Source organism: Copadichromis virginalis, linkage group LG4 (genome assembly GCF_057382275.1).
Source record: "Copadichromis virginalis isolate Kocher_CV1m ecotype Utaka linkage group LG4, C_Virginalis_male_GT1.1, whole genome shotgun sequence".
Lineage (NCBI taxonomy): Eukaryota > Metazoa > Chordata > Actinopteri > Cichliformes > Cichlidae > Copadichromis > Copadichromis virginalis.
Genome location: NC_140621.1, coordinates 12,601,687 through 12,744,263, shown reverse-complemented (window position 1 = coordinate 12,744,263; position 142,577 = coordinate 12,601,687). Strand labels below are relative to the sequence as shown.

The window sequence follows — 142,577 nt, the reverse complement described above, 5'->3', positions numbered from 1 at the left end:
AAAACAATAAAGAAAATAGAAAAATAGTAAGGAGCAAAATATTAGAGAGACATGGTAAAAGAGAAAAGATGACTGAATATATATGTATCTATAAATATAAATATATGTACATTAGTGATTAAATAAGAAAATCTTGAAAAGAAATATGACGGGAGGGCAGATGGGATATTGCACAGGAATGAGCAGCAGAAAATTAAAGTATTGCACTTGTGACAAAGCTTGTGATCTTTCCTTCCTTCCATCCTTCTTTCCTTTGTGACAAAGCTTGTGATCCTTCCTTCCATCCTTCTTTCCTTTGTGACAATGCTTGTGATCCTTCCTTCCATCCTTCTTTCCTTTGTGACAATGCTTGTGATCCTTCCTTCCATCCTTCTTTCCTTTGTGACAATGCATGTGATCCTTCCTTCCATCCTTCTTTCCTTTGTGACAATGCATGTGATCCTTCCTTCCATCCTTCTTTCCTTTGTGACAATGCATGTGATCCTTCCTTCCATCCTTCTTTCCTTTGTGACAATGCATGTGATCCTTCCTTCCATCCTTCTTTCCTTTGTGACAAAGCTTGTGATCCTTCCTTCCATCCTTCTTTCCTTTGTGACAAAGCTTGTGATCCATCCTTCCATCCTTCTTTCCTTTGTGACAATGCATGTGATCCTTCCTTCCATCCTTCTTTCCTTTGTGACAATGCATGTGATTCTTCCTTCCATCCTTCTTTCCTTTGTGACATTGCATGTCATCCTGCCTTCCATCGTTCTTTCCTTTGTGACAATGCATGTGATCCTTCCTTCCATCCTTCTTTCCTTTGTGACAATGCTTGTGATCCTTCCTTCCATCCTTCTTTCCTTTGTGACAATGCATGTGATCCTTCCTTCCATCCTTCTTTCCTTTGTGACTGTAACGGAGCGGAAAGGCTGATTTTATTCCCACAGTGTCGTTTTTTTAATGGAAGGAAACCTTCCTCCAAACGGACAGAGCAGTGGAGCCGCCAAGGGAAAGCACACGATTAAAAACTGTATTATAATTAAAACATAATTTATTATATTTAAATAGTTAAAAATGCAAAATGAATTAAAACAACCTTGGCCAAGGGGTAACACAATAAAAATCAATAAAACACAACATTAAAAGTCCAGTGGCATCCGCCACGATATAAAAGTCCAAACAGTGCAGAAACCAACAGGATTGTCGCCGTCCTGTCGGCCTCTTCATTCTGATGCCAACTAGAAAAAGGAGAGGGGGCCAGCGGCAGTCACCATTCTTAAATTCCACTGGAGGTTCGTCTTAGACGGGATGAATCGGGACCTACCCCAGATGGGCAGAGCTCCTAACTCCGCCCACCACTGTGTTGTGCTTCACACGCGTAGCCATAGACTCGCCGTCCCGGGGACATAAGGCGCCATCCCGCTGCCTCTCTATCCCCTGCCGTGGGCCTCTCTCGGCGAGGAGCTACCTCCCGTCAACACCAGCACAGACCTCTCCGCTCAGCTCCGATCACTCCCTCCAGTGCGCGGTCGTCCGCGATCTCTGGTCTCGTTCTCCTTTGCCGCACGCCTTGGCCAGCTGCCTATAGCCGGGCCTCTGTGCCGCTCTGCGCGGCCGTCGCCCACACCGGTTACCATGCCATGTCTCTCCTCCTCTCAAGCCTTCACTCAAGCTTTTTCTCCCCCCCTGCTCTATGGTCTGCCAGGCCCTCTTATTGGCCTCTCTGGGATCTCTCGCAGGTGTGATCAGTTTACTATCAGGTAGGGGCGGAGTCTTTCCAGGACAATTTGACAGTATAACGAAAACATGCAACAACATAACCACTGCACAAAACATGACCAATACATGCAATATAAAAACTAAGTAAATACACTTCATATTAAAATATTAAAAAGGTAAAACAACAAAACATGCAAAACTTAAATAACTTGTCCCTTTCCACCCCGTGACATGACAATGCATGTGATCCTTCCTTCCATCCTTCTTTCCTTTGTGACAATGCTTGTGATCCTTCCTTCCATCCTTCTTTCCTTTGTGACAATGCATGTGATCCTTCCTTCCATCCTTCTTTCCTTTGTGACAATGCATGTGATCCTTCCTTCCATCCTTCTTTCCTTTGTGACAATGCATGTGATCCTTCCTTCCATCCTTCTTTCCTTTGTGACAAAGCTTGTGATCCTTCCTTCCATCCTTCTTTCCTTTGTGACAAAGCTTGTGATCCATCCTTCCATCCTTCTTTCCTTTGTGACAATGCATTTGATCCTTCCTTCCATCCTTCTTTCCTTTGTGACAATGCATGTGATTCTTCCTTCCATCCTTCTTTCCTTTGTGACATTGCATGTCATCCTGCCTTCCATCGTTCTTTCCTTTGTGACAATGCATGTGATCCTTCCTTCCATCCTTCTTTCCTTTGTGACAATGCATGTGATCCTTCCTTCCATCCTTCTTTCCTTTGTGACAATGCATGTGATCCTTCCTTCCATCCTTCTTTCCTTTGTGACAATGCTTGTGATTCTTCCTTCCATCCTTCTTTCCTTTGTGACAATGCATGTGATCCTTCCTTCCATCCTTCTTTCCTTTGTGACAATGCATGTGATTCTTCCTTCCATCCTTCTTTCCTTTGTGACATTGCATGTCATCCTGCCTTCCATCGTTCTTTCCTTTGTGACAATGCATGTGATCCTTCCTTCCATCCTTCTTTCCTTTGTGACAATGCTTGTGATCCTTCCTTCCATCCTTCTTTCCTTTGTGACAATGCATGTGATCCTTCCTTCCATCCTTCTTTCCTTTGTGACAATGCATGTCATCCTTCCTTCCATCCTTCTTTCCTTTGTGACAATGCATGTCATCCTTCCTTCCATCCTTCTTTCCTTTGTGACAATGCATGTGATCCTTCCTTCCATCCTTCTTTCCTTTGTGACAAAGCTTGTGATCCTTCCTTCCATCCTTCTTTCCTTTGTGACAAAGCTTGTGATCCATCCTTCCATCCTTCTTTCCTTTGTGACAATGCATGTGATTCTTCCTTCCATCCTTCTTTCCTTTGTGACATTGCATGTCATCCTGCCTTCCATCGTTCTTTCCTTTGTGACAATGCATGTGATCCTTCCTTCCATCCTTCTTTCCTTTGTGACAATGCATGTGATTCTTCCTTCCATCCTTCTTTCCTTTGTGACAATGCTTGTGATCCTTCCTTCCTTCCATCCTTCTTTCCTTTGTGACAATGCATGTGATCCTTCCATCCATCCTTCTTTCCTTTGTGACAAAGCTTGTGATCTTTCCTCCCATCCTTCTTTCCTTTGTGACAAAGCTTGTGATCCTTCCTTCCATCCTTCTTTCCTTTGTCACAAAGCTTGTGATCTTTCCTTCTATCCTTCTTTCCTTAGTTTAGTTTCAGTTTTCAGATTTATTTGTCATATGCAAGTTAGCACAGGGTCAACATTGCAATTAAATGTGTTTGACGAGCAGCAGTCACTCAGCAGCATGCACAGTAGGAGAAAATATATTAAAATAAAATAAAACAATAAAGAAAATAGAAAAATAGTAAGGAGCAAAATATTAGAGAGACATGGTAAAAGAGAAAAGATGACTGAATATATATGTATCTATAAATATAAATATATGTACATTAGTGATTAAATAAGAAAATCTTGAAAAGAAATATGACGGGAGGGCAGATGGGATATTGCACAGGAATGAGCAGCAGAAAATTAAAGTATTGCACTTGTGACAAAGCTTGTGATCTTTCCTTCCTTCCATCCTTCTTTCCTTGGTGACAAAGCTTGTGATCCTTCCTTCCATCCTTCTTTCCTTTGTGACAATGCATGTCATCCTTCCTTCCATCCTTCTTTCCTTTGTGACAATGCATGTGATTCTTCCTTCCATCCTTCTTTCCTTTGGGACAATGCATGTGATCCCTCCTTCCATCGTTCTTTCCTTTGTGACAATGCATGTGATCCTTCCTTCCATTCTTCTTTCCTTTGTGACATTGCATGTCATCCTTCCTTCCATCCTTCTTTCCTTTGTGACAATGCATGTGATCCTTCCTTCCATCCTTCTTTCCTTTGTGACAATGCTTGTGATCCTTCCTTCCATCCTTCTTTCCTTTGTGACAATGCATGTGATCCTTCCTTCCATCCTTCTTTCCTTTGTGACAATGCATGTGATTCTTCCTTCCATCCTTCTTTCCTTTGTGACAATGCTAGTGATCCTTCCTTCCATCCTTCTTTCCTTTGTGACAATGCTTGTGATCCTTCCTTCAATCCTTCTTTCCTTTATGACAATGCATGTGATCCTTCCTTCCATCCTTCTTTCCTTTGTGACAATGCATGTGATCCTTCCTTCCATCCTTCTTTCCTTTGTGACAATGCTTGTGATCCTTCCTTCCATCCTTCTTTCCTTTGTGACAATGCATGTGATCCTTCCTTCCATCCTTCTTTCCTTTGTGACAAAGATTGTGGTCTTTCCTTCCTTCCATCCTTCTTTCCTTTGTGACAAAGCTTGTGATCTTTCCTTCCATCCTTCTTTCCTTTGTGACAATGCATGTGATCCTTCCTTCCATCCTTCTTTCCTTTGTGACAAAGTTTGTGATCCTTCCTTCCATCCTTCTTTCCTTTGTGACAAAGTTTTTTATCCTTCCTTCCATCCTTCTTTCCTTTGTGACAATGCATGTGATCCTTCCTTCCATCCTTCTTTCCTTTGTGACAATGCATGTGATCCTTCCTTCCATCCTTCTTTCCTTTGTGACAAAGCTTGTGATCCTTCCTTTCATCCTTCTTTCCTTTGTGACAATGCTTGCGATCCTTCCTTCCATCCTTCTTTCCTTTGTGACAATGCATGTGATCCTTCCTTCCATCCTTCTTTCCTTTGTGACAATGCATGTGATCCTTCCTTCCATCCTTCTTTCCTTTGTGACATTGCATGTGATCCTTCCTTCCATCCTTCTTTCCTTTCTGACAATGCATTCTGACAATGCTTGTGATCCTTCCTTCCATCCTTCTTTCCTTTGTGACAATGCTTGTGATCCTTCCTTCCATCCTTCTTTCCTTTGTGACAATGCATGTGATCCTTCCTTCCATCCTTCTTTCCTTTGTTTAGTTTTAGTTTTCAGATTTATTTGTCATATGCAATTTAGCACAGGGTCAACATTGCAATTAAATGTGTTTGACGAGCAGCAGTCACTCAGCAGCATGCACAGTAGGAGAAAATATATTATAATATATAAGGTCAAAAGCTTCAATAAATGATCATCGATGCAATGCTTGTTGCATGATTCTCATACACTAATAATGCTGATATTAAAATAACAGTAAAACAACCCCTTTTATCCCGTTTCACTTGACCCATAAACGTTTATAGATGCCTCTTTTAAATTTTATTTCCCCCTGGTTTCTCCCCTTACTGACCACAGCAGGGGGATCTTAGTTTTGAATCAGCCATGAATCCAGCTCACCTGATTCATCAGTGAGCTCCACCATCACCTGTGTCTGACAGGGTGGCGCTGCATACTCTTTCTTTAATGTCACTATTTTCAACCTGTTAATTAAAGTGCTTAAACCCGAAGTCGACTACGTCCACAACAAGTCAATACAGCTGTAAATGTGGCCAATTATCAATGTATTACCGATCAGTAACAACAGATAACTTCTATTTTATGCATGCTTTTAATCAACCACTCACCCAGAGGATCTCCAATCCCAGGAAATTCCTTCTCCTCATTTAATGAGTCTGTCCTCCTTCCATGCCCTGGTAACTGGTCCATCCAGAGCCACATGATCTCAAAATATACATACAACAAGCCAAACCACACCTTGGTCACACCAACCCTCCTCGGCCCCGAAGATGTCCAATGCCATCCTAGTATGGACTGAAAGTGGCTTTAACGCTGACTGTCCTGACAATCCATTTTATAACATTCCCTGGTCAGATCTGCCAATCTCCGCCCCAGGGTTTTAACCATTTTGCAATTTTCATTAGTTTCTGTGTTTTTTCTAGTCTTGCCTCCAGATTTTCAATTCTATGGCAGTTGTAATCAGTTTTTACCAATCATTTGCTAGTTTAGTCTAGTTTTTATTTTCTGAAAATCCTTAATTTTAGCTTAGTTTTGATTAGTTTCAGTTATAGTTTTAGTTGTGTTTTGCAAAACTTAAGTGTAACCAAATCCCAGTTCCATCATATCAGTCATGCTCTTCTGGTTATCCTTGGGTGTTGAGACTAATAACTATTAACTCTTGCCGCACCGAGTGTTCCTAATTTTGGTTGAAGTGAATTGATAACCTTTTTGAAGGCGATTGTTTCACACATTTATTTAGATGTCCCAGTCCTGTTATCTCGGGATACATCACGCTGCCTTATCTGGGGTTAGCTGTTTTCTGGGGATGCGGATTGAGTGGGGGAGCTCCTCAAGGAGGGGGAGTGTGCTCCCCCTGATGAGCTCTTCAAGGTAAGCTAGGTTAACCTTCTTGTGTGAGCTTTTCAAGTGCACTTCGAGGTTTGTGGGATTGTTAGTTTTATAGATGTCCCTCATAACCCCCTGATGGCCCAGTAATTCATTTTTGCGCACTGTAGTACACATTTAGTTTTTGCTTGTAGCTCTCATACTCTACTTGCCACTCCTCTAAGTCCTGATGTTTCTTAGAGAGGACAACAGTACCTTTAAAATTATATCACATGTGTGGGGGTGTGGCCTTGCCAATTGTTTTTCTTTTTCTTTTTTTTTAAACTCAGGTTTTGATTAATTTTCAAAAATAAACATCTAGTAAATAATTCGAGGGGTCTTTAAGGATTAAGCTTATTTCGTTTCACGGAGAACATGACTAATTTATTAATGTGTGCTCTACACATTGGGACTTTGTACTTATATTTATTTCACTTTTTCCTAATAGACAACTCTTTGACAAAGGCAGAGAGAATTCATAATTCAGGGGGAATTCATAGCAGAATAATTGAGCGAGATTCAAGCATAGATTCTTCTGAGGATGCGAGTCATGTGAGCCAGACACGAGAGGGTCACAACCCAATAAGAACCACACAAAGATTATCAAGATGCAGTGGCAGATGTAATAGAGAAAGACACAGGGCCACCTGAAAACTGTCGTCCTATCTGGTCCAAAACCAACATGTAGGAGAATCTGGAATTTTGATTTTGAGTTAAAAATAAAATATGGGTAAAATGCAGAAATGTTTTCCAGTAAAGTAAAAAATAAGAGTCGCAATTATAGCTGAATCCATGACATCTAATTGTTTCTACAAGATCACGTCGTTGCTAAAAGTTACCAGTGATCTCAATGTGCAAACAGAACTCCCAGTATCTGGAGTTCAAGCTCCTCTTGGCTGAGAAACCAGGGACAAACATGTGAACAAGACCTGAATAATACCAATAATGAAAAGTTCTCTCCGGAAATCAAGAAAAGGAAGCCCCAATCAGATAAGAGTGTAGCAAAATATGGTTCACTCCACTTGCCTGAAATGGTTAACAGTCCAAGGCATTTCAGTTGTAGAATGGTTGGGTGCAACAGTAAAACATATGTGAGATGTGGGAAGTGCCAAATGTTCCTTTGTGTCTCCAAATAAAAACAATCACAGTACTTCCTCAGATATCATAAACGAATTAACTTTTGTGAAATAGAAAGCCCAGTGCAATCACTTGTTCCTGAACCAATGGCTTACAGCTAGTGAAGTGTCAGTGACTTCTAAGTTGATCCCTAATCTACATTTTTATGATATTGTTATATAAATAAGTTTTAATATCCTGCTTACAAAAATTTCAGAGGAACATGTAATCTTCTTAAATAGCTCTTGAATGTTGTTAGTTTCACATTCGTGATCAATGAACTCCCCTTGTGCACTGTAGTGCACATGTTGTAAAATTTAAATAAAATTAGTTAAAAACAATTTTGTTTTTGTAATGTGTTTATTTTACCGTCCCAACACTCTTGATTTATCTTAAAAAGAAAAAAGAAAAAGAAAAAGAAAAAATGAAAATACTTATCAATGCAACTAAACACATTTTGCTATAAATCTAGTTAATTTTAGTTAGTTTTGTGAACATTCATTACAGTTTTGGTTAGTTTTCCTTTTTGTTTTGATTTTATTTCCATTAACGCAAATTTTTCCACTTCTAGTTTTCGTTATTTCATTTGTTGTCTTTCATAATAATAATTTTGCTCTGCACACTGGAATAAACATAATCAACATGATCAACATTTTGCTTATCAATTCACCATCTTATCGATTCAAATGCTCCCGCCTTATGTGGTTTGTGACATTATGTTTATCTAAATCTCCACTCTGTCTCTAAATGTTTGAAGAATTTTTCAAGTTCGGGGTCAAATTTTGAGAATTTGACCATAAGTGAAAGTTATGGCGTTATCACCCCCTTTCGGGATTACCTTTTTCCAGTTTTGATGATATTCCTCCCCATTCTCTATTTTTTGCAAGTACCCCTCTTCGGTGGCGAGAAACTGTTGGTGTGATCAAGCAGGTGCTGTAAAAACAAAAGCTCAGGACAGAACAGTCACCAATCATGTACTTCATTCAAAATTAACATATATCGAACTTCATATTGATCCTCTGAGTGTAATGGTACATTTTAATTTGCACTTCTCAAAACTAAAAACAATATTTTCTTTATTTTACTCTTGTTCTTGTGCAGCACCACCCCTCAGCACATGCCCCTGTTATTCTATCTTACTTTTAAATTGTTGACTACTTCTTTTTTTGGAAGTCAATTGTTGACTACTTCAAGAAAGCTGTCACGGAGGAGCAGGGAGGACTCGGCGCAGACTGAAATCTCAGAAAAACAGGTTTATTTACACACTCCAGGTGCACTATATACAGGTGAAGGAGAAGGGGGCCAGGGTTCCCAGGGGTGCAGAGCGGGGTCGGGAAAAGCGTCCAGAGTCTCCAAACCAAACACGAGAAATCTGCATACAGAGAACAAGGGTTAGCACGGAACTTTCACGGACAGAGCTCAAAACTGGCTGAGGCTAAAGTAGCACTGACGAGCGTTATTCAATAGTCCAGCGGCGAGGTGCTCTCAGTCACTGCCTTAAGTAGCGGGAGCAAACAAGGTGAGGAGCCACAGGTGATTGCCTACAGGTGGTGGAGGCCGGGAGCTCACAATGAGCTCCGCCCAGGCAGCGAGCAGAGAGAGAGGAGAGAGAGAAAAGACAAAACATAACATGTAGCCACACAGGGCCAGCCGAGCAGGCACGGGGACCATGACAGAAGCGCCCAAAAGGCGGGGACCAGTGTTTATCATTACATATCTCCATTTTGAGTGTGGCTGTCTATCATTCCCCTGTTATTCTTAGACCTCGGTGGAGGTTTTTTTTGTTTTTGTTTTTTTTTACCTCTATAAAAGTTAATTGACTCTTTACAGTGACCCACTATGGTTAATAATAACATGTTCAGTCATGAATGGAATCAAACCTTTTCTTCACTTTAGCATTTAACATTCCCAACCATATAATATGATACATTAATCGAAACACAGCTATTAAAACACAATTTTCTTAATGCAAACATCAGTAACTCAAAATTAGCAACCAAAGGGTTCAGTCTGCAGCTCACACTCCTGTGAAGCTACAGCCTCCCCCTTTAGTCTCTGTCATTCTTCTGTTATTACAAAAACAAAACAAAGCAAGACAAAACATCCACCCTTCTTTTACAGACTGGGTGAATTGTTTGTGAACATCCACTAATCCTAAAGTCGGCACCGTGTTTGTCTCAGTACCAAGTCAGTTAAAACTTTTAGTCGTCAGTCCGTGACAGTCCAGTCACATGCATACATCCACACACATTCATACCAGAAGTTGCTGATAATGGTGTCTCACGCGCAACCTATTTGAGCCTCCCTCACCAGCAAGATGACGTCATCATTTTAAAGGAAACAGTTCCTTGTTTTAGGACTGGATTGACTCGCTGCAATCCTTTTAGGCTCAGGACTTCTCATTCGATCAGTGTCCCATATAAGTGAATTTCTCCCAAGCCCATTATAATCATGGAGAAAAAATACTTTGCAACTGTTTTCAATAAGAATATTTTATAGCGCTTTAAAGTTCAATCTCTCAGGCCTGGATTAAAGAGCTGATTTGTTAAATCAGGAACTCACAAAATACCAAAATATAACCACCGGTGGATCCTACCTCTCAGATGTTTTTATCTCAGTGCACTGTAACAAAAGCAAGAACAAACGTAAACAATAAAACACTCATATAATAACAGATACTGGGGCCCATTGTGAACATGTCCAAAGATCAAACCATCTTTCTCTCTCTTAGGGAAAGAGAACAATCCAAACCTCACTGATAGAATCAACCTAGTGTCAAACAAAACCCAAAAGTCAACCAAAACTTCACACACTATATTGTGTAGGCATACAGGCACCGTAACTCCTTTTTGCACTGACAAAAACATGTTGGATTAGCTTAATTCAATAGTGGACACTGGTTGCACACAAATGTTTTGCTTTGGCAGAAACTTAAACAACTGAGTCAAATCAACACAACCTTTTCATATTCTCTCCGAAATAAAACTCACATCATTCACTCATCATTTTCACTCTGTACCACTGCTCCTTATCAGGCTGTGTGAAGCACAGTAAACAATTCAGTGGAGGCTTTGAGCCATACACAGACATCACGCACAGACATTGTTTTCACAACCAAACTACTTTAGACCTTGTCCCCTAAATCTACACAGATCCCCTCTGTGTGGCATGAAATGCATTTAACCAATATACAATCAATGAGTTCTTATTGTTGTAACCGACTCCATATTTGGATGTTTGTGTGCAGCATTTGTTAGTAAAGCATTTTTCATTGCATCAGCGTGTGTGTGTGTGTGTGTGGATCACTTCTCAGTGAATTGAATTAGCATTTCGATTTTTTGCACGTGTGTGTGTCATTTCTCACTCAATCAACGAGTGCATATGTTCATATGTGTGTTTCTCTTCATTCTGAGTCAATGCATGTAGATGTGTGTGTTTGTGTGGGTGTTTGTGTTCATCACTTTCCTGTTCTGGTGTTCTGAGTAAACCGCGGCCTGAAGCGTGCCCTGGGGTCCTGCCCTCCTCCTTTTCAGTCCGTTTGCATCCGTTGGTGCTGCTGCTCAAAGTTCTGTCCATACTGGTTCTGGCCCCAATTGAGGCAGTGCTTTTCTCCAGTGTCCTGCATCTTCTCCTTGTTCTGCTCCTCCTTAACTTGACCCTTTTGTTTCTGTAGCTCCTTCAGGGCTTGCTCCTGCTGTTGGAGCTTTTTCGTCAGGTTTGGCGACCTCCTGCTCCAGCAAGCTCCAGCCTGATTTCAAGTCCTGTGTCTGGGACTCCAGGCCTGATGGGTTCGATTATCAACCAGCTCCTCTTGAGCCATGGTCAGTTTCTGCTCTGATGCCTTGAGCTCTTACTGAGGACAGAAACCTCAGAGTCTTGACGTATAAGTCAGATTGAATTCCACTGATGTTTTCCTTGCTTTGCTCCACGGCCTTTTGCGGTTCTGCTGTTCGGCTCTTCTCAGAGGTCAGCTCCTGGCCGAGCCCCGACACCTGTGCCTTCAGCTTATTTTCTCCTGGTGCTTTTGTTCATTTCGAGGTGCCTCCTTTTGTCTCTGGCACACACTTTTTGCTGCCCGATCATCCGTGTTGGTCCGTCACTGTCCTGCACAGTTTTAATGCAGAGTTGTTAAGGTCAGCATTGTCTTGCTCGGCCTCACTTTTCCTCCGGGCTTAATGGGCGTCTCGTCACAGCTCTGTCAGCTGAAGCTGTCTTTTTCCATATGGCAAGAATGTGAAGAGTGTGTGAGAGGGGTGTGTCCGATCAGGCACAATGCTGGTGGCTTTGCGAATGCCTCGTTTTCCAAATTCAGATTTTTATTTGTCACGTACACAGCAACAGAGAGAACAGTCTGTTGTTGGGATGGCTCAGGTCCTTCACGATCTTCCTGGCCTTGGTCCAGCACCGCCTGCTGTAGATTGAGTGCAGGTCAAGGTGCTCGGAGCGGATGGTGCGCTCAGCTGATCGCACAACCCTCTGTAGAGCTCGTCTGTCCGGCATGGTGCTGTTCCCGAACCAGACAGTGATACAGCTGCTCAGTATGCTCTCGATAGTTCCTCTATAGAAGGTGGTCAAAGTCATTGGTGGGAGCCAGGCCTTTCTCAGTCTTCTCAGAAAGAAGAGACGCTGACGGAAATCTCCCCGTGTAGTGAAACGGGCCTTGTATTTAACTCTCTCCGTCTCTGCTGCATGAGATCATTTTCCTGCAGCACTGTTGACATTTTCCAGTTGTTGTTGTGGGTCCAGCTGCTTTAGCATTTGGTCAGGGTCACATCAAAGATGGTAGACGAGTGAGCAACGATGGTGGAGGGGAGAGCAAGAGTCCAGGGTCAGCCTCGGCTTTCCGGCAAAGCAGCCTGTAATCAAGTATAAAGAGAAAAAACAAAACAAACACAAAACAAAAACAAACGAACAGGAAAATGATGTTATTTTGGCTGCGTTATTCAGAGAGGGGAGAAACAACGGGACCAGGCCCTGTGTCAGCCTTCTCTCCCCCTTTTTTTGTTTTTTCTCACCATATAATCAACTCGTGACCCACTAAGCTGACAGGACAACACAGGTACATGTTAAAATTCTTAAGATCGTGTTTAAAAGCACAAAAATTGGAATTTTCTTTCATCTAGTAATCACTTGTATTAATCAATCAGCAGAAAATATGTCACAATTTGACTTTTCTAACCACTGAATTTGTTGTGTTATCACTGGTTGGTCAGACCAGTGCCTTTTTTGAAGTTAAGTTGTTGTCCTGCAACCCAGAGAGTTTATTTGTTAGTAGTGGATAAACTTTATTATTTAACAACACGTGTATGTTAAGTTTCACTGCTTTAAACTTGCTGGAAAATCTTCACGTGTTCATGGGTGTAAGCTGTTTCTTCATTGCATGTATCTGCGTTTGTAGGTGGGCTAATTTAACTTTTTTTTTTTTCTCAAACAAGGCATTTCTCTAACATGTGCCTCTCTCTCACATTTTGTGTGTTTTGTTTCACCTTTTTGTTGTGATGCTCCGGACGCCTTCCCAACCTCCACAAGTCTGTTGGCCCCAATTTTATGTGTTAAAACTTCTCTTAATTTCTCCTCTAATTCTTTGCTAGCTGCTGTCTTTTCCACAGCTGCTGGTTCTTGTTGAGTGTGGTTTCCATTACTATAATTTGCTTCGGCCGCTGTGCTTGTGGGGGCAGTTGGTCCAGGCCCTCTCCATCGTTCTGCTCCTCTGAGGGGGTTGGGGTGGATGAAGTGTTGGAATTTGGAGTCCCAGGTCGGCTGTTTGGCCTGCTGCTGGTTTTGCGGTCCAATAGTCGTACCTGGGCCACTCGTAGACCAGGGCCTGTAGTTCCAGTCCCCGGAGGAAGACCGTCAAGCTGCAGCCGGCCAGCGTTCAGCTGCAGCTCCACGGATGGAGAGGCAGAGCGCTTGGAGGAGGATTTCTCTGGCAGGTCGTTGGTCTGTTCAGACTTCTGTTCTGTACATAGACACACAAAAAAAACCCAAACACTGATTTAAAAAGCCATCTCTTGACCCTGCTGTCCTACCTAGTTAGAGGCGAATCGCCAACCTTCCTTTTATCTCAAAAATTCTTGAAAAAATAATTTTTAAAAAGCTAACAGATAATTTTCAGAGGAATGGCTTATTTGAACAGTTTCAGTCAGATTTCAGAGCTCAGCACAGAAACAGCTTTAGTGAAGGTTACACATCATCTTCTCATGGCCTCAGTGCAACGTTCAATGCTTCTGACCGTAATATTTTATTAAAGCAATTAGAGCATCCTGTAGGTATTGATTTCTGCAGTGGTTTGTATCATATTTATCTAAGGTTAACTATGGATGTGCTAGGACCAATTCTGTTTACAATTTAAATGCAGTATCATCAGAAGGCATAGTATACATTTTCACTGCTATGCAGAGGACACCCAGCTCTATCTGTCCATGAAGCCAGATAACACACACCAATTAGTTAAACTGCAGGAATGTCTTAAAGACATAAAGACCTGGATGGCCTCTAATTTTCTGCTTCTAAATTCAGATCAAACTGAGGTTATTGTACTCGGCCCTGAAAATCTTAGAAATATGGTATCTAACCAGATTCTTACTCTGGATGGCATTACCTTGGCCTTCAGTAACACTGTGAGGAACCCTGGAGTCATTATTGACCAGAACATGTCCTTCAATGCACATATTAAACAAATATCTAGAACTGATTTCTTCCAATTCTAATCTTTGTGTAATATCTCTGAAATAAGAAAAATCCTGTCTCAGAGTGACGCTGAAAAACTACTTCATGCATTTATTACTTCTAGGCTGGACTAGATGTGTCATGGTCCTGGGTCGGTGACCCAGCGCTTTTAGTTTGTTATCATTTTCTAGATGATGATGATTGTTTAAGTTCTGTGTGTTATATTCGGTCTGCCTCTGAGTCTGCGTCTGTATTTGTCTGTCTATGGTGTCACCCCATCTGTTTGTGAATCTGTCTGTTTAGTTCAATGTCTTGTCTGGTTCCATGTGTCTGAGTTTCCTGTTTTATTGTGAAGGTCTGTGTCATATGTGAGTGTGCTCAGTTTACGTTTCCCCTGTCCCGTCAGCTCAGATTCCTCCCAGCTGTGTTGCCCTCCTGTCTCTCATCCCCTGATTACTGGTGCGTGTGTGTATTTAAGCCCTGTGTGTTCTCCTGCCTGTTGCTGGTTCGTCTGTATCACTCAGTGTCAGTCTGTGTTACCCTGTGTTACCCTGTGTTCCACGGTGTCCTACGGTGTCCTACGGTGTCCTACGGTGTCCTGTTCCTCGTCTGCGTCTCTCTGCTTCTCATCCCGTTGTCGTATGCTCCCAGGTCAGTTATGTTTTAGTTCTCCCAGTTTAGGTGTCTTCAGTTATTTGTTATGCCCCACTGTTTGTTTGCCACTACACCTCTGTAAATAAAACTCACCGGCATCTCATCCACTGCCTGCATCTTGGGTCCTTCTTCTAACTCCACACGGCTTGCCTCGGCAGCCGTGACAGTACGAACCGGCCACAATGGACCCAGCAGCATCCAACCCGCCCGAGGAGCTCCGGGAGGATATTATTTATTCTGTGGACCGTTTAATTAATTTATGGCTGGGGCATGAGGAGAAGGGATTCCGCCAAGCCCTAGCTAATCGATTGGAGCGACTGGTTTCCGGTCTCCCCTGGCTGTTCAGCTCACTTCACCCACTTGTTCAGAATTTCTTTCTGAACAAGCTGCACCCTCACCCCCTACCGCTCATCTGCTCAGCCCACCGGAGGATATGCAGTCCGAACTGCCGGATGTGGAGTTACCCGGCCTGTCGGAGCGTTCTCCGAGGAGGAAGCAACGTTCGCGTCATAGGCGCCTCACCCCACAGCCGGGTGGTGGGACTTCAGAACCACCGGCTGTGGTGAGTGAAAAAGACAGTCTTTCTGTTTCACCAGACTTTGGGACTGTTAATTCCGGGGCTGTGTTTATTCAGTTAGCCGCCCGGCCTCCAGCTCCGTTAGCCGCCCGGCCTCCAGCTCCGTTAGCCGCCCGGCCTCCAGCTCCGTTAGCCGCCCGGCCTCCAGCTCAGTTGCCACCTCCAACACATTTAGCCTCACAGTCCATAGCTCAATTACAATCACAGCCAGACTTATTACAAACCATGTTACAATCCATAGCCCAGTCTGTAGCTCAGTTGGCAGAGGAATCATTAGCCCTATCATCAGTTCAGCCTCCTGTTCAGCAGCCACTAGCCCTGCGTCCTGTGTCACCAGCTCCTCCAGTACAACAAGCTGAATCTATGCTATCCGAAGGGAATTGTTTTTCATCCGTCCATTGTAAGCAGAGAGACAAACCAGTTAATAATGTAGTCGTCCCTCAACAGCTGACCAGTTCTGAGACTGTGATGCACTCCGGGGCCTCCCCAGAGGCTGGGTTTCAGCCCCCAGCAGACTCTGGACCCCTGGAGGTTGGGAAGCCAGCTGAGGGCCACACCCGGCTGTCGCTGCCCGAGCAGAGTCGATGCTCTGTGCAGCTGCAGCCTGCTATGTGTTTGCCAGAGGACACCGTGCCTGCTGGTTCTGTTCTGTCCCTGCCAGAGGCCCGTGTGCCTGCTGGTTCTGATCTGTCCCTGCCAGAGGCCCGTGTGCCTGCTGGTTCTGATCTGTGCCTGCCAGAGGTCCCCGTGCCTACTGGTTTAGTCCTGTGTGTTCCAGGGGCCCCTGTGCCCACTGGTCCTGAGACTGTTTCCGCTGGAGGGCCCGAGGAGCCCGTCCAGCCTCCTGCCTCGTCAGCTGGGGGGCCCAAGGAGCCCGTCCAGTGACCTTCCTCGTCAGCTGGGGGGCCCGAGGAGCCCGTCCAGCAACCTTCCTCGTCAGCTGGGGGGCCCGAGGAGCCCGTCCAGCCACCAGCTACTCCACCAGCAGCCTCATCCACACCTGCAGCAGCAGCTGCATCCACAGTTTCGTCCACACCGCCGCCTCCTGCAGCGCCTCCGTCTCCGGCTTCCACGCCGCCGCCAGCTGCAGCCTCTGTGTCTTCATCCTCGCCAGCTGCAGCCTCCGCATCATCAGCCTCGCCTGGTCCAGCCTCCGCGTCATCAGCCTCGCCTGGTCCAGCCTCCGCGTCATCAGCCTCGCCTGGTGCTGCAGGGGCCTTCCAGACTTCCGTTGCCGCCGCTGCCTTCCGCGTGGCCGGCGTCCGGAACTGAACTGTTTTGGCCTCCTGTGCTGTCAGCCTCCAGGTCGGCGTCCGGAACTTGACTGTCTGGGCCTTTTTTGACGCTGTCCCTCCGTCCTGGGCCCCCTCCGCCCGCCCTGGTCGGGTTGTCTTCTGTTTTGTTTTGGTCAGTTTTTTGTGTTTCTGCTGGGCTGTCTGGAGCCAGCCCTTAAGGGGGGGGGGGTACTGTCCTGGTCCTGGGTCGGTGACCCAGCGCTTTTAGTTTGTTATCATTTTCTAGATGATGATGATTGTTTAAGTTCTGTGTGTTATATTCGGTCTGCCTCTGAGTCTGCGTCTGTATCTATCTGTCTATGGTGTCACCCCATCTGTTTGTGAATCTGTCTGTTTAGTTCAATGTCTTGTCTGGTTCCATGTGTCTGAGTTTCCTGTTTTATTGTGAAGGTCTGTGTCATATGTGAGTGTGCTCAGTTTACGTTTCCCCTGTCCCATCAGCTCAGATTCCTCCCAGCTGTGTTGCCCTTCTGTCTCTCATCCCCTGATTACTTGTGTGTGTGTGTGTGTGTGTGTGTATTTAAGCCCTGTGTGTTCTCCTGCCTGTTGCTGGTTCGTCTGTATCACTCAGTGTCAGTCTGTGTTACCCTGTGTTCCACGGTGTCCTGTTCCTCGTCTGCGTCTCTCTGCTTCTCATCCCATTGTCGTATGCTCCCAGGTCAGTTTTTTTTTTTTTTAGTTCTCCCAGTTTAGGTGTCTTCAGTTATTTGTTATGCCCCACTGTTTGTTTGCCACTACACCTCTGTAAATAAAACTCACCGGCATCTCATCCACTGCCTGCATCTTGGGTCCTTCTTCTAACTCCACACAGCTTGCCTCGGCAGCCGTGACAAGATGTTTTCTAATATTTTGGGATATCATTTCAGAGACAGAACATTACTTTTTACTTACCACATTGTTCATTCTCGCCAATGTCTGAGATGCAGCAGACGATAATTTACACTTTGCACTGTCTTCGTGGATTATTGGTTCATTTTACACAGATTATATAATAAAGTCAGTCTTGTATTCCTTGCAGTCATATCAAACACACAGGCCAGCACCAAGAAAAAAAGAAAAGTGCAAGACGCACTGAAAACGCTGACCTGTGTATCTCAATAATAAAAAAAAAAAACTATATACATATGTACAGAAATAACTCCTCAGACTAGCCGCATCATGATGGTCTCTGTGTAAGATGGAGAGGTGTTTCCAGCCTTTCCAGATACAGCGCAGACATGAGGAGTTTGCTCCAAAGCACGAGGAAACATCCATATGCCATATGTCCAGGAAAGGCTTCATTACTGATCACAGCCGGAGACGTTTCCTTGGTGGAGTGGGGCTCCTGCTGCTGCTCTCCTCCTCTGCAGGCTTCCTCTTTGCACCCTGTGTAAACCTCTTCAGAAACTGGCAGAGCACAGACATGATTACTCTGCCGTCAGAGGTGTAGTCCGTAACTCTCCATCGATTTGTCATTTCCCTTTCCTCTGTGGAATACACAGTGGAAATGACTCTGGTGATGGTGTCGCCGTCGACATCCAGGGTGCAGACGCAGTTCCTCTGATCTGCCTTGAGGACAGAAAGATCTGCCTTCTCTGGAAGCAGAGGTGTGAGGAACCGTGAATGGATGTGGGACCCTGCAGGCGGCACCATTAAACCAGCTGGTGAGTTGGTAGGAGGAGATGGAGTGGTGTTCTCCAACTGACTCTCTGGCACATGGGTGAAAGGTGTTGTCAGCAGCAGTTTGTTAAAGAATCCCCTGAAGGCAATATAAGGAAACGCCTTCGTCCCCGTAACCAGGTTATGGTTTAAGGAGAGGACCAGATTTTTCATAGAGTCCACATGGCTGAGGCTCAAAGGACGGTTCCTCAGGTTGGAGATGAACATCTGGCGTACGCTGACAGGACTCACCAGCTCAGCTACAAGAAAACAAAAAGATCATCTGTGTTAATCGTGACATAATCAGACAAATTACGGATTTAAATGTCAAAACATGGCTTTATATCATCATATGCTATTTCTACACACAGGCAATGAGAGGCCCGCAGCAGAACTCACTCTTTATGAAAGCCTTAAGATTGGTAGAAGGTGAGAAAAATGGTTTTGCACTGTAAATGACTAAATTTCATGTTTTAAACCAAAGATCACAGCACCAAACTCTGCTTGTTAGCATGTTTAAACAGTAAAAATGTCCTGCTGATAGAATTCATTTGCAAATTCACATTTTATCTGCATGTAAATTAAAAATGTACAGCTCATAGTAAAGAATAACTTTGTGTGTTCTTGGTGACTGTGAACAACATTTCATGATAAATGAATGTCATCCGTAATATTTGTGAATTATGGACACATTGTCAGTAAGGCTGCATAGAGTTTCAGTGATGTTTAATAATGAATTCATGTTCAGCGGATACAAGCGGCGGAAATGAGCTTCCTCCGAAGGGTGGCTGGCCTCTCCCTTAGAGATAGGGTGAGAAGTTCGGCCATCCGGGAGGGGCTTAGAGTAGAGCAGCTGCTGCTCCACATCGAAAGGAGCCAGCTGAGGTGGTTCGGGCATCTGGCAAGGATGCCCCCTGGGCGCCTCCTGGGCGAGGTGTTCCAGGCATGTCCCACCGGGAGGAGGCCCCGGGGCAGACCCAGGACACGCTGGAGAGATTATATCTCTCGGCTGGCCTGGGAACGCCTTGGTATTCCCCCGGACAAGCTGGAGGAGGTGGCTGGGGAGAGGGAGGTCTGGACCTCTTTGCTTAGGCTGCTACCCCCGCGACCCGACCTCGGATAAGCGGATGAAGATGGATGGATGGATGGATGGATGGATGTTCAGCACTTATTCTTATTTTATTTAAGCATCAGTCTGTTGGAAATAAAACAGCTAAAGTCAGGTGAGAAACCTCCAGCCTGCTTATTGCATGCACACAGTTTCAATTTCTCACCGAGCACATAACATACATCTGGACACCTGTACAGACACGGCAATACTCAATGCACTCACATAAATATGATATACTTGATTCAGCATCAGTAGCTATAACTGATTTTGCACATAATGCGTGCAAGATCAAATTTTGGCCACATCTCCGAGGACTCCCTAACCTCCCTCAAAATTTCCCAGCTTTATAAACGCAACGACTGCCTCTGTGAACTCTCACAGCTCCATCATGCTTCTATACAGATTCGTAATTTATTAACTTTATCGTCTAATTCAGGGCCAGTTGCTAAAACATGTAAACTCAAACCCTCCACATACAAAAACAGGACTCCAGGATGACCGCACTGACGTCAGCCGTCAGCCTCCCGCAGGTTCTAATGACTGACGTCGTTTCCATGGCGCATACATTAAATTGAGTGTGTGTTTGTTTTTTAGCATTTTTCAAACCAAAACTGATGTTTCTAAAGTTTGACATATTTCACCTGAAATGTTCACACTCAGAATCAGAATCAGAATCAGAAAGGGGTTTATTGCCAAATGTTGAGCAGGTTTACAACATTAGGAAATTGCTGCGGTGCTTCAGTGCAAACATACTGTCATAAATAGCACTTAAATAGACATGAAAAAATAAAAGTAGGAATAAGAATTAAAAGTGCTACGTAGAAAGATATGTGCATGAGATATATACATGAGAATAAGAATTAAGAGTGCTACGTAGATAGATATATACATGAGTGCAGGTGGTGATCAGTGCCAAACATGGAATGATGCAGTGAACACAGCGTAGGGTCATGTGTTAGTGGTGGGAACAGTCATATGGTTATTGTTCATGTGTCCAACAGCAGAGGGGAAGAAACTGTTCTTATGGCGAGAGGTTCTGGTGCGAATGGACCGGAGCCTCCTGCCTGAGGGTAGCAGGTCAAACAGACTGTGTCCAGGGTGAGAAGGGTCAGCTGAGATCCGAGCTGCACGCCGCAATGTCCTGGAGGTGTATAGGTCCTGCAGAGATGGGAGTCTGCAGCCAATCACCTTCTCAGCAGAGCGCACAACACGCTGCAGTGTCTGTTTGTCTCTGATAGTGGCTCCAGCGTACCACACGGTGATGGAGGAGGTGAGGATGGACTCGATGATTGCAGTGTAGAACTGCATCATCGTCCGTGTTGGCAGGTTGAATTTCTTCAGCTGCCTCAGGAAGTACATCCTCTGCTGGGCTTTCTTGATGACGGAGGTGATGGTGGGCTCCCACTTCAGGTCCTGAGTGATGGTGGTACCCAGGAAGCGGAATGAGTCCACAGAGGTGATGGGGGTGTCAGTCAGGATGATGGGGGGGAGTGGGGCTGTGTGCTTCCTGAAGTCCACAATAATCTCCACTGTCTTCTGGGCATTCAGCACCAGGTTGTTGTGGCTGCACCAGGACACCAGACGTTCAACCTCCCTCCTGTCAGACTCATCCCCGTCCGAGATGAGCCCAATAACGGTGGTGTCATCTGCAAACTTGATTAGCTTGACAGACTGGTGGGTGGAGGTGCAGCAGTTGGTGTACATGGAGAAGAGCAGAGGAGAAAGAACACAGCCCTGAGGGGAGCCGGTGCTGATGGTCCGGGAGTCCGAGACATTCTTTCCCAGCCTCACATGCTGCTTCCTGTCCGTCAGGAAGTCAGTGATCCACCGGCAGATGGGATCAGGCACATTCATCTGGGAAAGCTTGCCTCGGAGATGGTCTGGAAGGATGGTGTTGAAGGCAGAGCTGAAGTCCACAAACAGGATCCTGGCGTAGGTTCCTGGGGCGTCCAGATGCTGCAGGATGAAGTGTAGGGCCATGTTGATGGCGTCGTCTACAGACCTGTTGGCTCTATATGCAAACTGCAGGGGGTCCAGGAGGGGGGCCGTGAGGGTCTTGAGATGGGAGAGAACTAGGCGCTCAAATGACTTCATGACCACAGATGTCAGAGCCACGGGTCTGTAGTCATTTAGTCCAGTGATCCTAGGTTTCTTGGGGACAGGGATTATGGTAGAGGACTTGAAGCAGGCAGGCACATGACATGCCTGCAGTGAGGAGTTGAAAATGCCAGAAAACACTGGGGCCAGCTCGTTTGTACAGTGTCTGAGGGTGGCAGGAGACACACCGTCTGGGCCGGGAGCTTTTCGAGCATTCAGACTCTTAAACTGCTTCCTCACATCTGCTTCATGAATATGAAGAGTTGTGGTGGGAGGAGGTGGTGTGAAATCCTCTTTTGTGTGGGGTGAGGAGGGGGGTGTTGTAGGTGAACAGTTTGAAGGTGGTGATGGCTCTATGGAGGGGGGAGAGGTGGGGGAATTAGTGTCCAAAGTGCCTCTATTGTTGGGGCCGTTGGAGGTGTGAAGGCTGCCTGATGGCTCGTCAAAACGGCAGTAAAAGTCGTTAAGGGTGTTGGCTAAGAGCAAGTCATCAGTGGAGTGGGGGGTTTTAGGCTTGTAGTTTGTGATATTCCTAAAACCTTTCCACACAGAGGCCGAGTCATTCTCTGAGATCTGCTGCTGCATCTTCTCAGAGTGCTGATGTTTAGCAATGTCCACTTCTTTAGTGAACCTGTACTTGGCCTCTCTGTAGCAGTCCCTGTCTCCGCTTCTGAACGCCTTTCTCTTTTCCAGCCACAGCTTTTTGAGTTTAGGAATAAACCAGGGTTTGTCATTGTTATAACTCACCCTGGTGCGTGATGGCACAATGCTGTCCTCACAGAAGTGGATATAGGAGGTGACAGTGTCCGTAAACTCGTCCAAGCTGTTAGAAGCAGCCTTCAATGTGTCCCAGTCTGTAGACTCCAAACACGTGCGAAGCTCCTCCACAGCCTCGTTGCTCCACAGTTTTTTAGTCCTCACGACAGGTTTGGAGAGCTTCAGCCTCTGTCTGTACGCGGGGATTAGGTGGATCATGGCGTGGTCAGAAAGTCCGAGTGAAGCGCGGGGCACCGCGCGATAGGCCCCGCTGATCGTGCTGTAACAGTGGTCTAATGTCCTCTCCTCTCTGGTCGGGCATTTAATATACTGCTTGTATTTGGGAAGCTCATGGCTCAGATTGGCTTTGTTAAAGTCCCCAAGAGCAATGATGAGAGAGTCCGGGAATGTCCGCTCCATGTGGAGAATCTGCTCCGCGAGTGCGCTCTGAGCTGCCTGCGCATCTGCGTCTGGCGGGATGTAAACAGCGGCCAGGATGAATGAAGCAAACTCCCGCGGAGAATAAAACGGTTTGCAGTGGATAAAAAGATATTCCAGAGAGGAAGAGCAGTGCTGAGCAATCACTGTCACATCTGTGCACCAGCCACTATTGATGAAATCAATAGAGGCTGGTGCCACTATTCATGAAATCTTCCTCACTTTAAAGTAATAAAAGGCCAGTCTAAGGTGTATTTGTTTGCCTAAATACTCTATTATACTTATTAGGTTACTAAGCTTTACCATAGCGCTCATCCAGAATACGGGTGACACCAAGGGAGAGCAGGTACCGCTCGTGCCGTACTCCACTCCAGCTCATTTTTGGGGCGTTTGAATCCTCGTTTCAAGCACTAGTTTTAAAACTTTGGAAACAAACAGGTTTTCACAGCGCTATTAAACAGACCTCCTGCTCGCACTCTCATGTGAAAACCAACTTCGAACGTTGGTTTCTGCTTTTATACCTGCCGCGCTACACGTCATCCTCGTCACCTTGACTCCCAGGGTCACGCAGGCGACGCGGAGTGATTCAGAATAAGTTTCCTATAATTATCAGATTTTTTAAAATAATAATTCTCATTTAGTTTCGCAGTTTCTAATCATAAGTATTTTAATTATTGAATTATTGTAATATGTAATGTTTTTTTGATCATGAATTCGCCTCCTTATAAACAACAAGTAACTGAAAGCCATAAAGAAAATTCATCACGTTAATTAAGTCTGCTTATTTCCTTTGTTAAAATGAAGTGAGTTAGTCCCTCCGTTTAAAAAAAATATTTAAAGAAAAGAAATCACATTTATTCAGGAAAAATAAATAAAAATATTCAAATGAATGAATAAAAAATGAATATAATAAACAAACGAAACGTGTATAATAAAGTCGTTGTACTGAGAAATATGTCACTTTATTTAACTGTGCCTTTGATAAAAAGGTTTCCCCTTTTCCCCGTTGTAGTTGTACAGAGTGAAATTCACCTGAAATTTGTTACAAACTCTTCAGTACAGTGATTTATGTGCAATTTTTGAGGACTCTGACTTTAAACTATTTTACAAACGTGAATTTGAAACTTGAATAAATAGCGATCCCTTGAGCTTTTACAATAGCCTATGAAGGTTAGTATTTAAGCTCAATAAGCTGCTGCATTTATAACATTTTTATTAGAAATTTATCTCCGTAAGCACAAAAATAAATCCATAATAAAAGAAATTTTACCGTTGAAGGAACTTCAGTGTTGATCGTAGGTCCACATGGTAATGCATGTAAAAGTAGTAGTAACTGTTGTGTGCCCACCTTATTACTGAATTAGGCAGAGCACGCTGAATTAAATCAGGACATAAAGCACGGTCTTTCTCTTGCTTTATTGAATGCTGTCGATCTGACAACTAGCCATGTAACGGGGCCTCCTTCGGACCAGCACATCCAGTTTAAAAGTCATCACATTAAGACAGCCATGTGTCAGTACATGACATCCCCCTTTTCCTTAGATTAAAATTTTTAAGACTAAAGTTTGAATGTCATTTTTTTTCTTTAACATTGAACATTCTTTCTTGTCTTACTTTCGAACAATTATATTATCTAACTGCCTCACCACACAAACTGTAAAAGAAAATTCAGTAAAAATACAGTACAATCTACTGTATAAACGTGAAGGAATTTTCCATATTAGTCAATTACAGGTATTTTTCTGTATTTCTCAACTACTGCAATGCATTGTGGGGAAAAGAACCTGAAAAGGAGGGAAAAGTAAGCGCAAGAGCAGCCATTAGGCTTCTTTCAGGCTTCATCTGGATTTTGGACTCTGAAGTTGGAGAAACTGCCTTCACATTTCTGTGGTAAGTATTAAAACTCATGTTTCCTTTTATTAAAATGTTTTTCAAAAGACTCCGCGTTTTTATTTAGAAAGAATCGTTAATTCTTTCTAAATTGTTAATTAATGCCACTATCGCAAAAGAATTGCAATCGTGGCTCAAGAGTTGGGTGTTCCTCTTGTAATCGGAAGGTTGCCTGTTCGATGTGAGTGAAGTTGGCCCCCCCACCTTCTTCAAATCAAACAAAATTGATATCAAACGTTTGTGCTACGTTTGTGCTGGTTTGTGCTGCAAAAATTTTCGTTTGTGCTACTATCATTTTAAAGATATTAATAGAAATTTCTAGAGGTCATCAAAGGTCAACCAGCCCCCCCATATTAATGGAATCAAACAAAATTGATGTCAAACGTTTGTGCTGGTTTGTGCTGCAAAAATTTTTGTTTGTGCTGCTAACATTTTAAAATTTTTAGGCAAGGCAAGGCAAATTTATTTGTATAGCAAAATTCAACATTTACAGAGACATTAGAAACAAAAACAAATAAAAAGCATGATTTAAAATTGATTAAAACAAGCAAACAAACAAACTAACTAAACACACACATTCACATTCACACCTGTTCGCGCGATCTGAACCCTTATCGTAAGGGGAGCTACCAGTCCTTCTGTGGACGAGCTATTTTAATAAAATAACGTCTTGATGCGTGCTTAATCATCCAGGTAAGTAAATCCCAAAAGGTTGATTCTGTTCATCTGGACATTTTCAGTTGGAGAAACGTTTCGTCACTCATCCAAGTGACTTCTTCAGTCTCAGCTGACTGCAGGTTTCCCCAACCTTACAAACACACGTGAGTGAAGTTGCCCCCCCTACCTTCTTCAAGTCGAACAAAATTGATGTCAAACATTTGTCCAGCAAATTATTTTGTTTGTGCAGGTTATGTTTCCCTAATTTTATAAACAGTACATGTACAGTGAGAGAGAGATGTTACATCTGTCTTCACTTGCATCCCAGTCATAGAAGCGTCGGAGGTCGTTCATAAGAGATTACAGGATCATCCCAAGCTCAGCAACAGGACCACTCTCAGCACTGATCAGTTGTGTTTGCTTTTGGAACTGTGTCTTAATTCCACCTATTTTGCATAAGGGTCAGTACAGGCAGAAATCTAGGTGTGCCATGGGTTCCCACAGGCCCCTGCTCAAAGTCACCAAACCAGTTCGTAAGCAGGTACAGGTGTGGCCAGAAGGGTCCTCAGAGGCACTGCTTTTCCACCACAGGCCGCCACACACGACAACACCACAGACTTTCAGGGATATACAGAAACATTGATGATGTCACAGAGACCAGGACTATCACTGTCCGGGCCAATCAGAAACCATGGCTCACAGGTCAGGTTTAAATGCTCCTAAGGTTGAAAAATGCAGCCTTCGGAGCCGGGAATTAGGTGAGTCTAAGAACAGCAAGGGCAAACCTGTCACGTGGCATCAGCTACAGCAAAGCTTCAGCGACAGCAGAAATACTTGGAGGCAGTGGCAAGGAATACAAACCATCACAGACTAAAAGCCCACTCTACAGACCGTGGTGACACAATCCCCAGACAGTGTGTGGAGATCCCTTGCCAAAATCAGTACACGCAAAGCTCCAGGTCCTGATAACATCCTTGAACAAGCACTGACGGACTATGCTGTGGAACTCACAAATGTCTTCACAGACATCTTTAACACGTCACTAGGGTCAGGCCGTCGTTCCCACATGCCTCAAAGCCTCCACCATCATTACTGTACCCAAGAAGTCATCTATCTCCTGCTTTAAGGACTACCGTCCTGTCAAACTCACCTCCATCATTATTAAGTTAAGTGCTTTGAACGGTTAGTCATGCATCAAATCAAATTATCGCTTTCCCCCAACCTGGATCCATTTCAGTTCGCATACCGGTCGGTCAAAACGCTCAACCGATGATGGAATTTCAACTGCCCCTCACTCAGCCCTCACACATCTGAACACGAGAGACTCATATGTCAGAGTGCTGTTCATAGACTTCAGTTCAGCATTCAACACTGTCGTGGTTTTCGGTAGGGAAAGAGACGACACCTTGTAGAGCAAACAACTTCGACCTTTATTTGTCACTTCCGGTACCCAACACCTTTTCACCATAAAACCGGATATACTTAAACAGATAACACCACATCCTCCTTTCTCAGAAAACAACAACTTATTGAAACATTTACTGCGTAAGGGAAACTGTACTTTCGTTACTTCTTAGAACCTATTGCAGAAACATACAGTTGTGGTCAAAAGTTTACATACACTTGTAAAGAATATAATATAATGTCTCTACCGAGTGTCCCGTTATTTCTAAAACTCTGATTTTTCTCTGATAGAGTGATTGGAACAGGTACTTCTTTGTCACAAAAAACATTCATGAAGTTTGGTTCTTTAATGACTTTATTATGGGTTAACAGAAAAAAGTGATCACATCTGCTGGGTCAGAAATATACATACAGCAGTGCTAATATTTGGTTACATGTCCCTTAGCCATTTTCACTTCAATTAGGTGCTTTTGGTAGCCATCCACAAGCTTCTGGTTGAATCTTTGACCACTCCTCTTGACAGAATTGGTGCAGTTCAGTTAAATTTGATGGCTTTCTGACATGGACTTGTTTCTTCAGCATTGTCCACGTTTTCAATGGGGTTTAAGTCAGGACTTTGAGAAGGCCATTCTAAAACCCTTATTCTAGCCTGATTTAGCAATTCCTTTACCACTTTTGATGTGTGTTTGGGGTCATTGTCCTGTTGGAACACCCAACTGCGCCCAAGACCCAACCTTCATGCTGATGATTTTAGGTTATGTTGAAGAATGTGAAGGTAATCCTCCTTCTTCATTGTCCCATTTACTCTCTGTAAATCACCAGTTCCATTGGCAGCAAAACAGCCCCACAGCATAATACTCCCACCACCATGCTTGATTGTAGGCATGGTGTTCTTGGGGTCAAAGGCCTCACCTTTTCTCCTCCAAACATATCGCTGGGCATTATGGCCAAAAAGCTCGATTTTTGTTTAGTCTGACCACAGAACTTTCCTCCAGAAGGTCTTATCTTTGTCCACATGATCAGCAGCAAACTTCAGTCGAGCCTTAAGGTGCCGCTTTTGGAGCAAGGGCTTCCTTCTTGCACGGCAGCCTCTCAGTCCATGGAGATGCAAAACACGTTTAACTGTGGACAATGACACCTGTGTTCCAGCAGCTTCTAATTCTTGGCAGATCTGCCTTTTGGTGATTCTTGGTTGACTCTTCATCCTCCTGACCAATTTTCTCTCAGCAGCAGGTGATAGCTTGCATTCTCTTCCTGATCTTGGCAGTGATGAAACAGTGCCATGCACTTTATACTTACAAACAATTGTTTGCACTGTTGCTCTTGGGACATGCAGCTGCTTTGAAATGGCCCCAAGTGACTTTCCTGACTTGTTCAAGTCAATAATTCGCTTTTTCAGATCCATGCTGAGCTCCTTTGACTTTCCCATTGTAGCATTTGTGGGCGTTTGTATCCAATGAGCCCTATTTAACCTGTCTAAGAGAAGTCACCAGCTGTAGTCACTCATAATCACTCACAAGAAGTTAAGAGGCCATGCTATGAAGCTCAGTTCACTGACAACTTTCTAAGTCACCAAAATTGCTAATTCATGTTGCTGTATGTATAATTTTGACCCAGCAGATGTGATCACTTTTTTCTGTTAACCCATAATAAAGTCATTGAAGAACCAAACTTCATGAATGTTTTTTGTGACAAAGAAGTATCTGTTCCAATCACTCTATCAGAGAAAAATCAGAGTTTTAGAAATAACGGGACACTCAGTAGATCCATTATGTTATATTCTTTACAAGTGTATGTAAACTTTTGACCACAACTGTAGCTACTCTATTTTTAACTCGAGAAGCTTTGCTTTATTTAATCTCACAAGTTCAATCTTTGTGGTTTTACGACAACTCTGCCAGCTCTAGTTCTGACAAGACCTGGGACTTCTGTCTTGGGAGTCAGAGTTGTAGACGTCGATAGGTTGGGAGCTGGCAGGGTATTTTCTCTGGGACTGACGGGGGTAGATGGGGTCTGTAACTTTGGTGTGGACTCTGGCAATGGCTGGAGGTGACGTCTATTTCTCCTGATGGCTCCTGAAGGAGTCTCAACCATATAAGAGCGGGGTGTGGAGTGAGAGGAGATGACAGTCCCTTCACGCCTAGTGTCTGTAATCCACACTGGTTGCCCCGGTGCGAGTGGAGGAAGTTCAGTCGCCCGATGTCTCCTGTTGTACGCATCACTGTCCCTCGCCCTTCTCTCTCTCGCTTTTGCCAACACTGTATTCTTATTGGGCAGGCTGGGATTGAGTAGGGAAGGAAGCTGGGGAACTGGCGTGCGCAGTCTCCGTCCCATCAGTAGTTGCGCCGGGCTATATCCGTTAGCCAATGGTGTTGCTCTGTAAGCTAGAAGTGCAAGATATGGGTCTTTTGCCTTCTTTAGCAGGTTTTTCATAGTTTGGACATGACGCTCAGCCTCGCCATTGCTCTGTGCAAATCTAGGACTGCTTGTTACATGTCTGAACCCATAGGTTGCTGCAAAGTCTTTGAACTGTTGTCCTGAAAACTGAGGTCCGTTGTCAGTGTAGAAAAGCTCTGGAATTCCATGTCTGGAAAAGACAGATTTTAGGTGTACTATAACATCTTCCGATCTGGTGGGGGTAAGTTTGGCTATTTCCACGAATTTCGAGTAGTAGTCCACCAAAAGCACATAGTTGCTGTCATTGAGTGTAAAAAGGTCTGCACCAACTTTTTGCCATGGCCTCTCCGGGAGTTGGCTTGGCATTAAAGGTTGTACTGGGTTAGTACGCTCTTTGATGCAAATGGTGCAGTTTTTCACAAGTTCATTTATTTGCCCACTCAGACCAGGCCACCACACTGCCTCTCTGGCTCTCTCTCTGCATCTAGACATTCCCTGGTGCCCCTCATGTAGGGCACTTAGGACAGAGTGGCGCATAGCAGTGGGGATTACTAGTCTGGTGCCTTTCAGTAGCAGATTGTCATGTACAGTTAAGGTCTCTCTGTGTGGCCAATATGCTTTAATTGGGCCTATGAGATGGCTATATTCTGGCCAGCAGCTCTGACAAAAAGTCATGACCTCTGAACATATGCTGTCGGTTTTTAACTGTTCTTTTACCTGTGTGATGTATGTCGAGGTAGCAGGCATGCATTTGACAATTTCATCCACATAAATATTTGTGTCTTCCAGAAATTCGGCTGTAGCTTTTGAATCAGGGTCTTGGTTAATGGGTGCACGTGACAGTGCATCTGCTGTGAGGAGTGCTTTACCAGGAGTGTGTGAGATGGTGTAGCTGTACCTCATAAGCCTTAGGCGGAATCGTTGGATCCTGGGTGGAAGCTCGGTTAGGGCTTGCTGGCCTAACAGGCTGATGAGTGGCTTGTGGTCAGTCTCTAAGGAGAAGTGTCTCCCGATGAGGAAATCTTTGAATCTTTCACACCCCCATGTTAATCCAAGCGCCTCCTTCTCCACCTGTGCATACCTCTGTTCTGTTTCCGTTAAAGAACGAGACGCATATGCAACAGGTCTCCATTGCTCTCCCTCTTTTTGAAATAGGACTGCTCCCAGTCCATAGGAGGAAGCATCTGCAGACAGTTTTAACTCTTTGTTTGGGTCATAGAGTGCAAGAATGGGAGTTGACGTCAGATCGCCTTTCAGCTGCTTAAATGCTTTTTGCTGTGCGCAGCTCCAAACCCACTGATTTGGTTTACCTAATTGGTTTACCATCCCAAGAAAGCTGCGCATTTCACTGACGTTTGATGGCTCTTTCATTTCTGAGATTGCTCTAATTTTGTCTGGGTCAGGCTGCACTCCTTCCGCAGACAAGATGTGTCCAAGAAACTTCACTTCCTGTTTGCTCAGCTCACATTTCTGCATGTTTAGTGTGACGCCGGCCTCTTGAAGTTTACTGAGCACTGTGTGCAGTCTGGCATTGTGCTCCTGCTGATCCTGTCCCCAAATGAGAATATCATCCATGTGACAGACCACGCCTGGCAGCCCATTAAGGATTACTGACATTCTACGCTGAAAATGTTCTGGGGCAGACGCTATTCCAAAAGGAAGTCTGTTGAAGTAGAAGCGCCCAAAGGGTGTAATGAATGTCGTGTAGTGTGCTGACTCTGGTGACAATGGAACCTGCCAGAAGCCTCTGTTTGCGTCCAACTTGCTGAAGACTTTAGCTCCCGCCAGAGAACCTAGAGTCTGTTCAACCGAAGGCAGGATGTACTTTTCTCTGCACACTGCTTCGTTGAGGTGGGTGAGGTCAACACAAATACGTACTGAGTCGTTTTTTGCTGGCACCGGGACCATTCCTGCGCACCACTCCGTTGGTTCTTCTACTCTGCTGATTACTCCCATGGACTCCATTCTTTCCAGTTCCTGTTTCACTTTTCCTAACAGTGGAATGGGGACCCGTCTCGGTGTGGCCAGGGAAAAAGGCACAGCCTCAGGCTTCAACTTAATTGAATAAGGTTGTTGCATTAAGCCTAAACCCTGACACAGTTTCGGGTATTTTTCGTGCAGCACATTCATGTCAATACTGTCGGCTCTACACACTAGGTTCAGCTTGACACTCGCCGGCCTGCTTAACAGTGCTACGTGCAAATCTTTGATAATGTACACATTTTCCTGTATTCCCTGTTCACCTTTGCAAAGTGTTTCTCTGCTCATACCCAACACGTCAAGTGGGGAACCACTCGGACCAAACAACGGTCTATCTGGTTTGCATAACCCTGTCTCGTTCTGGTTTATGCTGTAAAACGTCTGGGCAGGGATAACAGATACGTCAGCTCCTGTGTCTATCTTAAATCTGACCTTGTGGTTTCTGATAGTGAGATCTGCATACCAAGGATCTGAGCCTACGTCTACAGAACCAAGAAACACGGGTGTAACATCGCTTTCTTCGGCTTCTATCACATGCACAGATTTAACAGATTTACACACTTTACTGAAATGACCTCTTTTACCACATGAGTGACAAAATACATCTTTCGCTCGGCATTGATCTTTACCATGTGCAGGGGTTTTCCCACACCTGTAGCATGATCTCCCATTAGATGTTTTGTCCTTTGATGTGTATTTGCGATCTCCACGGGGTTTGAACGTTGAATGCCTTTGTTCCTTGTGCTTAGCTGACACAGCGTCTATTTCCATTTTATTTTCCCCTCTGATGTCCGACTGCTGCTTCTTGATGGCTTCCGACTGCCTGGCTTGGTTAACCGCTTTCTCTAACGTCAAATCTTTGTCCATTTGAAGTCTCTCCGCTAGGCTGATGTCCTTCAGACCCACGACGAGGCGATCTCTTATTAACTCATCGTGCAGCGCACCATAACTGCAGTTTTCCGCTAAAGCGTAAAGTGCAGTGACAAACGAGTCTACAGTTTCATTAGCTTGCTGTGTTCTCTGATTAAAGCGGGCTCTCTCGTAGATAATGTTTTTTCTGGGAACAAAGTACATCTCCAAAGTGTCTCTTACTGCTTGATACTGCTGTCTCTGTATGTCAGATAACGCTTGTCCTCGGAGGATATCATCTGCTTCATCCCCCATGCAGTAGATGAGAGTGTTCACCTGGTTAGCCTCGGAGCTAAGGTGTAGGTTGCTTGCGAGTCGAAATCTTTCAAACCTCCTTATCCATTTTTCCCAATGCTGTGGCTTCGAGAAATCGAACAGCTCGGGGGGCTGGATGGTGAAAGTGGCATTCGGGGGTAGGTTGGCGTTAGCATTGTAGCCGCCGTTAGCTCGCTGGTGGGGCGGTGGCGTGCGAGGCCGCGTAACTGTTGCGCTAGCTCCCGCTTCTTCGTCCGACATCTTTCGTCTCGAGAAAACTCTTTATCACTCCCAAAGTCGCTTGCTGTCACTCCCCGATGATAAGGCACTTACATCCATCCCACTTCTGACACCATGTCGTGGTTTTCGGTAGGGAAAGAGTCGACACCTTGTAGAGCAAACAACTTCGACCTTTATTTGTCACTTCCGGTACCCAACACCTTTTCACCATAAAACCGGATATACTTAAACAGATAACACCACAAACACCATCATTCCCCAGCAACTCATTCACAAACTGGATCTGCTGGGGATCAGCACCTTGCTGTATAACGGGCTGCTAGATTTCTTGACAGGAAGACAGCAGACAGTACGGGTCGACAGCAACACCTCCAGCCCAAGAACACGGAATACGGGGGCTCCCCAAGGATGTGTGTTGAGCTCTGCTGACCCACGACGAGATCTACTACAGGGGTGAAGTTAACCATCTGGCAGAGTGGTACAGCAACAGCAACCTGTCCCTGAATGTGGAGAAGACCAACAGCGACTCTACGTCCTCTGCAAACTGAGAAGCACAAGAGATTCAACCCCCATTATGAGCACCTTTTACAGAGGCACAGTTGAGAGTATCCTCACCAGCTGCATCACTGTGTGGTATGACTCCTGCATTGGGTTCTGCAGGAAAAAATGACGACGGCTAGTGAGAACAGCCGAGAGCATTGTGGGGACCTCTCTTGCCTCCCTACCCAGGAGATCTACTGCACCTGCCTCATCTGGAAGGTCCTCTCCATTACAGGTGACTCCACTGGGGCTGGTTGACCTCTAGAAATTTTTATTAATATCTTTAAAATGATAGCAGCACAAATGAAAATTTTTGCAGCACAAACCAGCACAAACGTAGCACAAACGTTTGATACCACTTTTGTTTGATTTGGGTAATGTGGGGGGGCTGGTTGACCGCTGATGACCTCTAGAAATTTTTATTAATATCTTTAAAATGATAGCAGCACAAACGAAAATTTTTGCAGCACAAACCAGCACAAACGTAGCACAAACGTTTGGCATCAATTTTGTTTAATTTGGGTAATGTGGGGGGGTGGTTGACCTTTTGACCTTTACATTTTCATTAATATCTTTAAAATGATAGTAGCACAAACGAAAATTTTTGCAGCACAAACCAGCACAAACGTAGCATAAACGTTTGATACCACTTTTGTTGGATTTGAAGAAGGTGGGGGGGCCAACTTCACTCACATGCCGGTTCGAGTTCTGGCTCGGACAGTCTCGGTCGTTGTGTCCTTGGGCAAGACACTCCGCCTACTGGTGATGGCCAGAGGGGCCGATGGCGCAATATGGCTGCCTCGCTTCTGTCAGTCTGCCCCAGGGTAGCTGTGGCTACAACTGTAGCTTGCCTTCAGTGTATGAATGTGAGAGTGAATGAATAGTGGCTTTGTAAAGTGCTTTGAGGGGTCCCGAAAAGCGCTATATAAATGCAATCCATTATTATTATTAATTTATTTGTTAACTGGTTTTGGCTGTCTCCAGACAAGTCAGGAATATTTTGCTGACTCATTTTTTAAAATAATTGTTATTTAGGTTTAACATGACTTAAGCTTTCCATTTTAGTTAATGTTAAAATAATCTTTACTGTGATACCACCAGTTTTGCCCTTCAGTGGCTGAACCAGTTTTCATAAATATTATAGTTAGCTGTCTGAGTCTCTCTGGGTATCCGGTTGTTCAGTGATGACGCGACGAATCCTACTTCTAAAGTAGTCTGCGTTTAATATGGCTTTTGTGTTGTTAACATGTTTAATATACTGCAACAACATGGGAATAGAGCAGCTGCCAGAGAATTCAACATTAATGAATCAATGGTACAGAAGTGGAGGAAGCAAGAAGAATGAGTTTAATAAAGTTTGATTTATCTGACTGCTTTGTTTCGCTTAATGTGCCTTATAATCCCGTGCACCTTATGGTCCGAAAAATACGTACTGCACACTGTAGCTTAATGTTGCAAAGCACCTCTTTTTAACTTCAGTGGATATTATACATGGTTATGCTCAGGATATGTCAGCCCATTTCTACTGGAAATGCCTTTTGGTTAAACTTTCAGCAAGGAATTTGCATTTGCACTGTTAAATTTTTATATAGCTTTAATGTACATAAAAACCAGCTTCTTGTTTAAGTGAAAATAAATGCAAGGTTGTCTTTTTGTGCTAGTAATGTTGTGGAGTTGTATTTTGTCTCGCATCAATTATATCGTCAGTTATATCGTTATCGCAAATTTTCAAATATATATCGTGATAAATATTTTTGGCCATATCGCCCTGCTCTACTAGTAACTACACTCAGGTAGTAAACGGTTGTTTTTAAACTATGCTCAGTTGGTGGAAAGCGTGCCAAGAAAATATTCCCTACACCAGACCTTCCCAAAGTGTGGGGCCCGCCCCCTACGGGGGGCACAGAGCCATTGCAGTGTTCAATCAGAACACAGTACTGGTGCAAATGCCAAACACACTGAACCCGGTCAGTGTGCCTGTGTGAAAATTTATTAGTCCCTCCTGTAATAAAGTGAATTATTGTTTGCAAGATGATTTGTTCCACAATGGATTGTGTTGCTGCACGGACGTTTTAGAGTGGAACACAAGTAAGTCGGGGTTGGGCCAGATTGTTAGGCTGTATGTTATTGTTGTACATGGCAGAGGGTCAATCTGAGTGGCATGACTTCTTAATAAACCTTACTACCCCGTTGGGTAGGAAATAGATATTCTGGAGTCAGTCGTGAATGAGACCAGAATATAACACCTCCTGCCTCTCACCCGGAGTCCCCTCCATTCACACCACTGATCTCCTCTACCGCACCAAGTTCCTCAAACAGAATCACCCTGAGCCCGTCTCCTTCCCCACACAGTCTCAGCATCACTCCTCTAAGTGGGAAATTCCCTAGACTGGTCCTCAAGAAAATCAAACCAACCCTCATGGATTCATTTCCATCATAGGCCTCCTCTGCTCCAATCATTCCACTCCAGACCGAGGCCTCCTCATTTTGTTAATGCAACACACGTGCATTAACAAAATAAAGGCACCGGGGCAGAGATGAAAGTCACTACTGAGCCTTTTAGGCGTCCTTCTGTTTTTATGTTTCTGTTTTTATGTGTCTTTATTATTTACATGTGTTTTTGCTGCTTTGACATATTAAAATGTAATCTGTAAAACTGTCCACTGAAATGTTACCTTAATGTCATTAAAGATTCTCTGTATTTAACATTAAAAAGTATGTTAGATTATGTACTGATAGAAATTCACAGTCTCCAGATTTGTCCAGAGTGCAGCAGACTGATCTACTCATTACGTTGAAAGCATACCTCTGATTGATCTCCCATTATGAGACTCTACTGTTTGCTGGCTGTTCCTGTAGTAAGGATATAAACTATAAACACAACTTTTAATGGTAGAGCCTCTTATATACAACTACTTCAGCCGTTACAAAAATTGTTGTTAGGAAGACACTGATTTAACTTCACAGTAATTGGAAAGGCTTAAGTTTGCAGTGCTGTTGAACTGCTGAAGTAAGATATTTTCCTCAAGGCACTTACACCAGTCACCCATTAACAATGAAACTATGGATGGGTGACATTTCTAAAATTGATAAACTTGTTCAAATACAATGTTAAAATGCTGGAACATAACAAACGAGCTCATAGCATTGAGACAGGGTCCAAACATTAAAGTTATAAACTGATCCCCATGTCACTGAGTGAAATAAGGATTTGATCCCCTACAACCCAACAAGAATTCTGGCTGCCACAGATGTGTTTTGTGCCTGTGGTTTTATTTATATATAAATATATACGGTGGCCCCTAGAGACAAAGCACGTACAAACTCCAAAGCACATACAAACTGTATCCCAATTGGGTCTGCATGTCACGGACCCGGCTCTGGGGACTCGGGGTCCGTGGGCAGTGGGGACTGTGACTATTATTGTTGTTGTTGTTGTTATTATTATTATTATTATTTGGTGTGTTGTCTGCACTGCCCCTATGCACATCTGTATGTAGGCAGGTATGTGTGTGTGTGTGTTTTGCCTTTCTGCTGTGGCCAAATTACAGGCACCTTCAGCCCTGGGGGCATGGTCTAACTTGAGGGCTGGCCACACCCGAAGTCCTGGCCGCACACCTGCTCCTCATCTGGGCTCGTCGGGGGAGCTATTTAGATGAGCGATGGAGCTTCCACCGACGCTGGATTATTGCGTTTGACTACACGTCAGTCTTCAAACAAGTCAAGTGTGAGTGTATGCCTGCTGGGATAAGTGTTAACGGCTGCCTCTATTGTTTTCCCCTCAGGAGGAGTGTGGGACGAGAAGGAGCAGTGAGCACGGGGAGTGCAGGGACACTGGGGCAGAGAGCACTACACGGGGACTTTTGGGAAGAAGACACTACACGGGAGTCTGGGAAACTGGGGATTTATTGTTGTTTACTTCACCACCTTGTAAATAAACACTGTTGCACTGAAGAGTCCGGCGTTTGGGTCCTATTTCCCCATCTCCCCACGGTCTGCCAGCCAGACCGTGACACTGCAGCCTTAAAAGCTGCATTTTAAGGCCGATTACGATTATTACGTAATCGTTACGATTATTTATTTCGGTGTTCTTTTTTCCCCTGAGATGTCATACACTTTGGATTCTAGCCAATCATTTTACCTTTGCAAGCGTAGTAGGCGGGCCCAGGTACGTACTTTCTTTTAGAGCAGAGCTACACACAGCAAATTCAAAAGTGTTAAATTTTTTGGTGTTAATAGTCTCCTTGCAAAAGTAGAGTTAATTTTACTCTAAGCAGAGTCACATTTTTTTAATGTAACTCTGAGGTGTAAAATGATAGTAGTTAAAATCGAGTGTTAAAAATGAGTGTTTCTATGTCAAATCTGGAGGTGTTACAATGGAAACATTAACTCTTGACCTCTTAACTCTGAACTCCTACAGGGGCTATGACACCAACAGAGTAAATTCACAGACTCCGCCCCCAGCACGGCTCCAATCGAAGCTGAAGTGAAGCCGTTTCAGAACATTTTGCTCTACATATTTGAGTTGTTTGCCATGCTTGGTAAGTCATTTTTTCAAAGATTGTTTCAATTATTATTATGAGCTTTTACTTCTGTGGCTCTTTGGAGTTGAGACAAAGCTGTGTGAAAGGCATTAGCCATGTTGCTCGGTGATAGCATAATATTCTGTTTTAGCTAGCTGAAAGGTATTGTTTGCGGGCAAATACCACAGCCTTGAAAAAAGCTTGCATGTCAATTTTCAGTCAAACTTTTGGTCAAATACACCTAAAACAATGTCTAGAATGTGAAATGTTGGTATAATGGTGCTACTTGAAGCCTGAAAACGATCGCCCATAAAAAATAAAAAATAAACGAGCAAACAGCAGTAGCTGACATCCTGACTGGATTCTACGTTAGCATAGATCCCTCCAGAGTTTTGTGCACACGGTTTAGGTAAAAATGAAAAAGGTTGAGGTTTTACATTTAGTTCAGTATTACCTGTTGCCTGTGTCCTTGTCTTTTGGGAAAATACTTTACACAAGTAATGGCTCAAAGAGGATTCCTTTTTCTTTTTTTTACTGTGCTGCAATTGTTTACTGGATTATTTGTGCCATTAATTAGTGTCAACTAATTTTTATTCAATCTCTGCACAGGATATGCTTGTGAAGATGGAATATGGGGGAGAGCAGAAGTGCGTTGAAGTTCCACAAAGGGATGAATGAAGGACATGCATATTGTATTGAAGAAATAAGTGATGAGAACGCTGTTATTTGCATTTACCATGTCAGACCTTTTGATAAACAAAATTCTAATGAAAGTGAGAACATGTATACTGTTACATCTTTCAGAAAATGTTTTGAAATTGTGGTGCACAGTTCAGAATAAATGTTTTTCAAAAACCATTGCATCTTTTTAGCAAATGTTTATTTCCAAAAGAAATTTCTAGAAGTTCAGAACAGTAAAATTCCCACTTTTTAGAATGAATTAGAAGATAACTCTTACGTAGTTAAACTAAAATACTCTTTGAGAGTTAATATATAAACTCTTAACACCAAGTGTTAAATTATCAACTCCAGACAGATTTGGTGTTTAACACTAAATCAGAGTTAACGTACCAACTCTCCAAAAAGAGTTAAATTAACACTCTCTGGTGTGGACCCATATAGACACTTTAATAGTGTTGAAATCAAATCTGACAGTGTTAATTTGGACATGCTGGATTTGCTGTGCAGATTAAAAATGCCCAAGGCGAAGCGGTCAAAAGTCTGGCTGTACTTCACAGCAAAAGATGCAAACTCTGCAACAAGTTCTTTAAGGTGATACTGTGCAAATGAGGTAACACCTCGAATCTGATAAAATGCCTGGCGACACATAGCGGGGGTTTTTTAAGCCGAGAAATGCACCGTATTTGATAGCTTGCTGCAAGACCGAGCACATCTTCTGCGGGTGTGGTGCCTGTTATCGGAACCGGAGTTAGCAACATCCCCCAAGAACCCGAAGAGGAGAGTCAGTGTGGCAGAAATGATGACGGATGATGATGGCAGCAGCAGCCGTTCTTCTCTGGGTGAGTCGCTTAATGTTGTTCGTGTGTAATTTACGTTGAGTAGGCTAACCACGTGATTAAATTAATGCATGTAAGGTGAACTAGCAAACACCATCATAAGCACCGGTTCAAGCACCGGCACCGTTTCGAAAGTACCGGTTTGGTACTGTGGGATTATAATATTATTTTATGCCATGTTAGACCCCTAATTAAAGATTGTGAATTATTATGTAGTTTTAGTTTGCATTATTCTCCTGAATTAGAAGAAGGTGATAACTATTGCATTTGTTAAACTGATTTGCATTACATTAGACTGCTGATTTATTGTGGATGAATGATATTGTTTTATGATGCATTATACTGCTGAGTTATAAGAAATACTGTTCGCAGAAAGTCATCGCCTTATTTGTCTGATTAGAAGAGAACAGAACATACTGGAGTTTTCTGCCCCATCTCAGCAGGAGCAGATAAACAGGGAGCCAAGGTCGTAGCTTAGGCGCCGTGTGAGAGAAAGAATGTGAATGTTTAGGCTTTTATGATTAGGTGGGGGCCACTAAAGGCTATAAGAGTTTGATCAATGCTCCACCATTTTGAGATCTGATGCTGTCTGCGTATGGTGTCCATCTCCCACACGTGTGATCATTAAAATCATTGTTTGACTCAACCCGGCCGGACCAGTGTTGTTATTGTGGTTTTTCCTCTTGTATCCATCTCCAATATTTGAATCCGTAACAGTACTGGTATCGGATAAAACTTAAACGATACCCATCCCAAGTCATGAGTGATATCAAGTCATTTTTGAAACAGAAAGAAGATTCCTGTTACAAGGTTGAAGCTGCAATCCGTTTTTCTGACTTTATACATTGTTTATTGATTCAGGTAAAGCGTGTCCTTTTTTAGAGAGATCTGACCAAGAGAGCAGGAGACATGGTAGAAAATAAATCATAATAGAATTTTTTAAAAGGATTGACTATAATGTAGAACACAAGAGTAGGTAAAATCACGCAGTTATAAGTTGCAAAACAGTTAATTTCTTTATGTTATCTGTACTTACTTATTGGTAACTACAGTTCTGCTCCACCCCAGCAACCACATCCTAGTTTTAACAGGTAACAAAGCCGTTTCTACTGCGTTTATACAGTAGAATGACTGTGTCGATTGCTTTGAAGTGTCTTTGGTCTGGTTTTCAGCTGCTCTGTGTCAACACTAAAAAGAAAAGATTGTATGTCTGTCCTAAACAGGAAAGGGATTCATGTAAGTGTGTGGGACTAATGTTTTCATTGTTAACTGTTAACTGCGTGACAGTGCATTTCAGGGCATGTTACGAAGTAATGCAAAAGTAATAAAACAAGCACAGTAACAAATGACTTTCTCTGGCAGTATCATACTGCATTATGTTCAAGATGGGCAATGAGTAAATGCATTACTTTTTTTGAGTACTCCATCAATGTAGATGTGACATTTCTAGAGAGAAGAAGAACCAACACAAACACAGCAGAGTTCTGTAATATCTGTTTTTATTAGAGAAATAATGTTATCATAGAGCTAATAGTAGTAAATAATAGAGCAATAGAGCATGCTCATCCTCCAGGGGTGGGGGGGTTTACTTTTGCATTGTAATTTGCAATATAATGAATGAATACATTCAAATAGTCTGAACAAAAGGCTTAACTATATTTACAGCACTCCAATATAACAAACTGTAAGCTTGTTTTTGCCTTGCCTGAGTGACACATATGCAAATATGACATTAACCCAGTATGCTTTGTGTATCAGTTTACTGAGCAATGACTCATGAAACTGGAGATGAGCAAATATATTTATTTCTGCACCCTTTTATCGTTCAATGTGTAATTTACTGCCGCTGTGATTTATTCAGAAATTGTGCAATCCCGTTATGCATAAAACATGCAATATATTCTATGTACAAACCTTCATTTTAACATTACGCATCCAAAATTTTCTGAGTATAATGATAACAGTTTCAAAGTGCATGGGGTGTTCTGTAACTTGCCAGAGCAAAAAAAACAAACAAACAAAAGCTCGGACAACACAATCACTCCCAGTCTGTTTCCTAATAATCTGATAGAAGTCATTCATGTTTGGCTTTGTCATCCATAGAAACAAGCTGCATTTACCCCTGTCACCTTTCTCTGCCAGTTTGAGAAAATGCCATTTTTTTTACCGGTTGACCATAAGACTTTATTATTTCTACGGGGCCATATCAGCCCTGGTGCTCATCATTTACAGCATTTCCTCTTCTCAACGTGCAGCACTCTGTTGCAGCGTGGGCAGGTGTGGTAAGCATCCTTGAATCTCTTCATGAAGAACGGAATCAGGCAGCAGCAAAGGACTAACCTGCAACACACACACACAGAAGGTTAGAGTCGTGCTATCATACAGCAGATGAGATCATTCTTTATTACATTTTTACATGCATATACAGACATGAAAAGAAAGAACGTTTCCACTTCATCCTTTGAAGTGTGCTGTATGCAGTGTATTTACAAGAGATAAAATTGATAAAAATCAAGTAACAGAGTTGAACAAAGAAGATCTGTGTTCAAAAGCCTTGGGGCGCTAAAAAGAAGCTAACTGATTAAAACCACTCACCCACAGCAAATGAAGAGTAAACACATGAGCCAGGCGTACGTTCCTGCCTTGTAGGTGACATTGGTCATAACCTGTTGCTGGCAGGAAGCGCAGGTCGTCATGCCGGACTCAGTCCCCAGTCCCATGTCGTAGCTTACAAACTTTTTTTTGCCTTCTCCAGAGTCCAAACCTTGACCTGCGCCTCCCCCTCCGCCGGTGTACACTGAGAGAAGACAGGAAACACGCAAAACAATGAACAACAGTATGTTTACCTTAACTCTTCTAAAAAGTGTGAGACTCAGGTGTGAGAAGAATACCTGGCGTGACAGATTGCTGTGTCTGCGTGGAGGGTGGGGTGAAAGGAGTGTGGGGGTGGTAAACTCTCACGCCATCACCTTGACTTTCTACTGGACCATATGAAGAGGAAAAGGGAAAGAATCAAGCTGGTGAGGAGATGACGATAATGATCATGAATATTGACTGAGCATGTGTGAGCTGTGGGCTTACCCGGTATGATGTAGGGAGGGGGTTCCTTTTTTCCGTCTGCACTCATTTTGCTGCAAAGAAACAAAAAGGACTGTAATGAAGGGTGCGGTCAGGGCCAAATACCTGAGATCTCTCCTGTGATTTCCCTTTTTCTTTCCAATGCTCAAGACAAATGCAATGCTGCTTTGTGCCACCAGAGGGAACCAAAGCCTTGGCGATTGAACTGAAACATTGCCGGTTCGGTCACCATGAAAATGTCTCTCATTCCTGTCTGACACATATCTAGCCCTTCATTGTAGGGACCTTTCATGTGAGCAGCTTTTGGGAAACGCCTAGGAGCGTCTGAGTGCCAGTTGGACTGTTTCAGGTGTGGCTGCTCACAGAAACTTCTTTCTGACCTCCTTCTAAAAGAAAATCCTTGGAATTGCATTAGTGCTTTGTTTTCCCATTTCATGTATAATATCAGGCTACCAGAGAAATTACATTACTGACTTAAATGCAACATAAACCCAAAGATATTTGTTGAATTAATTAATGTTTCATTCGTTTGTACGGCTGAAATGTTACTCGTAAGGCATTTCGTGTGCACAGCTTTCTATATGTACTTGATAAAAGTATATGTATCATATGTGACAATCTTATATATGTAGTAGCAGTAGGAAATAAATAACAGTGGAATCTACTGCTTGGATAATTTGATTGTATACTCTGAGATGATACTGAAATTCAGACTTTAATACTTTAAAAACAGATGTTGAGACTAACAAACTTTGAGTGAAGTCTTTCTAATTATATTATAACAAAACGCTTCCACGTGTGAAGCAGGTGCCATCCCCCAAGGTACATGCCAAAAGGTAAAGAAATCCAACGCTGGCTCTGATATTTAAAGTATTAGATTGTATGAGTTACATGGATGCTGTGTGCCAGGTGTAACACAACCTTATTGTGATTATTTATATATTTCATGAGCGTGTAGAGCACGTGCGACATAATCATCTCCGATACACACTGCTGGTATCCAAAAAGTGCTCCTGGTGTCTCCGACCAGTGACCAGTGTCGGCTGCGATGATAAGACGAGCCAGAGGAAGTGGAGATAAATGATAAGATAAGCTAAGAGAATGTGAACATAGATTGAGTAAAAGTCAAAATCAGAGCTGAAATATCTGCCAAAAAGCATCACTGTCCAATCAGTCGTTATATCAATATCAATCTAAAGCTCAGAGATAGGATGTGAAAAATCATTTGATGTTACATCATTTAAACATAATCTGTATTCTTATGATAGAAGGCACAAATGTGATGCCGCATGGCTCACAGTATAAAAAATGTCTGTTTGTTTCCGGTGTTATCTGGACACCTCTCCCTCTGGAAGAGCATGCTGTAATTTAAATGTGTCCATATACAGCTGCCAGACGTATTTTATAGATTTGGATGTTTGCCTGTAAAATTTAATCCACTCTACAGAGTCATTCCCAAACTGAACACATTCATTTATTCACTCTATTACATCCTCACTGTGCTTCTGAAGCTCCAGCAGTGTGAGAAAGGCCCTTTGACAGTCAGAAGTCATGTGACTGGTTTGATGGAGGATCACAGAGCTTAAAGTATACTCGCGCGTTCCTCTCTGCGTTCAGCTTGTTTCCTTTTGTCTCACTTTTCTCGTTTCTCTCTTTCCACACAGACATGCACAATAACTGGGCGCTACCTTGATCAACCATTCATTCTCTGAATGGTTTTCTGTTTCTCTTACACAAACAGCCTTGTTTCCCTCACTACATTTGCAGCACACTAGCCTAACCTTAACCAAGATACGTCACCCTAAAATGTATTATTTACATTATTGGGTCTTGCTTAATGTCTCCACCTGCTACACCAGCCTAGGTAAGTCCGATTCAGAACAGAAGCTGATCGACCGCTTTATCGTTGTGTCACACATAGACATTGAGAACTTGTATACACCCATATGATGGCGCAGGAATGCGACTGAGCTGCATGCTTCCCTCTGGGTGTGCCAGCCAAAACTGTTACAACACCCTCTGAATTTGGTCGTGAGAGAGCAGGATTTTTATTGTGGGTTTTTTTTTTGCAGAAATACAATATGTTTGATGACTGTTAACAAGGAGCAGTAACGTTATCTAATGTGCTGCTTTTTCTCTTGCTGGATCTCTGTGCTCGGAATAGCCGGTGGCACATTAATTGGATAAAGTTCTTCCCAGAAGCTTCCCAGAGTTCTTTCCCTTCACATAAGGACCATTTAGCATGGGATGTACGTATGCTTTTGGGGGGGAAAGGAAATTCATGGAAATTAAGCAGGTAGGTTTTAGGTAAATATGCAGTGCAGTCTTGGGCTTATGATGAGTTCAGTGAAACTGAATGAGATGCAGAGTAGAACTTTTTGTTACATATGAGTTAACACCCTGCTGTAGGCGTGGCTTCACCGAGACTCTGGTGCTGGTCAAACCTGTGTCTCCATGTGAGAGAGGGAGGGAACTTTGTTTTTCATTTTTTTCCATGATGCATTTCAGTATTCAGCTGATGAATCAGTGGGCAGTTTAAATCTGGAAATTCCCTGATTAAACAATCATCACATTATCTGACCTTGATTTTCAGTTCACCTTTGATAATCAGCCAAAACAATCACAGAAATCCCCTAAAAGCAATTTGAAAATGAAATACTTGGATACAGAACAAATGTATATATTTATTTACAACAACATGAAGGAACTTTTTCACTATGTGCACATGCATGTCCTTTCACTGCATTCAAAATGCAATCTTTTACATTGTTTACATGTCAGCCATAGCAACTGCTGCAAAGACCGTCCTCACTCTCACTCTGGATCAGTTACTTATGATGGTTTTTCAAGACCCAGCTGAAGTACGTCAAGAAATCTAAAACGTAACACCTGAAATTTTACCCATGAAGATGATTTGAATCCTACACCAGGCCCCGTCTCTGTCAAATGCGCTAAGTTATAGTCTAATTCAATGTCCCTGCAGGTCCAGAATGTAAGTCAGTCAGACAGTAATGTTCATGGTAAATCCTGAATTAAAGCGTTTAGAGTGAACCCTTTTTTTGTAAAGGTGCAGTGTAACACACCTTTATAGCTGCATTATGCTGCACAACCTCAGTCTTTGAAGTAACAACATAAAAGTCAAGAAAACGTTGGCAGATTAGCAGAAACATGCGCATAAATAAAAATCAATATTGGCTCCTGTGTATTTCTGTTCCCTTGTGTGATTTATGCAATGTTTGAATTTTAATCATGTGATATTTGATTTCCAATTGGTCTCTTTTGTGCGATATAACTCACTTTAAATTCACTTGTCAGAAAATCCCAAACCTGGCTTTCTTATTCTTGTCGTGTCTTCAGTTTTCAATTCTTTGAATCCTTCCCATTAAAATAACCAAACCCGATTCTCCACTCCGTCAGCCTGAACACAGTTCGTTGTTCTCTTCCTATAACACACAAACGTCTGGCAGACTTACCTTGGCTGGGTTGTTGTCAAAATGCAGAGATGAGCTTGTTGCTGATGCAGAGTCCAGACAGATTCTGGTTAAGATCTCCACCTGTCCCTCTACCTGTAGGTGAACCTCTCCCAACACACCCAAAGCTCCACCTCCACCATTTTAACCACGAACATGCTGTGGTGATGAGTCACTCCATGGTTTTGATTGTAGCTTTCAAAGGCTGAACCGGTCGTCATCTTTGAAATGTTCTTTGTTTCTGTGAGATTATTGAGGGTGTGTGTGTGTTACTTTAGTCAGAATAACCTGTTTCCCTGTAAGGCAGACTGAGCTGTAGAATTGTTTTTGTCCTGGAATTTGATCTGTTGGCCATCAACAAACTCTAAGTGACACATATTACAAGAATTTAGAGAATGCTAAAAAACACAGAAAAGTTGAAGATGAGGATCAAAAGAAACCTTAAGAGGTTTAACAGACTTTATTTCATCAATCAATAACACTGAATCGGTTATTATCTGACAGCCAAAAAGACTCATAGGGTTGGCTGGAGCCCCTTCGCTCTCATGGAGCAAGAGGCAGGGTTCTTATGCTGGACTAACGTTTTAATTCAGCTTTTTATCTCATGTGCCTTTTATCATTCATTCACACTGATGGGTGTATAGAAGGCAATTCCAGGCTCTTGTCCAAGGATATTTTAACATACAGACTCAAACAGTCTTACACCAGTGACCTCCCCTTGGTACTCACTCTGCATCCAGGAGGATTGTGACCATAAAGAAATCTAACCAGGCCTGAGGCTGTAGTAAGGAGCATTTCTAGGAGTCTTTTGAAAGGACCAGTCAGTAGGCCTAACAGGAAATAAAAAAAATAAAATGCCTGTAAAAGCAGAAGATTTGGTTGATTTGGTTGGTTGAGCCGCGCATGACCGGCCGCGTCCTCAAGTCATGCGCGGCTCAGCTGGCTGGAGTGTTCACACACATCTTCAACCTTTCCCTCTCTCTGTCTGTAGTCCCAGCCTGCTTCAAAATGGCCACCGTCGTCCCTGTACCCAAATCCTCCACCATCTCCTCATTGAACGACTGGCGACCTGTAGCCCTGACCCCCATCGTAAGCAAATGCTTCGAGAAGCTGGTCAGGGACTTCATCTGCTCTGCACTACCCGACTCACTGGACCCTCTACAGTTCGCATACCGCCACAACAGGTCCACTGATGATGCCATAGCCCTGACACTACATACTGCCCTGTCACACCTGGAGAAGAGAGACACGTATGTGAGAATGCTGTTTGTAGATTACAGCTCAGCATTCAATACCATCGTTCCCTCGAAGCTGGACAGGAAACTGCAGGATCTAGGACTGAGCAGCTCCCTCTGCAGCTGGATCCTTAGCTTCCTGTCTGACAGACGCCAAGTGGTCAGACTGGGCAGCATCACCTCATCCCCCATCACACTGAACACTGGTGCTCCACAGGGGTGTGTACTGAGCCCTCTCCTGTACTCACTCTACACCTACGACTGCACGGCCACTAACAACTCCAACATCATTGTGAAGTTTGCGGACGACACTACAGTGGTGGGTCTTATCACCAACAGTGATGAGACAGCTTACAGGGAGGAGGTCAGCGCCCTGACCCACTGGTGTCAAGACAACCATCTCACCCTCAACGTCGCAAAGACAAAGGAGTTGATAGTGGACTTCCGGAGGTGCAGAGAAGTACACACCCCCATCACCATCAACGGCGCTGCTGTGGAGAGAGTGAGCAGCTTCCGGTTCCTTGGTGTACACCTGGCTGAGGATCTTACGTGGTCAGTACACACAAACAAAACAGTGAAGAAGGCGCAGCAGCGCCTCTTCTTTCTCAGGAGACTGAAAAGATTCGGCATGAGCCCCCGCATCCTCAGGACCTTCTATCACTGTGCCATTGAGAGCATCCTCACTGGATGCATCACCACCTGGTATGGCAACAGCACCGCCTACAACTGCAAAGCTCTCCAGCGAGTAGTGCGGTGCTCTGAACGGATAATTGGAGGTGAGCTTCCCTCCCTCCAAGACATCTACAGGGAGCGGTGCCTGAGGAAAGCAGGGAGGATCATCAAGGACTCCAGTCACCCCAGCCATAAACTGTTCAGACTACTTCCATCAGGAAGGAGGTTCCGCAGCATCCGGTCCCGTACCAGCAGACTGAGAGACAGCTTTTTCCATCAGGCCATCAGACTGCTGAACACGTCATAGACACCTCAGCTTCACTACTGGAACTTTAACATTATGCACTCCATACTGTACAGTAATGCCACTGTTTTGCACATGTCTCACTCTGTATATTTTATTTTATTTTATTTTATATATTCTATTCATTGTTTACTCTATTTAATTTGTAAAATATGTGTACACACACACACACACACACACGTAGAAAAATATTTAGTATACACATCCAGAAATGCATATACTATTATATATTGTACATATATTTATTAGTTTCAGATGTAGCCATTCTTGTATTTTGCTTGTTTACATTATTGTATTTTGCACAACTCTGTTGCTTGTGAAGCTCGCACACAAGAATTTCACTCACATGTGCTGTACCAATGTACCTGCACATGTGATGTGACAATAAAAGTGATTTGATTTGATTTGATTTGAAGGATTCAGGTGTATGGGAACATGATATCACAATCTTCACAGGAGAAAGCAACCCAGCAAGTTCCCCAAAATTTCAGACTGTGCATTGCTCAGAGAAAAAGCCCTAGAGCTACTTATCCCGCAGGCGATACGGTCTCTCAATCACACCACCACACAGTACTGACCCACACATATGGTTCTTACACACACACTGGACTTTCTGGACATTGTTTTTGCACAACACTGGTCACTATATTCTTCATTTCCAGTTAATACTTGTACAGCTGCTGTTATTGTGTATATATTTAGATTTCTTCATACATTCTTATATAGTTCTATATTGTGTATTGTGTATTTTGTTGTACAGTTATTTTATTTTCAACTTTAATTTATATATTTTATCTTATTCTTCCCAGTTAAATTTACCCTTCATTCTAATTTGTGTTGTACAGTTATTTCATTTTTAACCTTAATTTAATTTATTTATAAAAAAAAAAATTAGGGAGGAAAAAACAAATTAAGACGGACTTTTGCGAGATCTCGCAAAAGTATTGCGAGATCTCGCAATAAGTATTGCGAGCGCTCGCAAAAGTCCGTCTTAATTTTTTTTTTCTCCCTAATTTTTTTTTTTCCTCCCTAATTTTTTTTTTCCTCCCTAATTTTTTTTTTCCTCCGTAATTTTTTTTTCTCCCATGTCCCCTGGGGGGCTCGGTAAGAACTGCCTCTTTTTCTTTTTCTTGTTTTTTTTTCATGTTGGCGTCATTTCAGCTTACAAGATGTTCTTAAAGATTTGATTTTTTTTTTCCAAAGCACCTTAGAGCAGTTTAACCACATTTTTATGTTCGTCACTGGGTTGCAGAGTACACCTGGGGGTTCAGTGACATACCTGAGTGCACCTTACATGTCTGTGGTGTGAGATTTACAGCTTGTTTCCCAACACAGAAACCCATTTCGACAGGGTCGACCCCGCTGACCTTTCATCGCTGTAGACTAATGAAGCACATATTCTAAATGCTACAAGTAGGTCAAGGAAATTTTAATGAAACAGGCTGAAAATATAGAAAATGTAAAGGTAGAACATGGTGAAATGTTTCAGTTTTGAAGCATGGGAAAATGAATTATAAGGGGAACACTGATAACACCTGGGATTGAGAGGAATCTGAGGAAAATCTGCACTATAAAGGAAATCCTGGGTTGCAATGCAATATCAGAGTTTTCATTAAAACTATTACATATATTTATTTGGGTTTGTTTATCCCATCCTCATCCCAAAACAGTCATTTGGAACGTCAGTCGTACAGGTATGGGTGAGAGTGCTGGGTGTGTCTGAATTATGACAAGTGGGTGAGGTAATTGTACGTGAATGAGAGTGTGTATGTTTCGATGGGCCAGATGAGCAACATTCCAGCGATTGACCAATCCCCAAAGAGTGTGACATTCCTTAGAAAGAATGGGTTTCCAATATAATTTGTGTTTGTGTTTATTGCCCTGTTTTATATAAACTGAGAGCAGGAAATGCCCGGGCAGGGGTTCATCCAATTTGATCCTTTCTTTTAGCCAGGCACAATGTTAAAGATGATAATAATGACAATGATAATGGTAACAGCCCATTTTGCAATTCCAGTTTTATAACTGAAGACTGCAGGGAACAAAGGGAAGTAAACTCTGTCAGTTAGAGCTGATTAAAATTTGTATGACCTAGTATTATAGTATTACTCACAAAACTGGTCATTTAAAGTGAGAATAATCTAAAGTGGGTTTGAGATGTAAATCTGCTAGTACCAGAAAGTTTAGATCTGCTGATAAAGAAAACAAGGCTATCAAGGTTTTAGCCTTTAGTCTTTTGTTTTCAGTCTTAAGTAGACGGCCTAATAATCAGGGATCTAACTAATGGGAAATTCAGAACAGGTTATGAATCACAGTGTAGGAAATAACTATTTGAACCCCTGCTGAATTTGTAAGTTTGCTCACTTATAGAAAAATAATTACAGTATCTTATATTTATTGTTTATTTGTTGTTTAATTTTAATGGAGGGAGACACAATTTTAGCCAAAAATTAAGAAAAAAAAACATTACACAAAAGTTAAACTGATTTTCATATGAATGAGTGAAATAAGTATTTGATCTCTTATAACCCAGACAGAATTTTGCCTCCCACAGAGGGGCTGTCTGCCCATGAGGCACAACGATTACAATCTCCATCCATCCATCCAACACCAAGGTGTTTCCAGGCCAGCCAAGAGATATAATCTCTCCAGCGAGGAGATCCAAGACAAAGATGTGCCTTCCTCCCAGTGGCATATGCCTGGAACACCTCACCCAGGAAGAATCAATCAATCAATCAATCAATCATAAAGTACATCTGTCCACAGAATCGGTTTCTTCCATTCCACCTCTCCTCCACCACCAGCAAGACCAAAAAGTTTCAAAGGACATCAGGGATAAAACTGTACAACTACTCAAGGCTAGAATACAAGACCATCAGCAAGAAGATTGGTGTGATTATTTGGAAATGGAATGAATCTAAAATGACCACCAATTGCACTCTCAATCGAACTTCATCCAAGATCTTTTTCATGAGATAAGAATGACCATGAGAAAGGTGGTGGATGATCCCAAACCTTTCAAAACTGCACAGGAGGAGCCTGTTAATGATCTGAAGGCAGTTGGGACCATAGTCACCGAGAGCACCACTGGTAACATACTGGGCCATAGTGGACAGAAATCTTGCAAGCTCCCAAGGATCCCCTGCTCAAGACAGCACGTGTACAGGCCTGACTTATGTTTGCCAATAAGCATATATATGAATGAAAGAAGGTTGGGAGAAAGTACTGTGGTGAGATGAAAGCAAAATCAAACTCTCTGACAGCAACTTGACCTGGCATGTTTGGAAGAACAAAAGGGCTGCGTATTACTCCAAGTAAAGTCCCTCAACACTGAAGATGGATACCATGACAAAACCCAAAAGATACTGCCAAGGCAACAAGAGTGTCTAAAGAAAAATTACATTAAGGTTTTGGTCTTCAGACCTCAATCTGAAACAGCATCTGCAACTGTGGAGCGAGATGAAAGTTCAAGTTGTCAAGTGGCAGCCAAGTAAAAAAAATGTGTGCGAACTTGACCAACTATAAGAAACGTCTTACCACCCCCAACCAAAAAGGTTATTTGAGGATCAAGTCTTAATTTCACTCAGTGACATGCAAATGAATTCTTAATGTTTATACAATGAGTGTTTTCTTTATTTTATTTTTGGTTGATATTCTTTCTCTCCCCAGAAATATGAAACTATCAGAAAATGTAGAGACTGTTGATTTCTTTGTAAGTGAGCAAACTTAAAAATTCAGCTGGGGATCAAATAAATATTTTACCAAATGTACAATCATAGAATTGTAGTTTGTCTAAATCATAGTTTGTTAAAGCAACAGATACCATTACATATATATATTTTCATATGATAGTAAAAACCTAAAATAATATTACTGCCGCCAGTGTACAGCAAGTCTTAAAAGAAAGTGAGACACATTTAAACTTCCCTGCGATTGCTGTGGTTGCTAGCAGATTGTCATAGTTTGCATGAAAGACGCAAAGTTGTCTACTAACGACTTGCAGAGTGGTAATGAAAGGTGAAAAAGTGTGACGCAAACTAGAAACAGGAAAAAAGTTGTGCCACAGCGCTGCTGCCAACATGTTTGAAAAGGTGCAGCTTTTACTTTAAAGGTTAATGATCCCTGTTTCCAGTTTGCGTTGCATGTTTTACAGCTGGTGAATATTTGCAGTAAAGTCACTACAACCAAATACAACCGTGGCAATCTGCTAGCAACCAAAGCAATCCCAACGAAGCCTTCTCCAATTGATTGGGGAATACATGTTCTTCCCTAGTGACTGGTGGTTGCCAGGAAAGTCTCTGACTGGTTTCTAGACCTGTGTAACCGAGGCTTGTCCATCAACCTCTAATAACCACTCGCCAACCAGACAGGGAATATAAATTGCTCCGTTGTTACTGGTGGTTCACAGTGCCTAAGGTGACTGGAGCAAATAAATGTAACCCTACACCGTCACCATTATTCTTACACATGTTTCATACCTACAGTACACACTGGTGCAAAAAGAAAGTATGAGATACTTTTGCAGGGCTACAAAAATGTTTATTTTGTTGTTCATTTTGTGTATATTTGTCCAAAAAACAGTTCATAAAATGCAAAATATGGATAATAAAGAAATCTATTATAGAATTGCTTTACGTTAAACAATGTGATAGAAACGCCTCAGCTGCAGGCAAGAAAAGGCCGTCGAAGAGGACATTCATCTTGAGGAACTTGTACCTTTTTGTGGTTTGTGTGTGTTAAGACTTTAGTGTTGCTGTAACTATTTCTTCCAGGAATGCTCATCTAACAAGCTCATGTGTTGGTTCTGGTGTTGAATCAGGGTCAACGGGTTGGTCCTTGGAAATCCTTCTGTGTGCCATCTCTTATAAATCTGTCTATAAGTGATTTAATTCCAATCTATACGTAAAAAATAAGATCAATAGATTCGCACCATTCAACACAGCAGCTTCCACAAAGCTTTTCTTTTATTTTATAAGGAGCAAACCGCATGTGTCACCTAATTGGACTCATTCGCATTGGAAAAAACAATACCTCAGTTATTAAACACACCTGTAACCTCTCTTGGAAATGTGGGTGTTTAACGTCTCTAAACATCCCTACACAATCGCACACTGTGTCACACACGTGTGTCGAGGTGTCCCTACCGCTCCCAAGCATTCTTTGATCGCTTGTCACTCAAGTTAGGCAGTTAAGATGCTTTGACAACCTTCATGGAAGCATCCGGTTGCTCCCATTTCACCCTGCAGCATGACAAGAAGAACAAGAAGCCCTGTGACCTACGGTGTCCCACTCTTAGAGTTTGGGTCCTAACACAGTGAGGTCAATGTGAGATTTCATGAGGAGACACTGAGACAGCTTCCACAGAAGAGGTTCACACTTAACTCAGAGCGCCTTAAACTTTTGCAAAGCATCGTGTGTGTTCGTTTCTGTGATGTTACTAAACAACTGGGAGGATGTGGTGACACTGGACGGTGAGTCAGACCCAAACCTTGAACACTGACTGCGCCCTGCGGCATGTGACTCGGCCTGCTGAGTCACATCCAGCCTGATGCCAACTTTTTCTGCCCTTAGCTGACAGCCCACTTTTTCAATGCATTGATTAATAAGTTTTCATGCACATGCTCCCACTTATTATTATTACTTTAAGCCTTTGCCGGAGCTCTATAAGTGCCAACAGACCGTGTGTGTGATTTCAAGAATGATTCTTCCACGAACAAAATAATTTTTTAAGGTGGAGTCCCTGCCCTATGTTTCCCTATGTCTCTGCACCACACCTGCCACTGCTGCACTAAACCAGGTGGCAGTGTGCTCTTCTTCTTTGCCAGACATTCTGCCGGTCAACACTTTTTTAGCCAAAGTGTGTTCTTTTTTTTTTTTTCTTTTCTTTCTGCCTGTCCCGTTTGGTTCTTTTGCCATCAGAATTATTGTCTAAAGGCAAAGAAAGATGCCCAACAGATTTACTTTACCAAATTGACTATCCCAGCCTTGCCGTAATGGTCCATTTGATTCATCTTTTATTGTTTATTTTATTTATTTCTTTATTTCTTTATTTTATTTTCACTTGCTAGATACGGGACAGACTTGAATGAGGAAAAGAAAAGGGAGAAAGGAAGAGGGGGGGAAACAGTGGAGAAGAGGGACGGGGATAAAGGGCAAAAAAACCCCAAAAACCAACTAAATAAGCAGACAAAAAAAACCAAAAAACCCAAAAAAGAATACATATATCAATCACCTGGATCACCTGTTGAGAAAGAAAAAAGAAAACAAGCAGAAGAAAACGAGAGCAATACAATAAACAACATCACAATGATATATGGGAATATAACAGTAAATACTAAATATTAAACATTATTGTGCGGCACATAAGATCGACAGCACACAGTGTGCTTTGAGGTAGGAGCCAAAAAGGGTGTCGTGTGCACCCGTGTGTATACCTGTGAGCATGGACGCGTTTGTTTTTAAAAGGTTCCTTCATGTAATGATCTGCTAGAGGGTGTGTGTGTGTGGGGGGGGGGGGGGGGGGGGGGGGCACAGCTCCGTCCTACAGGGCATGAAGCAGGTATGGAGGAGATCAAGACTCCAGACATCCAGAGGCCCCCAGAACACAAGAGACCAAGGAAGACCAACAGAGGGGCAGCCGCGCCACTGTCCCGGAAAGAGCTGAGGAGAGTCCCAGATGAGGGGTCACTCAGCAGCCGCGGAGCAGAAGCCAGGGGGAGTTGCAGTGACGTGCCCGTGAGCTCCGCCGGCAGCCAGCTGTGCCTGAGTGACTGAGCCCCAGGCCGAGAGGCCGGGGGCACCCCACCTCCGAAGTGGCCCGAGCGATCCCCAAGATCCAGGCCCCGATAAGCGGCCGCCAAGGAGTGAGCCGGTGTGTACCTGGACGCCCATCCCCAGACACTAAGAACCACCAACGCACCGATGTCTGAGGGAGTCCACCATTGGCAGGGGAAGTGGTGGTGGGTGGAGATAGGCCTCCAAACCTTGGAGGGCCTGAGATGTCCCCAGAGAGGTGGCGCCTGACACCCAATCTGACATATAGACACAGACATACAGGCACACACAGATACAAACATCCATTCCCACCCTCATGCTCTCATATGCACTCACTCCACACTCAACCAACGTGGAGACAGACATAAAGAGACGCTGTATACACAATCACACTCCCCAAGCGTACTCTAAGAACTGGGTCTAGGTACCCTTGCCCCTGGAGGGGGAAAATGCACCCAGACCCAGGTGGTGTTACCCTTTTTCCCTGCGGTGGGGAGAGGCAGACCGCCCCGACTCCGCAGCAGCAGGGAGGCCCCACATTCCGGACCCCAGTCGGATGGCCAACTCCTCCTCCTGCCCCCCCGCTCCAGCAGGTCGCAGAGAATGGGGGTGAGAGAAGACTCCAAAACCTCCCTCTGCCCGCTCATATGTAGTGTTGATGCATGTGTGTTCTAAATCAAATCAAATCAAATTCAAATTTTATTTGTCACGTACACAGTCATACACAGTACGATATGTAGTGAAATGCTTGGACAACTGCTCGTGACCTAAAGAAAACAAAAAAGGAAAAGGCTATGAATAAGATAGGAAATAAATATGAAAAATTAAAAAGGGTAAATTTAACTAAGAAGGAATAAAATATAAATTAAGGTTAAAAATGAAATAACTGTACAACACAAATTAGAATGAAGGGTAAATTTAACTGGGAAGAATAAGATAAAATATATCAATTAAAGTTGAAAATAAAATAACTGTACAACAAAATACACAATATAGAACTATATAAGAATGTATGAAGAAATCTAAATATAAATAAATATATACACAATAACAGCAGCTGTACAAGTATTAACCGGAAATGAAGAATATAGTGACCAGTGTTGTGCAAAAAAACAATGTGTGCAAAAACAATGTCCAGAAAGTCCAGTGTGTGTGTAAGAACTGTATGTGTGGGTCAGTACTGTGTGGTGTGATTGAGAGACCGTATCGCCTGCGGGAAGAAGCTCCTCCTCAGTCTCTCTGTGTTGGTCTTCAGGGAGCGGAATCGCTTTCCTGACCTCAGCAGAGAGAACAGTCTGTTGTTGGGATGGCTGAGGTCCTTCACGATCTTCCTGGCCTTGGTCCAGCACCGCCTGCTGTAGATTGAGTGCAGGTCAGGGAGCTCGGAGCGGATGGTGCGCTCAGCTGACTAAGGTGCATTTAAAACCCAGGAGGGCATGGAGCTACCTGCCAGAGAGCAGCAGGTAAGCGCATAGTCCCTCCTGATAGCCCTAAATTCTCTACGTGTATTTAAAATTGAGAGGTGGGCAACGACGCCAGGGGTGAGGTGCACACCCTGATGGTCTTTTGGAGTCCGTCTAGCGTGCCCACCCCCAAGATCCTATATGTATGTGTTATGAGAGTGTGAGTAATGTGAATGTCTAAGTTGTTAGATAAAATTGTGGCACAAGAAGCCAGAAGGGGACAGAGGGGGGGATGCCTCCCCTGCACCAAGGTGATACACCTTTACCCCAAGGCCCTGCATGTGTGGGTGATTGTGGTGGAGCAGGAAGAGGGAGGCAGCCGGAGATGGGGAGGGAAGGAAGGTGTTAAGGAATATATTCTAAAACACTTCTTCAGTAAAGACTCAGAGAAAAGAAACACACAGAACGTCTCTGAGACTCGCACCTGAGAAACTGCCCCGGTCTTCATTGTGTGTGTGTGTGTGTGTGTGTGTGTGTGTGTGTGTGTGTGTGTGTGTGTGGGGTCAGAGTGTGGCCCCATAAAATCTTCCCTAAACCTGCTGGTCTCAAAGTCCAGCCAAAAGGCACTTGGACTAAAACAAACATAGCTACGTTAATCCTACCGTAAAACAATAAGACAAGGTACGAACTCTCCCATGCTCCCAGGATGTGGGGGTGAACCAAGCCTGCTAAAAATCACACATCCTGTCACTACACAATTGATTATATGCCTCTAAGTATACATGGTTGAATATTTTCTAATACAAATAACTACATGCAGTATTCTACCATATGCAAACTTATATCACTAAAAGATTATACTGACTACTAAATACAATTTTCCCTTGACAGAAGGGAGGGGCAAAATGTGTTCAAATAAATAAAATGCATGGTTTACATCAGGAATGTCAAATTCATTTTACATCGCAGGCCAGCTTTGATCTCAAGTGGGCTGCACCTCTTAAACTCGCTGTTCATGCCAATGTAAAGAAGTTTAAATGCACATTTAATCCCTCAGATATTTTTAATAAGAAAACAGAAGGGCATCTTCAACAGTATGTCTAAATTATTCCAGTGATAAGACAAACATTGCCGTCAACATTACTCTTTGGGCTGAAATTGTAAGAAATACATTTGTAAAATGACAGAAAAAGCACATCAGACTGTCCCGCAATTAAAAACAGAAGGGGTTTTTTTTTTTCATTTGTAGAAAATTGTCTTTTTTTCTACTAAATGTTTCTGTGGACCTACTGCTGTGCTCTCCCTCTGGCCACTTCCTCTGGGAAGTTTAGTTTAGAGCTTTGTTTGTTAGTAGTTTCGTCTCTGTGTATCATACAGTAGTGCTTCCAAGCTGTGCTGGAAGTCTGACATATATAAATCTACAAAATAACAATCAGAGGTATATTATTTGTAATTTGTAATTATTCTAGACTAGTGTATAAAAATTATTACCACAATTAGATGAAAAATAGATGATTAGATGATAAAGTAATCATATGATAAAATGTAGCTGTTAAAATTGTCAGTTATGTGTATTTGCTCTGACCTTTAATGAAGGTGCTAAATGGGAACCTACTTGAGCTGGTGATAACTATTTTTAGCTAGTTGAAATCAGTCTTTAATGATGGTTAAGTTTGATTGATTGGAATCTCTCAAGCTCTCAGATCATTTTTCTAAGACCCCCCATGCCTGCTTTATAAGTATGGGGCGCCGTTTGTAAAGTGAAACATGCTGAAATTAACGGCAACATTTTTCCACATTTAGCTCAAAACAAGTCATTTTTTACAACATTTAGTAACATTAGTAACTTTTCATATTTAAAACAGAATTTTAAATGTTAAATCTAAATGTTAAATGTTAAATCTAAATATTATATTAACATCTAAATGTTAAATGGTAAATCTAAATATTATATTTAAATCTATATCTAAATGTTAAATCTAAATGCTAAATGTTAAATGTTAAATCTAAATGTTTAGGCTAACATGCAAATTTATTGCACTGATCAGCGGAAATACCAAAATAAAAGCTTTCCGAAAACCTCCGGTGCAAAAGTGTGCCGGTAGTGGTCAGACACGTTCTCACTCCCAAAGCGTAATAATTTTCGCTAGGTGACAAATTGTCAACATTTTATGCTTTCGGGTACCCAACACGTTCCTAAATTACGGCATCGGAAAAAGGAGAGCACATGAGAACCGTTTGGACTCAATCTACACATGTTCGTTCATTTTCTAAAAATCGCTTTGGAAAACACTATTTTACATCATTTAACTGCTAGTAAAGTTATAGTTAGGGATAAGTTTGGTTTAGGGCTGGAACACATGGCTGGAACGTCTATTATGGCGGGACCGTCATTCCACTGGAATTCAGCCATAACCAGACCATGAGAAAGCACGTCCGGCGATTTAGCTGAAAACATCGGAAGATCCGTTTTGTCGGCCATCCAAAGGTTCAGCAGTAGTGCACTCTTAGCAGCTGCAGTCTCCACTTCACAATCGCTGCAGCGCATGTCCAGCAAAATCGCTGGACATGTTCGTAGGCAAGAAGTGAAGCAGCTCATGGCGGGGAGAAGTGAGGGGGGGAGCAGACACAATTTTGCACCGGAGGTTTTCGGGAAGCTTTGCAAATTTGCATATTAGCCTAAACATTTAGGTTTAACATTTAACATTTAGCATTTAGATTTAACATTTAGATTTAGATTTAGATTTAACATTTAACATTTAGATTTAAATATAATATTTAGATTTAACATTTAACATTTAGATTTAAATATAATATTTAGATTTAACATTTAGCATTTAGATTGAATATTTAACATTTAGATTTAACATTTCAAATTCTGTTTTAAATATGAAAAGTTACTAATATTTTACTAAATGTTGTAAAAAATGACTTGTTTTGAGCTAAATGTGGAAAAATGTTGCCGTTAATTTCAGCATGTTTCACTTTACAAACGGCACCCCATATATAAGTACATCATGTGAATGAGACTGATGCAGGCCTCAACTGGACTGGTTGATGGTGAACGTGCGTCCCGTCCTGAAGTAGTTCTCTATTTCCTCCAGCGAGCGCTTGCGAGTCTCTGGGATGCACACAGCATTGAAGAGCAGAGAGACGACGCACACCACCGTGAAAAGCAGGTAGGGCGCATACAGGCCGTACGTGTCCACTAAGTGTGTGAAGCCGTGCGTGAGCCCGAAGGCCGTCAGCCAGCTGATGGTGACACACACACCAGAAGCTTTACCCCTGGCAGCCAGTGGAAGCACCTCTGACATTAGCAGCCATGTGATTGGGCCCCATCCCATGGCGTATCCTAGGAAACAACAAACAATGTGATAATAAAGCTAACAGCCCACATTAAAGAAGATGACATCATGAGACAATGAAAGCAGCAGACGCCCTTTGTCAGGCACAGTCACAGCACAGAGACAGCATATTTTAGGATGTTCAGACTGGGACATTTCTTTAAGGTGTGATTAAAGACGTCTGAAAACAAAACCCCTGAAGGGAAGAAGCACGCTAATGTTGCAGCATGCTAATGCTACAACATGTAAATCATTGGGGGTTTTCTCAGCTGAGCAGGTGTGACAACATATTTGTCCATCATATTTTTATGAGGATATAATGTTGACACGTCATAGTCTGTTAATGAGGCTCCAACAGTGAAATATAACAGAGCTGATGATTTAACACCTCTGATGTAATTTACACAAAGCACATGCCTGACAGGTTACTAAGTTTCTCCTCTACAACCCATAAAAGTATACATGTATTTGTTTAAATGCTAACTTAATTGTTTATGGCGTTTGTTACCAAACAGTAATCTCTGCTGCTGAAAAATAAAGCTGATGCTTAAGTGTCAAAACCTGCAGTTCCTCAAATGACCACTTGAGGCTGACACTAGAAAAACAACGACCTAAAAACCCCAAACTGCTCAAGTCCATCTTTGATATACAGTCATTGGCGCCGCCATAGCAAATTCAACCATATTGGCAGAACAGATTTTCAGGTACTTTCACTGTATAATCTTACAGATAATATGACTTTCTGCATGGTCGAGTTTTTAACACTGATAAGCAGTCTACGTCTGTGTGACGCACTCAAATACTTTATGGATGCAGCTTCCCCCTTGGCACCTCTCACTACCACGTCACTGACTGCCAGAAACAAATAATTAAATATCTGTTGCTTTCAGAACTCACCAAATATAAACACCACGGTACAAATGATCGGCAAGACGCTCCCTGCAGTTTGGGCATTGCTCATAAAAGTGCTTCCAAAGTCATTGTGGGAGGTGTAGTCCGGAGCGGTGTGGTTTGGAGGAGCAGGGCCAGGAGGGCAAGGTGTGGTGTGAGAAACCATGGTGAGAGTCAGAGAGGACAAAAACATCAGCATGCTCGATGTGTACAGCAGAGCCTTGCGTCCTGCTTTGTCCATCAGAAAAGCTGCCACGGCAATAGAGCCGAGGCGCACCAAACCCACGATGGCAGCATCATACCTGGCAGATACAGAAACACAGATATGGAGTTTAAAGACGAACTCGACGTGTTTCGTGATTATTCTTGAGTTTCAAAGTCAATTTAAATGATTAATTAGATGTATCATTTGTGTTATTATCATTAAAGCACAAAAGGCTAAAAACAATAAAATCCACATGGGAAATAAACCACCAACCTGGGTGGCAGGGGGACATTGCTCTTTTTAAAGATGGGCTCCAGGTAAACCAGGATTGGTGTGATGCCTGTCATCTGCTGCAGGAAACGCATCCCCACTGAGATCAGGATTGGCTTGTAGTAGGTTGGTGTTCCCAGCTGAGACCATGTGATTTTGGGCTGTGTGTCGATGCTGTGCTGCATTAATGGAGTTACAACAAATGTGTTAATGTCTATGAACCCTGTAGGATGTATACTGAGGTGTCTCATATTCATCTCCAATGAAACCCAGTAAATCAACTGCTTGCCTATTTACCTGTATGGCAAGGAGCTCAGTCTGGACGTCATACTGATTTCCCCTGAGCCAGCGGAGCACCCTCTCAGCATGCTGCTGCCGGCCCATTGAGAGGAGCCTTCTGGGGGAGGAGGGCATGAACGCCAGCAGCACAACCATCAACACAGCTGGCACCTCGCCTGCCACAGCCAGCCACCTCCATGGCACCACCAGACCTGTCCATTGTATACAAAAAAAAAGAGAGGCAGTTTCTTTTTTAAGATACACCACTTAAAACATCACAACACGGTTTTATATGAGAATACCATTAAAAGCAAGAAAAGTAAGATGCACAACCAATTTTAGCAAAGACAGCTAACTATGTATAAAGCTGGCATGACTGGGTATGCACCAGCACTGGTTTGTTCCTACCAAGAGCGTAGAGCGCCAGGGCCCCAATTACAGCTGTGATCTGAGGGCAGGAGCCAAGAGCTCCTCTCACTTTTTGGTGGGAGATCTCTGAGATGTAAACCTGCAAACACACATAATATCACAGTTGCATAAAGTCAACTAGTACAAATTCAGAGAGTAAGTCAAAAGATGCCAGTAGTGTCTCCAAAAAGCAACTCAACTACACTGAGATGACTCACAAAGACGGTACAAGCACACCTGCTAAATAAGTTATTCAACATAAAAGGAATTCTGGAATTCATGTAAAGTTCACATGTAATTTGTGTTACGTAAAATGTAAAATATTCAGTGAAATTTACTTGACTGATATACATTCAGTTTATATCAAGTGCATAAAGTTTAAGTGTTTAATTAAATATGTAAGAGAAGAGAAGAGGCGCTTACCATTATAATAGTTACATCTAGTTTCTTTAGCATGTGGAAATTCTCAAAGTTGTTTTAGCTCATGCATCCATGCTCTGTGGGTCTAGGTGAGATTTAGTACTCCATTTTTTTAACTTAACAATATTTCCAGCTTTACAGGACACTAGATTTTTCCTTCCTGACAAACCTGTTTGCTCTGATGATGCAAATTTACTTTAAGCTCACTTGTCTTTTCAGTTCTGCACTTGTCATAAAAGTAACCAATGGTGTAGCTTATCCCATTAATGAGGGACATGTTAGACAAACTATGTTCATGCTTTCTCACACATGATTTATTCATTTTAGTGACTGTCTATCTAGTTTTAATGCAGTGTTTTTAAAACTGGATGAATTAACTGCAATCTCTTAATACTTTTCTGGGAACACTGAACACTTTTGTCAACATTTTTATAGGATGCTGTAGTCAGGTATCCATATACGTATTAGGGACTCAGAGAATACAAAAAATTATAACAACCATGGTTACCTACAGGAATGGATGCTGCAGTCATCCCTGCGGCAACGCCAGTTAGGAAACGGCCGACCTGGAGCATGGACAAGTTTATAGCTCCTCCCATCAGCATGTACCTGAGACACACATACACAGTTTATTCATTCAAAATAAATAATCTAGGGATATAGAGTATGTTTGGGGAGTGCGACTGTCTGTGCAGTGTCTATTTGTGTCTGTCTACACGTTGGGTGAGTGCCGAGTATTTGGTTGTGCATATGGGGTGGGAATGCACGTCTGTGTCCGCGTGTGCCTGTTCGGCTGTGTCTATATGTCAGGTTGGGTCTTAGACTCAACCTCTCTGGGTACATCTCAGGCCCTCTAAAGTACGGAGGCCTATCTCCCCTCACCACACTCCCTGCCGGTGGCTGATGCCCTCAGACGTTGGTGTGTTGGTGGTCCTTGTCGTCTGGGGCTGGGCGCTCATGTATGTACCGGCTCACTCCTGGTGGCCGATTGGCGGGGCCGGGCGCCTGTGGCCCTTCCGGGGGGTGGGATGCCCTCAGGCCTCTGGCCTCTGGGCCTGAAGCTCGGTCCTCTCTGGCACAGCTGGCTGCCGGCAGAGCCCGCAGGCACGCCACTGCAACCCCCTCTGGCCTCTGCTCCGTAGCTGCGGGGTGACCTCTCCTTTGGGGCTCTACTCAGCTCTTCCCAGGAGGGTGGCGCGGTTCCCCCCCCCCCTTTGGTGGTCCTCCTCGGGTCCTTGTACTCTGGGGCCTCTGGATATCTGGGGCCTGAATCTCCTCCATACCTGCTTCATACTCTGGTGGACGGGGCTGTGGCTCCCCACACTCCCTAGCAGACCGTTACATGGAGAAACCTTTGGAATACAAGCATGCTGATCCACACAGGTGTGCACACAGGTGTACACACGGGTGTTCACAGACTCGGACTACACCTTTCTGGGCTGCTGCCTCAAAGCACATTGTGCGCTGTCTATCTTGCATGCTGCACAATATCATTTATTATTTAGTATCTACTGTTATCTACTGCTAGCTAGTTTATTGTGCTGGTGCTGTTTTTTTTATTATGTTGCTCTTTGTTGTTTGCTTTCTCTTCTGTTTTTTTTCTCCATACAGGTGACCCAGGTGTTTTGTTTTGTTTTGTTTTGTTTTGTTTTGTTTTTTTTTCTTTCTTCCCCCCTTTCTCACCGTCTCTTCTCCCCTTTGGTTTTCTTTCTCTCCCTCTCTTTCTTTCATTCTTTCTCCCTGTCCTATCCCCCAGTCATGTCTGTCCCGTTTGTAGCAACTGAAAAAAAAAATAAATTCATACTTATAATAAAAGTCAATCAAATGGACCAATATGGCAAGGCCATGATGATCCACTTGGTAAAATAAATCCGCTTGGCATCTTTCTTGGCCTTAAGACAACAATTCTGATGGCTAAAGATCCAAACAGGACACAAATAAATAAATAAATAAATAAATAAATAGTCTACAGTGTAATATTCATGAAACACATCACCAGGTGCAACTTTGCAGACCTAAGCAGTGCTGCCAAGACAAGAAGATTACTCCTGGCAATCCTTCCAAATAAGCCATCATTTTTCAGCCCTGCTCATTTAACATGCTGACTGAGGCCTGTCTGAGGTTTAGCTCTTGGGTTTTTTGCAGTTTCTCTGAGCAGTGGAGTTAATCTGCTGAGACATTCACTCCTGGGATGGTTGTGGCATTGTGTTCTTCTTCTTCTGCTTTCATAGAGGTGTTCCAATCTTTCATCTCCGTAATATTAACCATCTTCGTCCCTCACTCACACCACACAGTACCACCGTACTTGTCAATGCTCTTGTCACATCTCGTCTGGGTTACTGTAATTCTCTTCTCTATGGTCTACCTCATAAATCCCTCCATAAATTGCAGTTAGTTCAAAATACAGCTGCTCGTATTATTTTCAGAACTAGATCCACTGAACATATAACACCTGTTCTTAAACAGCTCCATTGGCTCCCAGTTCATCCCAGTTTAGTGCATTATGTGCTTTCAGTGGTATTTTAGGTTTTTAAATGTTTATTAAAGTTTGGATGTCATAGCATCAAAGTACAGAATTTAGAAATAAATGATCTACTTACACAATATTACCAATGTTATAATATATGCTATAATCTTCCTCTTGTTCTGCTGTCATACTATTTATATTTTATTCCTGCACAGTTTGTGTGGAGCACTCACAATTTTGTTGTATGTGTACTATGATAACAGAGCATTTCTATTTTTTCTATTCTGTTCTATGCAAATCTGTCTGTTAAAAGTGTTAAAGAGGGCTTCATGTTGTGTATGCTGTGACTGAGACCAACCCGAGAGTTGTGGGCAACGCCGACATCATAATACTCAGCTTTCGTCCAATCATGTCATTGAGCAGTATGGCCCCTAGCCCCCCGGCTGCAGCACCTAGGGAGTAGATAGATCCGAACCAGGCGGCCTGCTCGGTGTTCATCCTGAGCCGAGGGTCGGCGTCGGGACTCTGGAAATATGGCAGCACGGGAGATGGGTAGACAAGGGAGTAACCAGAGTTGAAGTTCCCCAGGACCGCTGCAAATGCGGCCAGGTACAGTCCAGAGTTTTTAATCTAAGACAAAGAGGTGTGGACACGTTCAAACACAAGATCAACTGCACATATATAGTTGAAACTGATCTGGATGTTCAGTGAATCAATGATAGGTGTGGAAGTGTCTGAGAGGTTTGTCATCCCAAATAAATTAAAAATCAGCATGTTGTCCAGAGAGTCCAGTGTTGCATCCTAAAATGCAACACTGCAGTCAGACAAACAAAGCTATGAGCGGTTTGCTTGGAATGGAGAAATCAACATTTCGGCAATGAGCAAATCAAAGTCAGAGGATGGGATGTTTGTGTTGCATTGAAAGTTAAATCAGTATAGTAACAGGTGTGATTTCTTTCACTCAGGCCAAGTTTTCATTTATCATCAGAGTTTTGAATCACACTGTAAAATAAATCATGCTTTTTATTTTTCACACATGTCAACTTTACCGTCAAACAAAGAAAGATTTGGACTGTTAACCGTCAGGCTGCAGATAGACATCTCCATTCAGCTGCTGCACTGAACGGTTAGTTTATTCACATAATTTGCATAAACTCAGAGTTTAAAACAGCTCGACACCCACACTATAAACACAGCTTAAAAATACTGTCTGTCTGAAATGAGAAATGAGTTAGACCATAAACAAAGTGATGTAGACATGATCTTATTTCTGCATTAAATCTTTTAAGCTTATAGGATTTCAAATGACAATCAGTGAGCTCAGACCTGGGATGTTGATTGTCTTGGCAGCAGTGGAGTCACTTCATCCATGTTTGCTTTATGGGAGGTTTTTATAACTGGACTCAAGATTCTGACCGTTGATGATCCTCCACATGAAAGAAACTGAAGTTGTTGTTTAAAAGAAAAAAAAACAGATACAAAAATCCGCAAAAGCACCGTGTGATAAAACGTTATCACAGTGTGCCTAAATACACTGCCCAGCTTTCAACAAAGGACTTAAAAAAACAACAAAACAAACCTAAAAGGAGACGAAAAGGGCTGAATAAAAGTACAGCCAAGTCTGTTTAAAAAAGAGTACGGCACAGCATCTAGTCTGATCAAAGCATTATCTCGATCTTCTGGTGGCCAATGAGCCCGTGTAGGGCTTTCCAGGGTGAGACAATGAAATGACAAAGGCACTGACGCTGCATGTGGGACTTGTGGGAGGTCAGAATGAAAGCGAAAGTAAAACCTCTGTTTGCACTAGACTTTCACATGTGGAAAACAGTGTAACTTTTGATGGAACACTTCACTTTAACATGAGCGTGTATTTAAAGTAGCATATTGGCATCAATGCAATGAGATTCTCCATGTTTAGCACTGCGGATTAAAGCTGCAGTGTTGCAACTGAGTCATAAGAATTAAAGCAGAAGGGAGGGCTCTGCAAAAGGATTCCTGGATTGGGTCATTTGCACAAAAAGCAGAAGATGAAGAGAGCCAGATCCCCCCAGGCAGAATCAAGGGGAAGAAGAAAGTACAAGCTGCTTCTCCCTCAGCCCACACATCATGAGTTTTACAGCCACATACACAGACAAGTTCACACATAAAAGCCTGCGAACTTACTTCAGTTAACCAAAATATGTTTTTATGAGAATATATTTTGAGATTGCTGTGTTTTGAGGAAGTTCATGAAAGCTTTTAATAAATCTAAACTTCATATCCAAAGCTGAATGGCCATTTACAGCACTTTAAATAAAAATAAATGTGCTTTTATAATAACACACTTAATAAATATTGTGTATCCGATTATTGCGGGCACTTCATTTCTCTTTTGTGTTTATTAATTTGTATTTGACAGTGAAAGAGGGAGAAAGACAGAAGCAGAGCACCTGCTGAAGCCATCTGCATTTCCTCCCAGCTCCCCAGTGATTTTGTGGAAAGTGTTGTTTTCACATAGTGTGTTTCAAGACCAACCCTTTTCAGCTATGTCGTTGTCTTCTCCTTCAACTACACATTCCCAGACAAAGACTGACAGCTTGCATCTATCCTTGCTCCACTGCCCAGCACCATGCGCAGCTTCGTGGTGGGCATCTGGATGCAGGTCCTGGTTTACACGCTTCTGCTGCAGCTTCAGACTGTAAAGGTGCAGGGATTTGATCCAGTTTCCCAGAAACTCCAACGACTTAATGAGCAGGTCAGTCCCTTATTACCTATATTGCAAATAATATACAGTAGTACTTATTGTAGTATCATAAACCCACATTTTTACTTGCCTTTGCATGCATGCGGCTTATTTTAAATGACTTTTTATGTGCTAGTTATATCCTATGCTAACTCAAATCCATCCCTGTTCACTAGTCACAAAAGCTGTGGTACTACCATTTCAATATGGCCACAAATGTTCTTGTTTTCAAAGAATCAGGGCTGTTCTGAAGGTAAAGGAGCTGGGCCCATAGGGAGGTCTCCACACAATCTGAAAATCATCATAATTTTCAGCTGATCCAAAAAAGTTTGGTTTGAAATATAGGACTATAGCCATATGACCAAAAATAAATCAAAATCAAAATAACACCTCACTTGTGAAATGTTCTTCCATGTTAGTTTTGGCATTTCTTTCATTGCAGCATCAAAAAGCATCATCGCGGAATTTGACATTTTTGTACAGGAATGACTCAGCATCACAGCAACAGTCACCTCAAGGTGCTTTACTGTATAGTGCAAGGTAAAGACCCTAAAATAACTCAGATGACCACTTATGTGCAAGAACTTGGCAACAGCGGGAAGGAAAAACTCACCTTTAAGAAAGAAACAGAACCAGGCTCAGGACCGAGCAGCAATCTGCTGCGAGTAGTTGGGGGTGAATGTTGTTGAATAAATGCACGAGAGGGTTAAAAAAGAAACACAAACATTTGCTTTTTATTAGTTTGTTTACTTTTTATGTGACACTATCAGATTAAAGTTGAATATCTGTTTCGCAATACTGTTTCTCTTCTGCTGTCATACATGTTATTAGTCATGCTGTAAAAGCACTGAAATCATGGAAAATCTCTTGCAGCACCCGATGATCAGTTGTCACGACCATGTGACACGTGTTTTTCAGTATTTACTGGAGATTTTCAGTATTTTCCTGACCTTGAGGTCAGAGAGCAAACATCTGCAGGAAGACTCATGAAAACGTTTTTTTCCCTGATAGTTCCAACAGTTCCAGGCTTTGACTCGAGCCCGTTTGAACATGCTGGCCCTGAACCAGAACAGGAGTTCCTTGCAGGCGCTAAAGCGGCGTGTTCAAGGCCTGAACGACCATTACCACCATGTATCACAGGACCTGGAACACCTAAAGCAAAGCACAACACAGGAGATAGAGGATCTCAGGTCAGAGCAACCAGGGGTAAATGTTCTGTTCTCGGAGACTGGAAGGGCTGCACTGAGAAGTAATATTAGTTTTGAACTGTAATTTCTCAGGTCATTCAGCTATTTACATGCCATACATGATCAAATGTAGCAGTTCATCCTTAGTCTGATGCTAAAAGCTGGATTTGAGAAGCAAGAACACAAGAATACCTAATCAAATATTTTCTCACACTGTCACCACAGGGAGACAAACAGGAAGCTTGAGAAGAAGAATAAGCGGCTGATGGGTCGCCTGACTTCAATGGAAAGAAAGTTAAGGGAGAACTGCCACCAGACTGAAAAAATGACAGCCGATCCTGATCAGGACTTCTTCGACCTCACTCTAGAGCTCCGAAGTCAAGAGGAGAGACTGGCTGCTCTTCAAATCCAGCGTGATGAGTTGCTGATTGGACTAAAAGGGTTGCTGGAATCCCTGAAAAACCAGGCAACACGTTTGGTCCAACTCGAGGGCCGGCTCAGTGAAGTCCTAGACGGGAATGGAAGGCAGAAGATGGGAGAGCCTGTTAGCTCCAACATCACACCTCAGGAATACAATGAACCATGCAGAAGAGGTCAGACAAATAGAGGAGGAAAGCGTAGAAGGATTCTGGAAGGACATATCCAACCCAGAGTGCAAGAAAGCAGCCAAATCCAGACGGACACTGATCATGAAACTAAGCCAGACCAACTCCATGCAGCAAGGCAGCCTAAACATTCAAAAGCTCAGATGCCAGAGTCTTATCTACAAATACAAGTCCAAAAGGAAAATCCTAAAACACATCCAGACCCTTCGCAGCCCCAGGTCCAGATCCAAACTTGGGCACAGACACAGCCCTATCCTTCCCAGCATCAGCATCAGCTAACTCTCCCCAGCATCAACACCACCCACCAGGCTCTGTCTCAATTCCAGGGCCAGACTGATCCCCAAGTACAGCAACCATCCCATTCCCATTCACATCCTGAGGAAACCCCACATTTACAAGACCCCGAACAGCATTCTAGGATGCTGCCCCGTGTTCCAAACCATTATACACCAGAAGACATACAGAACAGGACCAGTCCGGAGGCTCTTCGGCCTTATAAGCCAAGTGTTAGTGGATGGGATGAAGGAGAGGAGGACAAAAGGCACACAATGATTCATAACTTTCTGCAAATTCCTCTCAAGCACAAGATCCCAGCACAGCCAATTCCTAAGAGGGATGCAACCAGTAAGTAAAGTATCTACTCAGATACTGAAAAAGTCAAAGAAAGAAACATTTCAAAATTGTATCATGTTATCATCGAGTGAAAAGCATCACATTTACTGTTTATAGATTTGCGTAAACCCTCTTTTATCTTTCATGTACTGCCTCTCATGCAACTGTTTTTGCTGTTTAGCTCAGTTTGATGTTGCATTCATACAACATTTTAGCTTTTCCATGCACTGTTCAGTTTGTTCATGTGTATGTGTTGGCACCATGTTTAGATGAATTCGAATGCGTCTTCTTTCTCTGTCTGCAGTTTGTAACGTGGACTCCATGGTGCTGTTCCCCTCGGCCTCAGCAGAAAACTATGTCACCTTCTCCCTGAGTCTACCAGCTCTTCTTGAACTCTCTCTGTGCCTGTGGCTTCGTGTGGAGACACCACATATTGGCACGCTGCTCTCCTATGCCACCGATGACAGTGACAATCAGTTAGTTCTTTACGGACATAGGTCCTCGTCTTCGTCTACACCCTTTTCTGTTTCTTCTCCATCCTCACCTTCTTCCTCACCCTCTCTGGACTTTGTCATTAGAGACCCCGTGTATCGTCGTCTCCAGGTGTCACCGCTTCTGGACACTCACTGGCATCATGTCTGTGTCCTTTGGTCCTCTATCCACGGTCGATTCTGGCACTACAATGACCACCTCCTCGCCTCCTCAGGCTCTGACTTCAGGAAGGGCTGGGAGGTTCCCGGAGGTGGATCTGTGGTGCTGGGACAGGAGCAGGACTCTGTTGGTGGAGGGTTTGATCCTACAGAGGGTTTTGCTGGGCAAATGGCTGGGTTCAGGTTATGGAACCGGGTGCTTAGCCCATCAGAGGTAGAAGGAGTAGTGGCAGGAAGAGGTGTGCCCAGAGGAGTGGTGCTTGGCATGGAGGATATAAAGGAGGTGCATGGGGCGGTGCATCATGTGGCCTGTGATTGTTTAGAGTACTGTGGCTGATAATCTAATCAAGGAAAAAAGCAGTGATCATTTAAGCAATTCCTTTTCTTTTTTTGTGCAAAGGTTATGTTTGTGAATGTAAACACTACCGTGCTATCAGTTTCTACTTTAACTACAGCACTTATAAAAGTATTATTATTCGTGGACTCTGTAGCAGGGTCAAGCCTGAGACCAGGACAGCTGGAGAACGCCAGAATCCACTCTAATAATCATAGCTACACAAATATAAAGGATGCTTTGATAAAGATTTCAAAGTATTCTTACTGAAACAAACTATAATATAATTATAATGTTAAAACTACTTTCAAAACTAGCGTTGTAATAGCGAGTGTCGCAAACTAACTAAGAGACTGTAACTAAGTTTATATGCCTACTCACACCTCCTGCCTTTGCTGTGTTACTCTAAAATTAAAATCTATACACAGTATGATACATGCTACACATATAATTATTACTTATTACTATTTACCTTGTTTCTTGCCTGTTTTTCTAATAGCCAATGTATCAAGCAAACTGAACTTTAGCAGCTTATGTGAATATCAATAATGTTCTTATGAAGAAAAACTCTCCGCTCTCCATGACTCTCCATGAATCCAATGCTTTCCCTCTGCAAGTACAAGTCACATTTTTATAGCTAAATCAAATGAAACAATGAAGCTTATGGTATTTCACAAACTGATACCCGTTTCATTAGCAATTCTTTTATGCCCCTATTCCTTATTAATTACTTTTTAGCTTTATGTATTTTTAAAATCTTCTTATTTATTTTCCTTTGTTTTCCATGTGGAAAAATTTGAGTGACAGTTTTTCAGGTTCATCAAAACTATTTACATTACATGTAAGTTTGAAATAATTGTAGTGCAGAAAAAATTGATAAAAAGGAACTGATATGCTTGGAGGTATGCAGGATTTAAAAATCTCAAACTGATTCTTGATTCAGAACAATTTTTTACATCTTACCCCTTTACCACTGCACAGGTGTTAATAACAGGCATAACCTCTACGTTCTTTGTAGACATGTTAACTAACAAGTATTATTATTATATATATTTAAAATGAAGGGAACAAACTTTGGAGCTGCAACAAGTTAAAGGCACTCCCATTTCCTCTGAAATGGTAAAGTCTGGCTGCATTAGAGTTCAGATGAAAATAATACAGTTTACTTGCATATACAGTCTTTAGTCACCTAATTATTGTTTATAATATAATATAATATAATATAATATAATATAATATAATATAATATAATATAATATAATATAATATAATATAATATAATTTTTTGCCATAACTTTCTGGAGTCTGAAATACTGAAAAACGTCAAATCCCAGCAGCCAACGCGCCCCAGGATTGTTTTTGACCCTGCACGCGAACCTTACAAAGCGTCACGAGTTGCAGAAATGATCATGGGGAGTTGAGAGAGAATAATAGTTGTTAGGCAACGACGGCTGAAGTTAATGAAGCGAACTATTGACAGCTCGGCGTATTAGCGGGGAGCCACCATGGCTAACATCACCAAGAAAGTGTCGTGGTCCAGCCGGGGCGACGACTCCGGTTTGACCGGGGAGGGGACACCGTTACTCAACGGCTCTGAGATACCGAAACCTTCCAGACAGGTTAGCATGGTGGCTAATTTACCTTAACAGCTATTACCTCCGCTGCTTCCCAAAGAAGATGCTGTGTCATGTTTTATTAGCTATCCTAGGCTTATGTTGACTCATGTTTATAAATACTGCATGGGCTATGAATGCTTTTAATCATTTTAATGCACGGCCGCGCACACAGTTTTTACTGAGGTGTTGTTGATGTCTGGTGACTGTTACTCATATAGCAGCAACATGACTTGACCCAGAGTGCATTTGAGCATAAAGTCAAATGAATTGAGGATGGAAGTGTGCAAGAATTCACGAAGACGGCGAGTACACATCAAAACAAGAGAAAACCACCAAACATGCAGAGTGTGTTTTGGTTTGCAATTCTGGATGGTAAATGCAACCACAAGTTTTGTTTGTGACTGGGTTTAGAGGGCGAAAGTAATAGAATTAGGCCTATTCAAATAAAGTACATGATGCTCATAATTTGTTTCAGTCCTCCTGGAAAATAATCAGATTATTGCTAGTCATTCGCCGTTACTTCCATTATTTCCTAACCTGTTTGACGCTGGAAAACATCCTGGGACAAATTGGATTACCTGGGCTACAGGTAAACTGTAATGTGACTGCTTTGGGAAGTGTGATTATCCCAGCACGATCCAGTTACAAGACCTGCAGACGTCTGCCTGTCAGAGTAATACTGAAATATTCTGGAAAATCCAACTTCCTTTTTTACTGTTACCGTTTCTGTCTGTGTGGCATTAGCCAACATGAAAGTAGAGTCTCACGTTAATCCCCTTCCAAATATGCGCATCCAAAAATGGATGTTTTCTCATTTGCATCAGAAAATGTACAGGTATGGAAAAGAACATGCTTTTTGTGTGCATTTTCTGTTGTAGATTTTTTGTTTGTTTTGAAGTCGAATATTTCTTCAATAAAGGGAGCAATAGAGAGCTTCTTACTCTTAAAAATCTTACCCGACATGTATAATTTCATATGAGTCCAACATCAAAAGATGTCCAAAAATAGACTTTAGTCTCCAAGGAGAGGGGAGAAGACTCTTGTGTTAGTTTCTTAAATGGATACCAGCAGTTAACAATGTAGTCCTACACATGGCCATACTCATATATTTATGTTGTTGTCTGTGATGTCTTTAGCTGTCCGGATCAGGCAGTGTATTTCGGATAGGCAGATTCAGCACGGTGGATTTGGAAGATGATATAACATCAGAAGAGGTAAAGTTTGAGCTCCCAACATCTCCGCTCTCTCTTTGTCTTTTTCTCTTCTATTTCCCTTTATTAGCAGTTCTTGTTTTAGCCTCTTAGACCACGATAATCTTTCCCAGCATTCCCCAGCAAATCACTGCAGTTGTGACTAATGCAATTCAGCCACATGCTCATATTTGTTTACTGTGCCAATGCCTTGACTGAGATAAAGTTGAAGGTTGAGACTGAGCTGCTTCCCTCTGAATGATTTGGGAAAACCTACACAGAAATTAGTCGCTCACCAGCCAGAATAGTCCAGTGATGCTTGACTCACTAGGGGCACGTGATTGGAAACTGTCTGCTGGTTTCCACTGTGAGGCACTGCAAATAGCAAATTGATCAAGTCCATGCATTTGAATATATGTTCATTACATTCATTCATTACATTTTACTTAACTACTTCTTTGCAGGCTTAGGATACTTAAACCAGGACAAGAAATCCTCATACATACACTCTGACACACAGGACCACATACTGATACTTGAGCCTCTGTTAGCACGACAGGATGTCCCATCTGTTCTGCTTCTTCACACAAACCATCTGATTCAGTTATGTTTTCATTGGCTGACTGGCTGGAATATGATTTCAGGCTTGTGATTTGCTTGAGTATGATAAACAAAATGTTATTTCCAGCTTGTTTGTGGCTCTGTGAAAGTAATTTCTTTACTTAGTTGCATGCTGCACAGATGGATGGCAAGCTAAAGCGTAATTTATGGTGCTGCAAATGTGTCCGTCTGCCTACGTGTTTATATTTGGACAGGGAGAGGGGTTTTCACACATCGCAGATGTGCTCTTGTGTAGCCTCACAAGATCCTGTCGTCTCGCTGCGGGAAGCGGATGATGTATGCATTTGCTGAGTTTGATTAGCTAACAAGTGGGCTGGAATAGGGAAGGGAGTGACAGTGGAGGTCACTGAATATCCAAAAAAAAACCATCTGTGTAGGTTCTCAATCATCCAGGTTAGAGCATGGCGATATGACCAAAAATATTTATCTCGATATAGATTTGAAAATTTGCGATAATGATATAACTGACGATATAATTGACACTAGACAAGATACTTTACAACTCCACAACTTTATTTGTGCAAAAAAAAAAAAAAATCAAGGTATTTTCAAATTAAACGAGCAGCTGTTTTTTATGTGCATTAAAGTTATATAAAAATTTAACAGTGCAAATGCAAATTCCTTGCTGAAAGTTTAACCAAAAGAATCAGAATCAGAATCAGAAAGGGTTTTATTGCCAAATGTTGAGCAGGTTTACAACATTAGGAAATTGCTGCGGTGCTTCAGTGCAAACATACTGTCATAAATTGCGCTTAAATAGACATGAAAAAATAAAAGTAAGAATAAGAATTAAAAGTGCTACGTAGAAAGATATATGCATGAGATATACATGAGATATATACATGAGAATAAGAATTAAAAGTGCTACGTAGAAAGATATATACATGAGTGCAGGTGGTGATCAGTGCCAAACATGGAATGATGCAGTGAACACAGCGTAGGGTCATGTGTTAGGGGTGGGAACAGTCGTACGTTTATTGTTCATGTGTCCAACAGCAGAGGGGAAGAAACTGTTCTTATGGCGAGAGGTTCTGGTGCGAATGGACCGGAGCCTCCTGCCTGAGGGGAGCAGGTCAAACAGACTGTGTCCAGGGTGAGAAGGGTCAGCTGAGATCCGAGCTGCACGCCCCAGTGTCCTGGAGGTGTACAGGTCCTGCAGAGATGGGAGTCTGCAGCCAATCACCTTCTCAGCAGAGCGCACAACACGCTGCAGTCTCTGTTTGTCCCTGATAGTGGCTCCAGCGTACCACACGGTGATGGAGGAGGTGAGGATGGACTCGATGATTGCAGTGTAGAATTGCATCATCGTCCGTGTTGGCAGGTTGAATTTCTTCAGCTGCCTCAGGAAGTACATCCTCTGCTGGGCTTTCTTGATGACGGAGGTGATGGTGGGCTCCCACTTCAGGTCCTGAGTGATGGTGGTACCCAGGAAGCGGAATGAGTCCACAGAGGTGATGGGGGTGTCAGTCAGGATGATGGGGGGGAGTGGGGCTGTGTGCTTCCTGAAGTCCACAATAATCTCCACTGTCTTCTGGGCATTCAGCACCAGGTTGTTGTGGCTGCACCAGGACACCAGACGTTCAACCTCCCTCCTGTAGGCGGACTCATCCCCGTCCGAGATGAGCCCAATAACGGTGGTGTCATCTGCAAACTTGATTAGCTTGACAGACTGGTGGGTGGAGGTGCAGCAGTTGGTGTACAGGGAGAAGAGCAGAGGAGAAAGAACACAGCCCTGAGGGGAGCCGGTGCTGATGGTCCGAGAGTCCGAGACATTCTTTCCCAGCCTCACATGCTGCTTCCTGTCCGTCAGGAAGTCAGTGATCCACCGGCAGATGGGATCAGGCACATTCATCTGGGAAAGCTTGCCTCGGAGATGGTCTGGAAGGATGGTGTTGAAGGCAGAGCTGAAGTCCACAAACAGGATCCTGGCGTAGGTTCCTGGGGAGTCCAGATGCTGCAGGATGAAGTGTAGGGCCATGTTGATGGCGTCATCTACAGACCTGTTGGCTCTGTATGCAAACTGCAGGGGGTCCAGGAGGGGGGCCGTGAGGGTCTTGAGATGGGAGAGAACTAGGCGCTCAAATGACTTCATGACCACAGATGTCAGAGCCACGGGTCTGTAGTCATTTAGTCCAGTGATCCTAGGTTTCTTGGGGACAGGGATTATGGTAGAGGACTTGAAGCAGGCAGGCACATGACATGCCTGCAGTGAGGAGTTGAAAATGCCAGAAAACACTGGGGCCAGCTCGTTTGCACAGTGTCTGAGGGTGGCAGGAGACACACCGTCTGGGCCGGGAGCTTTTCGAGCATTCAGACTCTTAAACTGCTTCCTCACATCTGCTTCATGAATATGAAGAGTTGTGGTGGGAGGAGGTGGTGTGAAATCCTCTTTTGTGTGGGGTGAGGAGGGGGGTGTTGTAGGTGAACAGTTTGAAGGTGGTGATGGCTCTATGGAGGGGGGAGAGGTGGGGGAATTAGTGTCCAAAGTGCCTCTATTGTTGGGGCCGTTGGAGGTGTGAAGGCTGCCTGATGGCATTTCCAAAGGCATTTCCAGTGGAAATTGGCCGACATATCCTCAGCATAACCGTGTATAATATCCACAAAACTTAAAAAGAGGTTATACACACACAATACTGTAATACTATGCTGAAGCACAGTACGTATCACTCCGCGAGGCTCCTGCCTACGATAGCCGTAATGCTCCGACAATCCATCAAGCGGTGCGGGTTTGTAGCTTAGCAAAGTCGTACTAAAACATTTGACAGATTTTTGAGCGCCATGTACATAAAATCATTTCGAGGTCAGTAAACACAACCAGAATTCATACATAAGGCACACGGGATTATAAGGGGCACTGTCGATTTTCAGAAAAATCGAAGAATTGATTTTAAGTGTGCCGTATTTTCCAAAAAACGCGGTAATAACGAAGGTCCGCTAGCATGCTCTACCAAAATTAGTGCTTTGTTGTGTATCTGATGGACGAAAGCTAAACCAGTTCATCACCACTGAAATTGCAGCATTTTTATAAAGCAATTCTGGTTCATCCGTTTCATTCAACAATCCGCTTTCGCCCTTCTCACTCTCTGTCGCCGGCACGCTTTTTCCGCCATGTGCATATGAAAACAAAGGCACTGCCATTGCACGTTTTACAATTCATCAGCAATTCATCCACCAGGAATTTACTGTCATCTGTGATTCCTTGTATTGATGCTAAGATTATGATTGATGCTACAATTATTATTGTAGCTTCATTTCTAGAGAAGTACATGTGTGGTTATGGCGTAGGTTACACTGTAGTGTTTCAGAGGGGTTTGTGGTTACAGCTATGATGTAGACTTTCTGGAGAAACTGGCTGGGATTGAGTTGTTAAGAAAACTTTTGATTGTCAAACCTGTCCCCTAATTTTCTTCTGAGTAAGAAAAAATGCATCTGATGCTTGTGATTCATTGTTCCACTCCCTGCTGCTGTATGTAAAATGTTTTAATGGCAGTAAAATAGTTTCCAGCCACATAACTGAGGTCAGAGGTGATGCGTTAATGCTTTTTTTTCCTCGCCCCCTGCAGGACCCTATTAGGGGCCGACCGAAAGAGATCCCACACAACGAGAAGCTGCTGTCACTTAAATATGAGGTAAAACTGCTGTTAACCAATCAGAATCCTGTGTTTCTGATAAGTCTTGAATAAGCTGGATTACACTTGGTTACTTTGATGTTTTCACAAGAAGTGAAAATGTCCTTTTTTGCCATCTTAAGGAAGAAACTAAAGACTGAGCCAGCTATAAAGATGCAACTGTTTGTAATGTTCTTAAGCAAAGTGGAACTGTCAGTACTTCAGGAGATATGCTTTGTATTGTCTTTGAAATTTTGTATATACATCTAAAAAATGCACACAAAAATTGGTCAGATTTTTGGATGTCAGTTTCTTTAAATAGATTATACAATTGAACCTAGCAGGAAGAGCTTTTGTGTGGGTGTTGTTGTTTTTTTACAGATGTATTTGATTAAATGAAATGTATTCATCTGTCTGTTTCATTGTAGAGTCTGGATTATGACAACATTGAAAACCAGCTCTTTCTTGAAGAGGAGAGAAGAATGAGTCCCATGGTGAGTGGTGCAGGAATCTTTTGCAGAAATGGTAGTTTGCCTGGGCTCTGTATGAACTAGAGATGGACCGATCCGATATTACGTATCGGTCCGATACTGACCTAAATTACTGGATCGGATATCAGAGAAAAATAAAAAATGTAATCCGATCCATTAAATATCACGAAAGCACCTCACAAAACTTGCAACACGCCGTAACTCACCTCAGAAGTTAGCACGTCGGAGCAGTATGCATCACGTGATAGAGCGGCTGTGGCATGCGGGACCTGTCGGTGGTCTGGATAGCATGTGGAGCTTTGCTAGCAACCCGGCATTTCATCTCCGACAAAGTTATCCCCGAGAGAAGTAAAGCAAGTGTGTAAGTCCATCTCTGAATGTTTGTAAAGCATTCCTGCGTTAAGCTTAACAAGCGACTGCCTCTCCTGCTGCTACTTCAATCATGAAACTGCTTAAATGATCAGCTGATCGGCTTTTCTGTCGCGAGTCCGTGTCTCTAGTTTGCTTTTGGTCCACTTTGCACCAGAAAGAGGAAACCAGCGGCTGAACAACAGCAGCACGTTTAAGCTTGATCAGCTGTTGTTAGAATGTATTTATTATTACTTTCTACTCGAGGATCTTTTTCTACGTAGCTGACGCTGGTAACTGTGCAGGGGCGGATCTAGCAAAGTTTAGCCAGGGGGGCCGATAGGGCATTAACAGGGAAAAGGGGGCACAAAGACATACTTTTCTTTCTTATTCTCATTTAAAATGTCGAGCTTTTAATAAATAATTATCTGACACCCAAAGTTTTAATTTGATGTAAAATGAATAGAAGTCAATTACTGTATATAGTAACTATTACGTCTAATATATATACCCTAGTAAGCTATAGTACTGTCTGCAATTTTGTTGAAGAAAGATGTTGAATCTATTTAATATTTTTTGTAAAATAATTGATTTCTGTGCATTTTTTTTCACACTGCATCAAATTAAGGTTGATTACGTCGATTAAGCATCATGAGGTGGAGCGTGAGGGGTGGTTCCCTATTTTTTATTTATTTATTTTTGTTGTTGCTGGGAGTTGGAACCCTATTAGTTAGGTTGCTTAATATTTATGCTAAGTACTCTTTAAAATACCAGAATAGGGAGGATGGTGTAGGTTTAAGTTTATTAGATTGATCAGTATTGCTGAACTATGAAATATTTTTTTTTGCATACAGGTATAACAGAATAGCTTTAGTGTAGTTGTTGTTTTAAACTTGAGTATGAACTTATACAAAATGCAGCAAGATATTTAAAAAACAGTTTTGTTGATTAAAAAACATTATATCGGATTCATATCGGTATCGGCAGATATCCAAATTTATGATATCGGTATCGGTATCGGACATAAAAAAGTGGTATCGTGCCATCTCTAGTATGAACTCCATTATTTTCTTTCTGTCTCGAGTCTTGTGTCTGGCTGCTTTATCCTGCATCACTTCTTGTCTTCTCATCTTGTGTTTTTAGGGTTTCCGCTGTCTGGAGATCAGTCGTTGGGTAATCTGCGGTCTGATTGGCATTCTAACGGGTCTCATCGCCTGTTTTATAGACATTATGGTGGAGAAACTGGCTGGGTACAAATATCAAGTTATTAAAGAGAGTATCCTTTAGACGTGTACAGCTTTTTAGTCCTATTTTTTTAGTACCACGTAAATATGCAAGGCTTAAGGAACTTTAATTTTTCTCCAAATCACTCAAGTGATTTCAGGAAAAAAAGGACACTTCCTTGACTCTGAGCCTTCACAGACATTGAAAAGTTTACAGAGGTGGGTGGGCTGTCTATTTCTCTCATCCTCTGGGCCGTTCTCAACTGTGCCTTCGTCCTGGTGGGGGGCATCATGGTTGCGTTTTTTGAGGTAAGACAGAAAGCAAAAATATTCTTGACCTTTTCTGATTAGCCTAAATTTTGAATTGGAACCACTTCTTCCCCATTTGTGTGGTTTAATAATAACATTCCTCAAGTGCAAGAATGGGTTTTGGAGAAGTGTGACATAAAAGCTTTTGCTTTTTTTTCCCCTTTTTTGTTGCTCTATTACATATTCCTTAGCTGCAAACTATTCAAATCGTTGTGGAAGTGAAGATTTTTGGTTAGTAATAGCACGTCTGTCAATGTCTGAGTCCTTCTTTGAAATACTGATAATTTAAGCTAAATGTGTTTCTGTTTTTGTGACAGTGCGGTTTACTAGCATGTGATGAGGCACTGTGTGTACCACGAGTCTTCACATGTATCTTTTCCTGTTCTTTCTCTTGTAGCCAATAGCAGCTGGAAGTGGTATTCCTCAGATAAAATGTTACCTAAATGGAGTCAAGATTCCCAGGGTGGTACGGCTCAAGGTACGGCCACGTAAAATACCAGTAACTTAGAATAATGGCTACACTAGATCCACCTTTACATCTTTATGTCCCGTTGTTCTTTGTAGACGCTGGTGGTGAAAGTGATTGGCGTTATATGTTCAGTAGCCGGCGGTCTTGCTGTTGGAAAGGTAAACTATATTAAAATCCTTCATCTTTTTGTAAACATACACTCAAACTGTGTTCTAAACACATTTGAAACACATTTTTAAAAAAGCTTTTAAAGCTGTCCTCTTGTTTGCCCACGATCGTCAGGAAGGTCCCATGATTCACTCTGGTGGTGTTGTAGCTGCGGGAGTCTCACAGGGCAGAAGCACCTCCTTAAAACGGGACTTCAAGGTAAGCGTGTGTTGAGATCCTGAACACTAACATGCTTGTGGGTCACAGTATATATTTAGTGTGTCACATCGATTGACATTGTGACAAACTCCATATATCATAATATACTAGGTTTGTGTGTGTTTGACAATAGGAGTGGTTAATAATATGAAATATATGTGTGTTTGTGTAGATGTTTGAATACTTCCGGAGAGACACAGAAAAGAGGGACTTTGTTTCTGCTGGAGCTGCTGCTGGAGTTTCTGCTGCTTTTGGGGCACCAGTTGGTAAAAACACATAATCTGCTTTTGCTGTGTGTGAAGTTTAGCTGCTTTAAGCTCTACAACAGTATGATTATATATGCCCACACTAAAAGCAAACAAAAAAATAATAGTTTGCATAATAAGATCTTTAGAAGTCTTAAATTTGATGCACTGGGATCTACAGAAACCCTCTGACATACTCTTATTAGTCTGTTGATAACTGCCTGCTGTGATTATAAAGCTGCCTTGTGCATGTTGATCAGGTTATCGTGTGAAGAGTGCTGCTGTGATCACGCTTGCTAACTCTGGATTAGTTTAAGGGTGTTATCACACCTGTAGTTTGTTTACTCTGGTCCGAATCAGCTGAGTAAAAATTTGTAGATTAACCCTGTGGTTTGGTTTGTTTTCACACAGAAAAATCCAAGTGAACTGAAATGTGTCACTGGAAACCACATGAGAATGTTCAGTCCACTCATTTGCCAGATGTGTTAATAAAATAATAATAGGGTTAATAAAAATTAAATACAAGAAGAAGGTGCTGTGTGAGAAAACCAGTAATTTATGTTTACTTAACAGCTAGCTGTTAACCCGTACAGACGTTTGCACATCTATAGCACCTTCTTGTGTTGAGAATACAAAGCACACAGGGCAACGGGACATTTTTAAGCTCAAACTTTAACATACACCTGGTAGTTGGCTTGGATCATGTTCACACCATAAACAAACTGACACTACCTCCTCCGAAGGGTCTCTGTGTGGTTGTTTTGGTCTGCACACAAGTGTGTTTTGTCACTTCTCCAAGTCACTTTTTCAGTCTGAAGGAAAAAACAAACAAAATGAATATATAAAAATGTAATGCTATTCTGGTTTCTAAACTCTCTTTCTGTGGTCGACAGGCGGAGTTTTGTTCTCTCTAGAGGAGGGAGCTTCTTTCTGGAACCAGATGCTCACATGGAGGATAGTAAGTCATGAAATGAGCATTAACCCCTATTAGTGAGCACAATATGTTGAATCAACAGCATTTCATCCAGAAGTCTAATAAATTGAACTGAATATCTTTACTGTCATTGTCGCTTAAACAACAAAATTAAAAAGTTGGCTAAAAGATTGATTAAAACACAAGTGGATAAGTTTTAGTATTTCCTACATCTCCTAAATGCTTGCCCTCCTCCTCTGCAGTTCTTTGCCTCCATGATCTCCACCTTCACACTGAACTTCTTCCTCAGTATCTATCATGGCAAACCAGGAGACCTTTCCAATCCAGGTCTCATTAACTTTGGACGCTTTGAAAGTGATGTAAGAGACTTACATTAAACATAAACAGTGTGCTTTTTGAGGTTAATTAATTTTTGTGGTCAATGTAAAAGCACCGACTTTTGTCTCTTTTCAGAGTGTGGCCTATTACTACTACGAGATTCCTTTGTTCATGTGTATGGGAGCTTTAGGTAAAGTTTTTTTGTTTTGTTTTTAATTTCTACAAATATGCACAATTCTTCATGTGGTCCATTTTGGTATACACTATCAGCTACAACCTAAAACCAATGATGCCTAGAGGTGGCATTTCCTGCCACTAATCTTCCCTAGAAGCACAGTGCCCCCCAACACATAACATGAGCTGCTCGGGAATAGTTCACTGCATAATCAGAGACCCCAAACACTGAATAGGAATGAGAATCATCGTCTAATTCTTTGCCAGTTCCGCATCAACTCATCAGTCACACTCATTTGCATCCAACCTTTCCAGTTTCTTTGATCAATATTTTTCTTTTCTTCTTATTTTCCTGAGAGTTGCATATTGCAAATCGATCATCAGTCCTGCACCCAGTGGGTGTCACTTCTAAATGTTTCTCAGACTGATGACAATACCACTGTTCTATTTCACTTACACTATCGCTCCTGTTTATTCATTTCATTAATTTGTTTCCGTTCCTGTCCTGTGCAGGTGGGTTGTTGGGAGCGCTCTTTAATTCGCTCAACTACTGGCTGACTATCTTCAGGATCAGGTAAAGTTTAGATAGGACTCAAGCAAATGCAAACCAAACTGTCATTAACTCAGAAAGGAAATATTTCAGCAAAGGTTGTGAATAAAGAAGAGCATGTGTGTGCATTGTGCCAACAAAAACATCACATGGAGAGCTTGAAAATGTTGGTTGACACAGACTGGGTGGGGTGCGAGATGAGGTTTTTTAAGAGAAGACTTAAAATGGATTCTCGGAAGTTTGTGATTGACATGTGTAAAAATAGCCTCAGTATAAGAACAGGTACGATCACCGGGAGGCTGACTAATGTGGGAGACGACTCGTACTGAGAAGTGTTCCTGGCTTCCTGCTCTGGAGCTGGCTGATATAAATGTACTCAGATCTTAATATAATACACACTGTGTGTAGTTTGCTAATGCTTATTCATTCTCAATCATAATCAAAACATTAAATCCAACTGTCATGACACCAGATTTTTAATAAATGAGTGTCAGTTTATTTACAATATTAATTGACAGGAAATGGGGAAACGGGTGGTCTGAGGATTTGATTTCATATCTGCAATTTTTATACTCTTTCCACGGTGGAAAGTCTGTATTAAGAGAAAGGGAGAGAGGAGGCATGCCCGATTTGGTCACGTCAGTCACACGGCTCTGTCTGTAAGCGCAGAAACCCGACTTACCTGCTGTTCCTTCTGTGTGCGAGAGTAACCAGTAAGACGAGAGATGACTTGTGGTGAGGAGCTAAAACTGCTTAATGGCTTGTTTCGAGGCTGTGAGTGCACTGAGGTGCTGCACAGGCCCAGTATAAGATAAATGAGGAAAATGTTGATATGCAACTCTTAACCCTCCAAATAAGCCTAATGGATCCTTTTAAAAAAACAACCAAAAAAAGAAAGACTTAATTGAAGCAGTCTGAAAACAAAACAAAGTTTATCTTTAATATTTCTTTAAAGATAAACTTGAAAATAAAATATTTGCCTGGCTGGATGGTCTTGTTTCTAAAAATAACTCCTCTGGTCTGAGTCTAAGGAAGTCTGTATTTCTGTCACATTTCTGAGCAGTAATTACACTCGACATTTCCAGTCACATGGCCTGAAGAGACACAAAGTCAAAGAAGCTTTGTTTCCCTCTCACCTGTTTTTATTGGACTAAGAGCTGCTTTTTTTATTTGGGAAAGTCCAAACTGAGAGATCAGCAATGTGTCAGCATTTTAGCGCAGAGCAGATTAGGGCGTGGCGTTGTACATGAAAATGTCTAAATTTAATGTGTCTGTGTGTTAGGTATGTGCATCGCCCATGTTTGCAAGTGATGGAGGCCTTGTTGGTGGCTGCTGTGACCGCAGCAGTGTCATTCACCATGATTTATTTTTCCAACGACTGTCAGCCTCTGGGGCCCGAGCGCAATGAGGAGTACTCACTGCAGGTACACCCACATTCGTTTCCACTTGACTGAAAACACTCTCTCGCTGCTTTTTTCGATTTAGATGATGATGCATAATAACGCTAAATATGGGTCACAGTGTTACAGCAGAGCCGGGCAGGATTAGTTTTAAGATGGACGGGGAGATGGTGAAATGTGTGACAAAGCAAATTAAGACCAGCACGTGCAGATTTGTAGAGGACCCTGCTCATAATGATCCTTGGCACTTCCTACTTTTTAACCTCAGTAAAGTTTCATTTCAATAAAGTTTACCAGCATGGCGTAAAAACGGTACTTTAAAGGGATCTAAGGGGATGCAGGATGTTTCTCTCATAGAGTGCAACATTTTAAGAATTTATGTATTACCATGAAAATTGGTTGAGACATTCAGATGTCTCTTTTATATTCAATCATTCCCATGTTTGCTGCTAATTAGAAAACAGAATGTCCGGGAACAGTTTTGGTTCAGTGCACTGTGACTGAGACTAGCTGTAGATTAGAAGCTCAGATGATGGAAGCAATACCAGATTTAAATGTTATAATAGTTTATGCTTTTATAGATTTTTTTTTTTCACTTCTGATTGGGTAGCAAAATTGTGACATCATGTTTGTATTTAGGCACTGTGGGCATCCGATTCCTAATAAAATCAGACGTGATAAGCAGTTTTTCTGTTTCTGTCTTAAGCCCTTCATTTTGTGGCTCTTGAGTATTTTGTGCCATGCATCATTTTTCTGTCTCTGTTTAGTTGTTTTGTGCAGATGGCGAGTATAATTCCATGGCTACAGCATTTTTTAACACTCCTGAGAGAAGCGTTCGTAGTCTCTTCCACTATCAGCCGGGTAAGATGGTGCACTATTGTAGTGACTTTGTTTAAACCATTATACTCTCACTAATTACTTTCTTTGTTTGTGTTTTAAAGGAAGTTACAACCCTATGACACTGGGTTTGTTTACTCTGACCTATTTCTTCCTGGCGTGTTGGACATACGGCCTGGCAGTGTCTGCTGGTGTCTTCATCCCGTCTCTTCTAATAGGAGCAGCTTGGGGGAGGCTGTGTGGGATACTGCTTGCCTCTTTCACTCCCACTAGCCCGGTTGGTGCTCCTCACAGTGACATTTGTTTTAGTTCCCATTTTGAAAACTAGCTAAATTTAATGGAGCTGACCCAACAAGTTAACATGACCGGTATCATGGACAGTATTAGCAAAGCAGTGGAAGAAAATAGTCTTTATTTAAAAAAAAAAAAAAGAGAACTTTTAATTACTTCACAAACCTTCCTACTAAACTTGCTAGCATTATTGTGTTATTAAAAATATGGGATAGGGAAATAGGTGAAACATGTTAAATGCATATTTTTATTAATTTGTCTAGATTATTGTTACATTAAGCTAATATGCCAATTAACATGTGTTAAAGACTTTGCTCCATGTATTTTCATAGATTTGGGCTGATCCTGGTAAATATGCTTTGATTGGAGCTGCAGCACAGTTAGGTGAGTAACTGTCACTTTAAAAAAAATTTTTTGTAATTTTATGTATATTGTTGTAAATATTTAAATTTGTTCTACAATGTGCTGCATACTTCCTCCTCTCTGCAGGTGGCATTGTAAGAATGACTCTCAGTTTGACTGTCATCATGGTGGAGGCAACTGGAAACGTCACATACGGCCTTCCCATAATGCTCGTTCTCATGATTGCCAAAATAGTGGGAGACTACTTTCAGGAGGTGAGTGAAGTCACAGACACAACCTACTCCTCACTCCACACTGCTGAAGTTAGTCCAGTGTAGGGTGATCAGATCCCAGCATAATAAATGCTACTGTATTTTATCTGAATGCAAGTGCTTAGTAAATGCATTTAGCGTAAATTTCAATTTCATTTAATACATTAGTCTTTTGTAAACCTATATTTTCCTTTTCTGTTGAGAGGAGATAAAAAATAAAGTTTTTGTTTGTCTGACAGCAGACACTTTGTCCTAACCTGCTGGAATAATTGGAGATTTATCTGAACGTCACGACCACGCCTCAGACACTTACCTTCTGGTTCCATACCTATACATTGGCTTCCTGCACTGTAGGCTTTTTGTTCTCATTTTCGTGCCCAACCCTCCCCCCGCTTTTCTCAGTTCTTACACGACTCATTTGTACCCGGGGGTTTGGTCGGCCTGGAAGTCCTCACTGAGGCCTTCCACAAAACCTCAGTCTCAGGCTTAGAGAGTAGAATCCAACCACTGTAACCTTTCAAGAAACCTTGCGGATTGAATTGAGGATGTTGTCCTTGCTGGTGAAATTGCAGTTGGATCTACTGTGTACAGTTTATGATAGGAAAGTAAGGCACAGACAGCATCTCTAACCACTCTTATTTTCCTGCTTTAGGGTTTATACGACATTCACATCAAGTTGCAGAGTGTTCCCTTCCTGCACTGGGAGGCTCCTGCCACCTCCCACTGGCTGACTGCCAGGTAGGATGGATGGATGAACTTGTGTTTGTTTTTCTCACTGTTTCTTTTATTTTATAATCAGTACTTGCACTCTTGTTGTTTACCTTCTTATCACCATTGTCCTCCTCGCTGTCCAGAGAGGTGATGAGTTCTCCAGTCACCTGCTTCAACAGGATAGAGAAGGTGGGAACAATCGTGGACGTCCTTAGCAACACATCAACAAATCACAATGGCTTCCCTGTTGTTGTGCAGGTTTTGGATAGTGATGAGGTAACTGTTTGAATGTTTGTTTGTTTTTCTGTTGAAAGTTTGTGTTTGAGGTGTTAAAGGGTTGCTCGCTGCTAAGTAGTTGGTTTTGTTTCTTAACAAAAGGTCGTGTTAAGGTGTTTGTAGTCAAATCCGTGGAAAGCGTTGTTTTTGTGTCTCTTTGTGTCAATTTTTGGCACCACTTTAGCAAAGTACATAAGCTACTTTAAGAGCAGATTGGAGTTGACGCAGGAGAAAAATGTGAGACATGTTGCCCTGCAGTGTAAGAGATTATTAACACCTTCCTCTTCACTCAGCCAGCAAAACTCTGCGGTCTCATCCTGCGCTCTCAGCTGATTGTTCTTCTCAAACACAAGGTAACAGCTGATCTGAGATCTGATACGAGAGCCTGTAAAACCTGATTGCAGTTAGGCCAGTTTGCACCATCTTCTTTCCTGCCAGGTGTTTGTGGAGTTGGCCCGGTCCCGGCTGTCTCAGAGGAAGCTCCAGCTGAAAGACTTCAGGGACGCCTACCCCCGCTTTCCCCCAATCCAAAGCATCCATGTCTCCCAGGACGAGAGAGAATGCATGATGGACCTCACTGAGTTTATGAATCCAACACCTTACACTGTACCACAGGTAACAGATGCAGTAACTGCAGTTGTGCAAGCACCAACAAATTTGATTAGACTTGTAAGTTGAGACTGCTGCTGCAAAATGTTAAATTTGTGGGTTTACAGTTTTCTTTTCATTCTTTCATTAAAATGCTTTTCAGGATGGTTTTTGATGTTTTGTTTGAATGAAGTCAAACTAGGGCTGCTCGATTATGGCAAAAATGATCATCACGATTATTTTCACTGAAATTGAGATCTCGATTATTTGACGATATTTATTTAACAATAACAATGTATTGAATAATGGCTTTAAAGATTGTCAAAACAAATAATATAAAATAGTGTGCAAATACTGATAACGGTGCAAATGTTTGCAATATAAAAAATAAATGAAAAATGTAAACATCTATGTTTAGTGAACTTCAAAATACTGCATAATATTTATGCATACAAATAACCAAACATCAAGGCAAGCTGTGTAGCCACACAATGCACAATTGTATCAAACTGACACTGAGGTATGTCAACTAAAGTTGCTGCTTGAACACAAATAAAATAAAACATTGAAAGTACAATACAACTTTATTTGTATAGCACATTTAAAAGACCAGTGGTACACCAAAGTGCTTTACAATAAAAACAGGAAAATTAAGACAATAAATAAAAGACTATTAACAAAGTACCACATATGTCATTAGGTTAAGGGCACTAATTATACAACAATAAAAGGGAATATAAGAACAAAGTTACTAAGAACAGATATAGCTAAAAGATAAAGTACATAAATAAGAAATTGAACCAAATTTAAAATAGGGACACTAACTTACTAAAAGTAGTAACTTTTATAAGAAATAAATAAAAACTAGTAGGCCCAAGTCCCATACAATCTCAAAACGGCTCAACAAAACATGGTTCCTGCAACCTCTCAAAGGTTTTTAGCCAAAAACGCCAGCCTATTGACATGATCAGGCTTCAGGGATGCACGCAGGCACTTGACAACATTTCCACCAGTGCTGAAGACTATTTCTGATGAGGCACTTGTGGCTGGGATGCAAAAATATCCTCTCCTCTCCAAATAACTTCTGCTTAGCTTTCCGAGCTTCCCTCGGGTCCTCTTAATTGTTGCGACGCGTGTTCGAAACGAGAGGTGCGCTCGATTTGCCACACGGAGCAGCGCGAGAGTAAAGCACGAGGGAGGTGCTAATAATCGGCTCAGTCATTTTTAATGATCGTTGAAAGCCCAGATCGTAATTTCGATTAAAATTCGATTAATTGAGCAGCCCTGAGTCAAACTTTAACAAATCGTTCTGTCTGCAGGATACATCACTCCCCCGTGTGTTTAAGCTGTTCAGAGCCCTGGGACTGAGACACCTGGTGGTGGCAGATGATGTGAACAGGGTAAGACGGTGTGTTTATGTTTCAGTGTAAAGGATTTTTGTTTGGTTGTATTTCCCCACATACTTCACATTTATTTTGCTATGATGATTGTCCTGATTAGTTTTATTTTTTTTTTTCTTTGGTTTGTCACCTCCTGCAGGTGATTGGACTGGTGACAAGGAAGGACTTGGCCAGATATCATCTGGGCAAACATGGGCTGGAGGAGCTGCAGCTTGCCCAGACATAGTGTGCCCACATACACACGCCCATAGACTGACCACATGTTGCCTCAGAAGCTGTTGACCATCCGTTTGGCAGCCCAGAAGGACGCCTTCATGGGCCAAAGATCTCTTTTTTGAATAATTCTAAAAAACATCCACCCCTCTGTTAACGCTGAGTGACGGCATTTTCTTCTAAAGGATTCAAATTAATAGTTTTTCCAGGATAATTCCAGGAACTGTATTTTATTTAATAATTCACCAGATTTTTGCGCTGAGGCAACAAATGATGCTTGACTTTCTTGTCTTTTATTCTTAATCGTTTTGGTTGTTTAGTTGTTTTTCACACACTTTTACAGAGTTTTACACACACACACACACACACACACACACACACACACACACACACACACACACACACACACACACACACACACACGTCAATGGCCCCAAATAAAGTTGGACTGGATCAGTTAGAATGAAAATCAATTTGCTTATATTCTAAACAAATCTGTTTAATTTTTGTTAACTTGGAAAATATTTTGCATTGTTAGCCACAGCATTTAAACCAGTGACGGATGAAGTGAATCACTCATCTCAGCAGCGTTGTGCTGGGAAACACTGTTGCAGACTGAGCATGCTCCCTCATTGTAACAGACTACATGGAAAAAATACTCATGAGCAGCATGATAAATAACCCGAGGTGTTGACCCAGCCTCCAAACTTCCAAGTTTTTAATCCAGTCAAGGATCCGTGGAACCCATCGGATCACCCCTGAGAACCCACTCCCCAACCATCAGCTCCCAAAGGATTTTCTTAGTGCATTTCTACTGTTGTTAGTCCCATTCTGCCTCCCTACTTTCATAAACTGTTAAATGTTAGTTCCTTCATGAGGTTGTGTAGCTGGATGCTGTGGAAATGCAGGTGTACAGGATGGTAACTTGCTTCAGATTGTGTGCTTCAGATTTTATATTCCTGCTGCTGCGCTACAGGATACTTTGAAGTGTTTTGCTTAGAAAATCTGATTGTGAGTTGTCGTGTTCAAGAGCTGGTTTAAAGCACAGCTACCGACCACTGAAGGTTTGCAATGATATCTGTGTTTGTGTAGTTTTGCACTGAAAGACTGCTGTTATTTATTGTACTACTTAGATTGGTACTCAAAGGTACTTTTTCCACCTCTGAAGGTTTGCACTTTGACCTGCTACTGAAGACTTCCCACGAGTGTCCCTATTGGAGCTCTGTATGAATGTAAACAATAGTGTGCCACATATCTTCTTTGCTACCCTGACAACACATTTTTCTTATTGATTGTAATCGTGTCTGTTTGTATTTCTAACACTTCAGTCAGCAGTGTTGTCGATTTCTTTGGGCTTTTATTGTTTTTACCCTTCCAGATGTAAACATGCAAATGTTGCTCTATTTTATGGATAAACCTTTTTGTGAATGAATAAAGTTTTAACTATTATCATACAACTCTTTTGTACATTTAAGAATGAGTCCAGGCACTTTTCTTTTCAAGCTCCATAGACCGGTGGTTTTCAACTACTGTGCCATAGTAGTATACCAGTGTGCCATCGCAAATTATTTCACTTCAATTAATTGGCCCAAAAGATACAATTTAATAATTACTGCCAATAATCATTGTTGGGCATCTGTGCTTTCACTGCAGTGACTTGTAGTAATTACCACCCACCTGACATGAACGAGTAATTACTAGTCAACTGTTTGCACAAAATACTAGTCCTTAGTTTAGTTCTGTATTATATAAGATGTCCGTCCCAGTCTAAGAGGATCAAATTTCTACGAATGTTTGTCACAGGATCCCAGACACAGAACAGCAGCACATAAACCCTCTGTCCCAAAAATGGACATCAGGGAAGAGCTGGGTCGTATTTGGGAAAGAATGAAGTCAGAAAGGGTGCCTTGCACTCTTGAAGATGTGTTTGTTAATATTTTGGGGGAAACATCCAACCCTCCCACTCCCTTTTCCCCACCTCCTCCTCCTGCTTTCCCTGCTGGACCAGCTGCCCTGCCTCACCCAGCAGCAGGCAGAGTAGAGGATCTGTTACCTACACCCTCCTGAGATCCGCTCCTTTTCTGTCTGAGCACCAACGTTCATGTATAGTTGCTCCAATCACCATGCAGCCATCTCACATGTACAGTCAGCCAGGCACAGCTAGCCAAGGACAGGTGAGACACTCAGACAGTTGTCGTTAGATTTTTATTGATAAAGGTGCTTGAACCTGTTGGATGCTTCAGGCTAATGAAAGAAAAACTGTTTAGTTTGCATGTTTCTGTGCTGTTTATCATTATTAGTCTTTGAAATGCTGGACTAAGTGTCAGTATTATGGATTTTTGTCCTTCTCCATCTCTCCACACAATCTACTGTATCAGTTGCCTGTAAACAACATCCCATCGGCAACAACAGCAGCTGTTCTTCCAGCTCCTCCACCCCACAGCTGCGCTCCAAAGTCAGTTTCTCTGCTGCGTTTTCTCACTGATCTGCAGGTATCTGTCATTTATCTGCAGATGTGTGTGTGAATTATTAAAATCAGCCTCCTTTAATGGTGTCGCCTTACATTCAGTTTCACAGCGTTACTCGTGTTTTTAAAGTACTTTCCTCACAGTTGTACACGGTGGTAACACATGCTCTCACTCTGGGTTTTATTCCTGTTGAAGCAGCAAGCATCAAACCAAACAGGGTACAGACCAGGCTTACATTAAGAAGCCCCCAAATGCCTTCATGCTGTACCTTAAAGAGCAGAGGCCAAAGGTCAAAGCAGAGCTAAATATCAGTAACAGTGCAGCTGTGAATGCAGCTGTGGGAGAGAGAGTAAGTGTGTAACTCTGAATATATTTATGCATCTGTTAATGTGCATGTGTACCAGCTGTCCTGTAGTCATGTGTAGTAGCAGTGTGGCTGTGTATACGAGCTGACAGTGTGTTCTTGTGATCTTCTATTCACAGTGGAAGTCGCTCTCAAAGGAGGAGCAGAAAATAGATTTTTCTGAATCAGTGTGAAGCCGTCTCCTTGCCCACTCAGCCTCAGTGTCATTCCTTTCACCAGGTAACCTCTGCACCGGTCTTCAAGAAAATCAGACCAACCCTTCTTCTCATGAATTCATCTGCATTATTGGCCTCCTCTGCTGCACCCAATGCACTCCAGACAGAGGCCACCCTCTTCAGGAACATTGGAGAAGATTCTCTATCAATGCTTGAACGTCTTGATCTCCTCCCGGTTACTCCACAATCTCAGCAGCCCTTCTCTTGTCATTCAGATCTCGCTTATGGGGAGTCAGTTAAATTTAGATTTAACTGGCCTTTCTTTAGCACTGCACTTTATAAACTTATGTTACTGAACTGTGTTATCATTTCTGTAAATAAATAAAAAAACAACAAAAGAGGCTTCTTTCAGTTTGTACAGCAGGATGGGAGGGTATAGAAGAACTTGTTCATTACTGATCCTTTGAAGTGGCCCCGCAAAACAGTTCTTTTTACATTTTCAAACATATACCACCCGTCTGTCTGTGTCCACTAGGTGTAAGGGAAAAGCTAGATATAAACTAGCTTGAGAAAATTGTCTCAGGCAGTCAGAGGTGTTACTGTTAGGTGGAGCTGCCCCTCACATAAACGCTTTGCAACTATTTTCACTAAAACCTTTTTTTCCCAAATGAGCATATTTGTGAAAGTTAAATGTAATGCAATCAAAGTTCATTTCCATGTGAGCATTGCTAGACACTGATAACAAAAACATAGTGCCAAGTACGTTGCAAGAGCCAAACATCACAAGTGTCCTTAGAAAATCAGGTAACAAGAAAGATACATGTATTCCGTTACTCCCCAACACTGGTTGCAACTGATAATAACCATCATTTTCTGTTATTTCAGACACATTGATTGGAATTTGTTTTTTTAACTTGATGGACAATTGTGTTGGACTAAAAAGAAGTTTTTAATTACCTCAGCAGCAATTTGTTGGGAAACCTTGGGTCCTGGGTCTTATGTGCTTCTAATATTGACATGGACCACCTACCCAAACACTGCTGCAGACCGAGCAAACTCCCAAATACTGACAGTCCCCAACTACATGCAAAACATACTCATGAGCTGCTCGAGCAACATGACTGTAAACCAAGATGTTGATCCAGCCTCCAAACTTCCAAGATTGAAAGCCAGTCCAGGATCCGTGGAATGCACCAGAACGAGCCTGATCCACTGAGGACGCCACAGCTCGGGGTGTAAGGGCATTTGTGTCACAACACGGTTTTTCACTGATTGAAATTGTGTTGGTTTGCAAATCTAACAATTCAGTCCGCAGTGTTGTTGTTTTTACACTTCTAGATTTCATCTATTACACAACTCTTCATTATATTTGATCAGCAGGATCCAAACATGAAGTGAGGGGGAAAAAAACACATCAGGCAGCCAGGTACTTTTATTCATTTTATTGGCATGTTCAAACCCTGCTTCTTAATCAAAGTCATAAATATAGCTGATCCCAAGTTTTTAATCATATATACCAGTTTGAAATTCAAATGTTGTTTGTGGTACTTGATGGGATTTTAAGGGGGAAAATCCCCCCAAAATTGTAGAATAATAGTGTGAAAAATAGAAATTTTTCATGCCATTATTAGAAATAGTAGACAGATGAACTTTGTACACCACATCAGTGCTCTGTACACTCACTGGCCACTTTGTTAGATACACCTTGCTAGTACCAGATTGGGCCCATTTTTGCTTCCAAAGCATTAAAATGCTCAGTTTGCATTTCAGCAGGTCTTTCTGTCCATGTTGACGTGCCTAAATGCACTGGGTTGCTGACATGCGATTGGCTGATCCCATATTTGCATTAATGAGCAGCTGAATGGGTGTACCTAACAAAGTGGCAAGTGAGGGTATTTGTACTGGACTAAAACAGACATAAAGCTGTAAAACTGCCCACAAACATTAAAGTCCTGGGTAGGATGCTGAGTAGTGTTTACAGATACAGTATGTTTCATGTGGGACTTCATGCATGTCAGTGCTTTGTATCATAAATAACCAATCACACGAGTTTAAAAACAGTTTTTTTTTTCTGGGAGAAACTAACATCTGCTTTTGTAGTTCAGAAAAAGGCCAATTTCTTATAATGTTGGCACATTAAAATTAAATAAGCAACAAGGAACTCTTATTAACTTGACCTTGAGCAAGGCACTTGTTTCGCAGCTTGCAGTGGGTATAGTGTGGACATTCCAGTAGTGCAGCATAAACTATGTTCACACATGCCTTTTTGTGATCTTAACTTGTTTGTGAGAACGTAAAGGAGTTAAACCACCAAGATGCAGCTGAAATGAAACAGATGTGGACACTCAAATAAAATGCATGCTCAACATGCACAAGGAGACGCGAAACCCATGAAAAGTAATAATGATAATAATAGTAATAATAAATCAATCTCCAGCCCATTCACTCAGCCACTGCTGGCACTGTCTCCTCTGCTCCTCACTCTCCTCCTCGGTGCTCTGCTCCTTGCTTCGTTTTCTCCTCTCATCCTCCTCTTCTTTTCTCGCTCTCTCTTGCTCTTCCTTTTTAATCTTCCTGTCCTCCTCCTCCCTGCGGTGTATCAGGGCCTCCACAGTGGCATCTAGTGTCCTTAATGAGCACTGCGGGAGCCACTTGGGATCAACCGCTGGGACAAAAGGGTCTCCGGCAGTGACGCGCAGTGGCTGAGGTTCGAGGGGAATGTGGAGGAGGTGTGCGTGCAGCATCATGCGGTACGGGGAGTTGTCTGTTCCCGAGCTGTAGGTGAAGTCCCCGACAATAGGGTGGCCTAAAGCGCTGCAGTGGACCCTTAACTGGTGGGTTCGACCTGAGAAGAAAAGGAAAATTGAGCGGCAGCGGGAGGGTGACTTTTTAGGAAGTGTTTGCCTCTTTCTAAATGAATGTTACAGTTTAAAAAAAAACAAACAAACACAAAAACCCAGGCCTGGCACTGCCATCTTTACATGGAAGCTAAGCTTTCCTCTGCAAGAAGAAAATCTTCATTTCTCCTTTGAAACAAATGCAATTACCAGTGAGAGGCTGCAGCAGCACCTTGGTAACAGGGTCTCCGTCATATAACCCATATTCTAACACTAAGAGCTCAGTCTGGCAAGGCTTGGGGTTCTCACAACCTGACCACAGAAGGAAAGAACAGAATATAATTCAAACAACTGCTGGAAATTAATGATTTACTTTCAACACGATGTCCAGATGGAATAAATGTCAGAGTCTCTACTCATTGTTGTTCACACTCACAAGACTCAAACCAAGCCAAGTTTAAGTACCTTCTGTTCCCTCAACACACATCATATGTGTTTTTCCCTCCGTGGAGTTCTTGCCGATGGAGAAGTCCACAGTGTGTGTCTCTCCTTCGACCGCCCCACGTATCTGGAAAGTAAAAAGTGTATTTTCACTGACACGTGTCTCAGAGCACCCGCACATCCATCATCTGGTTATTGTTCTTTTCTGCAATCCTTGTTAACCTGCTCTCCTTCCTCTCTCATTCATCCCTCGTGCTGATTGGTCAAAGAACAGAAGGTCAGCTCTCTTTCTGTCTCTCTGCCTGCTCTACCTTAACTCGGCAGTACTCGTCAGGTCCTATTAATCATTAATTGAGCTGGAAATTTTGGTTCTATTAGTTAGCTTACTCATAATAGTTTAGGGAAGTAGCCTGAATCTGATGACCCACACTGTGGCCGGTTCAAGGCCTTCTTCCTCTTTTGTTTTCTTTTGCGAAGCCTGACATCTACCTTAAAATAAAACTGAAACTTTAGTGATTCATCAGGCAGTTACAGTTTCCACTAGAGCAGGGCGATATGACCAAAAATATTTATCACGATATACTTTTGAAAATTTGCGATAACGATATAATTGACACTAGACAAATTACTTTACAACTCCACAACTTTATTAGTGTAAAAAAAAAACCCATCAACGTATTTTCACTTAAACAAGCAGCTGGTTTTTATGTGCATTAAAGTTATATAAAAATTTTACCGTGCAAATGCAAATTCCTTGCTGACAGTTTAACCAAAAGGCATTTCCAGTGGAAATTGGCCGACACATCCTCAGCATAACCATGTATAATATCCACAAAACTTAAAAAGAGGTTATTTTCCACATAAACCTTTCACAATAAAGCTCAAGATCCTGTTGAGACTTTTCAAAATAAACTGAATCAAGTGAAACAGTATGCCGAGTATTTACGGGTGAGAATTAAAAAAGAGCCGTCAGGTGCTAAAAAATAGACCTTAGACTCAAACGTTAGAACAGGCTTTTCCCTGCAGTACACTGTTTAATAAATACTCACAAAGAAAACGGCTGCCGTTACAACTTATGTCTAAATGTATCGTTTCATGCATCGGTTAAAACACTCAATTCCAGGTACACGACGCCCAGCTGGAAACACTTCACGCAAGTCGAGCTGCACGAGATTCACAGAATTTACAGAAAATGTTAAATTTTTGTGATTTATATCGTTATGGGACGATAGATGTCTTATATCGGGATATGAGATTTTGGTCATATCGCACAGCCCTACTATTATGTTGAAGCACAGTACGTATCACTCCGCGAGGCTCCTGCCTACGATAGCCGTCATGCTCTGACGGTGCGGGTTTGTAGCTTAGCAAAGTCATACTAAAACATTTGACAGATTTTTGAGCGCCGTGTACATAAAATCATTTCGAGGTCAGTAAACACAACCAGAATTCATACATAAGGCACACGGGATTATAAGGTACACTGTCGATTTTCAGAAAAATCAAAGGATTGATTTTAAGTGTGCCGTATTTTCCAAAAAAACACGGTAATAACGACGGCCCGCTAGCACGCTCTACCAAAAATAGTGCTTTGTTGTGTATCTGACGGACGAAAGGTAAACCAGTTCCACACCACTGAAGTTGCAGCAATTTTACAAACCAGTTCTGGTTCATCCATTTAATTCAACGATCGGCTTTCACCCTTCTCATTCTCCGTCGCCGCCATGCTTTTTCCGCCATGTGCGTATGAAAACAAAGGCACTGCGCATGCACGTTTTACCCATATTCTATCGCGATATTTCATTTTCCTATCATTGCCCGACATTATACCGGTGTTACAGTGAACGGTATGATATGGCCCAGCCCTAGTTTCCACTATCACTTCAGATAATGATCGCTGGCATCATTTCTTAAGCCTCAGAAAAAAAAAACTTAATTGTTCTGTTTGATTCCTCTCTTAAATTAGACGCACAGATCAGAGCAGCTGTTAAGCCATTTCTTTCTAATTCTGAACTAGAAAAAGTCATTCATGTTTTTATTACATCCAGATTGGATTACTGCAAAACACTTATAACACAACTGCAGCTCTTTCAAAATGCAACTGCTAGACCCCTGACAGGCACACAGAAACGTGATCATCTTCTTAAATCGTTGCACTGGCTTCCTGTGAAGTACAGGATCAATTTTAAAATATTCTTCCTCACATATAAGTGCTTACATGAGCTCGTTATAATTTATCCAGCAGATCTTGTACATTTCTATGTCCCATGCGCCATCTGACTTACTGTATCCTTATCTCTTTTACTCTTATTATATTATTTCCTGTTATCATTTTTTTTTTACTCTATTTTTATTTATCAAATTCTGAAAGATAAAAAATATTTTATCTTTGTCAGTAATTATGCTATGGATTAAGGGACTCTAACAGCAAAAAAACAACAACAGCCAAACAAACAAAAAAACGCTTAAAAACTCATTAAATTCATTAAAGTGTCAGAACACAATTGCATGTGTTTCACTGTATTTGCAGCCCATACCAGAGCGAGGTAGAATTTGGTCACGGTGCGGTCCTTGAAGCAGCGGTAAGCCCGGCCAGCGGCAGCTTTATTCAGGGCAACACAAAGAGCTCCACTTGTGGAGAAATCCAACTGATGACAGAACCTTGTGAGAGACGAGGAAAACAATAAGACTACTCCTGCTACCAAGAACATCTGACAAGTGCAGAGGAAGTAAAGGGATTCTGACCGAAATCCATAGTAGGTGCGTGGGTCAGCCAGCTGAGGGAAGCGGTGGCGAAGCTGTGCCTGTACGGTGTTCGTCTCGTACCACATCTTGCTGTCGATGCGGATGTCCCAGTGTTTGTCCACCACGATGTAGTCATCACTGTGATACAGTACACGCAGGCTCTCCAGGCTAGCGGGCTCCGTGCTCATCGTGTGCAGTGATTAACTGGCACAAGCGCTGCAGGCCTGCAGGGACAAAGTCGCTGTCGTGACACATGTCACTGAGGGTTTATTTGAAGTACAGTACTAAAGACTTTCCTCTCACCAGTATAAAAAAACCTCATAGCTGCCACTTATATTAATTCAACAGTCAATAAATTATAGAGCATAAAACTTGATTAGTATAAACTAGCAGGCAGTGGAATGAAACCTTGCATGTTTGGGTCTTGCACAAGTGTTTCTCACAACTTTCTTTGATTTCTGCTTTAATCTCATTTAACTCGGAATAAATGGATTTTAAGTTTTTTGTTGTTACATTATGCATACTTGTGCTTGCAGGTGCAAAGCATAAGTACCAGCATAGATATGCAACATAGCTGTGCTCGTGCAGCACTTTTCTAGGCTTACTGATCACTCAAAGGTCTTCTAACATCTTAAGTACACATTCATACAGCACATTATCTTGACATGCATGTTTCTGGACTGTGGAAGGAAGCTTGAGGACCTGATGGAAACTCAGTCCAGGTACCTCTAGAGCTGGTCAAGCATACAAACTCCATGCAGAACAGCCCTGCAGGAGTTAAACCAGAAACCTTGCTCTGATGCAACAGTGCTCATCAACCTACTACCATGCTCGTGTCTGTGTCAAGGTACAATCTCTCAAGGCACCCTATGTTTGAACTCCTTATGTGCAAAATTATGGTGTTTTACTATTACACTGTTTGAAGAGTCCTCCACGATCCTTTAAAAACCAGCAGGTGCCTGTCTCTCTGGGAAACTGGGCAGATGTGACAGTTCTCATGACTGAATCAAGCTTCTGCCTTCACCTCTGTCAGCGCTCTCCCATAAGAAATACACACAGACCTGACATGTACGGTTTTCCAGGTTTAGATCTGAAATTCATCTGAAAAGAAACAGCTCAATTTTGACCCTGAATAGACTTGGTGTACAACAATATTTTTGGGATTCAACTTTCATTTTGCGTATTTTGTGTAACTTTCAGAAAATGCGTCGAATTTCAGGGTAAAACAATAACATTCATGTTTAATTATTTATTATTACTGCTGTCAAATTTAAAAAAAAAAAGATCAGATTTGACCCAGAATGGAGGAGTTAAAAGGTCGAAAGGTCCTGAACGTTTATGTAGTTTCAAAAAAGCCTCCAGAGCCTCAACCGCAGTGCGCCAAACCATCTTTACGGCTGTGAGGAGAACAGACCGGTGGCCGTAGCCTGTCTTATATTCGAGGACGTTTCCTTGGCCGTGAGAGCATCCCATCCACCTGCGCGTGTGGCAGTAAATCATGCGCCCACTAGTTTGCTAACTAGTGGTTTGCTATTAGCATAAGACAACTAACCTGTGTTGTATGATAAAATATGTTTTCTGAATAAGAAAGCCCGGTTATAGGGCTTTCTTATCATAGTTAATATAACCGGAAAACTTACCGTTAATAAGGACCCAAAAAGTGATAAATGTTTTCAACAGATGTAAACATAGCCGCTTGTGACGCACTGCACTGCGCATGCGCTTCATCTTCTTCGTGCGTGTTTTGGGTCGTCAGACTAGCTTAAAAGGTGCACAGCGCCACCACCCGTGTATGACGGTGTTTATTTCACCATACATGAACGATTTACGTTTACAAACATTTTATGATTCACCTCGTTGCTGGTTTACTTTGTTCAAGGATTAAAAGTCTCCAGTATTGTGCAATAGTCTTGAACCGCCCCTTATTTCTTCATATTTTGCTTGGAAAATTTGAAATAGGAGACCTTTTAAAACATACAGAGAAATACAGTATACGAGATATGTATCAGTTTATACAATTGTAACAAGCGTGAAACTCCATATTTGATAATACCACCTTTATTGTTCAACACAGTTTTAACTGTCTTAGGCAGGGTTCTTGTAATTTCTTTAAGCAGTCTTCAGGAATAGTTCTCCAGTGTGTTTTTTCTATCCAGGTATGCCTTTACCGCACAGTATGTGTGTTTGCGATCATTGTCATGCTGAAAAATGAAGCTGTTGCCAATCAGATGCTTTCCAGATGGATGCGTGGTGGATCAATATCTGACCATACGTTTCTGTGTTCATAATTTCAACAAGATCCTGTAGATACTGCCTGTTGTTACTCTCTCCTGACCTACATATTGAACCAAAGATTTCCAGTTTGGATTCATCACTCCTTCAGACCTGCTTTCTTTCAGTCCAGTCCAGTGTGCTGGGTTTTTACCTCAGACTTTTTCCCCTGTTTCGCTTCTTTAAAAATGGCTTCTTTATAGCCACCCTTCTAATAGAGACCATTTATGGTGAGGCTTCAGTGAACAGTAGATGGCTCAAGTGAACAGACAGATTTCTCAGGTCACGAATCAGGTCTGAATGTCTTTCTATTTCCTAAGAACATGACTTTCAAATACAGTTCAGCTGGTGCAGATATTTTTTAGAAGCCCGCTGTTGCTTTTCTCATCCGTCACTTGTCCACTTTCCTCAAATTTATCAAGGATCCACTGCACATATGGCCAGGATATGTCAAGTTTTCAGCTAACAGCTCTTTGTGAATCAGCTTTTTGGGGCAAAAATAATATTTTATTCCTGTCAAATTGTGTTATCGTTGGTATTTTTCCAAGAATCAAATACAGAGGTGGGAACAAATTATGTGTTGCGCACAAACATTTTTCTTGTAAAACAAAGGGGGCCCTAGCAAAAAAAGTTTTGGAACCACTGCCTTAATAAATGATAAGAAAGTCTGGAAGTAAAATAAATTATAAAGAAATCAGGAATAGCTCAAGACGTCTGCACAAAGAGTAGAGAGAATGAATGGGAAATACTTGTCCTTCATCAGAGGATTTAAAGATGTGGTATTTTAGATAAAGCATCTATATTATTTATAGGCACGCTATTGGTTCACCTGTGATTTTATTACCAAGCCAAGCGAAGAGAGTGAGGAAGAAGCTTCCTGATGTTTGGTTTTTAGCCCTATGACAACTGTATTGAAAACTTTGAACAGTTACAAATCAAATCAAATCGGTTCTAAAGGACAAGCTGGAGAACTCTGGAGTGGACCATCACCTCACTACCTGGATCCTGGACTACCTCACCGACCGACCACAGTATGTGAGGACTCAGGGCTGTGTGTCGGACAGGGTCGTCTGCAGTACGGGGGCCCCACAGGGAACGGTTCTGGCTCCGTTCCTCTTCACCATCTACACTGCAGACTTCTCCCACAATTCCACCCAGTGCTTCCTGCAGAAGTTCTCTGATGACTCTGCAATAGTCGGCCTCATCACTGATGGGGACGACAAGGAGTACAGAGGACTGACTCAAGACTTTGTGGACTGGTGCCAGCTGAACTACCTCCAGATCAACGCCAGTAAAACCAAGGAACTGGTGGTAGACTTCCGCAGGCACAAGCATTCTCCACTGCAACCACTGAACATCCAAGGTATGGACATTGAGGCTGTGGACAGCTACAGGTACCTTGGTGTTCATCTGAACAATAGACTGGACTGGACTCATAACTCAGACGCCCTCTATAGGAAAGGGCAGAGCAGGCTGTACCTGCTGCGGAGACTCAGGTTGTTTGGAGTGGAGGGCCCACTCCTGAAGACCTTCTATGACTCTGTTGTGGCTTCTGCTATCTTTTATGGTGTGGTCTGCTGGGGCGGCAGCATCTCTGCTGGGGACAGGAAGAGACTGAACAGGGTGATCCGAAGGGCCAGCTCTGTTCTAGGATGCCCTCTGGACCCAGTGGAGGTGGTGAGTGACAGGAGAACTGCTAAGCTAAGCTGTCATCCCTGATGGACAACATCTCCCACCCCATGCAGCAGACTGTGACAGCACTGAGCAGCTCCTTCAGTGGGAGACTGCGGCACCCACGGTGTGGGACGGAGAGATTTCGCAGGTCTTTCCTCCCCACTGCTGTCAGACTCCATAATAAAGACTTTAACTGATCAAGCACACACATCCATACATATGCAATAATACTAAGTGCAATAATCCTTTCTGTCATCGTTGTATTTTTACTCAGTTGTATATAGTATTTGTATTTGTATTCTATTTTTATCTTATTGTATATTTATTTTATTTTATTCTACTGTATATAGTATTTTATTTTATTCTATTCTGTACAGTTGTGTACTGTATTTATTCTTATTGTATTCTAATTTTTGCCTCATAACTTTTGCACTGTCCACTTCCTGCTGTGACAAAACAAATTTCCCACGTGTGGGACTAATAAAGGTTATCTTATCTTATCTTATCAAACAGCTTGTCATCTGGACTGGAGTGAGCGGATTATGTTTATTGCATTTGTCTCATTTTATTATTTATTTATTGCCCTGTGGTACCGTTTCAGGTCAGTCCACAGTTACTGTGATGTTCATAATCCCTCACCTTCACCTCGGGACTTTAATCTGATGGGTCCATGTGACAATCCAGTATTGTGAGCAGCTGAGGTAATGAAATGCCACGTTTTGTTTATGCGCTTTGTTCAAGTCTGCCCCGGCACATCCAGGGGCATTGGAGGGCACCTGAGCAAGGACGTGCGAGAGGACGAAGACAAAGGGCTCAGATTCAGAGATGGGGTGAAGAAAACGTTTCTCCATCTTGTCACGCTTTGACCTCCTCACGGGTCCAAAGCTAATATTGTCACAGGCTGGGTCTCCGACCCAGCACTCTGAGTTTTCTTTGTATTTTTTGATATGTTATTAGTTTGTGTTATTTCCTATTTGCCTTTAGTTTAGGCAGTTATTGTTCCTGGGTTTTCTATGTTTTGGGGTTTTCTATTTATTTCATCACGTATTAGGTCTGTTAAGTTGTGTTGTCATTTCCTGTTTTATTCTGACAATGTCATGTGTTCTTTGTTCATTGTATTTAGCTTTCCTCTCCTGGTCCTGTCATTAGGTTTATGTCTGTCAGCTGTTTTCCCCCATGTGTCGCCACTTCCCCTGATCACCTCATGTCTGTATTTAAGCCTTTTGTTTTCTTCATGCCATTGTCAGTTCGTCTGTTTATTCCCACCAGAGTTACAGTCATAGTCTTAGCCTGTTTATTTTCCACCTCGGTCATAGTTATAGTTTTTGGTCTTAGTACCTTTAGTGTTTTGTTTCTTAGTGTTTTGCCTGTTTGCTTTGGTCTCTTGGTTCATTTCCTGCCGTCATCGCAATAAAGGTTCACTTTTCTGTTAATCATTACTATTCCTCGTCATCATCTGCTTTTGGGTCCTGTTTCCGCACACATCGGCGCACCCCGCCGTGACAAATATAGTAAGTGAAGACTCTTTGGAACATTACGTGCTGAAACACATTGGTTGAATAAAGCACAGGCTCTTCCAGAGAGTAATCCCTGAACGCAGACAGGTAATAATGTGTGTTGAGCTAAGAGGATGAAGACTTATTATATAATTGGTGTGTGCGTTGAGTCAAATGCTGGAGAATTGGATACAGTCGTGCTGCTGTGATGCTGTTTTTCTGGTTATTGTTTCGTAACATGTCATAGCAGATCATGCACTCCGATAAGAAGGCACACATGCTTACACACAGATGCACGTGGCACTAACACAAAGGCTTCAGTCAGAGAGAGGATGAGCTGGCAGATACTGTGCAGGAGGCAAGCATCAATACTGATATTGTAAGAGGAAGTTTTTCAGCATCCTTACTGTGGATTGTGTGAAAAAAGATATCTAAAGATTCCTTGTTGCTCTGGATTTGCTTAATTTCTAACCAGCTTTCTCTATCTTGGATGTATTTTTTCTTTTTAGAACTGTTTTGATCTTTTCTGCACCACTTTGAGTTTGGTGCAAAAGTCTTTGCCGGCCATAATACGAACATTTTTACAGGTCTTTTCTCAAACTGATTTTTTTTTTTTTTTTGCCCAGAGACGTGACAAGGCAGGCTGTCTAGATACCGTTTATTTTATATCATTTGGATAAAGCGTGAAGGACACAGCTTATATAAGCGGTATTCATTTTTTTCCAACTCTGAGAGGTGTAATTTTTCTGACCTTGCATTTATTTCTGTAGGATTACTTTCTGAGACTGCCGTGAGTATTTTAAGCCGCCTCTCCACCATGCATAATAAGTCATTTTTGCAGGCTCGCTGTGATGAGCCTATAATTACGTCGGACTGGGGTCTCCTTTTGCTGCTGGCTCTGCTGCTGCTGGCGCTGGTCTACTCCTTCCTCTACCTGCCTGCCTCCGCCCAGCGAGCCCTGCTAGAGCAGGCCCTCAGCAGCAACAACACCACCACCGCCGTGACTGACTGATTCATGAATGGATAAGCAGACAAGCGAGGCCATCTTACATATGTAAATAGTGTGGACTGTACTGCTTGTCATTTTGCCCAACAAAAATCAAGAAGCTGTAAAGTGTCAGTAAGGAAACAGAGACATGGATACTTGAAGATGGATTTAAAGTGCGTTTAGACTTGGAGGGGTTTGTAATGAGCCATTTAGCGCCTGTGTTTCAGAGAAGAAAAAAAGTATGTAGCTGTGTTGAAGCACTGTACTTTCTGGAGGTCCTACTGGCCATGTTGTTCCCTCTATGTATATTAAAAATGGTATCAGGCATGTGTTCCTGTGCTTCTTTTTTTTCTCTTTAAACTTTGCCATGTGTTTTCAAGACCAATTGATAATAAAATGATATGCAAATCAATGCAATGCGCTAAATCTGAACAAAAAAGGCTGTTTTGTTCTAATTTCCCAACCCTGTTACAGTCCTGTGAAAATGAGTTTCACACCCTTAATGTTTTTGTAGAAATTAAGGAATAAGTAGGAGCCAGGTGCTGCTAATAACATGCACTTGATTCACAGATCATCAGGAAGTGTGAGAAACTCTGAACGGAGAAGCTTTGGCAGTTTGCTGGTCTGGACCATTGACAATTCCACAATCTTCCAAAGAGTGTCCCAGCAAATTCCTCCCAAGGTTAGACTGTGAAATGTTCGAGGAACCTGCAAAAAATCCAACAGCTATATCTCTGCCGGCCACAGTTAGCATATAAAAGTTCATGACAGTATAATTAGATAAAGAATGAACAAATGTGGCGTGTTTGGAAGTGTTGCCAGGAGAAAGCTCCAATAAAATCAACATTTTAGCTTGACTTATGTTTGCAAAGTTACATCTGAACAAACCACAATACTTCTGGAACAATGTCCTTTAGGCAAACGACACTAAAGTGAAGATGTTTGGCCATAAAGAACAGCACCATGTTTGGAAAAAATCAACACGATCGCGTGAAAATACATGAGCGTGTCACGAGAACAACTTAGTTACCTGCTATTCAATTTCTGCAAAGCAGACTTGGGTTTAAGACAAACAAAAAGCTCGGTTTGAATTACCTTTATTAAAAGATACAGGATACTAGATTTGACACCAATATTTAAAGATGCAGCACTTGATTGTTACAGGCTGAGGCATCAGATCCAGAAAACTTTTTTTTTCCTTTCTGCTATCTGTGCCTTACAAATGGTTCCCGTAAATACTGTATCCGCAGTATACGACCACTACTGACATCTGGATATCGCATCGCTAATATTTTTTTTTCTTTTAATCACATTAAATCCTTAAAAAAAGAAAGAGAGATTCTTGCTAAACCATGCAACACCCAACAAGCCAACATTTACAGTTAGTCTTAGACCACGATGATTCACTCAAATGGTACTTCAGAGTTCAATATGTTCAGCTACAATGAAAATATCATATCCAAAGACTTGACACAATAATGATAGTACATATTTTTTAAGGGACACCAGTTTATCCCTTGATTTACTGCTCTCACATTCAAGCTCGAAAGCTGAATATTATTCACATCTTACGTCCTTGGTATAAGAGAGAGGTTTAGAAAGGTTTAATTTAGTTCATAAGCGTATCAAATCCTTAAGGACTTACATGCATCTCTTTCTACAATATACACAGTTCAGTTCCAGTCGTTCATTGGTCTGCTCCTTCAAATAAAACATGCCACAAAGTCTCGCGAGAACTGGCGCTTCGATAGCAAACACAAAAGTTAAAACAGCATGTGTATGAAAAACGAAGGCAAAAAGGTCGGGCCTTTTTAGTTGGAGTGTAATCTGGGTTTAGGAGAGATGACGCACCATTATGAGGGGAAGAGAGAATATGTGAAAAATTATTATAATCAATAACAGAAAACAGAAAAAAAACATATGAGAAAACAGAAAACGGAGATGTTAAGAAAGACAGCAAATACAGTCTCAGTGAATCTAAATGATCTAAATGCACCTAATTAAAATGTATCCTATTTTGCTGCCACAGTCTCTCACTCCAAGTAATGCCCTGTGGGTTTCTAAGTGTATGATGCCAGTTCAGAGGCACAATTACGTTTGCTGTATGTTGGGAGCAGGTACGGCTGTGACACCTGTTGTTTCAGTATCTTTAAAATCACGAAATTTTGGACCTACAGTTCCTAAACTTTGATACAAAGTACCCACATTTGTTCACGACAAATAGCGCCAATTTACATTTGTGCAAGATTATTACAGATGTTTAAGGGTGATGCTAAATATGTGCTGTTCTTACTTTCTTTTCTCCTACTCCCAACTGGTCCTGGTGGATGGCTGCATTAACAGGAAGAAACCTCCGGCAGAGGTTTCTTCCCGTTAATGCAGCCATCCTCCTTCCTCCCCACCATAGCCAACTGTTCAAAGATCTATATTTGTGAGTGTTTGATGTTATATTTTACTGAGCTAACATTGGGAACATTTTTCAGCTAAATGAGAAAAAACTGAGCACATTGTCTGTCACACGTGCTAATTCTGCTCCGGTCTCTACAGGTTAATCTGCCATAAGCTAACCTTTAAAGGTATTTAATTATTAATTTAATAATGATTTGAAACTGAATTGTTCCTTTTTTAACTTTGTTGGCTGCATTTAAAAAACATTTGCAGGTACACCACAGGCGATCCTTCTTTCAGTTCCCCAGGCTTTTTCTTTAAAATGATTAAAAACCAACAGTGTTCTTTTTTTTAAAGATGTAATAGATTGGCAATGCTATTTTCTAACCCACCCTATCCCTGGTAGCAATTACAAATAACATTAGACTTATAAATAGTATTTATCTGTTAAAACCTCTAATTTTATCTCTAATTGTATGTGCACTAAAAATTGTGTTGGTCCCAAAAAATTAAAAAATTGAAAATTGAAACTTGAAAGAAAGAAAGAAAGAAAGAAAGAAAGAAAGAAAGAAAGAAAGAAAGAAAGAAAGAAAGAAAGAAAGTTACTACCTAAAAATCTCTTATCCTTAAAGCTTACAATGTTAAACACCGAACACCGAAATTTCTCATCCGTGGGATAATAAAGGTTTATTCTATTCTATTAAATCAGGGATGGACAGGGTAAACAATGATCTTGTCCCTCACTGGTATATAACACTGTTATAACCCGCATGTTATAAGCACACCTATTCTCTCCCACCCAGTGACACCCAGACATCAGCCGCTGTATTACTTAGAAACAGATGAAAACTCTAAACTGGTTCTGAGTTGTTTATATTTCTGTAGTTGCTTCTCAACCATTTGCAGCAGAAATGTGAGATACAATCTTGAAGTGTAAGTCTCCCTAATTTTAAGGAGGAAAGTGTACCACAGGTGCACTTTGTGACTTTGAGGTTTTTTCAGCTAATCTGGTGCTTAATTGCCTCGATGAGCTGTCCCTGCTGCCGAGTTCACTCTGTGAATGGACCAAACAACCTTTCCTGTCACCGGCATGTGCCTGCCCCTCTCATCTTCTTTTGTCTGTATCTCTGCTTTTTAAACCTGAAATGCTCTGATGTGTGAATCCGAAATCTCTCCTGCTGGTTCTGCGGGAGGTTTCTTCCTGTTAAAAGTGAGTTTCTTCTTCCCCACTGTGGCCAAGTGCTTGCTCATAGGGGTTGTTTAATTGGTGTGATTTTCTTTCTAATATTGTAGTGTCTTTACCTTACACTATAAAGCACTTAGAGGCGACTGTTGTTGTGATGTTGCTATAAAAGAAAACCTGTTCTAATGTTTGCTGCAAGCTGTTCAGGACATCTTGTCCCAGTTAACTCTATAATGATAAAATAAAAAAGAATAAATCCACCTTACTTACTGGACACAACAGCAGTCTCTGGAGTTTGTTTCCCTTCAGCTATAAAAATGATTTTGCCATGTTTATATTTTATTGGATTTGTGCCTTGAACGGATTAAACACCCTTTCATTACTTGCCTACACACGCCATGAGGAAGGAACTGAAAGCAAGCGGAAAGGGAGATTTCAGCATGTGGTTAACTCTGAACAATAGCAGAGAAAGAGGGCATTCTCTTTTCTAAAAGTCTCAGTCACTCGTGGTTTTCTGGAGGCCTGCGTGTAGTGCACTAAACAGAAAAGGAGGGAAAAGGTGGAAGAGGAGAGTTAGAAAACTTCTTGTTTTGGCCACTGCAAGGTAGCTCTCATGAAATGTGGCGGAAGATGACAGAGACAAGAGGGGATGAAGAATAGACGTGAAAGAAGGAAAGAGAGCAGAATTATTACTCTCTCTCTAACACACACACACAGACTCTCTCTCTCTCTCTCTCTCACACACACACACACACACACACACACACACACACACACACACACACACACACACACACACACTCTCTCTCTCTCTCTCTCTCTCTCTCTCTCACACACACACACTCCCAATCGATTAATTCCAGTCCTTGCTGATATTGAGGTTCCACTCCCAGGATAAGTAGACGTTCTTGTCATCATCAGTGAAGCAGGACTTGATCTGATACTGGCCACGGGACATCACGCCTTTAGTTGCCTCATCGATCGGGCAAAGAAACTCCTGCTCCCCTGCGCGTGGGCCGTAACTTCCTACCATGTACACCGCCTTGTTCACTGTGAAGAGACGCAAACAGAGCATGTAGCTCTCTAACAACCTTTTCTCTGATTCTAACAATCTATCTGTGCATTCAGTGCAAACATTTCAAAGGTGCCATTTTCACCCTTCTGTACTTTTATTTTTGTACAATATGTATGTGACATACAATATTTTGTTCATAAAAAATAGAAACACAAGTCCATTTCACTGACTGATGTTCAGTGTCTTTGTTGATGGATGTTTAGTTGCATTCAAACACAATATATGGACAATATGCAGAAGCTGCTCAGCCATGAAGCTCCCTGCACAAAGTTTTTGTGCTGATGTTAATGCCCGGGGAGGTTTGGATCTCTGCAGTCGCTGAGTCATCAGCGTGTTGGTTACCCCCATCGTTAACTCTACATAGTCTGACACTTTGTGGCTGAGTTGCTATGGTTACTTAATGGTTCCACTTTGCAATAATACCACTTTAGATGATCGTCACATATTTAGGAGGGATAGAATTTAATGAACTGACTTGGTGCACCATGCTTGAATTAAGTGAGCCCTTTAGAATTACCCATTTTTCAGAAATGTTTGTAAAGGCAGACTGCATGGCTAGATGCTTGATTTTACACACCTGTGGCAATAGGATCCACCTCTTAACTTGGATTCAAAGGTTAAGACGTGTGTTCCAGCACTTTTTTTCATGACTGAACTTACTTCTCACTCCTTTTCTGTAGGTCACTTGACGGTACTTCAGGCCAGAAACGATTTCTCTGTTCACCTGCAGACACACATCGTTTCAAACATGTTCATTAATTTGTGATTTCCTCTTTCCAGGCTGCCCCCACCCCCAAAAAAGAAATCAGTTCACACTGACTCAGTGAGCAAAAGGTAAGTGAGAGTGTCTAATTCACATAATGCATAATGCAGCATAAACCGATGTAAAAAAGAAATCTCCACACAACCTTAAGGATATCTTTGCTACATTAATGGAAACACATTTTTATGTACAAAAGGAAAATGAAGTAATTAAAGAAAAAATACCAGACACGTAAACAAAATGTACATATCTGAGATTTGTAATCTTATGTGGACTAATTTAGTCCAGATCTTCTAACATGGGACACAAACAGAGATACTACAATTGCTCATCACTCACTATGCAAAGTGCCTTAAAACACAATTACCTTTTATTCAGATGAGACCACAGCTGGAAAAAACAGCTTCGTGTAATATGTAGCAGCATCCTTCCTCAGTCAATACATCCATCATTACAGTGCTTCTGCTACTGGATATTTACTGCTATCCAGCATCCTTTTGGCAAATTAAATAATTTTTTTCATAAATAGCCCATAAGTAGTTTTTTTTAAGCAGATTTGTGTTGATTAGCTTGTATTTTATCCATTTCACAAAATGGGTTATAAGTTTCACTTTGTTCGTTACATTTTAATGAGGTGAGAAAAAAATACTAGTCTCAAGGAAAAAAGAGAGAAATTCTGGGATTGTCATTATTTCTACACATACCCTTACACACACATAAGGTCTGTGGGACCTTAAACATTCAATCAATGAAGTAAACCATCGTTAAATGTAACAGCAAACTGCAGTGATAATCTTTGCCCAGCAGGTGTCCTCGCAGCACAGCTGAGCTGCTCATTCCCTGAGCTGTTTGGCTATTCTACCCACCTCTACCTTTTCCTTCAGGGCAAGGTCTCTTGGGTCCTTCCTCAAGCCCAGTACTTCCACACATTCACACTTAGACATACACTGACCTATTTTCTAGGCTTACTTACTCTTTGCTTTTCAATAAAGATCCAGGTGATAGGGTGACTCGCTCCTGGTGATTCATTCAAATTACTTCTGTATCATAACAGCAATGTTTAGCTTTCATCTCCAGGTCAATAGTATTCCCCGCACTCTCAGACAATGAGACCTATGCAGGGTTATAGATGAGCTGGCTCCTGGTTGTCTTACAATCAGCTCCACCGAATTTTAAAAATGCGATAAACTACTATCCCTACTGACTCAAGGGAAGTTCAGCTAAACTACAATTGAGTTCTGACCTTTTCTTATTTCTGTGGCAAATAATTAATGAAGTTACCCTCTGGGGAATTCACTTGGTTTCAAAAACATTTTCATCACCTCAGGTGTTTATTGTGAATGTGACAGCTAAACGTTGAGGGGTTTATTTGTAACAGAGAAAAGAAGGAAGAGATTAGAGGTGTGAGGAAGTGTGGATGGCAGAGCATGAAGTGAAAAAGAAGAGAACAGGGAAGTGAGGCAAGAGAAAGGCAGGAAAGGATGATGATGCTGGGAAGAGGAGAGGAGAGTGTGGAGGCTGGGCGGGGTAGCATTTGAATGATTAAAGGAACATTATTAAAAGAGACAGAGGAAAGGAATTGAATTAAATCACTGCTATCATCAGGCTTATTAATATAACAAATAAACTAGGAGGAATTTGGGTTGTTACTGGTGTCATGATGAGCAAACATAACTAACTAGATATTTACTTTTTTCTTTACATTTACATATACACTGAACAAAAATATAAACGCAACACTTTTGTTACTGCTCCCATTCCCCATGGGATGGACGTAGAGACCTAAAATTCATTCCAGATACACAATATAACCATCCCTCCCAAACAGTGGTCACAAATCAGTCCAAATGTGTGGTAGTGGGCACATCTGCTATATTGAGATAATCCATCCCACCTCACAGGTGTGCCACATCAGGATGCTGATCTGACACCATGAGTAGTGCACAGGTGTACCTCAGACTGCCCACAACAAAAGGCCACCCTGGAATGTGCAGTTTTTTGCGCTATTGGGGGTCTGGGGACCCAGAACCGGTCAGTATCTGGTGTGACCACCATTTGCCTCATGCAGTGCAACACATCGTCGCATGGAGTCTATCAGATTGTCAATTGTGGCCTGTGGAATGTTGGTCCACTCCACTTCAATGGCTGTGCGAGGTTGTTGGATATTCGTGGGAACTGGTACACGCTGTCGTATACGCCGGTCAAGCACATCCCGAACATGCTCAATGGGTGACATGTCCGGTGAGTATGCTGGCCATGCAAGAACTGGGACATTCTCAGCTGCCATCTGCCCTGAACAATGTGAACCACGATTCATCCGTGAAGCGCACACCTCTCCAACGTGCCAGACGCCATCGAATGTGAGCATTTGCCCACACAAGTCTGTTACGGCGACGAGCTGGAGTCAGGTCAAGACCCCGATGAGGACGACGGGCATGCAGTTGAGCGTCCCTGAGACGGTTTCTGACAGTTTGTGCAGAAATTGTTTGGTTGTGCAAACCAATTGTTCCAGCAGCTGTCTGGGTGGCTGGTCTCAGACGATCTTGGAGGTGAACCTGCTGGATGTGGAGGTCCTGGGCTGGTGTGGTTACACGAGGTCTGCGGTTGTGAGGCCGGTTGGATGTGCTGCCATATTCTTTGAAACGCCTGTGGAGACGGCTTATGGTTGAGAAATGAACATTCAATGCACGGGCGACAGATCTGGTTGACATTCCTGCTGTCAGCATGCCAATTGCACGCTCCCTCATTGCTTGTGGCATCTGTGGCATTTTGCTGTGAGACAAAACTGCACATTCCAGGGTGGCCTTTTGTTGTGGGCAGTCTGAGGTACACCTGTGCACTACTCATGATGTCAGATCAGCATCCTGATGTGGCACACCTGTGAGGTGGGATGGATTATCTCAATATAGCAGATGTGCCCACTACCACACATTTGGACTGATTTGTGACCACTGTTTGGGAGGGATGGTTATATTGTGTATCTGGAATGAATTTTAGGTCTCTACGTCCATCCCATGGGGAATGGGAGCAGTAACAAAGGTGTTGCGTTTATATTTTTGTTCAGTGTAGAAAAAAAGTTCTGCATGCACTTGGCAATACGGAAACACATTCAAATAAAAATTTAATGTTCATTTGCAGCATTTATAGCAACGTTATCCTTTCAGGGGAATTTACAACATCAACACAATCATTAAAGTCACTTTCACACATACACCACAACTCCGAACTTAGCCTGCCGGCTATCTAGCACAAAACCTGTGTGACGGCGCCAGTGGGAGAATATTTTGGTTATGTGTGCTGCCTCCACTAAACCACACAGAGGACTTCCAGTAGTACAAAAGCTACTGAAGTGGACAATTTCCCACAGTGTGAGAAGTGACAGCTGTGGAAAATTACCCTACCTGTTTCTGTCTCCTTATAATTTTACAGTACGAGATGTAGTCAGTTGTGCACGATATCCTTTGAACACAGTGTTCTCACTGTATCCTGTACTGTGGCTGACAGATACCTTGTCCCTTTGCAAAGACAAATTATAAATCAAAAAGACTTACAATATGTATTGATAGTCTTTGTGCATTAGAGTAAAACTGAGGAGAGGTCACTATGAGACTGATGCATGTCTTCAAATGTGGTTTATATGATGGAAACATATGAAAATGGAGCTGTTAGTGTCATATATGTCTGGGTAAACCATAATGGGCTTCCACAAAGAGGAACATTCAGCTAATGCAGTTAGAAGAGAAAATAGTTCAAGAGAGATAAAAGCCCAGAAAAAAAACATGAAACTGGAAGAGTTTGTTGACGTGGAAAATCCCCCGAAAGCATTAAATGTGTAGCACAGTGCAGTGACAGAAAGGAAGCTAATGAAAGGGCTCTGGAGAAAAAGAAACTGACAAATCTTCCCTGAGAAATTATTGTGTGTATCCTTCCTTTGAGCCTCAGTGTGTCAGAGTGGATCACAACCTTGAGTGTGCTCCTCCAATGGCTCCACCTAAGTGACCTCTAATCCACTGCCAGCAAAGAATCAAGATGGACAGACTCTTCCAGTGAGCTGGCTGTATAAAAACGTCTTGGTGCAAACTGCCATATTCTGCAGTTCTGCCCTTGGCCTCTCAGTGTTCACGTAACAAAGACAGCTGATAACGTGAAAACTCCCACCGAGTCTTATTTCCACAGCATTAAAAGGGTTTCATCTCCAGCATGAAGCTTTACAAGCACTATAAAATTAAGCAGCACTGAAAAAGCCCATTAAAAAAAGATAATGGTCTGCTTTGATTTTGGTGGTTTGATTTTATAGCACGTGGTGGCTTACTCAGCACTGTGTCTCCCTTTCCACCTCTTAATCACTTCCAGTAGATACCTTCCCATCTGTTTGTTTCCACCCCTCTCTCTCTCACACACACACACACACACACACACACACACACACACACACACACACACACACAGTAACCCACACTAAGGCTCGCCATCCTTAATATATCCTGTGCGACTGTATCTTTCCAACTTACCTTGAAGTGTATCTTTAGTCTGTATTTCACTCCCTCCTGTAAGGAGAAGCTCTTCTCCTTCAGAGCGATCAGGTCTCCTGCACAATCAACAACAAAGAAACAATAAAACATCCCTAATGGACCACATGACATGTATGACATCACTCACTCCACATGTAAAATGACTAGAAGGGTCACCCTCTTATTGCTTCTTACATATCCAGAAATGTAGCTTACTGACTTACACAGCAACTGGAGAATTGCACCATAATATGACCGCCATGATATAATTGTTTAAAGAGGGATGCCAGTGAATTCCCAGAATTGTCTTCTCATGTTTTCTGCTAAATCGGAATGAGTAAATTTAAAAAGAAAATATGCTTAAAGTTATAGTGCATAACATTTTCCCCTTGAGATGTTAGTAGATTGCAGATTGTCCCTCCCAATTAAAGCACATAATCCTAGCTATGGTAGCTGATGTAGGACAAACATGTTTTTGGCAGCCAAAACCAAAAAGATGTGCCCCATCACGGACACAGCTGGTTAGAGTGCTTCGCTACTTTTTTACATGCTATATTTCAACATATTTTAATAAATCATGGAATAAAAAACACATATATAATCCATTAATGATTTTGCAATATTTAACACTATAACCCAAGAGTCACCATAAAATCTCTGAGTGTATTTAGCAAAGCTAAGTTTTGCCACTATCTGTGAAAGGCTGTCAGTCCACCGTTTACCTCAGCTATCAGTGCTAGAAGCGTCTATGTCTGTTTATTTGGGAGGATGCTGTAAAAGTTTGTGAAAGAAGTCAAAGAGTCAGCGCAGCTCACTTCTGACAAATGACAATAATATTGAGGTGAGTTGTTGAGAACTTTTCTGTCAGCAGGTGCTGCTGTTTTTGCCATAGTTAGCCAAACCAAGCTAACTTTTAGTTATAAAGCACTTTAGAATAGTACTTAACATTATACATTATACAATACAAAAACAACTCTCAGTCAAACACTGTGGCCAATCAAAACAAGTGGATTTTAAGAAGTGACTTAAAACAATTAGCCTCTGTTAGCATATGTTAGCCTCTGTTAGCATCTGTTACCTGCTGCTAGCTGGTATTAATGAAACTTTCTTGGAAGTCGATATAACTTTGTTGGACTCTGATGCTTAGTGAATAAACTATTATAGGATGTGAGAATATAATCAAGGAGAAAGTGCGATTTTAAGGACGCTCTATCAAAATATTATCAGGCATATTGTTAGCTTACTGTATAACTGGCTGGTATTGTATAACCTGTCAGTTGTAGGTTGACTGGAGGGAACATGGCACTTTCCATAAAATAACCTATGAAAACGCATCAATTTCTTGGAAGATGACTAATTTATGTACTGTGTTTTTTAAATTATGAAATAACCTGAAAAAAATTGCTGACTGTACCTTTAAAGGAACTCTGACATACTGGTTATTTATTGTTACTGGGTAAAACCAGTATGGTTTCTTTGTATAGTAAAAGTGTCTCAGTTGTGTGGTGTGGTTGAATGAGTTCATACTGCAGTGGTGGCAAAGCATCCTGGCCCATTGAAAAAGCACAGAGCAATCAGAAATGCATCCACTGCCTAATCACTTTATATGTCAATTTAAACCAAACCATCAGTCCTGAGTGCTTCCTAATGGACAAAGAGAAACAAAAGAGGAAGCAAAGGAGGAGGAGATGAAGGAGAGATAGAAGAATGGGGCAAATAAAAAAAACAGATAGCAGTGATATGATGCGAGGAAGAAGTGAGGCAGTCAGAGAATCAAAGCAAGACATCTTAAAAATCCACGTAGATGTACATTTAAATTCGCAATAAATAAATAAATATAAACGCCTAACTGTTCCTACAGTATGTGGTTATGTCTTAATTTTGACAATCTGCACATCCCCTTGTGGTTTGGGAGCTTCTTGTTGCTGCGAGATAAAGTCATCAGATAAAAACCAAACATGCCATTTACCTCGGTAGCTTCTCCATCTCTATTTCTGTCTCATTTCTTTGGACTCATCTCCCTCTCTGAACTGCAGACTGTAACCCTCCCTCTCATATAACCTCCTTTCTACCTTCCTGTGCACCTCCTTCCTCTCCCTACTCTCGTCTCAGGAGACAGAGAGAAGAGAAAAGAAGCTGGCCACCCTTGGGAGCGTCTGACTGAGAAAATAGGTCAATGTGGAAAGCTGTCTACCTGTTCTCCCCCCCTTCTCTCTTGCAAAAAAAACACAAGCAGGTATGAACACCAGCAAGTATGCATGCAAGGATACACACACACACACACACACAAGCCTAAACCTTACACTTTGCACATATTGCACCAATGGCGATCACTGCTTGTTATTTTTTATGCCACAAAATCACAAATTTGTAATTTTCTTTGTCTAGTCAGTTTTAAGTAGTCATTCTGGTTGCTGACCTAATTCAAAGGTCAATTATAGAATTATATTCTGTAGCAGGGTTAATCATATCTATATCTTTTATTTAATAATAATAATACATGGATATTACAGCAGTGCTACATGAGCATCATACTATAGAGAAGCCTTCTACTTTTTTTATTCCACTCCATTAATCTAACAGCTACACGTGCTTGTGTCACATTCTTCAGACTAGTTATTCATTTAAAATTCATGCACACTTCATATTAAATATGATGCATTAGCGCACATTAAACTCACCAGCCGTATACAAAGCAGTCATTAGTAGTTAACAGCTGGGCGGATGTGTAGCGGCACAGCAGCGAGAAAAATGTCAAAACAGCTGCAAGTTATGATTTTGACCCGATGCTGGTGCTGCATAAGAGTCAAAGGATCACACTGGGCTGACTTGAGAAACATCCACCCAGTGGTTGTTGATACATGTCAGTCAGGGCTATAATTGACTGATTACACCACTATCTGTTAACACTGCCTACACAATTATGCCTCTGTGTGTAGTCCAGGGTTCGTTTATCATTAGCAGCAAAGGTTATTCTGAATGGGTCAGTTCATCAAACACTTCCCACCTCATCATTCATTTTAGATGTTTTTTTCCAGTTATTTTAAAACTGCATTATCTAGAAAACCACTTTTTATGGTGAATTCCTGCTTCTCTGTGGAGGAGTGTAACCCAGGTTAATACAAAGTGATGGATTACGAAAATTAACATTTTATTTATGGCGGCCAAAGATTATAATAATATATATAATTTTTTTTTTTTTTAGTGTGTTTGTTTTAAAATAAATGGCCTAAATTTCATTCAGTGCCTGCTATTTACTGGGTGAAATTGGATTTGACATCAAGCAGTGCTATAAAAAATGTCTAAAAATGTTTTACCTTCATCCCTTAAAGCATTTTTATTAGCAAGCTAATGACAGTAGGGGCCTGAAATGTTGTTATTAAGAATTGCATTTTTGCCCTGGCACCTTTTCAAGCCAATGTGGCGAACATCTTCATCTTAAACGCAAAACATCTGCAGTTCAAGACCAGAAAGAGACACAATCTCAGCTTCACAGGTTCACAAGCTAGGACCCTCCTTGTGCTGGCCCCCAGCTTGGATAAATGGGGGGGTGGGGTTGTGTCATATAGGGTGTAAACGAGTCATCCCTTCAGAAATAAGGAGCCAGCTACTTAGCTAATAGATATGATAAGTATAAGATGTGACAATATGATAATTGTGGAGCACTCAAATCACAGAAAAACGAATCAGTAACACGTTGCAGAGCAAACATTCGGACATTAGACACCAGCTTGTGGTAAAAGTGCTCATCCTCTTTCACCTCTGTTTCATCCTCTGACGCTCAAACAGCTGAGGTAAAATATTCAGGTTAGCATCCAGTTCTTTTGAATAAATCATCATGTTTTCTGTTCACTCTCAGTCGACTTTATTATATGCATTACACATAAAGGATATACCCTTGAAGTATCACTGACATAAGACACACAGAATATAATAAATGTTGCAGAGGCTGCTTGGTGTCAAGTGTGTGTCTAAATAAATGCGCAGCAGCATGCACGCTCAGCAAAACAACCCCGGGAACATGAAAGTTTAACAAAGCCAGTGCTTGCATTTAGGACACCAAAGCACCAAATGTCAAAGTCACGGATATTGCTTTGTGCAGTGTGGCCACACAGAGTGCAATATGTGGTATACAATATATTAGAGCTTTAAGTTAGACTTTTCTACTTGGTTATAAGATATTTATTATTAAACATTATACTTTTCACAGGAAAAAAAAATCTCTATCTATATACCTGATAGTCTTGCTGCTATTTCCACTGAGACAAAAAAAACCCTTAAAAAGCTATTTTTGTGCAGAAACAATTGCATTTCTTGTGTTTCAGTGCATTAACACCCAGGCTCACTCAACTAATTAGAAATGACGAAAAAAAAAAATACAAAGAAGTGTCATTCAATTAAAACTGAAATGGATGGCAACAGTAAAGAGATGTTGATGACTGGCAGGATAAGTAGAAGATGGTTTATTCAAAATAAGAAACATTAAATAAGTGCATGTGAGCAAGAACGTGGTTTTCAATTCACGTTCTTTGATTTATATTATTCCTTTCATTTAGTTGTGATTAAACAAAATCAATGTTCAATACACGGGCCAGTTTTACCTAAAGCCCTTCCCCTTCCTGATTTTTTACTTTTTTGCATTTTTGTCACATATACATGTTTCATTTCATCACACAAAGATAACCAGCATCAATGCAAAATGCAGTTTTTAAATAATGGATTCATTTATTGAAGGAAAAAGTTATCCAAACCTACATGGCCCTGTGTGATAAAGCGATTGCCCCCTAAACCTAATAACTGGTTTTGCCACCCCTAACAGGGAGAACTGTAATCAAGTGTTTCTGATAGAAGCCAATGAGTCTTTCAAATCACTGTGGAGGAATTTTGGCCCACTCTTCTTTGCAGAATTGTTTTAATTAAGACACATTGGAGGGTTTTTGAACATGAAGGTCATGCCAAAGCATCTCAGTCAGATTAGAATCCTAACGCTGACTGGGATGCTCAAAGATCTTCATTTTGTTTTGGGTTTTTTTTTAGCCTTAGGACATGAACAGAAGGCCAGACATTCTCCTACAGGATTTTGAAAAAGATGAAAAAGAGTTTTCACATGACTGTATATGATCCTGTTAGAATAGAATAATATATTACATAATGTAACTGGACCACAGAGCAAAGTCTGCTTTCCACCCACCTTGTTGTTGTGACAGAGACTGGGTACTTTGATATACGAGATAAATTTCACACCCTCTGGGTGAATGAAGGGACGGCTATGATTTCAGATGTTAAGGTTAGGATGTGGACCCAAGTAACCTTGCCAAAAGTGAAAGGTCCCTGATGGGATGACCAGTCAAGCGTGCAGTCAGGCTGAGTGTCTGCTTTCTCTTCTCCCCACACACTGTCAGGTCAGTAAACTCTACTATTGTGCAATATCACCCTACATTTTTTCCAACCCTCTCCATTTCTGTAACATCAATACACACACACACACACATATACACACACGCGCGCACGTGCGTATACAAACACAGCCTAGAGTGCAAAATGGGATCTCTAATGCATCCACTGAAGTGGTTTTAGCTATCTGACTGCAACATGATACCAGCATGGCTTATAGTGTTATTATACTGCAGCTACTCTGTAGAGTCATGCTTTCGCCAATCTCTCTTCTTCTTTTTAGTTCAAAACATGAACATGAATATCTCAAAGATTAAATACTGATATATCCACTGGTCCTCCTTACTATCAAAATGAATCAGAATCAGTCATTTGGTACATTAAAAAATGTTGAAGTGTTGGATAGTTCAAAGATTTTTTTCAATCCAGCAGTGTGCACTCAAATGCCATATTTGAACTCATTTCTGGTATATAGTTACATTTCACAATAACAAAAGCATGTGGAAAAATGAAATTTTACCATGAAATTCTTAGTCACAAAGATAAAGAAAAGGTTATATAATGCTAAAATTCCACAGCAATCATCCAACGTTTGTCCAAAGTTTACACAGATGGAGATAAAATGACCCGGGTTTTACATTATGAACGGAAATTTTTGTTTTTGTAGTACAGTTTGTCATATTTACTCAATCCAGCGTGGAAGTTGAATGAAAATGTCTTTTTTTCCATTGTTGTAACTTTGATCTTGAAAAATATTCCAAGTGGTTTATTTTACAGTGCTGTGAAACTGAAATAAGCATGATTCCGAATTATTGTCATTGAGTGACTTTTTTTTATTAGTGCTGGACTATATTGTATTAATATATTATTAACTAGCCAGTTATCAGACATTTTTTGATGCATTTGTCCCAAATTACAGATCCTGATTCATTTTGATGGCAAGAAAGATCAGTGAAGATGGTTTTGAGGTATTCATTCAATTCAATTAAATTTTGTTTATACAGCGCCAAATCAAAACAAGAGTCGCCTCAAGGCGCTTTATATTGTAAGGTAGACCCTACAATAATACAGAGAAAAACCCAACAATCACATGACCCCCTATGAGCAAGCGCTTTGGCGACAGTGGGAAAGAAAAACTCCCTTTTAACAGGAAGAAACCTCCGGATGAACCAGGATCAGGGAGTGACGGCCATCTGCTGCGACCGGTTGGGGTGAGAGAAAGAAGACAGGATAAAAGACTGCAACATGTTCAAACATTTCCACAGCAAAAAAAACCAACAAAATTGAAAGGGGGTCTTTGGACCATTTTTCAAAACAAATATAACTTTAAAAGTATTTGATATATAAAGCTAAAAATTTCACAGCATTCATTATATATGTTCAATCTTTGCATTATAAACATTTTTATGCAAATCTGCAAACGTTCTCGAAATCGACAGATTTGGGATGGAATGAATAAAGCAAGGCCTCCATTATCAGTTATTAAGGTTTTTTTTGTCCGCTTGCTATGATGATGAGCATAAATGTTATTGTAACAAAAGCTTTCAGAGCAGTGCTTGAATTAAATAATTTTTTAGGAACCTTTACTCCCCGAGTCTTCACTTGTATTGAAATGGTTCTCCAGATATTTCCAGAGGTTTGAATTCCACTTCTATGGAGAAGTACAGGAATTATGACCTGGTAAACACAGTATCCTGCATTTTCCATAATTTGCGTTATTACCACTCATTAAAGCCTGTTTCCCTGACAAACTCATACATATTCCACACCTGCAGGTTGTCATAAAGGTTTCCACAGCCCACGCTGAAATAAACTCATGACTCACTATGACATCACCTTAGCCCCACACTTCATTCAGCTCCTGCAAGGCCACAGTAGACATTAAACAGCTTTAGTCATTGGATAGCTGAGTCTATCTGAACATCTTGTACATAATCAATGCCGTGTCCTTTAAAAATCTTTGCCACTTTGTAATGCAGTGTTTCTTTTAATGGGCAGCTTAGCCCAAGATTACTCCAATGGTTTTCATTTTGAAAACTTTAGATGTGGAAACATAGCATGCTCTTCAAGCTCCATACAGTCCAGCAGAGCCTTTTACTCTGAAACAAGTGCTCCTAGATGCTTTTCATCGCTCTGCATTTGTATTAGTGGGAACTGCACAGTACAAAATCAGCATTGCCTAGCAACCAGGTGACCTTTCTTATTAGCTGTGTGTGAATGTGCATCTATGAGTGACTGTGATTGTAACAGGCAGGGAAATCCTCACATCAGGGTGGAAAAGCAAACCGGCATGCACTTAAATACAGCGCATGCATATCAGACTTGTGAATACACACACACACACACACACACACACACACACACACACACACACACACACACACACACAGATGTCTCTTATAGGAAGTGACATACACTTACAATTACCATTCAACACATGCACACACTGTAATTAAATATGAGAAAGATCACTCTCTGTCCTTAGTTTGCCACAGGGAGAAAAAAAAAAAGAGTATGTCCACTAAGCAAACATCTAGCTGTCTCCCCTCTCTCGAGCACTGGCACACCCACTGCAGTCTTACTGCACAAAAAATGCAGCACAGTGGGATGGGATGCCTTGCTTCAGGGCAAAGCACTAAACTGTTTAAGTGAACAGCAACACCATATCGTATCCACAGCTGGACAAGGTTAGAGAGAAAAAGTAGTTTAGTGAAGAAGTGACAAAACAGAGGCACTGGGTACCTGTCAGGTCCATAGTAATTGGTTCAGGTGCGTCATCGCACAGCAGGGTCAATCTGGTCACCTTGACATTAGGACCAGAGGCGTCTGAAGAGGAGAAACAGTCCATTATTGCAGAATTCAAGTACCTGCTTGGCTTTTGTTTGTTCAGTTTTCATCTTTTCTTTTTTTCCTGATTGACTGAGCTCCACATCATGAACAGTAGCAGGAAAAATGAACAAGCTGGCCACATTAGATACCACTTATTTGATCTGTAATCAGAGGCTGGCCATTGCACTAATGCTGGAGTATCAAAAGGCATCTTAAAATACAGTATCTAACATTTAGAAGCACTAGAAAAACATCTTGTCCCAAGCTTGTATTTAGAGATAGTTTCGGTATTCAGCATACAGCTTCTCTTCGAAGATAAAGTCATCTCCCCTCTCTTTGCTGCTTTTCCATTGTCTCATTATAGCCTTTCTTACAGAATTCAATGCTACTAAGCTGTAGATGAGGTGGTGCTGAGTTACAGCAGTGAGGGAGTCAGAGCTGTACTGATATCAGCTGCCATAACACTGGCTGCTGGGTTAGAGATGCTGAGACAAGCAGGTCCGTAGGAAGTGTGTGTGTGTGTATGTGCAGGTTTGTGCATCACAAATTGTTGTTGTAAGTGGATAGTATTAAAGTATAAAGCTGCAGTAAGACTGGGCACCAGCGTGATTCATGAATCTTCCTCTTCCACGGCCAAAGAATAAACACACACCAACCTGCCATCATTGCTTCTGGCCCCAGCAGGGTCTGCTTGTACTTCACCAGACTTTCATCATCCTTGTCCAGCTCCTGAATCTCCTGCAGGGACTTTTGAGCTGGAGGGTTGTAGTTGAGATTTCGCTCATCATCTTCCTCCTCGATGGGCAAGTCATTCTTTTCAGCAATCAGACCTTTGAGAAAGAAGAAAGAATATCATATTACAGATGCACATTTTCTTGCAGTTTGCAGGCTGGGTGGGACCAGTGTTTATATCATGTACATTTCCACCCCCACTTACTCACTGTCATCATCATGTTTTTTTTTTTTTCATATTTAAACCATTAACACTAAAAAAGGCTGTTTTTAAAAAGTGAATATTGTTACACTTCACACCTTTGGACTATTAATGTTTAGATGTGTTTACTTGCAGTTGCACTACATTAGCAGGATTAAAAATTCAAATTCAAATTTTATTTGTCACGTACACAGTCATACACAGTACGATATGCAGTGAAATGCTTGGACAACTGCTCGTGACCTAAAGAAAACAAAAAAGGAAAAGGCTATGAATAAGATAGGAAATAAATATGAAAAATTAAAAAGGGAAATAAATATGAAAAATTAAAAAGAGTAAATTTTACTAGGAAGGAATAAAATATAAATTAAAGTTAAAAAGGAAATAACTGTACAACACAAATTAGAATGAAGGGTAAATTTAACTGGGAAAGAATAAGATAAAATATATAAATTAAAGTTGAAAATAAAATAACTGTACAACAAAATACACAATATAGAACTATATAAGAATGTATGAAGAAATATAAATAAATATATACACAATAACAGCAGCTGTACAAGTATTAACTGGAAATGAAGAATATAATGTCCAGTGTTGTGCAATCCACATTATGTCTTCTGCAGTGCAAATATGCTTAAAGTGATTTAAGTGATGAAGTGAAAACAATGTCCAGAATGTCCAGTGTGTGTGTAAGAACTGTATGTGTGGGTCAGTACTGTGTGGTGGTGTGATTGAGAGACCGTATTAGCACAAACTAGCTGCTATATATTTTCTAGCTGAGTATTTCATCCATTTATTTTGGAAGCTTGTTTCTGCTACTAAAAAAAACAAACATTGCCATGTCAAAATTTTAACTTATTAGATTTTAACCTCCTAGGACCTGGCGTCCACATATGTGACATTTTAGGTTGTCTAAATTTTGTCTAAATTTGGCCTGATATCCACTTACGAGGACATTATACTGCCACTGTTCTAACAGAATTTAAAATCAGTGGCCTCTTATTTGGATCTCATTTTTCTCAGAAACAAAAATGAGGTAAAAAAAAAAAAAAAAAAAAAAAATCAGGTAATTCTTTGTTTTTACATTCATCAGGTCCAAATCACCCCAAATAGCAAAGGGAAATTAAAAATGCATGTCATAAAAGAGTTCGGGTCTTAGGAGGTTAAAATTATTTTGTTAATTTCAAGTCATTTTCCCAGAAAGTTTACATTAGTAAGTTGAAATTTTTACTTGTGGATGGGGAAAAATGTTTTTCCTTCTTTCAGTTGCAGAAACAAGCTTACATATAGCCTTTTATTTGTCTCATATTGTAGAGCATACTGTTCACATGCTATCCACATACTGAATAGCAACAAACAAACAGAGCAATGGTAGCGGTAGCAAGCTAAACACAATCTCAGTTGTGATTACAATTTTCAAAACTTGACACAGATGAGCACTTCTGAAACATTTGTAGTGTAAAACACAATGCTGTCCATGGCAACACATCTAATCTGAAGAAACGCCTGGTCAAGTACAAAATAAATAAAAGCTAAAGGGTGTATTGTATTTGGTAACCTGGTAGCCAAATGTTAGCTAATGTTAGCATGCCTCCTTCCAACTTTTAAGAAGTTGAACCCACAGCACATGATGATGAAGAAATGTTTATTCATGCACTGACATGTTGTCCAGGGAGTCTAATAAGCTGTTATCAGAAATATGTGTGGTTAACATTTTTACATTAGCGGCACTGAAATTTCTTATTAGCATGCTAGTTACGCTAAACATGTTAACCATATGTGAGATAGTATGCCTAAAACCTAAGTATACAGTAAGCAATAGTTGTCTAAGATTACTATTTAATACTGTTGTACGCAAACACTGTGACAATGGCATCAACATCACTGACATTATCAGACAATATGGAATTACTTTGTAAGCAAAAATTTGCACTCTATCATTCTAAAACAAGTAAAGTACCAATAAACAAGTAATTAGTACTAAATTCCAAGTACTGGTACAGGTATCAAATGTGAAACGTACTCAGCCCTTAATTACCGACCTACAAAATACCTTAGGTTTGACAAGCACCTGTATACTATCAAGAAGCCAGTTATAACTGTCTGCCTGACAGTCATCTAATTGCAAGTAAGGAGAACAACCCTGTCAGCAACTTTCCTCTGCAGTAAATATTTCTGTTATATTTCTCAGGCAACACAGGCAGGATTGCTTCATGTCAGCTATATGATGCCTTTTACTCCACATAAGTCTGCTGGCTGCATCCATCCGGAGTTTGATTTCATCAGGGATTTTGATTCAATACTGAAATTTACAGACATTCGATAATGTGTTCTGCAAGCCAAAATTTCATTTCAGCATCTCCATCTCATGTGCACCTCCAGAGAGCGATGCTTGCAGGCCGGAATAGTTATATAAATGAAAGGATGTGACCAGATAATGCCACATACATGAAAGCTTGTCAGCACTGGCTCATATTTACAGGGATGTACAAAACGTCTAAAACAGGTTGTAGAATTTTGTACATTAGATATCAATTAATTAATTTTTTTTAAGTTTAGTTTATTTTTACATAGGGACACATGTGTTATATGAACCAGGCAACACCCCACAACAAAACTAGATTGCCTGTCGCTAGTTAGGTATTTATAACAACGTTTCAGTTTAATTTTAAAATTTTTAAATTATCCCAATCAGGCTCTAGGTTTGAAGGCAAAAAATTCCACATACAAATACTCCGAATACAGAATATTGTTTGACAAACAAGAGGCAACTTGCCTTTACAACTACTATATCATGCTACTAGTTACTAAGCCCAGAACTTTCACAGGAACCACAAAGTCCCTGAGCTCATTTATGTATAAACATTTATGTATAAACTTTAGATTAGTGAATGTGATAAAATGATCAGAACTTAAAAGTTTCTAAAGCACTTTACACCCTTTTTCTCTCTTGTTAATGCAGGTGAATCATCAGAATGGGCCCTGATGAACTGATTTCATGTAGCTCCCGGGCAAAGCAGTGTGCAGGTTGTGAAACTTTTCTGGGCTGAGAAGGGCAAGAAAAGCCCCGATGGCATTACGGGCCTGTTGTCAGTCACTGATGACTACAAGCCTGTAGTTCTTAAATCTCCTATATCAGTGCATACAAATCTGAATGTGTTCCAGCTTGCCTGTAGGTCAGGCAGGATTTTCATGATGTATTGGGCACTCTACTAAATATGATTCTGGCACATTTAGAGGGTGCAAAAACCTTTGCACCCTTTTTTAATTTAATTCTTCTTCAGCTTATATTTCTATTTGAGACCTGTGAGGATTCATATCATTGATCCTGACTTGATATGTGGTTATAGCATGTGATGGTTGATGGCATTTTATCCAATCTTCTCTAATCTTCTTTCCTCCACTGGACCACCACAGGAACATGTTCTTTTGATGATTTTGTTTGTGCTCTATACTAATGAGTGTGAAAGCCAGGTACCATATTCTTAAGTAGGGAGTGCAATTGTCCTTCTTGGACTTATCAAAAACTATGGAGATGATCGTGGATTTTAGGAAGAAGCCTATAACCACCTCCCCTGTGGTGATAAAGGATACATGTGTGGAGTCTGAACTGATTATAAGCTGGACTTTGAGCTTCAGGTGGATGCTGTAGCCTCCTAGTGCATATACTTTTATCACAAGCTTTTCTTTTTCATGTCAACAGCACTTTTATGAGACATTCTTTGGTCGCGGGTCACTGAACCTAAAAAACAAAAACAGACTTCAAGCTACGTACAATGTGCAGCAAACTTGCAGATGTGACCCTGAAAGACCTTCCTTGCCTGTGCAAGGTTAGGACACTGACTGCCTGATGAGCGCACTGGATTTATTTATGTTCTGCTACTAATTGTGACTAAAGGGTTTCCCAGCGATTGAGTGTGTTGCTCACTAACAACTACTTTTGATCATAAGGTGATTGCACAGGTTGCCTGATAGAGGCAACCTTGCAAACAGTTCCAGTTTGATTTGGACTGACTGCAGTCACTCTCAGAGATTGTTGAAGGTTTCCACATAATTGCTGCCTAAGTTATAAATGCAGACAGATTGCCAACCTATTGCCATCAGTCTGAATGAGTCTTTGTCAATGAGCACATCTTGGGGGAATTGGCTCAGTTTTCTTCCAGCTGGTTATAATCTGGTTATGTTCCTGTAGAGCAGGAAGGTTGCTGAGTACAAATGTAATAGCTAAATGTGAATTTCTGTCCATGTAGAGAGCAATCGATGGGTGATTTTCAATGATTTATTTCAGTAAATTGCTCTATAATCAGAAACACGCTGCATTTAATGGCGAACTTGAGCCCATTCAATGACAGACTGATAGCAAACTGACTTCATCTTATGGCAAAATTAATGACAGGTTTTAGAGACAGTGTTGGTGTATTTGATCTCATTTTGCAGCAAATAAATAACTGAACTGGCATCATTTTTATTGGATACTCAGATATTGGCAACTGGCATAATTTGGAGTTGAAGAAAATGGTTTAAATTACAATCGCAGTCATATCGCATAGTCAGTGAAGTATTCTGATAATATTGATCATATTGCTGGGTGCCTGTTTAGTCCACCTCTACAAGCCCCTCCTTATCAAAGGATTTAAGTTGCCTCTGTGTGGCTGCAGATAACATATGGCAAAGTGCAAATATATACAAATATACTCAAAAACCTATACATCCCAGCTGACATTTGTCTTTTGAATGAATCCCTGTATTCTTAATGTTGCATTGCCTTTTTATTGCATTTTGTTTGATGGTTATGTGATTTCTGCTGATTGTACAAAAAAATTAATTTCCCCTTTAGATTGATACAGATATCCTTGATCCTTTGTAACCACTTTACAAAGAATAATGTAGCTTTGAAGACAATAAAACATTTTCTCATTAATGGACAAACGTTTTATTCATGCTGCTTATATTTCATCACAGCCCATCAGTCATATTGGACATGCTGGAATAAAATCCCTCTCTCTCTTGTTTTAAAAAATTACATTTTATGATTGAAGTTAGCAGCACATTCTTTCTAACTTCCACCCCCCACACACACAAACATACTGAGACAGAAGAAAGATAATTTCTTACATAGAGACATAACACGGTTAGAGACACAGATGCACAATGCATACCTCTAGACCCCAATTATATGTAGAAGAGAAAACGCACACAAACTGTGCCACGCACATCTATTTAGTGCCCAGTAACAGCCCCGTGTAATAACCTCTGGTTCTGTTTTTACTGTTCATAATGAGATGACACAGTGTACATCACCCCAGAGCTGTGTGTAGAGGTAATTGGATGATATGGGGGAGTACACAAACGAACGCACTTGCTTACACACAAAACACAGAGATGCACGCAAACTGAGCGGTACCTGTGCACTGTCCTTTGAATGCGTGTCTGTTACTTACAGTAGCACCCCACCCAGTCAGGGCCAAACACGGCTGCCTTCACCTATTACCATGGCAACACTTTCAACTCTGCTTTCAGTGACATCATCCTTAAAGTGCATCTTTTTTATATGACCATATATACAGCAAGAGAGCCATCGTGAATCAGCTTTAATACTGCACATATGTTTGTAAAACGAGATGTTTAATGGTTATATTCTTTTCCTGAACCCATGTTAAGTTATTGCTAGACAGCTAATTCCCTATCATCACTTACCACACTAATGTTAATAGTTATGGAGCACTAAAAGCAATGATCTTGACTTGACACATGATTTCTTCATTTGTAGTTAGTCATCGTTGTTTAATTAAGCGAGTAAGTAATAAGCCATCCATTTGCTGTACCCACTTATCCTTTTAACAGTGTCACAGGGGGCTGGAGGCAATCCCAGTTGACACTGAATGAGTGGACAGACAGCCAGTCAGTCACAGGCCTGACACACACACACACACACACACACACACACACACAGACAAAGAACCGGTCATGTTTATATTGACAGGAAAATTAAACTGCAAAGACAACCCACGCAGGGACGAGAACAACATAAAGTTTACACACACAGGCCGCTGTTGGCCTATTGGCTTGTAATGAGGCTAGAAACAGCTGCCACAAAGCACCACAGGTGACTTTAGGCACATCAAAACATTTTATCTAAATGTGCCACTAAAAATTCAGTCATTACACTTTTCATCGTAAGAAAGTTTACTCACAAGGTCAAACTCAAGAGTAACTGCCATGCTTTTAAATAACTGGCAACATCAATTAGTACAATTTCTTACTTCCCAAAACCGCCAAGAGCTTTTCCTGGATTTTAACATTAAATATGCATATACTGTGAAGCATTATAGACTAGGACAGCAACAGTCGCCAACACTAACACAGAAGTGGAGTTCTCAAAACTACAGTTCCTTAAATGTCTATTTCAGGCTGAAGTCAAACTCCCATGTTAAGATGCCCAACCTTGGAATAAAAAACAAGCACAGAGCCTAGTCCAATACCAGATTTGGATTAAATTACCTTGGTTCTTTTTATATAACACTGCCTTTTAAAATGTGCTAAGGCCTGAAGATATGCATTATTAGGGACATGGCCTCTTTGACCTACTTGTGGAGCCGGTACCTGTGTCACCTCTAATTTAAAGTTAATTTGACTCACTGAACTAGAACTCGTGGCTGTGTTTGTGCCTACAGGAGTATTTTAATACAATTATGTATGGGACAGTGGCGCGGCTGCCCCTCTGTTGGTCTTCCTTGGTCTCTTGTGTTCTGGGGGCCTCTGGATATCTGGGGCCTGGATCTCCTCCATACCTGCTTCATACCCTGGAGGACGGGGCTATGGCTCCCCACACTCCCTAGCAGATCGTTACATGGAGAAACCTTTGGAATGCAAGCATGCTGATCCACACAGGTATGCACACAGGTGTACACACGGGTGTTCACAGACACGGACTACAGCTTTCTTGGCTGCTGCCTCAAAGCACATTGTGCGCTGTCTATCTTGCGTGCTGCACAATATCGTTTATTATTTAGTATCTACTGTTATCTACTGCTAGCTAGTTTATTGTGATGGTGCTGTTTTTTTTATTATGTTGCTCTTTGTTGTTTGCTTTCTCTTCTGTTTTTTTCTCCATACAGGTGATCCAGGTGTTTTGTTTGTTTGTTTGTTTGTTTGTTTTCTTTCTTCCCCCCCTTCTCACCGTCTCTTCTCCCCTTTGGTTTTCTTTCTCTCCCTCTCTTTCTTTCATTCTTTCTCCCTGTCCTATCCCCCAGTCATGTCTGTCCCGTTTGTAGCAACTGAAAATAAAATAAATTCCTAATTATAATAAAGGTCAATCAAATGGACCAATATGGCAAGGCCATGATGATCCACTTGGTAAAATAAATCCGCTTGGCATCTTTCTTGGCCTTAAGACAACAATTCTGATGGCTAAAGATCCAAACGGGACACGAAAAAAAAAAAAAATAATAATAATAATAATAATACAATTATGTAACAAATAATGAACCTTAGCTTGGTTAATTAACAGACCCTTCAATCTTTTAATGATCTAGTTTGATCTAGTTACTTATTAGCATATAACAGTGGTATGACTTTTACAGATTAAAAATTATGGTTATGTGTTTTTCTTCATTTAAATTTTTACTAGTGACTGATTTTATTTTCAGCAGAACCCGGACCAGCTTATCTAGCACTACTGTCTCTCAATAGTCTCCCACCAAAGATAACAGATTTATTCACAATGCATGTGCTCAACCGGACAAAGCTGTCCTCCCTTTAATAGAAAACTGACATATTTCTTTGTCTCCAAGTCAAGCAGAGTTAAACCTGTTTCCAGAGACAATAGCTGCATGTGCCACAAGATGGCAATAGTTTAAAGGATGAATGCAAAAAGGAAGATTTATGGCACAAACCTTTGAGATGCAAGGAGAGTGACTGCTTTCACTTTAGTACGCTTTAATGATTTCTATTTTTAAATTCACTAGGCAAGTATGTCTTGCCTTGCTTGCCCTGGCCAAACACAGCTGGCATACGGTTTGTACCATAGATGCAACTGGCTAACTAGCTGAGGTAAGTTAACTTAGCTGTCCATATTTAATCTAAATATAGTCATTTCTGACCCCCAAACAATGATTTTCATCATCATTCAGTGAGACTAAGCAAACTTTCTAGTTGAAGAGTGTTTTATTTTAATACAATACCTAAGTAAATCATTTTACATTGTTGGTAAAAATCTCTCTTACTTGCATAGTTACATTTAAAATCATGTGGCATGTAATATATGGATGGTTCATGTCTTCATGAATGATTCAGCCACCTGTATTTACATATGAAACCCTGCAGTACAAGCAGCACGTGAGTGTGTACGTGCTCGTACATTAACACACACTGCAGGGCAAACGTGTTTCTGAGCTGCTATTTAAACCAGTTTCCTCTCTGACATCTGAGAGCTCCTCTTTGATCTCCAGACTGCTGACCTGTCACACTAACTGAATCAATTACCATTTATTTTAAAAAGCAGGATATAGTCCACAGTGAAACAGCCTGAGTGTTTTAACATGGATTCCTTTTGAAGTTGTAGCATTTGATGGAAACTTGTCAAGCTTAGCAAAATATCTCCTCTGTTTGAACAGGTTACATTTTGACATAGGTTATATTAAATCTGTCCCAGTTAATCTGGTTCCTTATGGTGACATTGATGCAAAATACATAGACGCAAAGTTTTCTAAAGATAAAAATCTTACAGAAAGAAAAGCTCTGTTTTTGTCCAAAAGTGATTCAGAAGCTTCATTAAATCTAAACATGCAGAGCTATAAACTTCCCATATTGTGTGAATCAGAGTGTGTCCATGTGGTCCTCCAACTGTCTCAGCCCCCATCTGTGAAGTGGTATTTACTGGTGGATTTTCTTTGATGCTCATAAAACTGCATCATTAACCCACTTGCTTTCCAAACTATCGTCAGCTTCACTGAACATACTCGCTGCTAAACGCTACAAGTTAGAACCAGCCCTTTAAAATAAATATTAAAATCACAGATTTTGGTGTATCGAATGTATGTTTTCAGTTTGTTTTTGTCTTGTTTTTTAGAAAAAGGATGAAGAGAGTGCTTCAAAGAAACAAAAGATACTCGTCACCCCTAAAATGAACTTTATTGCTATTCCACAGAGTAGGTATTTATTATTCATGCGAATTTCTAGGTGCCTCTAGCTACAGTCTGAGAAACAGAAATTGATACTTAAGTCACTGTGTCATTAGTTATTTTCTTCGTTTTTATTTAAATAAATGCAAATTTCAGTTTTTAAAATGCAAAAACCCAGTAGTCAAATCTCAAAGTTTAATAGTGTTTAAAGGAAGAATTAAAGCCTTGCATATGTAAGTAGAATCACAAGACACATCTGCCGGCATTTACAGCTAAACCAACATGTTTAGTGAAAGTCAACACAGCAATCTGTTTGGCGGAGGAGAGGGGGCTTCAGGGGAAGGAGGATACAGAGAGGACTGAACACATGAGAGCTGAAATGTATACTAATGGAGGCATGAGTCACAAACATGAGTGCACGCATTAAAGTTGTTCTTTCATTGGTTCCTTGGTGATGCATGTCTACCAAATCTACAGTATAGTTGATATACTTCGGATAATTTTTTAAAGGTTTAGCAGAAATTAATAGCAATAAAAACAATTAGAAACATTACTTCTCAGCTGATTTAACATGACAGCGTGAGGTTTCTCTGTGAGTGACTTTGTGTTTCTGACATCTGGTTTCAAGATGCCAAACTCTGGGCTTCCAAACTAATAATGGGTGATGTGGCAACCTCCATTTATGTCAAACATATGGCCAGAGGGCCAGAACTGGCCTGCTGAAGACCCCAATCACACTGGACTGCTTTGGAAAACGTGAAGAAGAGCAAATATTTTTGACTTTTAATTCCATTTTCATAAGGTTTACAACTTTTCCTATCAATAAAAACCTCCTTGAAGGCCATTTATACTAAACCAAAGTAACTAAATAGTAAATAAACAATAACATGAGAAGAGTTCCTGTTTTTCACTATGTAGAATAATGTAGTAGAAATGTGTAATTTTTATAGTGAGTCCTCAGTAGAATTTTTTTAAACCACACATCTGTTACTTACAGTGCTAACAGATTTCTTCCATTTACTACACCAGCATTTCTTTATCATGTAGAAAAACTGAAACTTACTGTGGAAACGTTTTTTTCTTATAAAAAGATATGTGAGCGATTAAATGCGTAGTAAAACATCTTTACACTGACAGAAGGGGGAGTTTCACTGGTCTGACCCACTTAAGGTCTAAGTGGGTTGAATACGGCCTGCGATATAAAATATTTCCAGTTTTTAGTTTTAGCTTAGCTATTCTTAAAAAGCTGCAGGCTGGAGTGGATTGTGGACAAATGAGCTGTTCATCTACACAATGGAGGCTCTGGGATGAAAATCCAGGTTAAAAAAATAAATCTTCTTTTGATATTTATTTAAAATAACATATCGCAAATGGAGCATTGTCTTGTAAATGGAAAAGGAACCTTATTGTGAGTAATCAAAGTTTCACGTCCACGACGTTCCTGCGTCTGTTTGCATAATTGCTTCCTGTCTGCCCCCTCATCTCTTAACCCAGATAACTGTTCACTGTGTCAGAAACACACTTATTCTTCTTTGTGTGTTCGATGTACGTCTGTGACAGAGCGTGTGTGCCCTCAGTGTTGATGTGCTGGGGGGGTCTATAGTCCTTTGAGACACTCTGTCACTGCTCTGTTCTAATACTATAACGAGACCTCTGGGATGCACACGCAGACTTATATACAAAAAGACACACATAGCTGAAAATAAAAAGGAAGCTTACAGGCCTCTGCACAGCCAGTAACAGCTATAATATGACTGAAAAAGGCTGTAAAAGCATATCGGGAGACTGTGCAGGCAGGGTTTGTTTCCATCTGTGGAGCTGCTGGCAGAGTGTGGTCTCTCCTGCCACAAATGACTGCACTTGATCCGTCACCTCTACGATTTCAGAGGGGTGATGCAGACATCCTGTCAACACTGGAGACACTCGTAACACTTAATCATGCTAACCAGCAAAGCACTGTAATCTCTGTCCCCGTTTTGCCCTGCTGATGAAAAGCTGAGATGACAAATAAATGAGACCAGCTGCTGGTCATATTGGCACATTCATGAGTGACAGTCCGTCTTTGAAATAACATAATGATACTGCAGACATCATTCAGTATGATTTTCACCTGCAGTTTGCAAAGTGCTCAACTTCCTTTAACCTCTGAAAATTCTCTTTTACTCATGACAAAAACTATAAAGTGTGCTATTGTTATTAGAAGAACACCATGCATGCTAAATTGTTTACATCTGTTTTCCTAAATTAAATCAAAATTGACTGCAATCATAATGTGGGGTTTCTTCATATCATCGCCATCTGCAGCCATCAAAAGTTTTTCAGTAAACCCGCTTATTCTGTCAAAACCCAGATCTCAAGCAGGACAGCATCAGTAATAAATCTCTATTATGAGACAAAATTGGCTGATTGCTGGATCAAGAAAATTCCTCCTTATATGTGAGCCAAGTCAAAAGAGGCTGAAAGGTTGAAAATGTCATTTTCACCATACCTTCTAAATGAACCCAAACATAAATGTGGAAATCAACTAATGCAATTTGTTCTGACATTAGGCAGTATATCCCCCTAGTGGCTGTGATCCAATTCTCATTCAATTTAGTAAGTAAATAAAAAGTAACAAGAAAGAGCAGCGCTGGCTTTTGCCAGAAAGTAAAGTCAATGTGTCATCCTCCAGTTCCAAGACGCTTGTGGTCATAACACCATGGTGCTGTTCAGCAAAAAAAACCCTGACTCACTGCATATAAATTTAACAAAAATGAAATTTAACAAACCTCTAATAAATAAAGTCGAAATTCAGGTGCCCCTTTTTGTCATACTGATGCTCTCCCTCTGTTGTCTCCCCCTGCTGACCATCAGAAGGACTGCAGAAGGACTGCTGAGCTCCGTATTCTTGAAAATTCACAAACTAAGGTTTGCCATATATTTAATGTTGCGATAATTAAATGTAGTTCAATTACGATTATTATTTCAGTTCAGTTCAGTTTTATTTATTTAGCATCACTTCACAGCGACACTTGCCTCAAGGCATTTTATATTGTAAGGTGAAGATCCTGCAATATAAGAGAGAAATCCCAACGTTCAGATGGCCAACTATGAGCATGCACTTGGCGACAATGGGAAGGAAAAACTCCCTTTTAACAGGAAGAAGCCTCTGTGAACCAGCTCAGGGAGGCCATGTGCTGCGACCGGTTTGGGATGAAGAGAATGAGAAAGAAAGAGAAGAGAAAAGAAAAGAAAAGGGAGAAGACAAATGTTAACATAGTGTTAATTATGGCAAATGTTAAATATGTAGTTGTGGTATATGGACACATATGGACTACAGAAGAACTGTTCCGTCCATCATAGCAGGTCGAGTAGCCGCCTGAAGCTATAGCAACATAACTAATGGTAGATTCAGGGTCACCTGATCCAGCTCTAACTACACGCTCTATCAAAAAGGAAAGTTTGAATCCTAATCTTAAAAGCAGAGAGGGCGTCTGTCTTCCCAATCCAACTTGTATTACTGCTAACACAGCAATGGCATCTTTACCTTGCAAGCTAATGTATCATTATGCTTGATTATCCACTGGCTTTCGCAAATTTAGTCATATGAGCAGACTGGGGAAATGAACCTGCACCCTTTAATCATCATCCTCTTTTGTTAATGTTTGGCACACACGCACACACAGACACCCAGGCGCAGTAATATGTCCACAGCTGCTCTGTCAGCCTTGATGAGACAGCAGGTTGTCTAATTGACTGACTTGATTGCCCTCATATGTGTCTGTTCACCCATAAAAACCTCATTTATCACTAATAGGACAAAAAAAAGGAGGCGGGATGATGAACGTAAACAGATACCAGGGATAGCTCAGTAGGTAGAGTGGTTGCCCCATGATCGAAGGTCGGGGTACGACTCCACTGAACAGCTACCCTGAGGTACCCTGAGCACACTGCTCCCCGGGCGCTGCATTGGTGGCTGCCCACTGCTTCACTGTGTGAATGGGTTAAATGCAGAGGAGTAATTTCCCTACGGGGACTAACACATACACATTATTATTATTAGATACAGTGGTTTTCTTAGATCTCTTATCTGGCACCTGACAGCATGTGTGCATGCAGACCTGAGTGGTGGAAGTGAGCAAGAGACGGCAAGACAGGGGAAGGATTAGGGAGGGAAACGCGGAAGTTATGTTGTTGAATCTAAAGAGAGAATAAAGAATATTTGGATGAAAAAGAGGGGCAGACGTGAAGGAAGAAGGAGGCAGGTATGGAGCATCAGCTCTATTCAGATGGAAAAAAAGGAAAAAAGTGACAGTATAAACGAGAAAAGAGGGGGAAGCAAGCATGGGAATCATGTGGGTTATAAAATGCAGAGGGACTAGAAAAGAAAAGAGATTTCCATGAGGCATTTTCAAGGCCTGCTGCTCGCTGTGTGAGACAGTGTTTGTTGATTGACAGCTCAGGAAAAGCGTTCAGCCACTTGGGCCTCACCCACTCATCCAGTGTCTCTCTCTGTATCTGCCACACATACACACAACACTCTTTGTAAAATATCGTGAGCTGCTCCCTTTTCTTTCCAGGTAACACCTGCTGACAGAACACGTCAATCTCAAGGTATCCCTCTGCTTTCTTTGTTTTTTGGTGATGTTTATTTTTTTTTCCAATACAATAAATCCCCATCTTCCTTCTGCCCAGTTTCTTCCTCACCTGCTCTAACCATTTCCACCTTCCCTCTTTGCTCTCTTATGTTTCTTCGCTCTCTTTCCACCACAAACTCCACTGATATGCTTCCCATTCATCCTAGCTTTATCATTTTGCTCCTTCGTCTTGCCGTTTATCTTCCAACTCAGTCACCTCCCACGTTCCTATCAAATTCTCCTACACGTCCTCAAAATTCTGTCCTGGCCAAATGACGATATTTGATGTGTCATATCCACAGGGAAAAAAATGTACAGAGGATGCAGGGTGCAGATTTTTTTTGCATTTATCTTCAACAAGAAACGATGCAAAGATTACCACAGTCAGATTTTGATTGTAAGGAACTAGTAAGTGTAGCATGTTTAAGGATATTGGACATGATATGATGAATGCATCTAAATGAAGGCATGGAAGCATGAGCGAGTAATTTTACTTTGAAAATCCTAATTAAAGGTAGATTAACAGAGAAAAACTGTCTTCAGTTCGAGAAATGAAAAGCAGCTGAACTTTAGGCCGCCCGAAACTGAAGCACTGAGCATTCAGTCTGCAGGAGAAACAAGCTGAGAGCTGAGAGCTGTAACACTGCTGCACACCTGGAGCGGCACGATCACGTCAAACTGCTGTTTGAAATTCATACAGTTAATAGAATAGATTATCTGTGCCTTTCTTGGCTCTGAAGCACATTACTTCTCCACTTAAGAGACCTCACTCTCACCGCTCCTGTGGCTCTGTCCTTAAATCATGCTCGTTTTTCTTTTCTAAACCTTATAAAACACACACTTATACACACACCTGTGTGAAGGGAAACCCCAGCGCTTTACCACCATCTGGTACTGCACCAGGGTTCAACAATACTGCAGTGTAACAGACACGCTCGCACAGTTTTATCTTGCATTTATTATAGTTTTGCAAATGCAGAAGATGCTGTTAAAAGTAATGCAGAACGTTGGTGATGTAATATGACTCCTGCATACTCTGTGTAACCTTCTAAATGCACACACACCCACACACTAACGCACACACCTTTTTCCCTCACCATTCCCATTAATGAACAGACACATTTTTACAAAAAATGTCAAAAGCTGGCAGCATGCATGCAGATGCACATAAAGACATGCGCATGCATACACAAGCCACACACATGCACACAAAGAGACACGCGCAGGATACTGTAAGATGTGATCAATAGCTATTGATCTGCCACCTTTGGCTTGTCTTGGCAGCGCTTCATGTCAGACATAAAAATGTCCACACCCGGAAGAATGGAGACAAATTGCACACAGACTCACAGATACACACACACATACACATATGAACATCTCTTAAACACACACACAGAAATTAGATTTTATCTCTAAATCATGAAAATTCAGCACAAATCGATAACTGATTAGCAGCAACATTAACTTCAGTCACTGAAGTTACATTAATTCACACACACAAAGACACACACACACACGCTCGCGTGCACTTCTTCATCGCCTCACCTCTGTAGCACATAGTTAGCCAGAGCAGCTCCAGCACCTGACCGCCAAACTCACACACATCCAATCCCAGCATGGTGCCTCTCTGCGGGGCTTTACTCTGTGAGACGGCAGGCTGAAGTAGAACCAGAGAACCTCCACAGGTAGCAACAAAGTGGCAGAGCAGGGATCGATTAAAAAAAAAAGAATCCACAGAAGTGTTTGAATAGAAAGAAAAGAGGTCAGGCAAGCATCTCTTCCTCTGAGGAAATAACAAGAAATACGTATTTACAGGTGTAGAGGGTTAAAGAGAAAGAGGTCCGGCGTGAGAGAAACAGCAGAGGGAAGCAAGGAGGTATCCTTGGGTGTGGGTGTGGATGTGATAGGATGTGTGTGAGCTAGGAAGAGAGAGAGAGTGAGAGGGTGGAGGGAGGTCGAGGGAAGGGAAGCAGCAGACGTGAGAAGCAGCCGGCTTTCTGCGCTGCTTCTAGTCTTACATACACTAGAGTTTAGTGACAAAAGGAAAAAAAGAGATCTAAAGGCTGAGGATGCTGTCAGCTGTTTCTGGATGCAGTAAGGGTGCTGGAAGAACAGCGGTAGGCAGACGCTGGCTCAGCCGGCAGAGCTGTCTGCAGTTTAGTGTGTGTGTGAGTGTGAGTGTGTGCGGTGCTCAGACGCTGGCTATCGATTCGCAGACAAGCATGGAACCCCTCCCCTCCTGCATCCCTCCCTCCCCTCCTCATGCCATCAGCCCAGCGACTGCAATGAGCTCATCCTTTTACCCCCCCCACCCACACACACACACACACACACACACACACACACACACACTCTCCCCCTCCCTCCTCCGCTCTTCCTTGCATCCCCTCCTTCCTTTCTTCCACACCTCACTCCTCGCGCCCCCTCCAACTCTCTCATGCTTTCAATTCCCCTCTTCGTTTTTCATTACTTTTACGAATTCTCACGTGGCGTCCGCTCTCTCCTCCTTCACCTTTGTATCACAGTGTCAAGCCAACTCTCTCTCTGTTTCCCTATTTATCTCACTTCCCCTTTCCTTCAGCTTCATCTTGTTCTTTATCTCCCTCTGGCTTTAAGTGACCACGCCCTGTCAGCGGCATGCTTCAATCACGACGGTCACTGTCATTCTTTGTCTTTCAGTCTTTTTTATATATCACTGTTTTGGCTCCCTATCTTTTCTTCAGATACCTCTGATGCCACGAGGGAGGTTGTGGTGCTGGAGAATACAAAAGGATTTGCTTCCCCCACTTGATAATCAGACACACTCCTTTTCACTCATGTCTACGCACACATGCCTTCTTATTTTGTCATTCAGGGGTTGTCCAGCTGTCACCTAACATACTACTGAAGGCAACTTCTCTATTTCCCTGCTTCTCACCCTCTCAGAGTCTGCTAGCAGTTTGCATGATGTTGTTTGAAGTCATCAGGAATGACAGTAATAATAAAAAAGGAAGTTTATTAGCTTGACGCTTATCAAAACCCAGCATTACAAAGTGTTTTGCATGTGGTCATGCATGAATACAGAGGCTGGCATCTGGAATAAAACTGAGTAAAATCAAACATGGTACATCAAACATGCATTTTGCCACCATGACTTCAGCAACTGATTTCTGGACTTGGCATTTTGAAGCATCATTGCTTTGCTGTTTTTGGCCACCTTAGCACTAGCTATCAGCGGTTGCTTGCTAGTGCTAAGCTAGTGATAACAGAGCAAAAGGGCACTGGACTTCACTCAGCAAAAATTTCAGGAAAAGTTTTTGGATGAGCTGAAGGCCAATTACAATGATTAGGAAGAGGCCAACAACACCAACATGATTTAGTAACTCAAATTAGTGAATGTGAGGTCTTTGCAGAAAGCAGCTAGCTACAACTCTTGAAATACCTGCCGATCAAAGTGACCACACCCCTAACTATGAGCCTTAACAAAATAGAAAAGTTAAAAAATAAAAAATAAAAAAGAATAAATAAATTACAAACTCTCATACAGTCGTCACAACAGCAGACAGTGATAATCTAATTGCTTATTTTGCGAGTGTAGACTGTATAACCGGTGGACATAGTCATTGTTACGTCACCTAAAGTGCCATTTTGAAGCCTCAAGATGAGCGTTTTCGCTGTTCCACCATCTTGAGAGGAGAGTTGGGTCTGATTGTGGCACTGAATGCTTGACTATCGATTCATGATTGACTGGTTTGCTAATGAGAAAGCACTTTGAGACTGCAGTTTGCCCTCCAATTTGAAACATAGTATGGCCAAAATTTACAAAATAGATGTAACTTTTTAATTCACTGACCCAAAATGAATGACCGAGCCCATAAACTCATCAGGAAAGTCTTTAGAGGGCTCAAGTTAGAAAGCTGTTTTCACATAGACTTCTATAGGACTGGAAGCCTTTTTGCAAACACAGCTATCGCCATCTGGTGGTCTTTAGATAGAATGCAGGTTTAAGACACTTCTGTATTGGTTTCATTTTTCAGACCTGAAGCTACAAGCACGTCTAATGCTTCCTGTATCTGGGAGCCAATACTCATGTGGCCATTAGAGGAACTGCAGTTAATTTTTCAGCTTGAGAGAAGTTGTTGATTGAAACAAACCAAGTAAACAGCAACAGGAATAACTCAATAGTTAAGAATAAAATCTAAGTTAAGAATAAAATTTTGAAAAAAAAATGTTACAAACACATTCTTATAAAATACGTCTTCAACAATAACTTGAAAGGGTTTATTGATGCAGAAAGCTGGACTTTCTCTTGCAAGTTGTTTCCTTCCTGACAATCTCAGGCTGCGGACTGGTTGGTAAGGGGACAACAGCTTATATTCTGGGGTGAGGGCATGATATAATAATAAAAACACTGTTTAGACAGAAGCTGTGGAATTCAAATTTAGACAATTCTCCAAATATATTTAACTGTATTGCACAATTCCAGTCTGTATGCCAGCCCTTACATGTTTTTCCCATTAGAGCCAGTCTTTAAAGTCAAGCAACAATCAGTGGGGAAAAAAATCAAAAACACCCACAACACAATAAATTCACATTAAAAAAAATGTCTATTTTATATATGATTTTAGAACAAAACCAGACGCATGCACCCAAACAGGCTATGTTTGACAAACGTAAGTCCCTGGATCGGTGACTAAGTTCACATTTCACTGAAGCTGTTCCTTCCATGAAAAATATCCCATCAAACTTCATCTTAAGGTTTGTCGTGTCTGTGCAAATCTGTCATTTTCAAACGGTTAACAGCAGTAAAATCTGATTTAATGCCACTGCCTCGCCCGAACAGTCACCCCCGTCAGTGTCTGCGGTGAGCCTCTGTCCTCAAGAAGCTGTTCCATAAACTCATTATATTCATATCACTTTATGGAAAAATAAATCAGCAGCAGTAGTGGGGCGAGTGGTATCTATAAAATGTGTGCTCGAACACGCCAGCCATGAATGAGGTCATAAAGAGTGTGTCGGTGGAAGGGCCCCCCAGGGTTTAGCGTAACCGTATTTCACCTCAAACAGGAATAGCAGAGCTATTACAGGGAGGGCGTGGTATGAAAAGAAAAAAATCAAACAGGGAACTCTTGGACACTGCT

The 142,577-nt window shown here is 41.6% G+C and overlaps 7 protein-coding genes and 3 long non-coding RNA genes across 13 annotated transcripts; 4 read left to right on the top strand and 6 right to left on the bottom strand.

Annotated features, from left to right (window-relative positions):
• Positions 1-8,766: 8,766 nt before the first annotated feature.
• On the bottom strand, positions 8,767-9,203 carry LOC146710968 (uncharacterized). Its single transcript, XR_014920058.1, has 2 exons — positions 8,980-9,203; positions 8,767-8,900 (listed from the first exon to the last, which is right to left on the bottom strand). It is a non-coding gene; the product is annotated as an uncharacterized LOC146710968 (long non-coding RNA).
• Positions 9,204-18,000: 8,797 nt separating this feature from the next.
• Positions 18,001-23,142, bottom strand: LOC146710967 (uncharacterized). Its single transcript, XM_085455394.1, has 2 exons — positions 23,067-23,142; positions 18,001-18,621 (listed from the first exon to the last, which is right to left on the bottom strand). Exons 1-2 carry the CDS (start codon positions 23,140-23,142, stop codon positions 18,011-18,013), a joined length of 687 nt encoding a protein of 228 aa, XP_085311520.1. The 3' UTR covers positions 18,001-18,010.
• A 13,439-nt stretch (positions 23,143-36,581) lies between these two features.
• On the top strand, positions 36,582-36,989 carry LOC146710966 (uncharacterized). Its single transcript, XR_014920273.1, has 2 exons — positions 36,582-36,739; positions 36,821-36,989. It is a non-coding gene; the product is annotated as an uncharacterized LOC146710966 (long non-coding RNA).
• A 253-nt stretch (positions 36,990-37,242) lies between these two features.
• LOC146710965 (uncharacterized) lies at positions 37,243-38,628 on the top strand. The gene is made up of 2 exons (XR_014920272.1): positions 37,243-37,576; positions 38,168-38,628. It is a non-coding gene; the product is annotated as an uncharacterized LOC146710965 (long non-coding RNA).
• Positions 38,629-40,556: 1,928 nt separating this feature from the next.
• litafd (LITAF domain containing) lies at positions 40,557-45,764 on the bottom strand. 2 transcript variants are annotated; one of them, XM_085453651.1, is made up of 5 exons: positions 45,627-45,764; positions 42,157-42,206; positions 41,967-42,056; positions 41,671-41,872; positions 40,557-41,415 (listed from the first exon to the last, which is right to left on the bottom strand). In XM_085453651.1, the coding sequence occupies exons 2-5, from the start codon at positions 42,200-42,202 to the stop codon at positions 41,298-41,300; spliced, it is 456 nt and encodes a 151-aa protein (XP_085309777.1). In that variant the 5' UTR covers positions 42,203-42,206; positions 45,627-45,764; the 3' UTR covers positions 40,557-41,297. The 2 variants fall into 2 exon arrangements, with proteins under 2 accessions (XP_085309777.1, XP_085309778.1); XM_085453652.1 differs by having other exon boundaries at positions 41,967-42,053; positions 45,627-45,763.
• A 13,245-nt stretch (positions 45,765-59,009) lies between these two features.
• On the bottom strand, positions 59,010-65,738 carry slc2a6 (solute carrier family 2 member 6). Its single transcript, XM_085453650.1, has 8 exons — positions 65,622-65,738; positions 64,654-64,925; positions 62,341-62,437; positions 61,409-61,508; positions 61,019-61,212; positions 60,725-60,900; positions 60,253-60,548; positions 59,010-59,363 (listed from the first exon to the last, which is right to left on the bottom strand). Exons 1-8 carry the CDS (start codon positions 65,664-65,666, stop codon positions 59,053-59,055), a joined length of 1,491 nt encoding a protein of 496 aa, XP_085309776.1. The 5' UTR covers positions 65,667-65,738; the 3' UTR covers positions 59,010-59,052.
• A 1,179-nt stretch (positions 65,739-66,917) lies between these two features.
• On the top strand, positions 66,918-70,842 carry ptx4 (pentraxin 4, long). The gene is made up of 4 exons (XM_085455393.1): positions 66,918-67,029; positions 68,029-68,207; positions 68,430-69,433; positions 69,726-70,842. The coding sequence occupies exons 1-4, from the start codon at positions 66,931-66,933 to the stop codon at positions 70,406-70,408; spliced, it is 1,965 nt and encodes a 654-aa protein (XP_085311519.1). The 5' UTR covers positions 66,918-66,930; the 3' UTR covers positions 70,409-70,842.
• A 932-nt stretch (positions 70,843-71,774) lies between these two features.
• On the top strand, positions 71,775-90,646 carry clcn7 (Cl-/H+ antiporter 7). Of its 2 annotated transcripts, XM_085453648.1 has the most exons (25): positions 71,775-72,024; positions 73,158-73,235; positions 77,396-77,461; positions 77,869-77,934; positions 79,423-79,555; positions 79,702-79,811; positions 80,209-80,289; positions 80,376-80,438; positions 80,563-80,646; positions 80,819-80,912; positions 81,785-81,849; positions 82,068-82,184; positions 82,279-82,333; positions 82,831-82,891; positions 84,150-84,291; positions 85,035-85,128; positions 85,209-85,381; positions 85,728-85,779; positions 85,885-86,012; positions 86,662-86,747; positions 86,864-86,996; positions 87,290-87,349; positions 87,435-87,611; positions 88,904-88,984; positions 89,124-90,646. In XM_085453648.1, exons 1-25 carry the CDS (start codon positions 71,911-71,913, stop codon positions 89,208-89,210), a joined length of 2,400 nt encoding a protein of 799 aa, XP_085309774.1. In that variant the 5' UTR covers positions 71,775-71,910; the 3' UTR covers positions 89,211-90,646. The 2 variants fall into 2 exon arrangements, with proteins under 2 accessions (XP_085309774.1, XP_085309775.1); XM_085453649.1 differs by lacking the exon at positions 73,158-73,235.
• Positions 90,647-93,610: 2,964 nt separating this feature from the next.
• Positions 93,611-99,931, bottom strand: rpusd1 (RNA pseudouridine synthase domain containing 1). Of its 2 annotated transcripts, none has more exons than XM_085453647.1 (6): positions 99,848-99,931; positions 98,208-98,448; positions 98,000-98,123; positions 95,487-95,589; positions 95,232-95,333; positions 93,611-95,029 (listed from the first exon to the last, which is right to left on the bottom strand). In XM_085453647.1, the coding sequence occupies exons 2-6, from the start codon at positions 98,393-98,395 to the stop codon at positions 94,611-94,613; spliced, it is 936 nt and encodes a 311-aa protein (XP_085309773.1). In that variant the 5' UTR covers positions 98,396-98,448; positions 99,848-99,931; the 3' UTR covers positions 93,611-94,610. The 2 variants fall into 2 exon arrangements, with proteins under 2 accessions (XP_085309773.1, XP_085309772.1); XM_085453646.1 differs by having other exon boundaries at positions 98,208-98,431.
• A 5,786-nt stretch (positions 99,932-105,717) lies between these two features.
• Positions 105,718-139,645, bottom strand: arhgdig (Rho GDP dissociation inhibitor (GDI) gamma). The gene is made up of 6 exons (XM_085453645.1): positions 139,003-139,645; positions 123,436-123,609; positions 122,693-122,776; positions 114,557-114,633; positions 109,943-110,006; positions 105,718-109,257 (listed from the first exon to the last, which is right to left on the bottom strand). Exons 1-6 carry the CDS (start codon positions 139,073-139,075, stop codon positions 109,061-109,063), a joined length of 669 nt encoding a protein of 222 aa, XP_085309771.1. The 5' UTR covers positions 139,076-139,645; the 3' UTR covers positions 105,718-109,060.
• Positions 139,646-142,577: the final 2,932 nt, after the last annotated feature.

What these genes read in the sequence shown, in the direction of transcription:
- arhgdig (XM_085453645.1), bottom strand. Translation starts at nt 139,075, where the DNA reads ATGCTGGGATTGGATGTGTGTGAGTTTGGCGGTCAGGTGCTGGAGCTG. An exon ending in GACTAAAGATACACTTCAAG is followed by an intron (nt 110,007 to 114,556) that starts GTAAGTTGGAAA and finishes GTGTGTCTGCAG; the next exon opens with GTGAACAGAGAAATCGTTTC. An exon ending in CTACAGAAAAGGAGTGAGAA is followed by an intron (nt 109,258 to 109,942) that starts GTAAGTTCAGTC and finishes GTCTCTTCACAG; the next exon opens with TGAACAAGGCGGTGTACATG.
- ptx4 (XM_085455393.1), top strand. Translation starts at nt 66,931, where the DNA reads ATGCAGGTCCTGGTTTACACGCTTCTGCTGCAGCTTCAGACTGTAAAG. An exon ending in TCCAACGACTTAATGAGCAG is followed by an intron (nt 67,030 to 68,028) that starts GTCAGTCCCTTA and finishes TTTCCCTGATAG; the next exon opens with TTCCAACAGTTCCAGGCTTT. An exon ending in CAGGAGATAGAGGATCTCAG is followed by an intron (nt 68,208 to 68,429) that starts GTCAGAGCAACC and finishes CTGTCACCACAG; the next exon opens with GGAGACAAACAGGAAGCTTG.
- litafd (XM_085453651.1), bottom strand. Translation starts at nt 42,202, where the DNA reads ATGAGTGCAGACGGAAAAAAGGAACCCCCTCCCTACATCATACCGG. An exon ending in CCCTCCCTACATCATACCGG is followed by an intron (nt 42,057 to 42,156) that starts GTAAGCCCACAG and finishes CATATGGTCCAG; the next exon opens with TAGAAAGTCAAGGTGATGGC. An exon ending in ACAGCAATCTGTCACGCCAG is followed by an intron (nt 41,873 to 41,966) that starts GTATTCTTCTCA and finishes GTCTTCTCTCAG; the next exon opens with TGTACACCGGCGGAGGGGGA.
- clcn7 (XM_085453648.1), top strand. Translation starts at nt 71,911, where the DNA reads ATGGCTAACATCACCAAGAAAGTGTCGTGGTCCAGCCGGGGCGACGAC. An exon ending in AGAGAAGAATGAGTCCCATG is followed by an intron (nt 77,935 to 79,422) that starts GTGAGTGGTGCA and finishes TTGTGTTTTTAG; the next exon opens with GGTTTCCGCTGTCTGGAGAT. An exon ending in CACCTTACACTGTACCACAG is followed by an intron (nt 87,612 to 88,903) that starts GTAACAGATGCA and finishes TTCTGTCTGCAG; the next exon opens with GATACATCACTCCCCCGTGT.
- slc2a6 (XM_085453650.1), bottom strand. Translation starts at nt 65,666, where the DNA reads ATGGATGAAGTGACTCCACTGCTGCCAAGACAATCAACATCCCAG. An exon ending in AATGTCCCCCTGCCACCCAG is followed by an intron (nt 60,549 to 60,724) that starts GTTGGTGGTTTA and finishes TGTATCTGCCAG; the next exon opens with GTATGATGCTGCCATCGTGG. An exon ending in TACCGTGGTGTTTATATTTG is followed by an intron (nt 59,364 to 60,252) that starts GTGAGTTCTGAA and finishes GTTGTTTCCTAG; the next exon opens with GATACGCCATGGGATGGGGC.
- LOC146710967 (XM_085455394.1), bottom strand. Translation starts at nt 23,142, where the DNA reads ATGAGCTGGAGTGGAGTACGGCACGAGCGGTACCTGCTCTCCCTTGGT. An exon ending in TATTCTGGATGAGCGCTATG is followed by an intron (nt 18,622 to 23,066) that starts GTAAAGCTTAGT and finishes GTTTTCTTGTAG; the next exon opens with CTGAGCTGGTGAGTCCTGTC.
- rpusd1 (XM_085453647.1), bottom strand. Translation starts at nt 98,395, where the DNA reads ATGAGCACGGAGCCCGCTAGCCTGGAGAGCCTGCGTGTACTGTATCAC. An exon ending in CCAAATTCTACCTCGCTCTG is followed by an intron (nt 95,590 to 97,999) that starts GTATGGGCTGCA and finishes TTTACTTTCCAG; the next exon opens with ATACGTGGGGCGGTCGAAGG. An exon ending in GCTGCTGCAGCCTCTCACTG is followed by an intron (nt 95,030 to 95,231) that starts GTAATTGCATTT and finishes TTTTCTTCTCAG; the next exon opens with GTCGAACCCACCAGTTAAGG.